This window comes from Cibotium barometz, chromosome 8 (genome assembly GCF_041138505.1).
Source record: "Cibotium barometz isolate CiBa-2024 chromosome 8, ASM4113850v1, whole genome shotgun sequence".
Classification (NCBI taxonomy): Eukaryota; Viridiplantae; Streptophyta; class Polypodiopsida; order Cyatheales; family Cibotiaceae; genus Cibotium; species Cibotium barometz.
The window spans coordinates 58,841,473-58,985,651 of NC_141053.1; the positions used below are offsets into that span (position 1 = coordinate 58,841,473).

Here is a 144,179-nt window from a genome sequence, read left to right on the forward strand (position 1 = left end):
CAGAGCAGTCACAATTGCAAAAGTAATGGAAGAGGAAAGAGGACATATTTATGCTTCAATTGAAAACCAAGGGCCAAATCACTAATTCTCCGTCATTCATACTCCAGCTGAGTATCAGGGTAAGCCTTTTAAGCTTTTGATTTATTTAGGCAGTACTCATTCTTTCATTTCCCCTCGATGCTTGAGTAAGCTAGTCTTAGATCAAAAATTAGAGAAACCTATGCAAGTTGAATTGGCAAGTGGGAAGATTCTTTTCACTCACCTTGAGACAAATTGTATTCAGTTCAATTTAGATGGGAATTTAACTGACTGTCAGTTCAGAGTTATACCTTTGGGAGTTTTTGACGGGATCCTTGGAATGGATTGGCTCCACAAAAATCAAGCTGACATTCACTGTCCTCATAATGGAGCCATTTCCTTCCGTGACCTTCACGGAAACAAGGTTCAAGGAACCAAAAATTCAGGATCCCCAAGTCTACAGCAGTTAGTAAAGGCTTCTAAGTTACTAAAAGGACTTAGAAAGAAGCAGCGCATTTATCTTGTCAAAATGAATCCAGTAGACTCAAAGTTAAAAGCTAAAGAACCTGAATGGTTAAGTGATTATGATGATTTATTCCCAACAGACTGACAGAGATGCCTCCAATTCGGGAAGTAGATCATGTGATAGAATTGACCCCCGAAGCTTAGCCAGTAGCCTTGCCCATGTACAAAATGCCAGTTCGTGAAGCCATCAAACTCAAGGAACAGCTTAGATAGCTATTGGAACAAGGGTTTGTAAGACCTAGTGTTTCACCTTGGGATGCGCCAGTTCTCTTTCACCTTGGGGTGCGCCAGTTCTCTTTCAGAAAAAGAAAGATGGAACGTTAAGACTCTGTGTGGACTACAGAGGTCTCAATCAGCTGACAGTTAAGAATAAGTATCCTATCCCTAGAATTGATGAGCTTCTGGACAGGCTAAGTGGAGCCCAAATCTTCACAAAGATAGATCTCAAATCAGGGTATTATCAGATCAGGATTAATGAGCAAGATATCCCAAAGACAGCCATCAATACTCGATATGGGCATTATCAATTCACTATCATGCCATTTGGATTGACAAATGCCCCAGCTACATTCAATTGCTTAATGCCCCAGCTACATTCAATCGCTTAATGCAGGACATTCTCATAGAATACTTGGATGATTTTGTTCTTGTTTTCTTTGATGATATTCTGATTTACTCAAAGAATGCAGCTGACCATGAAGCTCATGTCAGAAAAGTTCTTGAGATTCTAAGGAAGCACCAACTCTTTGCAAAAAAGAGCAAATGCACTTTCTCTGCTGACCATGTTGAATACTTGGGCTTTCTGGTATCAAGAGATGCAATTTCTCCAGATTTCGCAAAAGTTCATGCAGTCATAGATTGGCTTGAACCAAAGACAGTGAAAGAAGTCAGAGGATTCTTGGGATTGACTGGTTTGGTATAGAATTTTTATACCAAAGTATGCTCTCATAGCTTCCCCCCTGACGAATCTTCTCAAGAAGAATATCCCGTTTCAATGGTCTGTGCCAGAGTGCTTTTGATAAGCTGAAGACTACCTTGGTAAGTAATCCTGTTCTGAAGCTACCAGATTTCTCTCTATCCTTTGAGGTAGTAACTGATGCCAGTGGTTTTGCCCTGGGAGGTGCACTTATGCAAGAAGGTCATGCAGTGGCCTATGAATCTCGAAAACTTAAAATGCATGAGAGGAATTATGATTTATGAAAGAGAAATAAATACATTCACATACATACATACATATATACATGTATATTCTCAAACACACTTACCTACGAACTACTTTCAGTAGTTTATACCCTGAAGTTGTGGAGACATTACCTACTGGGTCAAAGACACACTTTGATAACAGATCATCAAAGCTTAAAGTGGATCTTCACTCAGAAGGATCTCAACATGCGCTAAAGAAGGTGGATGTAGACCCTGCAGGAATTTGATTTTGAAATCAAGTACCGCCCAGGCAAAGAAAATGTGGTAGCAGATGCCCTCAGCAGAAAAGCCTTGCTTGCAATTATTGTAGTGTCAAATCCTTTGATTATTGAAGCAAGTGAGAAGATCATGCACGATAGATTCTTTGGCCCTATTGCTACCCTACTTATGCAGGAAAGCAAAACTCCACAGGAGTTGAATCGAGTTTAAGGGTATAGCCTGGATGATGGAATTATGTATTATAATCGTAGGCTATGCATTCCCAATGATGAGGGAACTAAGGGTAAAATTTTGAATGAAGCCCATGACAGCCTTATTGCAGAAAGAATGATTTTCATTAGATATAAATTCTATGCATAGAAAGATGCATATTGGTTATTTTTTTTATTACAAAAGTGTAACTTTGATCAATATTGATTTTTATGCATAAAAGAATATTTTTTATTGTAAAAGTGTTACTTTCATCAAAATGGATTTTTATGCATAAATAGATACATAAAAGAATATTTTTTTACTTTCATCATTATTGATTTTTATACATAAATAGATACATAAAAGAAAAAAATTTATTATAAAAGTGTTACTTTCATCAATATTGATTTTTATGCATAAATGGATGCATAAAAGAATATTTTTTATTAAAAGTGTTACTTTCATCATTATTGATTTTTATGCATAAATAGATGCATAAAAGAATTTTTTTTAATTGTAAAAGTGTTACTTTTATCATTATTGATTTTTATGCATAAATAGATGCATAAAAGAATTTTTTTTAATTGTAAAAGTGTTACTTTTATCATTATTGATTTTTATGCATAAATAGATGCATAAAAGAAATTTTTTTTAAATAAAATTATTACTTTCATCATTATTGATTTTTATGCATAAATAGATGCATAAAAGAATTTTTTTTTTTATAAAAAAAGTGTTACTTTCATCAATATTGATTTGTATGCATAAAAGAAGTTTTTTTTTATAAAAGTGTTACTTTCATCATTATTGATTTTTATGCATAAATAGATGCATAAAAGAATACTTTTTATTATAAAAGTGTTACTTTCATCAATATTGATTTTTATGCATAAATAGATGCATAAAAGAATTTTTTTATTATAAAAATGTTACTTTCATCATTATTGATTTTTATGCATAAATAGATGCATTAAAAAAATTTTATTATAAAAGTGTTACTTTCATCAAAATGGATTTTTATGCATAAATAGATGCATACAGAATTTTTATATCAAAATAAGAGTTCTCTTTAATCCTTGTTTAAATCCCATGAATATAGGTAAATGAATTAAGTAAATACTCTGTGAAAGAAAATTTTACCGTTCCATATTCTCTAGGATGGTAATGAGAAAATTCAGAAAAACTATCGAAGTCAGAATTTTAGATAAATGACTAATTTATTCCTCATAGGAATTCGTGTTTAGTTTTGAATTCAGTAAAGTAGTAATTGAATTATTACCTTCCAAAAAGATAGATCATGGAGAACCTTTCTAGACTCAAACCCTGAATCAGACTATGACCAAGACATAACTCCCTCGTCAGTTTCAAGAATAGACGATGTGACCAGTTTAGTAATCTACACTCAAATCACCCACCGAATCTGAAACTAAGTTGAGACTTTTGATTTTGATCTGAGGATCAAGAATTCAGAATTCAAGGAATTCTGCTTGGGAATCCAGACCTGTGATCTAGAAGTCTTGGGATACGAAATTAAGATATACTCATTGTATTCAAAAGAAAATCAAAACTGAAAACTTGCATAGAAACCCTGTTTTCTTAAAGGACTGTCTTACGCCAGAATGCTAGAGGGAGCATTTGGTATATGTGTTTTTCTAAGGGAAGTTCGGTTGCAACAGCTAGCGGGGAGTGTTCAAAGGACGGCTCACGCGGCAAAAACTTGCCTAGGTCTTGACCAGCCAGGATATGGTGTAAAATGGTGTGCTTCTGGTACGATGGGCAAGGGCGGATGAAGCGGTCCCTGAGTGAAGTGCCAGGATACCTAAGGAGGATCCTGGAGGGTTCTGACCAGGAGATGCACGGGCTCGTGGTGCCAAGGACACCCATGTGTATGTCATGGAAGATATATATGTATGATGACGAGAAACTTATTGAAATCTGTTAATTGGATCTTGTTGCTGACCTGCTGGTCTCAAAGAGAGAGTCTAGAGTGATACTGTTTTGTGAGAAACAAGAATTGAATGGAAATTTTGAGTTGTGACATCTGTACCCAGTAATTGTTTGTCAATGGATTGTTTTATAAATTAAAGTTTAAAGAGAAGTGTGTGAGTACCTGTATTCTTAAGCAAAAGTTAAGAAAGGCTTTCAATTATGGGTGGGTGAGTACTTGTCTGGTTCTAATATTCCAGTGGTTGGGCGATGGCTAACCCAGACTAGAATCAGTAGAGTTTTAATAATAAAATTGATTAATAAGATTACGCTTAGAACTCCAATAGTTAAATAATAACCTGAAGACTTCTCAAATGAATAGATCAACGGTTGTGCCTAATTCAATTAGGAAAAAAACATTGATTCCTTCAAGTTAAGTCTGTTATAGTTTCCCTTCTATCTGGTTTATTCAGATGAAGGCTATGTCAGTCTTAACTATAGGGCTCGGATTGTGGGTAGGACTCTTTTACTTGAGACTCTTAACTATAGGGCTCGGATTGTGGGTAGGACTCTTTTACTTGAGACTCTTGCTTGGCATATTTCTACTCACATGGGTAAGCTTTTGGGTAAACGGTGGCTGCTGCCAAGGCTTAGCTCAGACACCACACATTCCTTCGCTTGCTATGGTACTCTTGGTAGGTATCCACTCCTTCTCCCTAAAGTCTTGTTGAGGTTGAAGTTTGGGGGGTGGCCTTCATCTATGTCAATAAGGTTTTGGATTTCCATATATTGGTGTGATTTGACGTGTCAAGTCAAGACGAGTGTTGAGTGTTAAGGGTCGCATGAGGTGATAATCTCTAGTTAGAAGACAAATCTTGGGATCTTGAAAGGTCCAAGTTGTCCTTGTCCATCAAGGTATGGTAACCCTTGGGGACGCTCGAGTGTCATAGTTCTTCGCCGCTATAACTAGCTACATCACTAGTGGCTACCGCAACCCATCCCCTTTCGAGGATGATGCACTCCCTTATTGTACCTACATGTGTCACATAAAACTTGCAAGATAAGCCACATCATGGTCAACTTTGTGTACAGAGATTTGCACACCTGAGGACCTGTAACCTCATTAGATCTTTTTTTATTCATCAGATGAATACCTCAAGGCATGCCCTCCATTTTTCATTGCCTAATTTCTCCTCGTTTATCTTATGAAATTGATCAAGCATGTCCTAGGTGGGAGGTCCATAGTAGTATTTCATCTTGCTCCCATTATAATATCCTTCCATCTCGGCTCCATCCACGATCTCTATCTTTACTACACCTTGAGGAGAAATTTTGTGACTCTATGAGAACCTTGCAACATATTTGAGTTTTCATTTGGTGTTTTAGACATTGTACATGATTATCATGTCTCTTACCTTTATGCATGTGTCCTTAAGTTAGTCATCAATTATGCCACAATTTTTTAACCATCATCGATCCATAAGCGGATCATAATCTTTGCTCACTCAGTTGCTCTAAGGTGACTAACCTTTCTATGAGGAGATTTACTTTGCGATTATACGTTGGTGTAGTTTGGAGGTTTGGAACCATGTGTTCCATTGGCATGACTCAGTTTCTCTAAGGCAACTAACTTCATTTGTGAAGAGGATTCCATTAAGATTATGCAAGAACTCAACCATGTCATTCATAAAATGCGTGCCAAGATCACTCACTATTTCTAGGAGGAAACCAAAATGAGTAGCACATTTTCATAAAGGAACTTAGCTATAGATGTCATGTCAGCTTTATTTGTGGCTTTGGCCTCAGCCCCCCACTTGGTGAAGTAGTCATGATGATTAAGCACGCATAGGTTCCCTTAGTAGTTGGGGATAATGAGACCCACAAAACGGTCGTGAGTGATTAAGCATGCATAGGTTCCCTTAGCAGCTAGCAGCTAGGGCTAATGAGACCCACAAAGTGTAAGCCCCATTTTTCCAATAGTTATTCCAAGCCTATGGGGGGATTAGGGATATACAATCCTTTTGTTGAACCATGGCAATCCTTTGGCATGCATCACATTATTCTATTGTGTTCTTCCCCATGAATCTTTGCACCCCCTTGTAGTTAATGGGTGGTGGAACTTCTAAGATCACGTGAGTCATATTCATGTATTTGGGAATGCCATGCTTGGAAACCATGTCTCCAAGGATGACATTGTATTTGGCATTTGAGTGGGTTTCATGAGATGTGGTAGAGTCTACATCTCTCAAACAAAATCCTAAGATGATCTGATGTTCCTTGCACTTTAAGTGCACAAAAAGGTATTTCGAGGTTCTTTTGAAGGAGATCCTTAAAGGTTGTAACATCAAATGCTGAAAAGTGGCGGGGCACTAGTCAAGCCAAATGGCATGACAGCACACCCCATAGGCTCCCTCCCCTATAGACTTCCCACAACCCAAGAACAAAGGCCAGTCGGCTACCACTGATGTCTTTACCAACTTTCTAGAGACAAACTTATGGACACACCAAGATGGTAGGTGGCAGCTGGAAGAACAAGTGGCAGTAGCCAGGCCGAGGAGCATGTCCAGTCTGGTGGCCCATCCTACAAATCATTCTTTATGGTTGCAGAAGTTAAGAAGTGCAAAACATGCATTTCATTTTCAAAGGAGCACATTCGCTACTTCACAAGAAGCCGTGCAAAACATTACTGAAACACACAAGCGGATCCAAGAATGCCATCTCACCTCAACCCAAAAGCTTCTCTAGGGCCATATTCAACTGCTATGGGCTGCCTTCCAGACTTCCCTATAACATTTACCTCTATGATCCACAACCTCACTATATGCACATGATAGATTTCATGGCTAGAAAAAATAAGTAAGCAAATGTGGCCCACCAATCACTCCTCCTAGAACGTGCCAACATGTGGAAACTCATAAGAATGCTAAGATTTCACTCAAAGAAAGCTACAAGTGTAGGCTCTTGAGGTAGCTCCAAGAGGATAAACCGCCTTCAAAGAGATCTGAAGGTGATGCAAATAGAAGTCGAGGGAGCCAGAGTAGCAAAGGTGCAAGCATAGGAGGAACTCACCCAAGCTATCGTGCAAAGGTGCAAACACAGGAGGAACTCACCCAGGCTATCGTTACACTACACAAGGAAAAACAATGGCATGAGACATGCTACAGCTCGTGGATGAAGTCAAAAATAGGAAAATGTCCAAGCAACATAAAGATTTTTAGAGGGCCATCAAAGTGAAGGATCAAACCTTTGCTTAGCTAGAACAATAAATTATAGAAATGACAGTTAGGCCACAACAAGAGCAGCTCACTCGTGAAAAGGAAAAGAAGGTCAACATCCTAATGGATGCATGGCTACCAACCTTCCAAACCTCACCATCCCTCCCCAACTTCTCTCTAGCCTCTTAATGCTACAACACCACAGTCTCTAGCTCAACATCTACATCAACGAGAACACCACCTCCACCTTTCACACAATCCTCTCCAAAGTGCCTTAGTCTTCCCACACCACCCTTGCCATGATCTTCTTTCCAAACACAATCTCCTTCACAAAACCCTTCAAGTTTTGTTTCCCTCACCATGTGCTTTGCCTCAACCTCTTAGATCCCCTCTCCAACAAGCGTCCCATCAGGTGCACAAGATCCATACGCTTCTGCCACAAAAAACAAGGCACACCAACAAGCCTTGACATCAGCTCCCTAGACTCAACATTAACTCCCCCTCTTATCACCTCCTCCCAAACCACCCCACCACTTACCTATCTAGGGGACGTCCTAAATGGACTCACCAAATCCTCAACTTTGCAAGTCGACCACCCCTCTCTCACATACACACCGAAGCCTTACCTCTAGGCGTCTCAGAAGGAATACGAGATCCCAACACCCCCATTGGACAGAAACAACAGATGAACCTTCTTGACCACCCATTCAACTCGTTTGACCCTCTCAACCAAATTAACATTGATAGAGCCATCAATATCCTAGAACAAAGGCAGTACCTCCACCTTAGATACAAACAAGATCACTGATTACCTTGACATTTGCCTCATTAAACTTTATCTAGAATAAAAGTTCAACCAGTGATCAAGAGCTCATCCCAAGAGAGACCAAGGGGGCTACAAGAGATGGTAAGCTAGACCTACATTAGGAAAAATTTGGGCTCATTTTTGGGCCCTCTAAGGAATGCCACATCATCAAAAATGGGACCATGGTAAATTTTTTGTAAATCAACTTCAATTTTTTTGGAGGTTGCATATATAGAATCTACTCTTCAAGATCTTTCCATTGATATATAACATGATGGGGTTTGGACATGACCCATGGGAAGATGTACAAAAAGTAGGTTCAAAAGTGATGATGTGAACCATTACGGTAGCCTTTAAACTTGATTTTGAGGAAAATCGTATATCTTGAGCTTAGCAACTCCAAATGTTTCAGAGTTTGAAATTATAAGATCTAATTTTCATGATCTTTCTAATGATATGTCATATGATGGGGTTTTAACATAAGGTAAGAAATGTTCACCGCGCGGCTCCCATTTTCAAGGCAAAGATTGCAAAAAAAAATCCCTTAGAAGGCCCAAAACTGAACCCAAATTTCTCCTAATGTACCAATCACACACAAACTCATGGGTGAATAACCTATGTAGCGACAACCCTACCTTCTCTAGGCCAAGTATCAAAAGGAGTACTGCTATGCTTCTAGGTACCTTAGAGCTAGCCCTATTTATTCCCCAATCGAATGAAGATGGGCCTAGGACCTATTCAGAAAGAGCTGGAGAAGAACCCAAAGTTGTAGTTAAATTTTCCCTAGATACCTCCATCTCAACTAGCCCTCCTCCTCCATGAAGAATGGATGCTTCACACAATGCACAAGTTCATCTAGGACTATGAAGAAGTGCCTTACCCAGACATGGTCATCCTACTTTGACTTCTAATGGAACTTTAGCAACGTCTACCAATAGCGACCCATTGAGCTTCACTATCAATTCCCAGGACAGAACAATGATTAGAGAGGGGGTAAACCACATTGATGGCTGACATTACTCCGAATGCGTGACAACACTTCAAGGCATATTTTTTGTACCGTGCAATGCACTTCATGTCAAATGATTATGGAAAATCTCCAAGCTTACGACTTGTGTAATGCCAGAAGGTAGTCAAAATCAAGCTTACGACTTGTGTAATGCCGATAATATACATAAACCAGGGAATTAGCCTAGACTAGGCTATTGGGCCCTCCGATATTACTTGGGTGGCCGATCATTATATGTATGAATGAGTCTTGTATATAAGAAAAATTAAATAATGACAAAAAAAATTGAGTTTGAGTTTCTTGCCCTTGTGATTGGAATTGCTTGTATGCTTTCTCTTCTTCTTCTTGTTGCATGCATGCTTAGGGATTATGTGGGTGAGTGATGATGTTGATGCATGTTCTATTCTCTCTCTCCCCTTCTCTTTCCTTCTGTCTCATGCTCTCACTCACTGTGGCATCAAAGTAGAGGTTAAGCTTTTCATAGCTTTATGTCTCTTTACTCCCCATCCAACTGCAAAGCTCCTTTGTAGTGACAACAAAGGAGGCAAGGTTGAGGACCCTAGCTCTCTCCACAAGAGAGAGTCTCTACCAAGAGTGACTAGAGGTGAAAATCGGTAAGACCCTTGCATTCTTCCTCTCCTTATCTCTATCTTGAAAGCTCAAGTGTTCTCAAAATGGCAAACAATGGACTCTTAAATTTCCATTCATGTAGTCAGGTTGAGAATTTTCTTGTAAACTTGGAAACTTATCGCTCGGGACTCACACTTCCCAGGATAAGAAGGTTGTGAGGCCTGCTATGTTCCTCCTACAATATTCGTGTTTAGCTTGCACTCACTAGAAGGTGGAATCCACATGAAGTCATCACGTATTTCATCAGAGAAAATATTATGGTGACTGTGATGACCCATGGAAGGCCAACTTTCACCTCCCACTAAGTTCTTCATTGGATTTAGTAATGTAGAATCTTGTCGAAATAGTTCTAGAGATAAAGACTTTGGAACTGGCTCTTTTAGTAGCGACCTCTTGAGAATGGTTACGGTCTTAGTAAAAAACAATCATAGACACTAACATTCCCTCATTAGTTCTATGATTGACACTCTATCCTTAGAAGTATGTTTGAATCCTTAGAAGTATTGAAACTATCCTTAGAAGTATGTTCGAATCCACACTTCTAGCATGTTTCTCCATATGGAATGACATTGGGTTTGGTAGTAGATTTGGAGATAAGAGTTGGAAAACTAGGTGCGATGGTTCTATGAGGATTCTCAGCAACACGATGTGGACCCTTGCAATGGACACACTGAAGATGTGGCATGCGTGCCATATTATTGATATCCCTCACTCTTTGTTTCACCATAGCCTCGAATGAAAAGACGTAGGGGAGAAGGGAGGTTGAGCTTTTGCCAGCACAAATGTACTCACACAAACCCTAGAAGAGAACACACAAGATGAGAGGCTAAAAATTGTTCTTCTTCTCCAACAAAAGAGGTCTACAAAGGAGATAAAGTGACTAACACACATGCTAGAGTATATATACAAGCAGTTCATAATGTGAACATGCTAAAGTAGAGTGGGTAGATGTGGACTAGTCAATGTAGTCCAACTGTAGAATCTCTGGCGAAGATATGTCGGTGCGAGCTACCAAAACTGCCAGTGATGTAAATGTCGAATGGTCATGTAGGTGCCTCGTGAGTGTCAAATCGTGTTGAGCTTAACATCTCAACACTCCCCCTCAAGCTCAACTCCAGCTCGTGAACTCCAAGCATATCTTGAAATCTATGGAGCTTCTCAGCTCCCAAGGCCTCGTGAAGATGTCAAAGCAACCTAATCCTGTGTGCTGACGTAGGCCAAGTCGATGTCGCTTGCCAAGACTCTCTCCTTGATGAAGTGGTAGTGTATCTCAATGTGTTTTGTTCGCACATGAAAAATTGGGCTCTTGGCCAATTGTATACTACTAAGATTTTCATAATATATGACAATCTTTCTCTCCTTATGCAACCCCAAATCAGCAAGTAGCTTGCCTAACCAAGCTACCTCACACACTGCCACCACAGCTCCTTTGTACTCTGCCTCTGTACTTGACAAGGCAATTGTGGCCTGCTTCTTGTTGCTCCATGTCACAACTGTACTCCCCAATGAAAACATAAATCAACTGGTAGATCTCATGTCTGAGATGCTACCTGTCCAATCTGTATACCCAATCTGTATCTATGTACCCATATAGCTCCAATGGTACACCTGCTGCATAATCAACAGTGGCCCTCAAATACCAAAGTGTGCATCCCACATTGTTAAGATGTGGTTTGTGTGGAACCTACATAAACTAGCTCTTTAAGCCAACATTGTAACTAAAATCTGGCCTTCTAATCGTGACATAGATCAAACTCTCCACAATCTTCCTGTACATAGTGGGGTTCTCCAAAACATAACCTCCATCCACACTGAGCTTGCCATTTTGATATAATGGCTCCGAGATTGGCTTACAACCAGCCATCCCATACTTGGACAACATGTCCAATACATACTATCTCTGTGATAGCCAAATACCATTAGGTGTGCGAATGACCTCAATGCCCAAAAGTGGCGCAGATCTCCCAAATCCTTCATGTCAAACTTCCTTTTGAGAAGACTTTTGACATGCTCAATCTCTTTCAAGCTGTCACCTCCAACAATAAGATCATCTACATAGATGGTGATGATCACAATATCCTTATCACTCTTGCACACATACAAAGAGTAATCTCCATTCTGCCATATGAAACCCAATAATGACAAGATACTCAACAATCTTGTCATGCCATGCTCGTGGAGCTCTTTGAATAATTGTATGCCCTCATCTTCTAGATTGTCTTCCTTGGGTAGCTTGCCTCTATATCTCAGTAACTTTTGGCTTTGGTAGCCTCCACCAAGGGCATGGGTTTTCAAATCAAGAACTGCCTTGGCATAAGCTACATAACATAAAAAAATATCCTTTCCTTGATGGCCACAACCCTGGACCATATCCAAATATACGAATTGCAAATTCTTGCTTCCCTACCAACACGATCTTTTTTGCATTATACGGTATCTTGGAATATCCTAAGTACGTGGATAAAACCTTTAAGGCCATTAACGACATGTGTGGATCATCTGAATACTTTGAATGGTAAATGATCAACACATTTAAAGGAATATTTGAAATATAGTGTCCAAGGACTACTAACAAAAATATATTTACCTCCACCTTTGCTAAGATGATGCTATCTCAAGCTACAAAAAGAGAAAATATAATTACTAAAAAGTGTTAACTTAAAGCAAATAAATTCTCAATTTATTCTTATAAATACCTTTGTGTTTTCATCTTCAACAAGTCGTCTATCCTCCCACAAGTCAATTGAACCTTGCGGAGGGATCTCTCCTTCAGAGCATGGTGTCTTTGGTGGACCTCTTCCCATATTAGCAATTGCCATGCTTTCTTGAATAGCTTAAAATTCTTCTTTCATGGGAAGAGATTTTCATGTTCTTAAACCTTTTTTAAGCACATTTCTAAAGACCTTACTTGGTGCATTAATGAAATTTCTCCATGCTTCTATATCAAGCATTAAGAAGTCATCATCATCAATCTCATTTGGATCTGTAAAGTCTATAGTAACTTCACAAGCATATCAATCCAAGTTAATAGTCTTCTCTTAAATCCATGAGCTTTTGGATATCTGTGAGGAGTACAAAATGTATATTATCTGTGAGGAGTACAAAATGTATATTATCCTTGAGTGAGCAGGATGGTAGGCATGGGAGAGTGATCTCTTTCTTTGACACTTGTATATAGTAACATCCTTCTTCTTTGGCACACTTGCACTTGTCTTGAAATCGGCATCCTCACTACCTACTTGTACATGAAGATAGAAAAGCAAGGCTATATATTTGTTCGCTAAAGGAGCCTGCATTTTCTATTGTGTAACTTGCACTAGTCATTAGTAACTTTGACATGATCAGGAAGACATCATACATTTTTTATAACCTACCCTTTTTCTAATGGTGTCTTTGCATCAGTGTATTTGTGACAACTCATATAGTCGAGTTCACACTATGGAGACCGACCATTGTATATTATTGTAGATGAGTACATTTCCTTATAGTATGTACTTTTATCTTTTTAGTTATATGGTTATAGAGAAGAGAAGAAGATAGAAGAAAATTTAGCCATCCATCTCTCTCGTGTCTTTCTCTCTCTCTATATGTGTGTGTTTACTTGCAAGAAACTCAAACTCTCCCTCTCCCCCGCATTCTCTCTAATAGAGCATGCATAGCGCTAGATACATACACCCCGATGGTGTACCGTTAATACAAAGGTTTTAAGGTTTAGATCTTACCTCAATAGGAAGGATAGGGTGTTGGACCAAAACAAAGAAGACCTACAATCATAGAGTAGAGGCAATGCGTAGGCATACAAGCCTCTTATGAATTCTCTAAGCATGCAAATTATTGGAGCTTTCCATGTTATATGTATGCATACATAGAGCATGTATATCTCTTTAGGTATGCATAGAATGTATGTGTTCTCTATGCATGCATATGTATGGCTCTATGTGTGCTCTAATATGTATGGCTCTATGTGTTCTCTATGCATGCATATGTATGGCTCTATGTGTGCTCTAATATGCATGCATGCATTTGTATACTTTACGCATGCTCTATATGTGCCCTAATATTCATGCATGCATATATATGCTTTATGCATGCTTTATACATGCTCTCTGTATGCATAAATTGCCTCTACTCTGTGGTTATAAGAAGGGTAGGGTCTTGGACCAAAACAAAGAAGACCTACAATCATAGAGTAGAGGCAATGCATAAGCATAGAAGCCTCTTATGCATTCTCTAAGCATGCAAGCATATTATTGGAGCTTTTTAAGTTAAAGGCTGGTTTTTACATCGGATGGATGTAAAAAATACGTTCTTGCATGGTGGCTTGCAAGAAGTATATATAGATCAGCCACCTGGTTTTGAGAATACAGGTCACCCAGAGTATGTATATAAGCTTCGTGAGGCCTTGTATGGGCGAAAGCTTGTACCTACTTATGCTACCATCACTATTATGTTTCATCTTATACACCCACTTATATCCAATAGCTATCTTGCCTTTAGGAAATGGTACCAAATCCCAAGTCTCATTTCCATACAATGCATCCATCTCCTCATCCATAGCTTTCTCCCAATACACATTTCTAATAGCCTCATCAAAACATGTGGGCTCTAAAACCTGCACAACTTTTGCCATGTAAGCATAGTGATGTGCCACATAACCATCGTAAGTCAACCTTTGAACAGGATTTTTGACTCTTCCAGATCTTCGTAACTTTGCATTCATGTTCTAAACCTTCTTTACACCAGGTGTCCTCATTGTTGGAATCCCAAGTTCATCATCAAGACTCATCTTTAAGCCACTAGACTCTCCACCAATAAGAGAATGCCCTAGAGAAATATCAGGCATACCAAGGAGCTCAACCACTTTCTCTTTGCCTTTATGTGATATATCAACTACATTTCCACGACTAGAATTATGGCGTAGCCTACCACTCCATGGTCTATCAATAGAACCGTTGCATGAGGACTCTCGTAGTCCACTCAATGACTGTGATTGTTAACTTGCATTATGTGCAACCACCTTTTCACTTATATCAATCCGAACAACATCTTTTTCAGTAGCATACTAGCTACTTATCTCATCAAATACAACATCCCTAGTTACCCTCAATTCACGTGTAGCAGGATTATAACATCTATATCAGCAGCATACTAGCTACTTATCTCATCAAATACAACATCCCTAGTTACCCTCAATTCACGTGTAGCAGGATTATAACATCTATATCCCTTTTGCTCAAGGGAATATCCAGTAAACACACATTTTTCTGTCTTTAGATCTAGCTTAGTACGCAACTCATCTGGCACATGCACATATGAAATACATCTAAAAACTTTCAAGTGAGACAAATCGGGTTTCTTTTCACTAAACTTCTCCTCTGGCGTTACATCATGTATGGCTGCAGTAGGAGTCATGTTCATGATATAAACTGTTATAGACAACCTCAGCCCAACAGCTATGCGACATATTCTTCTCTACCATCAATGCTCGTGCTATCTTTGCAATGTGTCTATTTTTTCGCTCAGCAACTCCATTTTGTTGTGAAGTGTATCTACATGTAAACTGTCTCAGAATGCCATTCTTTCACAAGAAATCAAGAACTCATTAGAGAAGTATTCTCCCCCTCCATCTGACTTTAGGCACTTCACATGCTTTTCTATCTGCTTTTCAGCCATCACTCTGAAATTCTGAAAATCAGTGAAAACTTCACTCTTCTCCTTCATGAAATACACCCATACTTTTCTCGTGTGGTCATCAATGAATGTTACATAGTACTTGCAGCCACCCATAGACATAGTCCTCGCAAGACCCCATACGTCTGAATGCACAACATCTAAGACATTCCTGCTCACATTTTTGTCATATGAAAATACATGCCTTGTTTTCTTTTCAAATTGACATGCTTCACATACTTTCTATATACCTTCAATCTTAAACTTAGGCAGCCCTGTCATAATTTCTTTAGTCTACATAGACTTTATTCTTTGCACATTTATATACCCAATTCTCTTATGCCAAATGTCTATATCTGCAAAACAACTCCTTCTGAACCATTTGCAAACATTGTAGCACTCACTTCATGCATATTTACATTCAATGTAAACATTCTGCCTATGTTGTTCCCTTTTGCAACCAACCTGCACTTATCTTTAAAGCCTTTTACATAATAACCATCAAGGTTAAACCGCACCTGCAAACCCTGCTCAATCATCTAGCCAACAAAAACTAAATTCTTTATAATGTTCAGAACATGAAGTACATCTACAAGGTACTTCACCTTACTATCCTGCATAGACAATTGCACATCTCCAACATGGGTAATCGGATGAGCAGTGTCATCCCCTATTTCAACAAAACTTGGTCTTTCAAGACTCTTCATTTTCTTGAACCACTCACCATGTCTTATCATGTGGTTCGAAACACCTGAATCAACATACCATACACCATCCTTACATGTTACTACATCATTTTCAGACACAGCATTAACTATATGTTACTTAATAAACAACCTCTCATTATTCTCATTATTTCTTCTATAAGACGTATAGTTATTTTGCTGCACTTTTCCATTTCGCATGTCATTTTTCTTCTCATAGCAATCTACCTACACATGTCCAGGCTTACCACAGTAAAAACACCCTCATGTGTATCATTATGTTGCCTTTGCCAATCACCACCACCTCTTTAACTCCCCTTGCCTCTAAACTGACCTCTTCCACCTCTGTGTTCTTGCGATTCATGGGATTGTTGTATGTTGTTGTTTCTGACCATAATTCTGATTACCTGTTCGGCCACCACCTACATCATCCTCTATCTGAACTTATGTAGAAGACCTGCTGCTCTGAACTATTTTTATTTTGTGAAGACTGTTGATCTTCACCCAAATTCTTCTCAATGATCAGCATTGGCACTAAATTTTTAAAGTTTAAAATGTTTTCCCAAGTCTCAATACATGCCTTGTATTATGGCCCAAGATCACGTAGACATACTTCCACCTTATCATCATCATCAACAGAAATACCAATAGATGCAAGGGATTCCATAATGCCCTTAATCTTCAAGACAATAATTCACAGAGATGATTTTTTTCTCTACAGTATGAAACTCAATCTTCAACTGAATCTTTCGTACCTTGGTGTTAGTTTCATACATCTTCTTCACCAAGGTGTGTCATGCCTCCTTGGGTGACTTGGCATCATGTATATGCCCAATCATGGTGTCTTGTATGCTAATAGAAAGCCAATACATGACTTTTCTTGCTCCTTGTATTCTGTTCCATATGCAACAGTTGGATTAATCTCTGGTATCTCTAGTGCCTCCTCATGTTCAGCTTCAATGTAATCCCAATAACCTTTTCCCATCACAAAATTTATCAATCTAAACCTCCAAGCATGGAAGTTATTCTTGTCAAGCTTCTTTGCAACAATCTAGTTAATTCCATCATTTGATATCTTGTCTACAACACACAACTCACCAAAAACAACACTCTTATTTGACCTGCATAAACTGCAATATTCTTTACAACGGTACTATGCTACACCCAAACTGTCACAACCAGTGATCTCAACTTGCATACATATACCCAATAGCACCTGTAAGACCTCTCCGTATACACAATGTCTGCACAACCAATCGCCCTTCCTACAATACCAAAAATAGAATTCTATAGAGAATCGAAACTTACCTGCAATACCCGTGAGAACGCCTGTGAACTGAAAAACGAAGATCCAAACGCCTCCGAAACGAGTTTTCGACCTGAAAAATATAGTACAAACGATAGTATACTTGCCCTTAAGCTTCGCTCCATGAAGAAAGCTCCTCAATCCAAGTTTGTTTGTCGGTCTCCCGAAGAGATTCCGACAAAGGTATAGTAGCCAACACAAAGAAGACGAGAAGATGAAGTGCTTACCCTCATACCGCTTCGTGTGCTTCTCTTACTTACCACTCAGCTCTTAGCATGAACCAAGCTCTGGTACCATGAAAAGATGCAGGAAAGAAAAGAGCTTGAGCTCTTGCAAGCACACATGCACTCAAAAAAACCCTAGAAGAGAACACACAAGATGAGAGGCTAAAAATTATTCTTTTTCTTCTCCAACAACAAAAGAGGTCTAAAAAGGAGATAAAGTGACTAACACACATGCTAGAGTATATACAAGCGATCTGTAATGTGAACACTCTAAAGTGAAGTGGGTAGGTGTGGACTAGTCAATGTAGTCCAGCTATAGAATCTCTAGCAAAGATATGTCGGTGCCAACTACCAAACCCGCCAGTGATGTAAATGTCGAATGATCGTGCAGGCACCTCGTGAGTGTCAACTCATGTTGAGCTTAACATCTCAACATCGAATAGATAGGTATAGTAAATGGTTGGGAGTTGCTTTGGATATACATATGTATCATATTACTCATTACTCATAGTTCTCCTATTCTAGACTCAGAGTCTGTTGGTAAAGTCATCAAGTATTGTTGTACAAGCGTGGTTCTAAGAGTTTGAGGTCGCAATATCGAAGGTGGATATAGCATTGGTGGGTAGTCCGTATATACCTCACTGTACGGAGCTTTGATATATAGGCCACCATAGAGCTTGTACTTGTTGAGAAGCATTTGGTATGGGCAATAGGGCTAGTGGTTACTTTGGTACTAGGAGGAGCAAAGGTCCGACAACAATGAGCACAATATTGTTGTTGTTTAGGCCTCAGCAATAGATACTCTATACTTGTATGATTCTTGTGGAAAATTGGGCAACACTAAATGATATCTCTTCGTTCGAATATATATGGGTGTCCTACTTGAGTAGAGTGACCTTGAGGTTGCCCTTGGGACTGTCCCTGCTCCATTGCTGGCCTAAACAATTGAGTACATTTTCTACCAACTCATCCATTCTCATGTCCTTGAAGAAGACTATCTGGTGTTGATTGGGCACCCTTACCTAACAATGAGGCTTTGATGTGTCCCCTAGCACTTGGTTCGGGTGGATGACTTCTACATTCTTGTCTTGGAGATTCTCTACCAAGTCTATTGCCTCACGGTGAGCAACACTCATCAAAGATACAGTGTCTAGGTCTGTGGAGATGGTCCTCAAGTCTCTTGCTCTAAAGACCGATCGTAAATCGATCGCAATAAGAAGTCATCAAATTGTTCGCTAGTGCTACATCTTATGTGGAGATATTTGGTTCTAGCAATATACCCTCCTCTTGTTGAGATTATACAAGAATCCCACTATGAACGTGTCTCAAGACCTCATATAGCTAGTCTTTTAAAGTGGATTTAGAGACCTAAAGCACTCGCTAGCTTAGCCTTCAAGGCAAAGTCCAAATGAGCAGATCTTAGTGGGATCATCAATATGCCCCATGGCCTCACAAATTTGATCAAACTTCTCTAGGTAATGAATGAAATCTTCAATTCCATAAAATTTGGTGATCATCCTATCGATTGGCATGGTTTCACCCAACTCTGAGCCTCTAGATGTTATGTTGGGTGCAACTCCCCTTCCTATTTCGAACGCCGTCTTAAGCATGCCTTTCGCATATTCGTGTGGCGGTGGAACTTAAGGATGTGGTTGCATGAGACCCTCTACTTTAGGATACAAGATTTCTTAAACTATGTTGTTGGGCTGCATGGTTCGCAAAATGGCACTTGTCCTCTGCCCACGTACCTTTGAGGTTGAAGGCTCACTACGGCTGAGGATACGTTCTATGAATGCCATTGTGGATCCCTCTGCGATGAGGTGGCCCCTAACATTTTGCAAGAAGAGGGAGAATATCACGCAAGATCATTTTGCACCGTTCATGTCAGTTTATAGAATTGACCTCCCTAAGGGAGGTGAGGTAGAACAACTAAAATGGCCAACTGTTTGGGTGACGTACCTGAGAGAGAAGTTTTCCAACCTTAGCTAGCACTAGAATGGGCACAACAACTTGGCAGCCCTTGATCTTAACAAGGGCATGCTGTGGCGCTGATGGGCCCCTCGTTCAAATAAAAAAGGTTAACGAGGTTACGACAAGGGGCACTGGGCCATTCTGTGGCTGTGGATCACTACCTATCGCTTCTCATCATGTGCCTACAAGACAAGGACACCATGCCACTCCAAAATCAACAATCAACAACTTGACCATTCAAAGTAAAAACCATAAAATCATATCTAGCATACTAAATCTAGGGTCCGAGTGCCCAAAGGTTTCCTCTCGTTCATAATGGCACAAAGAATCCCCTTTTTTCAAGGGCCTCAAGGTACAATGGTGTTTTTTTGCTTCTTCCCATCCACGCAATCCTTCATTTATCAGAGGTCCATTTAATACAAATTCACCTTCAAACTTCTTCCTAGATCCAAGATTCTTCATTTAAGGCTTACATGTCACACCTTCCCTCACAAGATAGTAATTCTGGAAACTATCTCACATACTAATTCTGGAACTATCTCACTTATTGCATTCACACCTCAAAAATGAACATGTCATATAGGGAAACAGGCAGCTCTATGATGTTTATTACTTTGTCCAGCCTCTTAAACTCATCAGAAGTCCTCTCTTCTGATACAGATTTTCATTATACCGAGACAGGTCATGTTTCTCCTCACGTGTAATGTAAAATACAAAAAGAACAAACCCCCACTACCCTTCTCTATCTTCACAAGAATGAGACTCTAGTGCGCCAGACATCATAGCCTGTGGTTCTTCTTCCTCACACACATCATTTGAGCCCAACAAGCGATCCTTTTCAATTATGCTATCATTGCCTTTCCTTACAACCTCCAAGCTTTTCTCTGCCACAGAAACCTCACTTTCTGCTTTTGTGGATTGCAAATCATCTCCATCTTCTGAGAACAGTCTATCTATAAGCTGCCCAGCCTCCTCTTTTGGTATCAATAAGCTCATATTTGTCCGTCCACGCCAGCATCCAATGGCTGTCACAGAAGAACTGCCAGTTTGGACATCAGATTGCCCTGCACAGACAATGAAGCTCTAAATATTGATTAAAATTAAATCCTGAATAAAGCTAAGTCCCTCCAACTGTGTGGTCATCTCAGAGTGTATTGCAAACACATGAGAAGATAACACAAGAGCACTCACCACCATCATCTAGGATGACTACGCAGCAGCCAGGAAGAAGTGCTTGCACAGCTGTACTAAAGCCTCCATCTGAAAATGCTGTGAAAGGAGTTGTTTTGAGAGAAAGCAGAAGCTTGAAATCAAGTTTAGAAGCACGAACCATCTGTTTTGTCAAGTGCGGCAAAAGCACTGGAAGTCCCTCAGATGCTATCCTGAATGCACATTGTGAAAAGCCTTCTTTTCCTCCTTGCCTTTCCTAAACGATCAAACAAAGCAAGCTATGAGACTACATTCCCAAATAACGAGTGGTTAGATGACAGCATGAACAGAAAGACGTCATCTCTTACAAAGATTTTGAGCCCCAAAGAAGTGATTTTCATCTGCTCTCCTGCCCGGAAATTCATCTTCATGACATTAGCGACAGATCCGGATACATAGTAGATTCTCTTCAAACGACTTGTATCCTCACTTCTTGTGACCAAATGACCATGTAAAGGCAGCGTCTCTTTTATCCCGTAAAAGGTAATAATGCTGCTTATAAGGGCTTCATCTTTCAAGAATAACACAGGATCCACCCCCTTCCAGTTCCCCTGCTGCTGAACCCTGCTTGATTTCTGGTTAGACTCTATGCTAATTTGACCATCATGACCAACTTCCATGTTTTCTGTTCCAGTACCTTGCACAGCCTCATTTTTATTGTTTTCTGCTCCTTCCCTTTCTGTGTTACCTGAGATGGCAGCTTCTTCTAGTCGCTCCTTAAATTCCTCCTTCCCTGCTGTTTCAGTCGCCTCTTTGCCTGTATTTCCTAACACAACATCCTGGCAAAGTTCCCCTTTCCTACCAATAATGTGCTTCCTTAGAGGCTCTTTTGTTGAATGCTCAACTGCAATTACCAACAAATTGAATTCAACACCTTGCAAAAGGCTTCAATAAGATATTGAACAGCTCATAAGAGAAGAAGGGCTTGGCAAAAAACCTTTGAAAGCAGATACTTTTTTGAAAACAGCAACAAAAAAGGCACCAGTATCTTGGTCATGGGGCAAGATGCGTAAGCATCGCTCCAAAGGGAGAACCGCGATCTCTCCAGCTCCATCTTCATCCATCTCAAGGTTTTCAAGTGGGATTTCATCATCAGTAGCGGTGATTAATGACGGGCTTTCGGTAGCAATTTGGCCAATTGCATCCACAGTACTCTGTGTACATTCAGAATCTAATTGATCTTCCTGACCTTTGCCAGTGGGAAACATGCCTGGTACTATTGTGCCCGCCCGATGCTTATTTACATGTTGATAAGAAGAAATCCATAGACCCTTGTCCCGGACCTGATCCAGAAGGCTACAGAGTTGTAAGCCTAAAATGAACAAACATTACGATTCACACAAAAGTAAACAGTGTGATTGCGAAAAGTAACCTTCCATGTCTTCAGTCCAGGCCTCCGCTTTAGCTGTGGCAACTCGTTGGACATATTCAAAAGCTCCAAGCACCCATCTGAGCGTCTTAATACCTGCAACGCACAATACAAAAGTAGCTGACATTTTACAATGCGCATTGACATATTGCAGTAATCAATCATGTGTTCAATTAAGTCCATCTTTGAGTTCTTAATGCTACAGTGTCACATGGGAATTAAAATCAAAAATAAGAAAGGACGTATGCAAAGAAGGTTGGAATAGTCAAAGGAACGGGAGTTTATCCAATACATAGTCATTGTCAATCATGCATAAATAGAAGGTTAAAATAAATTGACAGTAGGTTGGTGTAGGAGCAAGAGACTCTCCAAGGCCAAGAAAAGCTATGCTTCATGTTATTATGGTTGTGATCCTTAAATGCTCTTTACTAAATATCGAAGAAAAGTTTAGCAGATTTCACTAACCAGACAGCAAAATCTTTACTTCATAAGAGTCTCCCTTCAGCGCTTCAAACTGTGTCGTGCAGCCTACACTACATGCACTTAATCCTAATCCCCTAACATGAGCCATTACTCTTTCCAGTACACTTCTCACTTCTGATATGCAGCCGTCCCCTAGCATGTGGCCTAGCTAGTATATACCATACTTTGCTTAAGGTCATACGACCTTGATAATCCCTTATTTGGCCAACATGCTGCTAGTCTAGCAGTAAAAACAAGCTCCACATAGACCAGCCAATGGCCTTTCACAATGCTGGCTGTAAGCTTACAAAAATCAATTCACAGCACACAACATCACAGCACCCTTTGCCACTGAGTGGCAACTTTGATTCATAAATCAAAACCTTTTGAGTTCAACAGGCTGGAGACCCAAGACCGTTACTGCAGTCTGGTGTTGCTTTTACAGCAGCCCTTGGTTGGATCGTGAGCAGCCCTTTGGGTATGGAGGAGGTCTGGAGTGTTTACTTCTACCCATTAGCAACATCTGGACTAGAGAAAATATGAGCAGCAAGGCATCATGCAACTGACTGACAACTGATTGATCAGCAGGGAAACTTTACAAGGCATATATTACTACGAAACAATTTCTTTAGACTTCAAAAGTTGATGAACATTCTCTCTCACAGGAGAATCAAGACAAACACGCAAGCTCAAGCTATACATTGCTTCAGCAACATACGCATTCCCATGACAAACTCACTACCAACTATAAACTAGAAACTAAAATCTTCAGACCATCAAATCACCTCCCCAACTACTGCTTCATTCTCCACAGGGTTCAAAGAGCACGTCGAGTACACAAGCCTGCCTCCCACTCTCAATAAAGCCACACCTAGAAAAAATGAGAAACATTTATAGAAGTAGAAGTATTTTAGCAAGGCCAGAACTTACATGTTGAACTGAAAGGCATCGTATAAAACAAACACATATACAAACCTCTCATTGCAATCTGAACCTGCAAGCGATGGAGACCATTTGCAATGCCTGCATTCCTGACATTCAGAACAAACGGTATCAGAAACTGACATCAACAGGCCTTCTGCAACTTCAAAAATTAAGACAGAGTTCTGGCGATAGAACAGCCCTGCTGTCAAAAGGCATTACCATTTTTTCCAAAGGTCCGGAGCTTTACGGATGGTTCCATCACCACTGCAAGGAACATCACAAAGCACCCGGTCAAAAACTAAGCCCTTCTCCTCGTCCACCTCTATGGTGCTTGGATGATCCAAATCAATAAGTGGATCTAAACCATTTTCCATTAAGTCAGTATACTGATCAGCACTGTCCCTTTCCTTTCTGAGCCCCGGAAAATGTTGTGCTTCATGATTCGTAACAATCACATTGGGACTGCACATGCGTTTAGTCTGGTGTATCAGCAGATGGCAGCGCTGGACATCCAGGTCATTTGCCACTACCTGAAGTGATTCAGAGACACAAGAAATTTGAATTAATCATTCATCTTATACTTGATACATTATCAAGGCATAAGAGAGGGGTCACAAACCACGCCATTAGGAAGTAACCCTTTCTTGTCATCACTATGGATCATTTCAAGTAGTTGGAACGTCTTTGAGCCAGGTGCCGCACACACTGTTCACATCAACAGCCACAAAACGAATGCAAAGTTGGCACAAAAGTCACTTCTTAACAAAGTTGGCACAAAAGTCACTTCTTAAAAATAATTTGTTTTTTTAACAGACCAAATAGATCTTACTATCTAAAACTCGATGGTTAGGCTGCACACCCAGAAATAGAGGTGGAACCTGCAATCAAGGCCAACAGAGTTACATTAAACAAGGATTCAACTGCATAATCCAAAAAGCACTTTGAATGATCTCTATCGAGCTTTACCATGCTAACAGCTTCTTGCCGTGTAATGTTCCCAATCTCATTCTCTCGCTTCAGAAACTCATGAATTCTGAAAAAAAAGCATGTGTATTTGTAACGCACCTTTGGCCAGCTATAAATCTTCCAGTGAACCTTTCTAATGTGTTGTCATATTTGAGGAAACATGTCATATTCGAGGATACATAGGCAGTCATGAATATACAACAACAAAGAGATCATGTCACAGATCACTCGGCACCAAACATAGTTCTAGTCCATACTATGCATAATGGAGTTGACAGTTATATAGTCTTGTGGGTTGACTACCACGAGTATATAACATGCACGTTCCTAAAAGGTGATTTTGGGCATGTTCTTGGATTCATCTAGGTAAATAATTCAGCCGTATTAGCGGACATGCACATTTCACATTGTGAAGTTTTCATCCGAATTGCGGCCAGTTGATATTGTGCTTATTCTTTATATCTTTAACGGTGCATTTGCCCTATCAACTACTTATTTGCTATACTAATTCTTTCTATTTGCTACTTCCCTTAGCGCTAGGCTTCATTATGGCTGAGTATGCCCTGCATCTCCGGAGGTTTGACAGAAACTCAGTACAAAGAGCTTTGTGTGAATATATGCTCTTATGTGTGTGTGTGTGTGTGTGTGTGCGCGCGCTTGCGATTACTGAAAATGGATTTTGTATGCTCCCCCAAGATGCATGGTGGTCTTAACATTCTCAATCTCAGGTATCACATGCTTGCCCGTAAGGCAACTCTGCTTACTACTTTTTTTTCCCAACAACAGCCCTGGGCCATTATGTTAGCAACCATGTGCTCTACTATGAAATCATTGGTGTATGGTAACTGGATCACTGATCTTTGGGAGGTAGTCTTGGGAAAATTTCAAGGGAGAATTCCAGGTTGTCCCCTTTCCACTTCTTTGTTGCAAGATTGGAAACAGGTTTTATCCTCACTTAAATGGTCTCCTGATAATGAGCATTCTTCCAACTCTTTACGGCACGAAAGTCTCCATTGGAGTGCTGTTTTTATCAGTCCATTAGCTCTTCAGGAGCCCATCAGAGCTTACAATCTTATGAAGCTGGGCATAAGGAAGGTGGAAGATGTGATCAATGATCAGGGACATTTTTTATCATTCCCGGAGGCATCTCGTAGATACTCACTGGGTATGCATCATAGATTCATCTGGAGGAAGCTTGGTCATTTGTTACATCCGTTCCTCCCTGTTCCTCCTCTTGCTCAAAGGGACAGACTAAGGGATTGGACTTTGCAATCTTCAGTTTCTGCTAATCATCCTCTCCCTCTTCATGCTTTGGCTTCTATGAAGGTCTACAAGTCTATTTTGCCACGCCCTTGGATTGCGACTCATGCCAACTCCCTTTGGCATCTGCACAAATCTCTTTCTTGGTGGAGGTGTAATCTTAAACTACTATAGGCAAGTAAATTACCTTTACAACAAAGGTTATTTTTATGGAGATGCATGGTTGGTGCGCTTTCGGTGGGAGTTAAATTAGTCAAAAGAGGGATAGCGTCCTCTGCTTGTCTCCGATGTTCGTATCAATTTGAGACAGTTCCTCACTTGCTATGGCTATGTACTCACTCAAAGTTGCTTTTGGACAGAATTTCAGGTTATTTGCATCTTCGCTTTCCGGGACAAAGATTTGGGAAATTCTTTTGGCTATTTGGCAGATCTTCACATTCCCTTCAGAGTTTTCCTTGTTCCTCTCTTTGGTTCGATATTGGGCACTATGGATTATATGGATGCAGCATAATTATGCTTTCTTGGGTCAGCCACTGTCTCATTCATATGAGTCCTTTAGATCCTCACTGAGGCAATCTTTGTATGATGCCTGTCACGAGGGTGATCTTCATGTCTCTTGCATAGAACTTTTTTACTACTGTTTTTAAGTTCTAGGGTTTAGACATCCTCTTTATGTCAAACCCCTTTGTACATTTATGATATAATGCAATTTCAACTCGTTTTACCAAAAAAAAAAAGGTGTGTATATGCTCGTGTGTGTGTGTGTAGTGCGTGTGTGTGTGTGTGTGTGTAGTGCGTGTGTGAGAGCATATCTTAATATAGAGTTCTATACCCACTATTGGGCACTGATGACGTTAGTGGGGATGACGTAGTATCTAGTCCATACTATGCATAACGGAGTTGATAGATATATAGTCTTGTGGGTTGACTACCATGAGTATATAACATGCACGTTCCTAAAAGGTGAATTTGAGCATGTTCCTGGATTCATCTAGGTATATAATTCAGCCGTATTAGCGGACATGCAAATTTCTTATCGTGAAGTTTTCGTCCGAGTTGCGGCCAGTTGATTGTGCTTATTCTTTCTATCTTTAGCGATGCATTTGTCCTATCAGCTACCTATTTGTTGTACTAATTCTTTCTATTTGCTACATCCCTTAGTGCTAGGCTTCATTATGGCTAAGTCTGCCCTGCATCTCCGGAGGTTTGACAGAAACTCAGTACGAAGAGCTTTGTGTGAATATATGCTCTTGTGTGTGTGTGTGAGTGTGAGAGAGAGAGAGAGAGAGAGAGAAAGAGCATATCTTGATACAAAGTTCTACACCCACTATTGGGCATTGATGATGTTAGTGGGAATGTCGTAATATCTAGTCCATACTATGCAAAATGGAGCTTTGGGAATGGGGGATTATCCTGGAATACAAAGGACCACACTCCTAAAATTTAGGAGAGTTGCTATTTTTGGCCCGACTCCGATGAAAATTCTCTTCGCGTCATTACATGTGGAATTGAGCAGATACCAAGAGTTGGCAAAGTGCCTATGACAGAATGTCTACTAGTTGGGATATTTTTAGAGGTAAAGATTATGGAAGGACCCATCTTTTAGATTGGGACATGTGGCAAGAAAGTGGACCAAAATGAGACAAGTGGCCTGACACTTGTTAGAAAATGGATCAAAGTGAGACAAGTGGCCTCACACTTGTCACTTCAGCTATGGTGTGGCTCTCCACTTGTTATTGTAGCCTTCTCTTGCCATTTTAGCTCATGGGAGACCCAAATCTATAAATTGGAGCCCTCTCTCTTCACATTAATGAAGGCTCTCTTGCTACACACTAGCCTCTACCACCGTTACACGCTGCCCTAATGATGGCTACTCTCTTTCTCTCTCTCTTGAAGGCTGCCCATGAAGAATACCGGCTGTTGGCGACTGTTTTGGAGGCTTCCATCGCGAAGAAATACTAAAGGCAAGGGTATTTAATCATTTATTACGATTTCTAGCCATTGTACTTGTTGTACCAGCCCTTATACCGACTGTACCAGCTTCTGTACTTGCTATACCACCTATTGTACCGACTGTACTAACTTTTGTACTTGCTGTACCAACCACTATACCTATTGTACTAGTCACTGTACATGATGTACCAGCATTTGTACTTGCTGTACCTGCTATACCAACCACCGTACCGACTGTACCAACCACTGTACCTACTGTACCAACCACTATACCGCTGTACCAGCCATTGTACCTGCTATACCGGCTGAATGGAGAGTTGTACTTGCTGTACCAGCTCTATTGCATGAAGACCCGTGGTTTTTGGGGAAGAATCAGTACCCACACGGAGGTATATGGATTATATTGTTGGCTCGGCATTTCTACAGCTCGTGTTCCGGCTTGGTTGCCTCGTGTTGGGCTGTGTTATGGCATTTATATATGGATAATCCGACATCTCCCATGGGGAGAGTAAGGCCCTCAAATCTTGTACATGATATTTTTCTCCTTGGGTAATAAAATACTCCAAGGGGAGGGTCAGCCCATTCCAGCCTCTATGTGGTGTCACATGTGCAAGCTCCATTTTCAGCATTTGTGGATGTGTTGTCCAACTTTTATGTTTCATGCAAAGTGATGATGGGTATGTGTTAAGGCTGTGGCCATGTTTAAAATACTCCAAGGGGGGGGTCGGCCCATTCCAGCCTCTATGTGGTGTCACATGTGCAAGCTCCATTTTCAGCATTTGTGGATGTTATGTCCAACTTTTATGTTTCATGCAAAGTGATGATGGGTATGTGTTAAGGCTGTGGCCATGTTTAAATGTTTTAATATGCATTGATGGTATCAACAAGTGTGTCAAAGGCCCTAGTCCCCCGGGCACCCACCGCGAGTCACACTATCCACCTTAAACTATGGTGGGCACCTATTTTAGTGTCCACACACACTTACGTGTGTTTACTTCGCCAAAAGATTGCCCACGAGTTTGGCGGCCCATACTTGGATGTGACCAACCTGGACATTTCCCAGTATGAAAGAGGTCTGGTGGACTCTAGGATGTCTAAATATTTGGAAAGTACAAGCTTTGGGAATGGGGGATTATCCTGGAATACAAAGGACCACACTCCTAAAATTTAGGAGAGTTGCTATTTTTGACCAGACTCCAATGCAAATTCTGTTCGCGTCATTACATCTCGAATTGAGTAGATACTAAGAGTTGGCAAAGTGCCTATGACAGAATGTCTACCAATTGGGATATTTTTAGAGATAAAGTTTATGGAAGGACCCATCTCTTAGATTGGGATATGTAGCAAGAAAGTGGACCAAAGTGAGACAAGTGGCCTGACACTTCTATTGCATGAAGACCCGTGGTTTTTGGGGAAGAATTAGTACCCACACGGAGGTATATGGATTATATTGTTTGTTCGGCATTTCTGCACCCTGTGTTCCGGCTTGGTAGCCTCGTGTTGGGCTGTGTTATGGCATTTGTATATGGATAATCCGGCATCTCCCGTGGGGAGAGTAAGGGCCTCACAGCTTGTACATGATATTATTCTCCTTAGGTAATAAAATACTCCAAGGGGGGGGGGGGGGGGAAAGGGAGAGGTCAGCCCATTCCGGCCTCTATGCAGTGTCACATGTCCACATAGTGGTTGAGTACTTTAGGTACGGTACGGTATGCGTACGAGTACACAAAGTACGCATCGAGATGAGTACTTTAAGTACGTTCACTTTTTAAAAAAAAATGTGTATATATAAAAAAACACATATTATAAATCATTCATAATTTAGCAACACTAGTACACAAAGATGCACATAAAACAATTGAAATGCAAACATGTATGGCATATGCTATGTAAATGTCAAATGAGCTCTGACGGCTCTCCCTCTGGCATGTGCACCACGAGTATACACCCTAGTGCCTCTAAAGGTGGAAGGACGACTTTGCTGAGCTGAAGAAGTAAGGGAGCTGGTAGTGAGAGCTCGAGACCGAGCTCGAGCGACTCGTCTATCAATGGTCTCAAGCTCTCTATAAAGCTGTCTATATATCTCCCCCTGCTCATCACGTACTATGTCGCTCTTCTCGGCATGTTGCTAGTTGTGGCGCTCGAACTCCTCAACATCAACCTATGGAGCATGTATTCACTAGTAGTTATTAGTGACTACTCACTTTAAGCTTACTATGAACTTTGAAGTGCATCAGTATGTGGTAAATGTTTTTACCTATTTTGGTCTATCCATCTTTCGAAGATTCCGAATTAGTCAAAGGTTGGCTCTTCAAAACACCAACACCTCTAGTTGTGCTGTGCTCGAGTGGTTTCGGATCTTCGTGTGAATAAGAGAGTAGGAACTCCAGTTCCTCTCATAGGCTCCAAAAGAACAATCCTTAAATCCATGAAGATTGAGTCTTAGTTATAGCAAATCTTAAAGCCTAGGCCCTACACCCTACACTCGTGACTCCAAAGCCGAATAATTTATTAATTGACAATAATCAATATGTATTTTGTATTATTACCTGGGATAATAGCCGAAGTGCAAGGGCTTGTAGTTGAGACTGATGGTATCCATGTGTCTCCCATCAATCAAGAGGCGTCTTACACACCTCTGGCAGCATAGAAATACCGCGACTATAGAATTCTTCAAGGTTATTGGAGTATCCTATCATCTCTCGATCAATGTGTACCTGCTGCTCATCGGTCAGTACATGACTCATGGATAGAAGAGCCGTGTCCATGAAAAGATATGCGCTCTTGTAGAGAGGATGCAATAGTGCTGCCATACCATGAATTGGACAACGCATCCAATCCCATCTCCTCTCTACAAGGCGCATAATCTCATCCACCCTGTGAATGTCAACAACCATAAGTACACACTACAAACTTCGAAGAGGAATTTATAAATACTAAATATTAAATAGACATTGCAATTTACAATTCAATATTTAGTATTCACCTGGCTCTGGAGATGACTGTGCATGCTTCAAGCTCTCTCTTCATCTTGTGGAAAAGATGATAGAGTATTCCCATGGTAGACTCCTCCATATCTATGACACGCAAGAGGATAAAGAGGAGTTTCAATACTGCTTCTGTCCAAAACTCCTCATCTAGCACTTTTCTTTGGATGGTCCTTGTGGCTTCATGATTTGCATTATGCATTTGCCTCCAAGGTGCATCAACCACTGATCGGTGCTTCTTTCTAAAGAAAGAAGCTATGCATGTAGCATCCTCGATAATGGGCGTCACCCAACTCAAGCTCCCAATATCCTCCATAAGAAGATCCAAGGAGTGTGGAGCACAAGAAGTCCACACAATGCTTGGAAACTCTTCCTCAATCAGCTCACCCATCCTCTTGCAGTTAGAGGCATTGTCTGTTACCACTTGCACCACATTCTCTACCCCCACCTCCACAAAAGTGACAGTGAGTACAACAGTATATGGCTGGAGTCGTAATCATCCTAGGAGCTCTAGCATGAGTCTCTGCCGGATGGCCTGGATATCTGCCATAGTGAGATGCCTGGTCGGACGAGCCCGATGCCTCGCAATGATGCTCTGAATCCTCCGGTGTAGACACCGTCTCCAATGTGAAGATCTGCGAACCCTCGGGCGTCTGGATCTGCCCAACTGGATAGCTCTCTCAACTAGAGTCCAACGAGGTGCATGCTGTTGAGCTGTCAGCTATGTCCTCCCAGGTAGTCCCTCTAAAGAAGTTAGTAATCTGTCTCTGTGTGGACTCCCTGCCAGTCGGGCGTCTGCTCCTGATAATGGACTCTCTGAGCTTGCGGATCTCCAGGAGATAAAAACCCAAGCATCTCTGATCACAATAGTCCATGACTCTAGCCAATGGTCCAAATCCCTCTCTGAAAAGGCAATGGTAGCACCCTCGAATCTAATAGTATGCTGTGCAGCGACACATGTAGTGCTCCTCCGTCTCTGGCTCTATTCGACAAATCTGACAAATCCTATCCCCTGGAGGTATGCCTCTAAATCCGCCTGTCTCTATCTCTAACTGATGTGAAGAGGTGCGGATCTGCCCAATGGCGCACCTCAATCCATGAGACAGATGGGTATCCATGTAACTCGGTCTAAGTATAAAGCCATCCTCAGTGGTGCGGAGAAGATGGTCTCTATAGAAAGCCATCTTCGTCCCCAACTCCTGTGAGGGCTCTAGCCATGTCCTCCTAGTGTCCAGCTGAATGAGGTCCTGTCTGATGACTCTACTAATCTTAGAATGTGTCAAGGTGAGAGAGGGTGCCTCCAGAGAGTACTGGAAGGGTGGAAGTCTGTCTAAACTGAATCCATGGAGCTTAAACGAGGATGCTATCTGCGCATACCAACATGAAGTGTCTCCCTCCATGGCTAGCTGATGAGAGAACTCTAAAGCAAGTCGTGCATACCGGTGTCGGGGAAGCTCCCAGGTGCTATGAATGAAGGACACTGATCTGGCAAGAGCCTCGACTACGATCGTCGGTGCTCCCATCTCGGCTCTGATAATCTCATGGGGTACCGAGGCCTTAGCCCGAATCATCCTGGAGATCATGGACACAAGTGGTCTCTCCATCGATCTCCATCCATCATATGTGCGTCCTGATCGACTGTGACGATCTAGGCTAGGTCCCTAGATCTGTACTCCATATAGCATCGCCGATGTGACCAGCGTGTCAAAAAGCCACAGCTTAGTGCGTGGCTCTTGAAACTGTACCTGTGAGCACATCCTCTCTAGACCTCCTAGTGCTACATATCCTCTAGTCAGTCTGGCCTCTGCTGCCCCCCTCATGGAAAATGTGGGCCCAGTGAACACCACTCCAAGATATGTGTATGAGTCAACATACTCCACTGTCTCCTGCCCATATGTGAAAATAGGCGCTAATCTCCAGACCCACTGAGCTGTAGTATTAAACACCATAACCTTGGTCTTACCAAGGTTAACTAAGAGCCTACTGTCCTGTGCATAAGCATGTAAAGTATCCAAGTGCCTCTGCATACCCTCTGGTGAGTCTGCTTATAAGAAAAATATCATCAGCATATAAGAGCAGAGGTATCCAACTGCCAGCCAACTGGGCTCCTCTGTCCCCTCGTGTCCCAATATAATCAAAGATCTCATCAATGTATAGTCCAAATAACCAAGTAAACCTTATCTTTTGACTCACACACTACAATAGATTGATGCCGCATGGCACACACATATCTTATCCAAATATAAGGGTGTGTTCACACCTAGGCACGTGTTCACACACATACATATGAACAAGGTCAAACACACGCACACAAGGTGGAGACACACATATACATAGCCCTTTTTGGAGCAATTCACACACGAACACAAGCGAGTACACAAACACAGGTACATAGGGAAGATGAACACACATATGAGCTCCGAAATACCCAACAAGGTCACCTCAATTGAGGGGCGTGTAACCCACGTTAGAGTAGGGGCTTGGCAGGGCGTGGGACCACTAGGAGATTTCCACAAACTGAATAGACCAAAAGTCCTCCATCACCTTAATTTTTTGGGCAGTGACATCCAATCCATAGCCTGAGGGACATGTTCTTGTTGAGAAAAGTGGTGCCAAAGCATACCACTAGGAGATTTCCACAAACTGAATAGACCAAAAGTCCTCCATCACCTTAATTTTTTGGGCTAGACCAATTTGTGGAAACCTCCAGTTATGTGCGCATTGGCGTGAACACAACTGGGATGGGTGACCTCCTAGGACTTGGCCCTCCACCCAATTTTCAACATGGCATTAGAGCCATGGGTTGAAGTGGTAACCTCTAGCCACTAAAGAGTAGCCAAGTTAAGTCTGAGAGCCAAAAACATGGACAAGTTCAACTTTTGAGCTAATAAAAAGTAGACAAGTTGGCACCAAGGGAGGGTATTGAGAAAAGTGGTGCCAAAGTGTAGCACTCCAGTTAAGTGCGCATTGGCATGAACACGATTGGGATGGGTGACCTCCCGAGACTTGGTCCCCCACCCAATTTCCAGTAGTTCTGCCAACATAGCTAGTGACAATACAAGCATTGTGAGTCAAATATGCTTGTCAACACATATAAGCAAGCCCACCTAAACCCCAAGACACCATTAAACACCCGTTTTACACCCCCAAAACCCTTCTGAACTCGTTTGGAGAGGACAAACCCACCTAGTATCCAAAATGGAGCTATTACAGCTCACAACTTTGAATCAGAAGCTCGATGGGCAACAAATATCTGCCCAAATGTTTCACAAACCCAGTTGGTAATGACCTAGATGCCTTGCCAAATGTTTCACAAACCCAGTTGGTAATGACCTAGATGCCTTGCCAAGTCATCCCAAACACGCATTTCCTTGTGATTGTGCAAACACGCAATAAAAGTTCTGAACGGTCAATGTCCTACTTGCAAGATGCAAACAAAAAATACTAGCACACAAAAAGAGCAAAAGGGGCATGCATGCAGGCATGCACACATATATGTATATATGTACATAAAATTACACACCCACACACACATATAACCATGTGTAAATATTAGTTTATTTGCCTATTTCTTTATTCTGGAAAACACAGATTTTCAAACATCCAACATTGCTTCCAAAAGCAAGTGTAGTTAAAGTTGAGGTTTTGCAATCAAAAATCAATCATAATCACACAATGATTTATGAACACATTGAAAGGTATAAGGGGCTAAGAAACCTTGCAAGTCTTTGATTTTTGCGCAGCTGCATTCGAGAGAAATTAAGATGCCAAGCAAGTTTTCCAGGATACCAAGGAAGTGGCTTCACAAGCTCCTCTCTCTCCGCATCAACCTGTAAAATCAAGAGCACAACGTTTTTACCCAGTGAGACAAGTCACCAAAACGTAAAAATTTTCAACACAAACACGTATCACTTGACAGGAAATATCATATGGGTTCAGATGTGCATGCCTCATTGTCCTCCTTCAAAGATTCAACAAATTCCTGCTGTATCTGATTTCTAATTTCTGTTGCAAATTGGCCACTGTGTAAATGACATTAGCTTCATACATTAGTTCCAACACACACATCATCTTTAAATCTAGGCAAATTATTTTGGCTGTTAACCAGCTAGCATATCAAAAAGACTTCACTTTGGCATGACTGTTGTGACCTGTCTTTACTCCTGATGAAGGAAACCTTCAATTGATTATCTAAAAGATGTACATCAGGGCAGAAGCCTATTGCAGAAAATAACAATCCAAAGTTCTACAAGGACAACGGGATTGATCACTCCATGCCTCAGCACCATGTAGAAATCCAGAGGTGGTCATCCTAGCCCTCGTAAAAGAATCGCCCCCTAAGAAAAAACCTTGGGACGTAGCAGCAATAAGTGTATGTGTACGTGTAACAGGGAAGAGGAGGGGGGGTTTGGGGGGGTTTGGTTTGCGAGCAAGCCATCTCTGTTGCTTTATGTTGATGGTTGTAACAAGATAGCCTAGGAGATCTTTATATTTCACTTAATTAAGATAAAGTTCACACAATGCAAACAAAGCATGGATGCAAAAATAGATTCCATGTATGAGTACAGTGTGCATGCTTTGTACTCCAGTTCCGCAAGTAAATAACAGCAAATCCTGCAATCAGCCTGGTGTCAGCAGCTCTCATAAACAATCTTAGTAAAAGGGAGGCCAGACAGACATCTAATAAAAGGGCATGTGAGTAAAGCCTTTCACACACCATTGTATGGGCCACTAAGATAAAACCAAAAGGGCATCATTAATAAATGATTGAGCATGTCACATGCACCCTGCACTGGAGTGCTATGTGACAAACTCGCTCTACATCAGACTTCAGTCCACCATTCATCAATAGGAATCACCCGTTTAGGAGTATTTTGTCGTATGCCATGGCCCTATTGTGAGCCCTTAGTCCAGGGACAGTCACGCACGAGCTACGTAGGTCAGTCTCTGAGCCTTAGAGGTCAGTCAAATGTCAGTCCTCTTAACCCACTTGGAGAATTTATCATATAGTGCATGTAGAAGTCCAGCCATAGTTGTAGAGTTGCATTACGGCATTTAGTTACATACTATACAGGCCTATGGGCCAGCCAAAGGCCAGCCCATGGCCACAAGGGCTCAGCCAACTGCATCAGCACACCTGACCATGATAAGGACTCCGCCGACAGCTTCTGTAACTTGGTTGAACACAATGCTAATCAATACACTTAAATACACTAAGATTTGAAGGACACTTGCTCAAATACAAGAAGTAAATTGCTGAATTGACAAGAGACACACAATGAGCCGGAACGGCCGACCCCTCCCTTGAGTAAATTGTATTACTATTGGAGAAATTCAATACATAGCTTCACAGGCATCCATTGCCAAATCCTCCATGCCAATGCATATGAAATTCAACATTTAGAAAACAATGGTATGTCGATGTAGATCACCAAGGAGCTGCCTTGATGCCCGGCCCGACTTCAGTGCCCATATTCTCTACCATTGGCTCTATGTTCTACCAAGCAAGGTAGCAACATCTTCAAGAGCACATAGGACAAGAGAAATACTACACAGGGCGGCTAAACAAGGAGTCCTGCCCTTCTACTGAGTAAGTAATGACAATACATTGTCCAATTACCTTACCAGTCTTCATAGAAGTTGTTGCAAGCGGAAGCCTTCGCGTTGGAAGCTTTAGAAGTGTTGATATCTTCGATTTGCCGCAATCCTTCGCGACAAAAGTCTTCAAGAGGATGAAGGGAACCTTGGGAAAAGCTTCCCCTATGGTTCAACTTGAGAAAGGAAGGCTGAAAATAGGGTTTTCAGCAAAAAGACCAGAAATTACAGCAAAAATGAGAGCTGTTTTGCTGAATTTCAGTCATTGGGAGTGAGTAGGAGAGTGATTAGCACTTGGAAACACTCTTGGAAGCTTGGAAAACACCCTAGCAAGTTGGGTATGGCTATGGAGAGCTTGGAAATGGAGAGAAATGGTGGAAAAACAGAGTTTTCAGCCTCCAAAAATCCTCATGAAGAGAAAACACGAATTTCTCTTAATAAGTAAGTGAATTGGGGTCCAATCAGGTGAAGGGACATGGGGAGATGCCCATTTATGAGTAAAAGGGGAGGATCAGGTCCTGGACATTGAGTCTTGTCCGCCTCGGGACTTCAGTGAGTGTGAACTTGGAAGAGGTCATAATTTATAAGTGACTTTTGGGCGCCCAAACTTTAATGAAATGGGAACGCAGTCACTTATAAATATTGGCCAAGTCCTAAGGGCTATTTGAGCCTAGATCGGGAAATACTTACCACCTGTTCACATGCCACACAACCATGTCAGCAGACAGTTTCACACGCACGGTTCACGGACGGGCGTCCCCTTACCCGGAACTACACATAGGTCATACAGGCATGAAAACAGCATGCAATTTCATTTGCAGGCAAGCACATAAAGATGCTGTGCAATGCAGCATTTGTGGGGATTACTGTTATTACTTAGTATTTCATCCACTTATCTGTGTATTTAAGACTGAAACTGAAAGTAGACTTGAACACAGATGTTTGATTGATTGATTGAAATTGTGATACAACAGGCTCCTTATATAGGAGTTCAAGAGACACGAATGAAAAGACACATCCCATGACCAATAGTCATGACTCTAGGCAAAGAGACACATCCTTTGGACGAATAGCTGCAACCATTGGATGAAGAGTTGCAACCTTAGAGTGAAGGGGTGTGACCAGTCGTCGAAGGAGTGTGGCTCTTGATGAAGAGGCATGTCTCTAGAGCGAATAGTCGTGACCATCCGAGTGTAGGGGTCCTATGTAATCATGTCACTTCAGTATCTGTAATCATACGGAGACTGTGTATAATGAACTAAGTCACAATCGTGACATTCCCTCCCATTTAAAATAAAACCCATGTGATTAAATGAGAGTCGGTCGTCTGCCAAAGAATTCTTGGAGGAGTTGAGGATATTGTTGCATTTCTTCATCTGTCTGCCAAGTAGAATCTGACTCATCCAAGTCCATCCACTTAACAAGAAATTCTGTAGTAATCTTCCGTCTTGTTTCTTTCTGACGAACGTCAAGAATCTTCTCAGGAACAAGAATAATGTGATCATCTTCAATCTCAGGAACATAAGAAGATAACTCCGGAATAGATGAATCTTCTTGTATGTATTCCTTGAGCCAAGAGATGTGAAATGTCGGATGAATTTTTCCCCAAGATGGTGGAAGATCCAACTTATAACTGACAACTGAAATCTTCTTTATAACTTTAAATGGACCATAGAAACGTGGTCGCAACTTCGGAAAGACTGACTTTACTGTCTTATATCGATGAGGTGCAACATAAAGCAAAACCAATTCACCTTCTTGAAACTCAGTATGCCTTCTGTGCTTATTCGCATACTTTTGATATTTCTGCTGAACATGAACCAGTCTGTCTCGAACTTGCACAAGAATATCTTGCATTTCTTGAATCCACTGATCTGTTAATGCCACCTTGTGTTGAAGAACAAAGTTTGTGGGCACAAGCGGAGTGTGACCATATGCTGCTTGAAAAGGAGTCATTCCAGTGACTGAATGCGGAGAATTATTGTAAGCAAACTCCACAAGAGGCAAATATTCTTCCCAAGAAGCTAATCTTGTCTGAATATAATGTCTAAGCATTTCTTCCAAAATTTGATTTACCTGTTCTGTCTGTCCGTCTGTCTGAGGATGAGAAGCAGAACTGAACAAGAGATTTGTACCAAGAGATTTGAACAAGGAAGTCCAAAAATGTCCAGTAAACTTCGGATCTCTGTCAGAAACAATAAATCTTGGCAATCCATGAATTCTGAAAATATGATGTACGAACAACGCTGCAATATCTGGAGCAGAAACTATCTTCTTGCAAGGAATAAAATGTGCCATTTTGGAAAACCGATCAACCACTACTAAAATTTGAGCATTGCCTTTCTGCGAACGCGGCAAAGTAGTGATGAAATCCATGCTTATGCTTTCCCATCTTTCCTGAGGAACTGGCAAAGGCTGAAGCAATCCTTGAGGAAGTTGTCGTGAAGCTTTCATAATTTGACAAGAGTGACAAGCTTTAACAAACTTAATAACATCCTGTTGCATCTGCGGCCAAAAGTATGTTGCTGATAACAGACGATATTGCTGATAACAGACGATATGTCTTGTTAATTCCAGGATGAGCTGCAAAGGATACTTCATGATGCTCTTGAATAAGGAGTTTCCGCAAAGATGCATTGTGAGGAACACAAATGCGATCTAAGTAATAAAGTAAATCATCTGCAATTGTATATGCGGCAAACATATTCATTTCTGCAACAGTAGGATGAAGAGATTTGAGAGCTCGAAAGACATCTCCAAAGTCTCTATCTGTCAAATACTCATGCTTAAAACATGCAGGAATCTCCATCTGCACATTTGAGATAGCAAAGTTCGTAGCTCGAGGCATGCGGCTCAAAGCATCTGCTACCACATTCTGTAATCCAGGAACATAGAGTATCGCCATGTGAAAATTCGCCAAAAATTCAATCCATCGTCCTTGACGAGGATTCACCACTGGCTGAGTAAAGATGTAGGTCAAAGACTGATGATCTGTCTTAACCACTGAATCTGCACCAAGAAGATAATGCTTCTACGTTCTATAAGCATGAACAATTGCCAAAAATTCCTTGTCATAAACGGGATATCGCATTTGAATAGCCGAAAATTTATGACTATCAAAAGCAATAACACGATCATTCTGCATAAGAGCACCTCCAGATGCTCTATCCAAAGCATCGGTCATGACGTCAAACGGCTGAGTTGGATCCGCAATAGCCAAAACAGGCGTAGTTGTCAACGCATGCTTAAGATCATTAAAGGACTTTTCAGCTTCAAGTGACCATTGCAATTTATCTAACTTTGTAAGAGCCGTCAAAGGAGCAGCAATATCTGAGAACTTGTGAACCTTGGTGTGGTAAAAATTTGCTAATCCCAAGAAAGATCGCACATCTGAAATTGTAAGTGGCAAAGGCCAATCAACAATGACCTTTATCTTCTTAGGATCAACTGCAATACCATGTCCAGAGATGATGTGTCCAAGATATTCCAGATGATCTTTGAAAAACTAACTCTTCTTCTTGTTGATGTACAAGACATTCGTACGGAGTACGTCGAAGACAATCTGCAAATGCTGCTTGTGATCTGCTAAAGTCTTACTGAAGACCAAAATGTCATCCAGATAAACGATGACAAACTTATCTAAGTAAGGACCAAAGATGTCATTCATCAAAGTCATGAAAGTAGCTGGGGCATTGGTTAACCCAAAAGGAATGACCAAAAATTCATAATGTCCATACTTTGTTCTGAAAGCTGTCTTATACTCATCGCCAATTCGAATCCTGATTTGATGATAGCCTGACTTCATATCAATCTTCGAAAATACCTTCACACCAAGCAACTGATCAAAGAGCTCATCGATGCGAGGCAAGGGAAACTTATTCTTGATTGTCTGCTTATTAAGGACACGATAATCAATGCAAAGTCGCATAGATCCATCCTTCTTCTTGACCAATAAAACTGGAGCACCAAAAGAACTTTTCCTTGGACGTATATGACCTTTATCCAACAACTCTGCCAATTGTCTCTGAATTTCTTGAGATTCAGAATAAGAAACTCGATAAGGAACTCGAACTGGCGGTGGTTGTCCAGGAATTAGATCAATCGTATGATCTACAGAACGTCGAGGAGGCAATGTCGCTGGCAGCTCGTCGGGAAATAAATCCATATAAGGTTGAAAGAAGGGCTGCTGTAAATAAGAAATATCTGATGGCGAGGATTCCGATTGGTCAACTGTATTGTCTTCTGCTTCTCGCAACATAACTAGGACAGAAGTGCTGTCGCGTTTACGCACTAAGCGTTTGACTTGCATAGCAGAAACCACAATAATCGGCTTAGAATTAAACAGACCTCGTAATTCCATTTCTCGATGATTATGATAAAGTCGAATGGAATGATCTCGAAAGCTGATCAAAGGATCATACTCGTATAACCAAGACTGTCCAAGGATCGTGTCATAGTGTGACAAAGGCATAATAGAGAAATTCAGCTGATCCTGATAGTCCTGAATCTGAAAATGCAACTGCTGAATCCGTTTACTGCAATGCAAGAAAGAACCATCTGCAAGTTCCACTTGGAAAACTTCCGCACTCTGCTGAGTAGGTAATCGCAACTTGCTGACGAGAGTGGTTCCCACAAAATTACTTGAGCATCCACTATCAACAAGAACATTGATAGGATGCTGGCCAATAAATCCCAATAAGCTCAAAACTTGATTGGAAAGGTTAACAAGCACTGAAGTATGGTTATGGGCATTCAGCATTCATTAAAGCACTGACAACTTTAGAAACTCGCACTGCATGAACCACCTGCTTGCCTTTTTCTAGCGCAGAAGGATGATGAGGATGTCCATGTTCACCTTCTGGGAAACATTCCATGTTGGAATTCTGGCGAGAATTACGCTTTGGGCACTCATACCGCCTGTGTGGTCCATTGCAAATTGTGCAAAGACCTGGAGGGTTGGCTTGAGAGGTTGAAGGTGCCGATGTAGAGGCTTGCTGACCTGCCGAGGTATCGCGGCGAAAATTGCGACGATTGTTGGGTCGGCGACCTTGCCAGTTGCGTCCTCGATTCCGATTGTTGTTGTTGGAAGAGGATCCTGTTTGTGAGGCTGCTGCGTGACCTCAAAATCTAGGCCGAAAGGACTGTTGCCGAGTAGATTGCTGACCAGAGGATTGGGAATATTGAGACTCAGGTTGAGATAAATTTCCTCGGCGATTGTGCTGGGAGAAACGATGCCACACGCAGTACACACGCAGTGTGGGTTTATCCTCTTCATTTGAAGAGTGATACATTCTCAGTGTTTGAGAAGTTTATTGCTCTTGTTGAGAATCAAATTGGCAAAACACTGAAGGCTTTGCGCTCCGACAATGGTGGAGAGTATATGTCCAAACAGTTTCAGGACTTTTGTGATGCTAAAGGCATCAAGAGGGAGCTCTCTACTCCTTATGATCCTCCACAAAACGGGACAACAGAGAGAATGAACAGGGCCATTCAGGAGAAGGTCCGTTCTATGTTGTCACATGCTGCCTTACCTCATGGTTTTTGGGCTGAAGCTGTTATGACAGCCGTTCACCTTATAAACAGGTCACCTAACACGAGGCTTGGTGGGAAAGTGCCAGAGGAAGTATGGACAGGGAAGCCTCCGTCATACAAGCACTTGAGAGTGTTTGGTTGCGTTACGTACGTGCACATACGCAGGGAAATGCGCACCAAACTTGATCCTAAGTCTCACAAATGCATATTCCTAGGATATGGTGACAGAGGTGAAATGGGGTATAGACTTTGGGATCCCGTGAATAGAAAGATTATACGCAGCAATGATGTCATTTTTGATGAAACAAGCATGTATAAGGAGCCTGCAAGGCAACAGGAGCCTAGCAGAGTCATCTTTGATGATGATGGACATCATGGACAACAACCAAGGGCTGTAAATCAGCCATTACAGCAGCAAAACCAGCCCTTAAATGGTGCTGAAAATGGTCCAAATGGACAGCCAGACATGGCACAAGATATCCCTATGGATATACCACAGTTAGAGGAGATACCGGGCATGATTTTTCAGCCTTATGGCATGGAACAGGAGCCACCAATAGGAGATATGCAGGCTGGACAGCAACCTGCAAATGATGGTCATTGGGTACGGAGGTCCACAAGACCCTCCAGAGCCCCTGACAGGTTTGTTCCAGGGGTTGACTACTTGATGCTCACTGACTGTGGGGAGCTCTCATGTTATAAGGAGGCTTTACAGAGGGCAGACAAGGCTCTATGGGAGCGTGCCATGAAGTCAGAGATGGATTCTCTGCACAAAAATGGAACATGGAAGTTGGTGCATTTGCCTACAGGCAAGAAGGTTTTGCCATGCAAATGGGTTTACAGGCTCAAAGTTGCACCAGATGCAAAGCCAAGATACAAAGCCAGGTTAGTGGCTAAGGGCTTCAAGCAGGAATATGGTGTGGACTTTGATGAGATCTTCTCTCCAGTGGTCAAAATGACCACACTTAGAGCTGTGTTAGCTTTGAATGCACATGATGATCTGGACTTGATTCAGATGGATGTGAAGACTGCTTTTCTTCACGGTGATCTCCATGAGGAGATATATATGCAACAGCCAGAGGGTTATGCAGTGAGTGGAAAGGAGAAGCTTGTATGCAAGCTGAAAAAGAGTCTTTATGGGCTCAAACAGGCACCAAGGGAATGGTATCATAAATTTGATACATTCATGAAATCCCAGGATTTCAGGAGAAGTGACATAGACCACTGCTTGTACACCAAGAAAGCTTTGGATGGCAGTCTATTGATCCTCATCTTGTATGTTGATGATATGTTGATTGCCGGGAAATCTCGTAAAGAGATGGATGCCTTGAAGAAGAGGCTGCATCAAACCTTTGATATGAAGGATTTGGGTGATGCAAATCACATCTTGGGTATGCGGATACTTCGGGACAGAAATCAGCATGTGTTGTATTTGTCTCAGAAGGAATACATTGGCAAAGTTTTGCAGAGGTTCAATATGGACCGGGGGAAGAAGACTAGTACTCCTTTGCCTCCATATGTGAAACTCAGTGCTATGGACAGCCCACAGTCAGATAGAGACAGGGCTGATATGGCCAAGATTCCGTATGCTTCAGCTTGTGGCAATCTCATGTATGCCATGGTTGCTACTAGGCCGGACATTGCATTTGCAGTGGGAGTGGTTTCTAGATACATGGCCAACCCTGGCAAGAAGCATTGGGAAGCAGTGAAAGGTGTCATGAGATAACTGAAGGGCACACAGGATATGTGCATTTGCTTTGGCAAACAGGATGCATTAGTGCATGGTTACACGGATTCGGATTTTGCCGGTCATCCAGATAACCGGAAGTCTGCTACCGGTTATGTGTTTACATTCACAGGAGGTGCTGTGTCATGGATATCCAGGATGCAAAAGTGCACAGCCTTATCTACTACAGAGGCCGAGTATATTGCAGCCACAGAGGCTTGCAAGGAGGCATTATGGCTATCTCGGATAGTGGTTGATTTGGGTTATACAGGGGATATTCCATTGTTGCATTGTGACAGTCAGAGTGCCATCCAGTTGGCAAAGAACCCTGTCTTTCATGCAAAGACGAAGCATGTGGATGTGAAGTATCACTTCATCAGAGAGGTGATAGAGAACAAGCAAATTCAGCTTGTTAAGATTCATACGGATGACAACCCGGCTGATCTGTTGACAAAGAGTTTGCCTCCGGAGGATTGCTCATTGCAGACACTTGATGGGCATTGGATGAGGCCAGTTTCAGCCTTGATATGGCCTTGTATATTATCATGTACATGCTGATTTTTTATTTTCCTTCATTTAAGGGCACTTTGCCTTTAAGTGGGAGGTTGTTGGGGTAAAGGCATTATGCCCACCCTTGTAGTGTGTACAAGCCCATAAGTTATAGTACATAGTACACTTAGTACTTTCAATGTACTAAGTGCACTATGTGTACTAGTGCAATATACATGTGTGATAGGGGAGTCACACACTCACACTTGTTGAGTTGACTTATCCCCACAACTCTCTCTCTCTCTCTCTCCCTGCTTCTCTGTGTATGTCTCCCACACATGAAACTGAAACCCTAATTAAATCTCCCATTCAAAAATGCCATGGGTGTAACTAGTCCTGATGTGGCTGTCTCAACAATTATCTCAGAGATTGGTGATCCGTACGAATCCAGAACTCTGAACCAATGGCACCACTTCCAAAGGGCGTGCGCCACTGCAAGCACCTCTGAGCCATATGTGAAATACGGTAGCTCAACACCATCGAGGATTCGGCTCTCAGCCTACCGAGTCACCATGCTGCTGCAACACTGCTCCAAGTCCGCCTCCACTAGCGTTGCAAAAAACCGTGGAGGGCTCATCCAAATCTAGTACTCAGAGAACGCGAGCAGATGACATAATAACTTTGAGCTTCTCAAAACAAGCCTGCTCGATCAGAGTCCAACAAAATACCCGATCCTCCTTTGTAGCATCTATAAGAGGATTAGTCTCCTAAGCAAAATGCTCCACAAAACACAGATAGAAGAATGTAAGGCCAAGAAATCTGTATATTTTTTCTAGTATTGGCCACACAACAATGGCCTCAGTCTTCTCCTGATCCATTGAGATTTGATCCTCAAAGATGACACGCCCCAAAAAAGAAATTTCGACCATGAAAAACAACATCTTTCGAGGGTGAAGTCGTAAATTATGGGCAGCAAGCTTGTTTTTTGACAGTGAACCTGCCGGTAGTCCACACACAGACGCATACTCCTATCCTTCTTCTTGATCAAGAGGACCAGAGCTCCTAATGGTGAGGAGCTAAGACGAACCAAGCCTTTAGCCGACGTTTCCTCAAGTTGTTGCTTGAGCTCTGTTATTTCGGGATGACCCATCCGATGTGGGATACAAGACATGCGTTTTACACTAGGATGTGGTATCCTATAAAGTCAACCTATTCACCTTGTGCTAGACCATGCCCGCATGATACAACAACCATGGGTGGCCTAGAATAATATCCACCTGATCCAAAGGTGCCACCTTGAATGTGTGACATTCAAAAAAACTCCCCAAAAGCCAATAGGGAATCCTCCAAGGTCTCCGCAATCCAAATTTGGTTCGATTTCTTCCGCGTTCTTCTCATGGCAGTGGCTAGAACTACGCTATTGGTGTCCACCGTCATAGGCAACTTCAACCGCTCAACCATAGCATCTCTAATGATGTCCTCTAAGGCTCCTTCATCAAAGAGCATGGACACCGGATGTCCTCGGCACATCACCGTATCATGACGGTCGAGGACCGCTCGGATCCTCCCAGGTCAAGTGAAGAGCAGCTCTAGTACTGGTGGGAGCGAGAGGGGGAATAGATGGTGCCGGTGTTGTAGATATTGTTGCAACAGACGAATTGGCCGTTTCCTTGGACTTCTCCTTGCCCGTACTGCTGAGCAACGATGGCTCAGGCACAGGATGTATTTGGGATGCTCACCCATGAGGACAAGTTGGATGGAACCAACTACTCGTTATGGAGTTTTATAATTCGAAATGTGTTGGTAGCCAAAGGGCTGTGGGATATAGTGTCTGGTGAAGAGACACACCCCCCACCAACACGCCAGCCAACTACACCTCCTAGAAATGCTACACAAAGGGTTGCAGTGTTCATGTACAGGTTGCGGGCCCTCCTACGCAGAAACGAAGGAGATGGGATTCCAATGATACATAGCGAAGTCCTTGATAGCATTGTCTATCATGAGATCTATCATAACATGTATACGATCATGTAGATCGGCAAAACAAGCATGGGACACACTAGATAACATGTATCAAACAAGGAACGAGGCACAAGTTGCATATCTCAAGAGGCAGCTTGATATTCTTGAGATGCATGACGGGGATTATATGACAGAGCATCTTACCAAGGTCAAAGATTTGAGGGAACAACCATTGAACATTGATGAAGTTATTCCAAACAAGCGCCTTGTTACAATTCTTTGCCACTTGGATTTCATACATCTCTTAATCTCTCAATGAGAGGTGGTAGGGATCTAGCCACTTTTGATGAGCTTGTGGGCTTGCTTTTGCAAGAAAAGCAAACAAGGGCAAACCGTACTCATGGTGGTGAACAAGCTTTCGCAATGAAAGACAAAGGAAAGGTTGACTCCAAGAAGTCATCTTCATAGGGTGATGCTTCAGCCAAGGGTGAAGCTTCTGAGAAGAAGAAGGGTAAATGCCACTTTTGTCACAACGAGAAATCTAATATCCTTCCCTTGGTTGGGAACTGCACCAAGGTCTGACTGACTACTACTGATTCCATTGGGTGGTATAATGACTGCATCAAAGCCTAGAGCACTGACACAAAACATAAACACAATTCCGAAGCACTGCTGCTGCTTCGACACAAAAAAGAAGTCATAAGGGCCAGAAAAAGGTAAATCCAGAAGCTCTGCTAGGCATGCTGGCAGCCCATAATGTTCACGAGGTCTTGAAACACCAATTTAAAAAAACAACAGGTTTCTTTCAAAAAACGCAAGTCTTGTTCAAGGTCGGCAGTCAGTCTCATCTCCATACCTGGCATTTACTCGAAACACTGCAGGCAAAGGCTTGCGCAGGATTGCAAGAAATTCATCCCATTCATTCTCAGGCACAATACGTTGTTTCTGCAGCACCACATTTACAGTCAGAAATTGCCAACAGAGACCACTGACCACACCATGTCTAGAAGTACATATTGCTAACACAAAAAGCATTACTCGAGCTACCACAAAGAGATCATTCACCTTCACATCTTTCAGTTTACAGATATTCTCACCTTATTCAATTGTTCTAGAACATAACCTTCACCAAAGTGTGCTGACCACACACCAAAAAAGGTTCTTACTGATGTTAATCATCTGAATGTATCCTAGTATATGTTTTTTTATGTAAAGAGCTCCCTGTAACATGTACCCAGCCTCTTTCACTCTCTTCAATCATAAACCTCGTTCTGTCTTCGCAACCCTTAGTCCCCCTTTTCACAGTTCTTTTCCTCCCCTCTCTTTGGTTGTTTCTCTACTTCCTTCTCTCTCATCATAGCCCTCTTTATCTCTTTGTTTCTCTGTCTTCTTCTCGCACTTCGTTACCTTCTTTCTCTCTCTGCACTGCTCCCTCAGCCTCTCTTCATAACCCTTATTCTCTCTCTTCACAATCCTTAGTCCCTGTCTTCACAGCTCTCTACTTCCTTCTCTGTCTTCATAGCCCTCTTTCTCCCTCTTCGTTTCCCTATCGCCTGTCTCCTCGTTATCCTCTTCGTTTATCTATGTGTCTCCTCTCTCTCTAACCATCCTTGCTCTCATAGACCCACTGGGTCTTTTGACGACATTTAATACAACTTTCTTTCTTTCTTTTTTTCGTAATAGAAGATATATTACCAAAAATTACTTTACAAATGACCACATGGCCGCCATGTGATGTACTAGCTTTCCCCCACTATTTACTATGAACCACAGGTGTAGCTTCATCCAATATATAACTGTGTCATTGTCCACCAAATGCGCTGACCGCAAGGAAGAGACTTGCCACAATAGTAGCCCTTTTATACGACCTTTGTGAGCTGTAACACCCACTTTTGCATCAAATATGAAGGCATTCCTAGTTAACCAAATATGCCACAAACCTGTCCACTTGAAAAAAAGAAAGAAAACTAAATGTTGTGGGTTATCCGGCCCATTCAGAATCTTGCCAAAAATCCAGTCTTAAACCTTTACAGCCTATCTGTCAACGGAATCCATACATGAGAAGGGAATCCTACACCTTCTTTGCACACTTTCTTTCTTTCTCTGTCATTGCAGCCCACTCTCTCTCCCTTTGCAGCCTTCTCTCTCCAAACTCTTCACAGGCCACTCTTACAAGTTACGGAAAGTTTACAGCAAGATTTAAGTTGGGCTCCAACCATGAGAACTATTACAAGCTACTCTCGGCCAAGATGGAGGATGAAATCGCCACAACTCTCATTGGTTGTTTTATGGTTCTCACCCGTAAAGAAGCCAAGTGAAATATTGGTTGTTGGTGGCCTTCCCTTCTGATGTGACTGAACACTTCTCAAATGCACGCTTGCTTGGACAAGGGTATTTTCACGTAGACTTTGACTCCCCAAGAGTTGCCACCAAATTTTTTGATAGCAGCTCCCTTCCACTGGAATCCAGAAAGATTCTTCTTTTCATTTTTAAACCCAGTGGTGAAGGACCAATGCATCACAACTATTACAAGCTACTCTCGGCCAAGATGGACAAGGGTATTTTCACGTAGACTTTGACTCCCCAAGAGTTGCCACCAAATTTTTTGATAGCAGCTCCCTTCCACTGGAATCCAGAAAGATTCTTCTTTTCATTTTTAAACCCAGTGGTGGAGGACCAATGCATCACAACTATTACAAGCTACTCTCGGCCAAGATGGAGGATGAAATCGCCACAACTCTCATTGGTTGTTTTATGGTTCTCAACCATAAAGAAGCCAAGTGAAACGTTGGTTGTTGGTGGCCTTCCCTTCTGATGTGACTGAACACTTCTCAAATGCACGCTTGCTTGGACAAGGGTGCCACCAAAGTTTTTGATAGCAGCTCCCTTCCACTGGAATCTAGAAAGATTCTTCTTTTCAATTTTAAACCCAATGGTGGAGGACCAATGCAACTATTTCCCTCAAATTTTGAGGCTTGCCTAAGCTGTATTGCTTGCCTTCTTTAAAATTGCTTTTGGGGAAGTGCTGGAAGTCTCCGCTCTTCCAAGACTCTCCACCTCTACAACATATTGTCAAACGTTTTGTTTGTTCCGTCGCTTCAACTCGTTTAGTTTCATTGCCTTTCAGTTCGTCTCTATGGAAAGAACACACACAGATTTTGAAGTGACACTTATCAAATCAGATTTTGAAAAGGAAAAAAGAAAACGTAACATATTTCAACAATTGGGTCTGAAATTAGATGTGATTGAAATTGGAAGTAAGAAATTGAAATTTATAAAGTAGGAAAGTAATAATTAGGTGTGAAATTAGGTGCAATTGAGGCTGAAGTATGACATTGAGATTTTTAAATTGGAAGAGGGTGAGAAATTGAAGAGCTAGTGAAACATTCGCAAGAATTTTGAAGTGTGGATCCAATTGGCGAGATGGCCATTTCGAGTTGGCTGACCAACAACCCTAGGTTAGCCAACAAGACCTAAAAAGAGACTACAGATAGACAGTTGAGGGGCAAATAGAAGCATCCCATATAAAGGATTGAAGGATTCAGTGCCATATTCACCACGTTCAATGTAGACATCTATGTCATGGCAATGATGGGAGGACTCCAATAGGACCAACTAGGACACTTTTTGTTGGACAACGTTCATCTCCAACATTTAATCTCCTTTTTATCCCGTTTTATTCCCTCTTTTCTATAGTTATATATCTAATGTAATTGGGTATTTTATCCCACATATTTTAGGCTATTTTAGGCATTTTTATCAGTCATGGACATTTGTCCTCCATCTCTAGAGACCGACCTGATCTTTTGTAATGCATATAAGAACTAGGCATGTTTGCCATATAATTCATTAATCATTTTCTCAAGACTCAAGTGTTGGATCATTCTTGGCTGATTACTATGTCTTTCCTATTCTATATTGCTTCCGCATTATTCTCACATGGTATCAGACTCCAGAGCTCCTGTGCTTCTACTAATCGACAAGAAGACTTCTCAGCAGATGGTGGATGGAACCAATTATCTTGATTGGACAATACAAATGAAGACTCTCCTTCAGTATCATCGGCTATGGGGTATTGCTTTGGGTACTGATGCCTCTCCCGATGCTACTTCTCCTCAAGCTGAGATTGATGCCTAGGCTGACAAAGATGCAAGGACTCATGCCTTTTATCTTCTTCGACATAAACCCTCTATTGCTCATTAATTTGATAACAATGATGAGGAAATTGCAGAAGAATTGTAGGATACCATCCAAAGAAGGTATCACCGTGAGAACTCTACTCAGAAGGTAGCCTTGGAGAATCATCTCTCCAACCTGAAGATTGCCAATACTCATGGATTCTGTTACGGAATTCATTTCATAACCATTCAGAAGCAGGGTCTCTTTGGGGAGCAAAGCTACTAACAAGGACATAGTCAATCAGCTCCTCGCAAAATTGCCCAAGACTTTCTCTGTTTTTTGTGATACTATATCACTTCTTCCTTCTATTCCTGATCTACATACCATTGTTGGCATGCTTTAGGATAGGACCATGAGAAAGAAGACCAGCCAAGGTACTTCCAAGACCCTTCTTCAGGCTAAGGGTAAAAGCAAATGGCAGTCCAAGGTTTCCATGAGCAACAAAGGTGACCACAAACCTGCCAACAATCCCGCTCATAAGGAGCTTACTTATCATTATTGTGGTCTCAAAGGTCACATTCAACCTGATTGTCGGAAGAAGAAGAGAGAAGATGGTTTTGCTAAGACACCCCCAATTAAACCTCTTCATCCACCAACCAAACTCAAAAATCCTCTTCCACCAAAGAGACTGTCTTCATCAGTATTGAGGAGCTTCCCTCTGACTCTCATGTTCCTTCCATCTCATGTCTTATGGATTGGGTGGTTGATAGTGTGTGTACTACTCACATGACTCTTGATGGGACCATTCTTCATGACATTCGTCCCTTTTCTTCAACAGTGTCCATTCGTGATGCTTCCAACATAGAGGCCTCTTCGGTTGGTAATGCGCGTCTTAACTCGTCCCCGAGCCAGCCGCCTACCATTCAGGTTGTGCTTCATGTTCCCAAGTTCAACAGCAATCTCCTCTCAGTTTTTCGGATTGCGGAGAAAGGATATGGTGTCTACTTTGACAATTCCTTTCTTGAGATCATCGATACCAGCACCTTGCAGATTGTTGCCACAGGTATCCAGGAAGGTGGTCTTTATAGCTTGTAGGACTTTGGTGGCTCTTTGACTAAGTCCCAATCTCATTTGCTGCAACTTCTTCGCAGCTATCATGCCTTGGTAGATCATGTGTGTCACGATTGTTATTTAATCTCTCTTAATTACTCTTAAATTACTCCTAATTACTCTTAATCATTGAGGGGACACCAGTGAAGGCATAGTCGCAAGGGACGGGGGACGGTGACGGGGGACGGGGACGGGGACGGGGGACGGGGACAGGACGGGGGACGGCCATAAGTAGGGAACGGGGATGGGGGAGGGAACAGCACTCAAAAAATACTTTTTTTTTATTTTTCTACTCTACACTTATTCTACTTTGGAAGTACATCAAAATGAGCACAAATTTACACTAAAATGGTAAGCTTTTGAGTCATATTAATAATTAAGTAGATACAAAATGAGTCATGACTCAAGAGTCAGGAGTTAGGACTAAGCCTTAAGGAGGCAGAATACATGGACGGACTCAAATGAGTCAATGACAAAAAAGTGCTGAAGACTAGAGGCTAGAGGCTAGAGCTAAGTAGTAAGGCCCATGAATCATGATCCATGAATGATCATCCACGTGAAGTGCTCGCCTCATGGTCATGGGTAGCTTGTGCCAAAGAAGCATCAAGCTCATCCTCAGTCTCATCCTCACTGGCATGCTGCTCCTGCACCTCATCCTCTTGTTGCTCTTCTTGTTGACTCATGAAGTGCTACCTCATGGTCATGGGTAGCTTGTGCCAAAGAAGCATCAAGCTCATCCTCAGTCTCATCCTCACTGGCATGCTGCTCCTGCACCTCATCCTCTTGTTGCTCTTCTTGTTGACTCATCTCCCACTCGGTGAAGGAATCGGCCTTCTATGGTAGGAGGACACAAGGCATGGATCTCCTCGTATCTGTCTTCGTCAGGCACGAAGTCTTTCAACTTCTCTATCATGCGATCCATGGCCTCGTAGACCTTGCCTATGCATGGTTGCATAGCGTCTACAATCCTCAATAGGTGGACTATGGGCCTCACCATAGCATCTGTGGTCTTCACACGCTCCCACCAAGATGCGTCATCCGCCTGTAGCCTGCACTCTTGGCCAGTGTTTGTATAGGACTCTTGCATGGCGACAAACTTGTCGCTAAGGAAAAGCCCCCTCAAAGCACCGCTACAATCCTTCAACCGGCCCAACATGAGAAAGTTGTAGGCAAACCGGGTGTCGGAATATTTGAGGAGAGAGAGACAGGACCTCTTGTTGAACTCATGCCGAAGTCTTTGGTGGTTGAGGACAAAGGAGATCATGGTGTTGGCCTCCTCAATGAGCGGGTTGATCCATGGTAATGCCCCGATGTCCTTGAGGAGGTTGTTTAGGCAATGAGCCATACAAAAGGACACCGTAACATGTCCATACATACCTTGGAGAATAGCTCCCCCGCCGCCCTATTGGAAGGCTCCCCATCCGCAACAAAGCCCACTACATGCTCGGGGCCAACGATCTCCATGGTGGTAGCCCACTCCGCCGCAAGCACATCCGCGCTCTTCCCAGTGCCGGATGCATCATGAGATGAGATGAAGTACATCTCTCCGCGAGAATATGCAACCATGCCGTGAATACTCCTCTTGCCGGTGTCACTCCATCCATCCACAATGAGGGAGACTCCGTTCCTCTCCCATTGCCGCTTTGTGTTGTCGGCCGCTTGCTCTACAATGCGCTTCTCCTTCTCGAGCAATGTAGTGCGCAAGCTCTCGGATAAGGGGGACGTATAGGTTGAGCCATACTCCCCAATCTTCTCAACCATGACCTTGAAGTATTCCGACCTATTCAAGAAAGTAATTTACTAATGAGAAGGGGACTAGGATGATGAAAACATGAATGATGAATTGGCAATGATCGATTGCACTTACCTAGCCGCTTGAGAGGCAATGTGGTCGTGGAAGAAGAAGCGGGCCACCGCCATATCCACCTCCTCCTCCAACTTGGGGTTCCAATTCTCCCCAAGTGTAGATTGTCGCCGTGGGCCACATAATGATTGAGAGGCCGTGCAGATGGAGCGTGCCGGCGTCGTGGATGGAGTAACATTCCGACTTGATGGTGAAGGTGATGGTGTGCATGATCCCGATCCACCACATGACTCCATTGTAGAGGCTTGAGTTCCTCTCCCCATCGTCGCGGGATCCACAGCCACTCGTGGTGTCCTTCTTGTCGCTTTGACCGCTTCGTAGATGCTAAGCTTGTCAAGAAGTTCCCGTCTCTTCTCGGGCGTGACATTCGTGCAAAACCTCACCTCATGCCCACTCTCATGCAAGAGGTGGCCTCGCACTTTGTCGGCGCCATCCATTCGCCGGTACGGGCAAAGCTTGCATACCCATGGCCGAGAACCGCCTCCATGAACGGATGTGGTGTAGTTAACTTCCTCCCACCATGTCCATCCCGTTGTCCTTCTACGAGAAGCCCCGGCACGTGAGGCGGATGCCATGGTTGAAGATGGCTTGACTCTTGAGCCTTGAGGAATGAGAGAGAGAGAGAGAGAGAGAGCCTAGAGGCTTGGAAGTTGGAAGAGTCAAGACTGGGAGAGGTGAGAGAGAGAGAAAAAAAGAAAGAAAGAAAGATTTTATTAACGTCTTGACTCTTCCAAAAGACCGAACTTGGCCTATGAGACAAATCGGAGTACCTGTATGGGGTATCCTCTGTCATCCCAACAAAATGAAAAAGTACTGAACTAAAAAGCTGAATCTGGGTGTGCAATAAGTACAATGAGTGGTGAAGGGAATGGAGCTCTACTACTAGGAGAATGCAAAGCTATATGCATGGAGTATACAATCATGATATGCAACCTAGCTAGCTCCATCCTGTACCATACTGGGGGTATAAAATGGTATACATCAATGAAGGGAGTGTCCACAGCTCCCTGAAGAACATGCCTGGGTGTGCTCTGAAGCGAGCCAGTCGCTCCGCACCCTCTCTGTGAAACTGAGCTCTGATCTCTGTCATCTCTCTCTGGTATAGGCGTGGTGTCTGAAAGCCAGGTGTCCTCTGTCTCCTGCGGGCTCTAAGTGTCTCTGCTCTCTAGAGAGTAATTCCCTGCCGTGTAGGGGCTGGGAGGGGGATGGATCTCTGAAAAAATGTAGTAATCTGTGTCTGTCGCCCCCCCTCTGGAGCTGTTTGAGCCTGTAATAATGTCTCTCTGTGGCGCTGTATGTCTAGAATGAATCTCCCCAGTATGCGCTGGTCTGCTGCCTCAAAGATCTGGCGTAGGGAATGTGGTTCTCTGAATAAAATGGGATATCTCTCTCTCATGGCTGTATATGCTCTGCATCTGCATACATAATGCTCCTCACTCTCCACCTCCTCTCTGCACAATCTGCATACCCTCTCCTCTCGGGGGATCCGTGCTGCTATACTCCAATCGGTGTGATGAAACTCTAAGCTGACCAATAGCCACTCGGGAGCCGTGTGGTAAAAAGCCCTCCATGTATCTAGGCCTCTCTATAAATCCATCATCAGTGATACTCATGAAGTGATCTCTGTAGTATAGCATCTTCAGTGGAAGAGGCTGTGTAGGCGATATCCATGTCTCTCGTGTATAGAGCTGCCATAGATCCTGTCTCAATACTCTGTTCCTCTCACTATGAGAGAGACAGATACGTGGTGCATCCCTGTCATACTGGAATGGTGGTAGATGATCCATGTCTAGGCCATGCTGTAGAGAACCAATGTGTGACCTGTGCATACCATGATCCTCTGTCTCCTGCCTCAGCCAGCTGTCTAGATGCCTCAAAAGCTCTGTATGACAATCTGTCCTGTGGCATCTCTCTGAATCTATCTAGCAGGCATATAGTGTGAAATATGGCCTCTACCATCATAGGAGGCGCAGCAAACTCTGCTCGGATAATGTCATGAGGTACTGACGGTTTGCTGCGTATCATGCGTGCCATCATGAGGGCCTGTGGTCTCTCTATCTGTGTCCACCAATGGGTAGCAAGGCCCAGCGCCCATACCGCTGCTCCATACATCAATGCCGGTGTGACTAATGTGTCAAATAGCCACCCCTTCATCCGGGGCTCCTAAAAATGCGCCTAGTGGCACTGTCTCTCTAGCATAGCCAATGCTGCATATCCCCGTGTCAATCTAGCTCTGGCTGCTGAACCCGTGGTGAAGCGTGTGGCTGCTGCAGAGAAGGTAACCCCTAGGTACACGTATGATGTCACCACCTCCACGTGGCGTCCTGCGAGAGTGAATGTCAGCTGACTCCTGCCCTGTCTTGATGTATGAAAGACCATAACCTTGGTTTTCCCAAGGTTCACAGTAAGACCCCTCTGTGTGCAGAAATCATCGAGTGCATGTAGATGCTGCTGTAGACCACCTGGAGACTCAGACACTAATACAATATCATCAGCATAGAGCATAATATGTACTGAGGTACCTGCTAAATCAACTCCATCTCCGCCTCCCCGTGTAATGAAGTCAGCCACCTCATCAATGTATAACCCAAATAGCGTGGGGGAAAGTGGGCATCCTTGCTTCACACCAATGGTGCTAGCAATAGTCTTGGACATACCTCCTGGACATCTGACTCGCCCAAAAACCTGCTCATATAATGCATAGATGCCCCATGTCATATCTGCTGGTATGCCAAGAGACTGCAGGCGCTGAAAGAGCCTCTCTCGTGGTACTGTGTCAAATGCCTTGCGGAAATCCACAAAGCAGCAATAGAGCTTTCTCTTCCTTACTCTGGCCTGATCAATCATACATCTCAAAGTGAATACATGGTCAGTGGTAGAGAAAGCTCTCCTAAAGCCTGCCTGCCCTGATGAGCGTAAACCAGCTCGCTCAGCATATAAGCTAAGCTCTTGCTCCAGCACTGCACCATAGAGTTTGACCAGCACGTGGCCAACCATAACCGTCCTGTAGTTGCTCAGATCGAGCATATCCCCTGTTTTGTGAATCGGCACAATGGTGTGCATCGTCCACTCCGCAGGCAAACCCTCTGCTAATGCCCTGTTCAACAGGTGTGCAAGAAAAGGAGCTAAAGAATCTACTGCATATATGAGATGCTCACCCTACAGGCCCATATGGTCGGCGGCCCGTCCATGCTGTAGGCGGCGGATAGCTTCCTGTACCATCGAGTGGGTAAAGAAGCTAGTTGTGGTAGGTCGAGGCTCCTGTGGCTGAGGTATAGGTGGCTCCTGTTGGGCGTGGTATAGGCCCTCTGCATATGTGTGCCATGTCTGTGGGTCTGCAATAGGTGTCGGTGTCCGGGGCTCTCTGAAGTGCCGCCATGAGACAGGGCTATCTCTACTCATGAAGAAATGAAAGATCTCTAGCTCCTGTATCTCTGCGAAGGCCCGTCTTTTGCGGTGAGTAAGTCTCCTCATCTCTCTCCTCGACTCCTGCTCTGTGATGGCTCCCAAGGCTCTCTGTATGCGGAGCCGTGAGTATAGGGCTCTGCACTCGTCATCATACCATCTGTTCTGGGGCATAGTCCCAGGTCTCGCAGGCTCTCCTGAGTGTACACGGTGTGGGAAGCTCTGTAATGCAGCCATGTGTAGGAGTGATGCCAGCTGGGCTGTAATGGTATCCATAGGTGCCAGGGGATCCATGAGTAGGAGCCCATCCTCTACTCTACCAGTGTATATGTCTGCCATGTCATGTGTGAAGTAGATGGTAGTGTGTGGTGTCGGTATGTGGGGGGCTGGTGATACTGGTGATCCGGCTAGTGAAAATGCCAAGTATGTATGATCTGCCCCAATAGGACGAGGTGGAATGGAGAATGAGGTGACAAGCTGTGATGCCTCCAAAGACCCCATAATGTAGTCTACCACCGTGCCTTCGGTCCGTGTATGACCCCCATAAGGGAAGCATGTCAGCCCTCCTGATCCCGGCCACTGTAGCATCCCGTTATAAATAACGAGACGATGCCCGGCTCCCAACTCTAGTAAGTGGTCCCCATAATGTCCTCTGTCTGGTCCAGTGTCCTCTGATGCCCGACTAGCCCCTATCTCCTCTGGATCCACAGGGTGGAGGATCTCCATGTCATCATTGTCATACACCTCACACTGTCTGCTCTATGTGTGGGCATTGAAGTCGCCCGTAAGAAATACTTTCCCTAGTGTAGAATAATGCATAATCTCCTCTGACAGACAAGTGTATGGCGAGGCTCCTGTCTCCTCCTCCTGTGGCATGTCCTCTATAATGACATAGGAGGATCCTGATGGATAAAAGTAACATAGAGCTATGTATATAACCCTGTCCTGTGACAGTTGTAAGCTGATCCACATGTATCTGGCCTCTGGATCCTGTGCTACCACTCTCAGTCTCCCCTGTAGCTCCCGTCTGAATAGAACTGCTACTCCCCCCGACCCTCTGGAGGTACCCTGGTGTGTGGTCCTCCTGTATGCTAACTCCCACTGGAATCCCTCTACTCGAGGTAGCCCTCTCTCTGGGCTCTGATGTGTCTCTGTCAGAAGTATGATGTCTCTCCCCACCATAACATGCTCCAGTCGTCCAAGCTGCACCCATAGTGAACCATTACAGTTCCATACTACCATGTGTATCTCTGTCAGTGGCCTGGTCTGTGTCCCATAGGCCCCAAACCGCTAATCCATGGGCCGGCCATCAATGATGACCCCACCATCTCAATAGAAGGCCTTCTTGCCTTCTCTCCTCGCGTGTAAGACTCGTGGCATGCAAGTTCTCCTATGCTCAAGCTGCATCCTCGTGAGATCATCATCCAAGAAAATAGGAGCCCCCGTAGTATGACCCTCTTCCTCATGAAGGTGACCCTCTCCGTCTCTCCTGCAAACTGTAGGATGAGGGCTCGCTTGCGTGTTGAGTCTTTCCCGGCTCTCCATGCTTTGGTGAAGGGGTGAGGGTGCTCTTCCTTGTAGCCGAGCTTCATGCATAGAATCTAGATAGTAGGGCGGCGGCCCGCGGGCCTTGTGTGAGAGCCTAGAGGCTTGGAACTTGGAAGTTGGAAGAGAGAAGAAGCTTGAAGCTTGAGCCTTGAGAGTTGTGAACTTGTGTGTGCTTGTAGCCTTGTAGAGGCTTGTTCTTATATAGATAGGCAAGAGAGAGAGAGAGAGAGGAAAGCCTCAAGGGCAAGAGAGAGAGAGAGGGCCAAGCCTCAAAGAGCCAACAGCCATAAACGGCTTGAAACGGAAAGCGCAACGGCCAAAAAACGGCAGGCGCAATGGCAAAAAACGGCGAGCAACGGCTCTCTGTCGTCCCCGCACAGTGCCGTCCTTGACCGGCGTCCCCCGTCCCTGCACCGTCCCCGTCGCCATCCCTTGTGAGAAACGTGTCGTGGGGGACGCCCGTCCGTCCCGAATCGCCGTCCCGGCGTTCCAAGCTGCCGTCCTCTCCATCCCCTGCGACTATGAGTGAAGGATCACATCCTATCACATGGGTCATCATCAAAGGACACATCTCTTCAAAAAGAACACATCTATTGATCAAAAGACACATCTCTACGTCCAAAGGACATAACTATTCATTCAAGAGTCACACCCTTTCGTCAAGGATGTGCCTCTTCATTTGTACTTCTTCATGTCCTATTTAACAAGGCCTTGCGTCTCAATGCAAACAACACCTAGCTTTCCGCTCTCTAATTGTCTTTAGTTTTTGTACTCAATCTTAGTTATGTCTCTTAAAGTTGTCACATGCACTCTGCACTCAGTGCATGGTGACAAGATGGCTCATCATCAGAAGTGCAACACTTGTACAGTTTTAGAACCCAATAGCATGATAATTGTCGTACGCCGTGACCCCATTGTACATCCTCAGTCCAGGATAAGTCAGGCACGAGCTACGTAGGTCATTCCTCAGCCTTAGCGGGTCAGTCAGTCAGTTAAGTCCCTTAACCCACTTGGAGAGAATCATTCATGCATGTAGAGTCAGTAGAAGCCTTAGGGTTTGCATCAGAAAGCACTCTGCATCTTGCATAATATGCATACATATGCATGTGCATCATTCAGAACATCCTAGAAGCCTTAGGGAATTTACTAGGATTTATCTGGTATTTTTTCCATATTTATTAGTATTTATTTAGCATTATTTGCATTATTGGGCATTTATAAATATAAACTTTATTAAATGACCAACCTCCAGTTAGTATAAATAGGCTTGCATAGAGCTTAGTTATTCATTCAGTCTTCATTGTGCTAAGAGCTCTCCTCCTCAGCCCTAGGAGCATCCTTGCCTTCAGCCCTAGACTCATCCAACCCTTGGAGCTTATAAGCTTGCTTCTCCAGCCCCTTGAGAACCCCTTGCTTCAGTCAGCCCTAGGCGCCTATCTTCAGCATCAAAGCAGCCCTGCTTCAGCACCAAATCAGCCTTGATTCAGCATACAGTCAAGCCACAGTTCAACGCCAGCAATCAGCCCAGCGGACCTGCGTTTTTGTCCAGTTGTACAGCAGCTTCTCTGCGTTTCTGTCCAGCCGTACAGCAGCAGTCTGCAGCCTCAGTTTTCTCATGCATTTCAGTCCAACAGCATCTCTGTAGGTCTGCGTTTCTGTCCACAGCAGTTTCCAGCCCTGAATCAACAGTCTACAGCAGTTTCCAGCCCTGAATCTGCAGTTTGCATCAGTAACCAGCCTTCTGTGCATCATCCATGCATGCAGCAGTCATCTGGTGAAGGTAACACAGCATTCATAAGTGTTTTCAGCATTCTAACATAGTGTAGAACAGTCCACCTTCTTCTTCTCTCAGCCTCAGGTGTGCAGCCCTTCCTCATGCCCTTGGGAAGAGTGCATAGGCTCGAGATCACGTCATCGAGGTGTTTCTACAGCAATGTACAGATCAGCCACTCTCCGATCCTCCGAGATCTTGCGTTTGGCTTATCTACAGTCCACAGTCATTCTCTCTAAAGAAATAAAGCAAATACTATCTCGTTATCGGGATAGGGGGCCCTTCAGTGGGTAATTTGGGACCCAATCTGGTGTGCAGTTCTCATCTATCTCTCTCTCATCTCTTTAAAGTTTGAAGTATTGAAATGGATTGCTAAACTCACGAAACTCAGGATACAGAAGACGGTGTGAGCATCTGGGTGACAGGATCTTCCAATACAAAGACTTCCGCTGCATATCACAAAAGTATTAATAGACTAGGAAGTCCTCACAGTGGTAGGAAGTCCTCACAGTGGTATCAGAGCAAAAAAGCTCCAACCTATAGGATGCCCACATCCAAAAAACCCTAAACCTAACCCTAACCCTAAAAATCAAACACCCTAAATCAGCAAATTAACCTTATATACCTTAATGAATCCAGGAACATACCCAAATTCACCTTTTAGGAACATGCATGTTATATACTCATGATAGTCAACCCACAAGACTATATAACTATCAACTCCATTATGCATAGTATGGACTAGATACTACGACATTCCCACTAACGTCATCAGTGCCCAAAGTGGGTGTAGAACTCTGTATCAAGATATGCTCTCTCTCTCTCACACACACACACACACATAAGAGCAAATTAACCTTAGAACTAGGTATAGCAAGAGTTGTATGGAAGAGTAAGAGAAAATGCCCCATCCAATTTTGAATCCTTTGCCCAATTTTGCCTGATTAGTCATTTTTTTCCCCAATTTTTCTACAACAAAAAAAAACAATGGGAAGCAAAGACTCACACCAAGGTTGCCATGTGCTAGTGCGTATCCCTGTATTCCCTTGGAGGTCTTGATCGCATCCTTTTGGGCTGAATCGCTATCCAAGCAGGCGGCGCCACCTTTCCTTCAAATAGACACGACTGTTGGTGTTGTATAAAAAAAAACACCAACATTTTATAGCTACTCGGCTATAACTTATTAGCCTTAAAATTTAAGGCTTACATGTAAGCCTTTCATACATGTGGCCCCAACCAGCCACCAGCCCACGTACGCTAGCCAACGAGCGCATGCAACCAAAAAAAACCCACCAGTGCCCACGTAACGATTCGGCATACAAGCTGCACAACGTGCTTGGTACCCGCTTCACTTTGTCTCTCACGGTGTTGCCCCTCGACTACATGATGGCGGTTGCCCTTGCCTATGGGTCCTGCTCGGCAATGTTGCTCGATTTTGCTACTGGCTCATACAACTTGGCTGCCCCTGTCCACACCACGTGTGAGTGACTACTCTCTCAAGCCCACTCCTCAGGTCTGATCTTCCCATAACAAAATAATTTTTTTATAACAGAGTCAAAAACCCACAAAACAAAGAAACAAAGATGTGGCATTTTTATACATCAAAAACTTGCCACTTCATTACTTTTCAGGCACAACATACTTCAGGGGTAAATGCTACCTTCTACGGGCTGAAGGCACCAACTTATATCCGTTGGACACACTTCACCATCTTTCAGTAATTTTTCTTACGACGATGGCTTATGGCCGAGGGCCCATACGAGTTTAGCTATCTCCAGGACACACCCTCTCCTGCACACCTGTCTTCTCCAAAACATGTACCTGCCCCTGCTCCTCTAGCATATATCTGTATCTAGATAGCCACACCCACATCCCGTCCCCGGGAATACAACGTGTGGATTTTCAGGGTGCATACCTTACCACGAGACCTGCCACATTACAATTTCTTCTTGGAGCAGAAAATATCATGGTCAACATGGCCCAAGTGGTCGACCTAGAAGAAGACGATTGGGAGGTGAAGCCAACTCGATTGTGGTTAGGAATGGCCCACCACAACAAACTTTGTCCAAAAATTAGCTCTTGTTGATATAGGGGCTAATTACAATTCGATGTCATATGAAACTTGGCGTTCCCTTGGGGAACCCACACTAAAAGAAACCCCTGCCACTGTCACAACATTTGCCTCACAGCATGTTCATTGCATAGGCACAATCACACTCTTATTCCGCATTGAAAATAATCCCTTGGAAGGAATGTTTTATGTGATGCCTGTAGGAACAATGTGTGAAGAGATCCTCTGGGGCAGAGGATGGATGGGACATAACCGATGCAACATCGACTGGGATGCACGGGCGGCCCTCGCCATCCCAAAGGGATCTCTCATCTACCACGAGATCAGTACATACCCAAACCAAGCTCCTTTGGTTACTGTGTCCGACCTGCAACACCGACATATACTCCTCAGACACCCACTCCTTCGCCACCGGCTCCAGTCCCGGTCCCTTACTCTCTCCTCCTGGTCGTCCCCGCTACACCGGATGGTCTATTCCTGCTCCCCCTTGCCAACCTCGCCCCGACCTTCCTCCATGGCAGCCATTCGCTCTCCTGGCGATGGCTCTCACTATGACACAACAGCGCCAACAGGAGCTGCAACAAAGCAATCCAGTTCCATCCCTTACCATGGCGGATAAACCCATCATTGAAGACGAACCTATTCTCACCCGATGGCAGCAAAAGATGCAGAACCAGATGGCAGCTATGCAAAGTCAATTCCAGAAGACTTTAGAGACCCTCAAAGGCAAACATGCAAGAGATGCAACCTTTGTATGGCTGTAGGGCAAGTATGGGGCAGCCCATACAGGCTGCCCAGCCCTCAAATTGTTTGCAAAAGCATTGTCTAGCCCATCCAGAATCAGGCGCATGATGCCCAGCCATATATGGAACAATGCGCAGCATTTTATGGAATTTATGTGATTTTTTTCAGCTTTAAATGCTGAAATACTCAGTCGTGGGACATTTAATGTTGGCCGACTGCTCTAGGTGGAGTAGTATAAATAGGAGAGCCACAATCCCATTTGTGTTATCTCATTTCTCACCAAGAGCTCAAGCATAAAGGGGCTAGAAAAGCCAAGAAGGTGCTAAGTAAAGGGGTGAAGGACTGCAGGTCAAGGGCACGGAATTCCCAGCCAAGAAAGATCAAGGATTTTTGTATTTTCTTTCAGATTTACATCATTCTAATAAAGCAAATACACCATCCGTGGTGGGGGCCCTACAGAGGGTATTTGGGACCCAATACTGTGTCCTCTCCATCTCTCCCTCTCTCTCTCTCTCTATTTTTTGCACATCTTCATTCAGTTTGTGCGTTAATTCCGTCACGAAAAGAGTGCTGATTTCTGAGCTTTGAAGTTACCAATCTTCTCCGAAGCTTCCGCATGTTACAGTTACATCAGTATGATCCTCTCATCAGTTTTCGTAGCCACACCTTACAGTTTGTCAAAGATGGTAGGGACATCAATCTCCAAGGTGTTTGCGATCAACCCTCCACACCAACCTTGTCCGCACTACAAGCAAAGCAATGGGTTTGAAAGGCCAATTGTTCTTCGACACTCTTAATGGTTTATTCTACAGAGAAGACAGTGCCTGACCAAAATTCCAAGGTGGCATATTTGGCCCAACCCTCCTTTGCCCCACACTTGGATCTGTTTCATGCGGAACTACCCCCAATGTTGCCTCCTCGATATCCTGTGAATCATCCGATTGATTTACTTCCTGGCAATTCGCCCCCGACTCATGCTCCATATCGAGTCTCTTTTGCTAAATCCCAAGAAATTCAACGCCAGTTAACGGAACTCTTGGACAAAGGTCATATTCGTCCTAGTAAGAGTCCTTTTGGTACACCAGTTTTGCTTGTGAAAAAGAAAGATAAGTCAATGCAACTTTGCATTGATTATCGTGCCCTCAACAAACTAACCATCAAAAATAAATATCCTCTTCCTCGGATTGATGAATTATTTGATCAGTTGCTTCATACCAAAGTATTTTCCAAGATTGATCTCAAGTCCGGATATCATCAGATCCGTATTCGTGAAGGTGATGAGCACAAGACTGCCTTTCGCACAAAGTATCGACATTATGAGTATTTAATCATGCCTTTCGGGTTAACCAATGCCCGGCAACTTTTATGAGTCTCATGAATGACCTCTTTCAATCATTTCTGGACAAGTTTGTGATTATTTATCTCGACCATATTCTGGTATTTAATGCTTCAATGGATGAGCACAAAAAGCACCTACATCAAGTTTTTCACGTTTTACGAGATAATGCACTTTTTGTTAATCCAGAGAAAAGTGAATTTTTCAGGACATCACTGGAGTACCGTGGGCACATCATTTCAGCTAATGGCATTTTCGTTGATCCTAGGAAGATACAAGTTATTCAGAATTGGCCAACACCACAAAATATTCGTGATGTCAGATCATTCTTGGGTCTTGCCAATTTTTATCATACAAAGGTCTTTAAGTTTTCAGAAATTGCAACATCTTTATCTGAACTTTTCGATCTCGATAGATTTCCTGAGTTTTCTTTTTACAATCCCTGTGAGTATAAAACGATAGAAACTGTAACAGCCTGTATAACCAGTCGACCAGCTCCCATGCACACAGAAAAGCATCCGCCTACAGCAAATCTGGAGTTCCACCTCAACAATAGAGTTCCTCCGCCAACAATAGTTGAAACGTGTGCTTTTTAGGTCCAAAGTGGGGCACCTACATGCAGATGGCCCAAATCTTGTCCGGAGCCCATCTTTTGGCCACTGCGTGTATTAAATAAGTCTTGCCTAGTGTGTACAACTTAAAAGTTGTCCGGTCACTTATAAGTGTGTGAACCTGCACCCATAATTATAAATCATAAAGCTGTAAATTGGGTTTTTAGGGATACTTACCACCTGCAAAACACATGTAGACCACCTGTCAATCCCAAACAGGTGTGCACATTCACGTCCACAAGGTGCCCAAGCGTCCCCGCCCCATGGACAACGCAAACAAATCTCACGCATTGTCCAAGCAAACCAGACAAGTCATCCAAAGGTAAAATCAAAGTCATGCACACACGAGTGCAGCTAGACTAGAAGAAACACCCATCTGCTCAGTTGTATCAGCTAAAATGTCCAGGGCTCATGATCCTTCCGAAACCTTCCCAAAACATAAATACAGAAGACCTCCAGGATAGCTAGTCCCAGGGAATCACATCATGTCAAGCTCCATGAGCCATACATGTACACCATGTCAAGCTCCACAAGCCACACGTGTACTATCATGTCAGGCTCCATGAGCCATACATAAACTGTCATGTCAAGCTCCATATGCCACACACACCATGCAGGCTCCACAAGCCATACATGTATGTCATGTCAGGCTCCATATGCCACACATGAGCAGTAGAAAAACAGAAGCTATGAGGAATTAAAAGGTGTTCACATGACTAAAATGTCCACTCATACTATGATATAGCCACGGTTCCCACACTCAACATCTAGCCATCAACCCGAGGCTTCCACCATTGTATCCCAAAGGTTTTCAACAAACATCTAAGACCATCAGCTCTGTTCCTTCTTCATTGCCATTGCCTACAGAGTGCTCTTCCACCACAAGAAAATGAGGGACAATGTTGTTGTCATCACCTCCCTTGCCTTTCTTGCAACACGAAACACACAAAGCATGCATGCCACTCCTTGCCGACTTCATCTAGCATGTGACCACACCATGATGTCTTCTACCATGACAGGAAAAAATCTATCAACGGTTTCTCATACGACTCCAGAGGAGGAATTTACTGGACAGAAACCTTCCGTCTCTCATTTTAGGGTTTTCGGTTGTGATGCCTATGTTCATATCCTTGATTTTGACATATCCAAATTTGATCCCAAGTCCAGGAAGTGCAAATTCCTTGGATATAGCTCTCATTCCAAAGCTTACAGATTATGGGATCCGGAGTCGTGATCCTTGGTGATTTCTCGCCACGTTCACTTTGTTGACCCCTCGGATGATTCTCACTCTCATCCCGAGCTTTTACCATCGAGGTCCCTTCTCCTTCCTCTGCCACCCCAACTCCACCATCAACTTCTTTGATTCTCATCTCTCTGAAATGGAAATTTGCACTTCCTCGACTTGAGATCAAATTTGGATATGTCAGAATCAGGGATATGAACATCGGCATCACAACCGAAAACCCTAAAATGATTGATAAGTACAAGATTACAGTCATATGAGCCTACTACAACTAAAGAGGCTCTTGATCTTCCCGAGTGGCGGGCAGTCATGGAGGTCGAGATTGATTCCATTGAGAAGAATCGTACATGGGAGCTTGTGGACCGACCTCTACATCAACAGGTCATAGGGATCAAATGGGTGTTTAAGACCAAGTTTCATGTTGATGGATCTTTGAAAAAACACAAAGCCAGATTGGTTGCGAAGGGGTACTCTCAAATTGAGGGTGTGGATTATGAGGAAACTTTTGCTTCTACAACCAAATACACCACCATTCAGACAGTTCTTGCTGTTTCTACTCGTGAGCACTAGCCAGTTTACCAAATGGATGTCAAGTGTGACTTTCTTAATGGTGACTTACACGAGGAGGTGTAAGTTGAACAACCTCAATGTTTTCAGATTCCCGAACACGAGAGTAAGGTGTACAGATTGCACAAAGCCCCTTATGGTTTGAAATAAGCATCCCAAGGCATGGTATGATAAGATTGATGCATTCTTTCTTTCCCTTGCATTCCAGAGATGCTTTGCAAAAAACAGCAATCTCTATGTCTTTGCTCAGGATGCTTTGCTCTATTTCATTGTCTTATACGTTGATGATTTGGCTCACATCTTCCTAAGATTGAACAGCTCCAGGCAAATTTAGTTCTGACCTTTGAGATGACTGATTTAGGACTTCTCCACTACTTTCTTGGGATGGAGGTCTATCAATCTTTTGATGGAGTGTTTCTTAGCCAGTACAGATATTTGTAGCAGCGTTCTCAATCTGTTTCCTTCCACTCCTCGACATTCACATTGGTATGCTGCTCTAAGAGTTCTCGGATACTTATTCGGTACCTTGGGCTATGGTCTCTCTTTCAGAGGAGGCACTAAGTGTCACATGCGGAAGCTTCGGAGAAGATCGATAACTTCAATGCTCAAAAATCAGCACACTTTTCACGACGGAATTAACACACAAAACTGAATGAAGATGTGCAGAAAATAGAGAGAGAGAGGGAGAGATGGAGAGGACACACTATTGGGTCCCAAATACCCTCTGTAGGGCCCCCACCACGGATGGTGTATTTGCTTTATTAAAATGATGTGAATCTGAAAAGAAAATACAGAATTCTTGACCTTTCTTGGCTGAGAAATCTCTACCCTTGACCTGCAGTGAATGGGAGAGAGAATTAGGGTTAGGTTTTCATATGGGAGACATACACAGAGAGAAGGGAGAGAGAGAGAGAGACATATGTGGGGATAAGTCAACTCATGAGAGATGAGTGTGTGACTCCCCTATCACACATGTGTATTGCACTAGTACACATAGTGCACTTAGTACATTAAAAGTACTAAATGTACTATGTACTATAACTTATGGGCTTGTACACACTACAAGGGTGGGCATAATGCCTTTACCCCAACAACCTCCCACTTAAAGGCAAAGTGCCCTTAAATGAAGGAAAATAAAAAATCAGCATGTACATGATAATATACAAGGCCATATCAAGGCTGAAACTGGCCTCATCCAATGCCCATCAAGTGTCTGCAATGAGCAATCCTCCGGAGGCAAACTCTTTGTCAACAGATCAGCCGGGTTGTCATCCGTATGAATCTTAACAAGCTGAATTTGCTTGTTCTCTATCACCTCTCTGATGAAGTGATACTTCACATCCACATGCTTCGTCTTTGCATGAAAGACAGGGTTCTTTGCCAACTGGATGGCACTCTGACTGTCACAATGCAACAATGGAATATCCCCTGTATAACCCAAATCAACCACTATCCGAGATAGCCATAATGCCTCCTTGCAAGCCTCTGTGGCTGCAATATACTCGGCCTCTGTAGTAGATAAGGCTGTGCACTTTTGCATCCTGGATATCCATGACACAGCACCTCCTGTGAATGTAAACACATAACCGGTAGCAGACTTCCGGTTATCTGGATGACCGGCAAAATCCGAATCCGTGTAACCATGCACTAATGCATCCTGTTTGCCAAAGCAAATGCACATATCCTGTGTGCCCTTCAGGTATCTCATGACACCTTTCACTGCTTCCCAATGCTTCTTGCCAGGGTTGGCCATGTATCTAGAAACCACTCCCACTGCAAATGCAATGTCCGGCCCATAGTTGCCAGGCGTTTCAGAAACGGCAGGTATGAAACGGGTTTCATACGTTTTGAAACGTTTCATAAAAGGTAAGAAACGGGTAAAAAAAGGTTTCATACAAAACAAAAAAAACATGTATATTTTTTACTTGAAATATACAAAAGAAAAAAATATTGACAGAACTTTTAAGAGACCACATTGAATTCATTTCAATAAAAACAGAATACATGTAAGATATGATGATATCACAAATCACGTGGGTGATCACTGATGACTAAACAAAAATCAAAAAGCATCACCACGTGGGTGATGATTCATGACTCTAAATCCAAGATCAAAATAAATAACATGTCCAAAGTTCAAACTAAATAACATGTCCAAATAAAATGATACTGGCAGCTGCTAGCTACTATCTGCATCCTCATGCTCATCCTCATCTGCATCTTCTGCCTCTGCAGCCTCACTCTCAAGGTCACTGCCGGTAGCCGAGTCCTCAAAGGGCTCATCCTCTAGAGGTGCAAGTGCACCACTAGTACTAGCCTTTCGAGAAGATCGTGTAGTGCGAGCCGGAGCCATCTCCTCATAGAGCATAGAATAGATGTCTCTCTCCTCCTGAGGAATGTCGGGAATCTCCTTGCACTTCATGATATCAATCTTGTCTGGATTCACTTGGCGAGGCTCAATGGGATGACCCTTTTGTTCTAGCAATCGGAGATTGCAATGACAAAAGACAAGCCTCTCCAATTGTGCTGAGGACAGTCTATTTCTCTTTTTCGTGTGAAAAAGAGCCCATGTACTCCAGTTTCTCTCACAAGGCCCTGAACTGCAATCCTAGGAGAGAACTCTCAGTGCAATCCGTCTCTACATTGCACAAAAAAGAATGTTAAGTTAGAGTCAAAAAGACAGTAGCATTTGAATGTAGATTTTGAAAGAATAGGACTCACGAGACAAAGATACAAGATTCAAGAATCAAGAAACCTTACCAAGTTGGGTGTCCCAATACCGTATTTCTCCCACCAAGACACTGGCTCCAACTGTGTCTCCCTGAGCAATGCAGTAGCTCGCCCAAACATATGGCTACCGTTGCGGTAAATGAGAAGCTCATCCTCGAGCTTTCTCATCAGCTGTATATCACCTCCCACTCCCACCAACTTGGTAATGTACTCGATCCATCCTGACTCTAGCTCCTCATTGAGGTATTGCTCCTCATTCCTCCAAAGGGGATGCAAAATGTGAGCAACAGCATGGATTGGCCTATGAAACCAATCCCAACGCCGATTCCAGATCTCCTTAATATCTTGAACTCTGCATGTAACATGTGACACACATAAGAGATCAAGATTTATAAAATAACTCAAAGACTAAAGTTAAAGCCCAAGGGTGAGCACCTGTCACGCGACAAGGTAGTGAAATCATTGAGAGCTTCACCAATTTTGTCCATGAACTCATAAAGCAGCCCAATGGTACTTCCCTCCATGTCTGTGAGCCGAAGGACACTATACATGGGCTGAAGTGCCTTCACAAGTCCCTCTGCATCCTGCCACCAAGTATCTCTCATGACCATACGAGAGAATGCTATAGACTTGGGCTCATCCTTGTCCTCCCATGCTGTCCATTCACGACACACAACAGTGCGTAATAAGCCATGTCGCACTCTCACTAGTCTCTCCACCACAATAAACATATATGCAAACCGAGTTTTGGAGGGCTTTAGAAGCTCAAGATCACTATTGGCCCTATACATGCTCAAAACCTTTGGCCTCTTTGTGACAAAGTTCACCATGGTAGATGCAGCTGAAAATACATGGCTCACCCAATCAAGCTTTCCCACATCCTCAATCATCAAGTCAAGGCTGTGTGCTGCACAAGGTGTCCACACAATCTTGGGGAACTCCTCCTCTAACATCCTGCCCATGGATACACAATTGGACCCATTGTCCATGATCACCTGCACAATGTTATCAGGCCCAATTTCATTGATTGCCTGGCGCATGTGGGACATAATGAACTCCCCTGTAACCACTATCCCTGGCACCGATGCATCTATGGCACGAATGAACATTGTGCCTTTGCAGGAGGACACAAGAATGTTGTACACATTTCTCTTCCGCGCATCTGTCCATCCATCACAAAGCAAAGTACAACCATACTTTGCCCAAGTGGCCTTGAGAGGCTCCATCTCCATCTCCACAGCCAGTTGCTCCTTGCGAAGCTCAGTAGTGCGCAATGTCTCGTAGGAGGGGCCATCCCACTCACACCCAATGCGCGAGATAGCTCTCATTGCCTTCTTCCATCGAGGAGTCCTGACAATGTGGAAGGATAATCCACATTGAATAAACAACTTCATCAACTCCCTCGTTGCCTCTTTCATGGCAGCCTTTTGCATCCCTGCCTGTACATGTCCTTTCTTGAACACTGGAAGACTAGTTCTTTTGGCTCGAGGTGCCGAGCTAGAACCACCTGCAACCTCACCACTGGTATCTTCCTCTCTGATACTGCGAGTCCTCTTGGAGACACTTTGACGTGCTTCAGGCTCTCCCAGATTGGGGATATCCTCAAGGGGGATACCTAGCTGCATGGCCTTCCAAGCCTTGAGGCTATCATAGATTTCTTGTGGCACATGCTTACATGGCCCAATGCCGAAACCCTTTGTTTGTGAGAAATGTGCCTTCAACCTGGTGACACTGCCATGGTGCTTATCAGCACAAAAGTTGCATTTCCACTTTCCGGAGCCTGAGCCACCATATCTAGACTCGAAGGTGACATTGTTCCAAAGAGAATCACCTGTTCGAGGCATCCTACAAGACGAGGATAAATGCAGATTGTTGGCCCTGCAAGTGCGACACCGTGTAAGATATGCCATAAATATTGATGGAAGAGAAAAAAGTGTGCTGTTTTGTGAGTTGTGCAGAGAAAACCAACTTAAAGCAAAACAGGACTTTTCTCCTTTGGAAGACCTCCACAAGGCCCAAGGACACCAAGGAGCTGGGGGTCAACAGATGCGATGGAAGGACAAGAAGGATGGCACGCAAATCGGCGAACTCGCATGCGGTGGCCACTGGGAAGTGTGATAATATGCGCCGTATGAATCCAGGAAAGAAACGTTTTTTAAGGTTTTTAAAAACTGCATGTTTTATGAAACGCGTTTCATACTGTACGAAACGTTTAGAAACGTTTCGTACGTTTCAAAAGTGTATAAAACGCGTTTCTATGCAACACTGGTCCGGCCTAGTAGCAACCATGGCATACATGAGACTGCCACAAGCTGAAGCATACGGAATCTTGGCCATATCAGCCCTGCCACTATCTGACTGTGGGCTGTCCATAGCACTGAGTTTCACATATGGAGGCAAAGGAGTACTAGTCTTCTTCCCCCCGTCCATATTGAACCTCTGCAAAACTTTGCCAATGTATTCCTTCTGAGACAAATACAACCAATGCTGATTTCTGTCCCGAAGTATCCGCATACCCAAAATGTGATTTGCATCACCCAAATCCTTCATATCAAAGGTTTGATACAGTCTCTTCTTCAAGGCATCCATCTCCTTACGAGATTTCCCGGCAATCAACATATCATCAACATACAAGATGAGGATCAATAGACTGCCATCCAAAGCTTTCTTGGTGTATAAGCAGTGATCTATGTCACTTCTCCTGCAGTCCTGGGATTTCATGAATGTATCAAATTTATGATACCATTCCCTTGGTGCCTGTTTGAGCCCATAAAGACTCTTTTTCAGCTTGCATACAAGCTTCTCCTTTCCACTTACTGCATAACCCTCTGGCTGTTGCATATATATCTCCTCATGGAGATCACCGTGAAGAAAAGCAGTCTTCACATCCATCTGAATCAAGTCCAGATCATCATGAGCAACCAAAGCTAATACAGCTCTAAGTGTGGTCATTTTGACCACTGGAGAGAAGATCTCATCAAAGTCCACACCATATTCCTGCTTGAAGCCCTTAGCCACTAACCTGGCTTTGTACCTTGGCTCTGCATCAGGTGCAACTTTGAGCCTGTAAACCCACTTGCATGGCAAAACCTTCTTGCCTGTAGGCAAATGCACCAACTTCCATGTTCCATTTTTGTGCAGAGAATCCATCTCTGACTTCATGGCACGCTCCCAAAGAGCCTTGTCTGCCCTCTGTAAAGCCTCCTTATAACATGAGGGCTCCCCACAGTCAGTAAGCATCAAGTAGTCAACCCCTGGAACAAACCTGTCAGGGGCTCTGGAGGGTCTTGTGGACCTCCGTACCCAATGACCATCATTTGCAGGTTGCTGTCCAGCCTGCATATCACCTATTGGTGGCTCCTGTTCCATGCCATAAGGCTGAAAAATCATGCCCGATATCTCCTCTAACTGTGGTATATCCATAGGGATATCTTCTGCCATGTCTGGCTGTCCATTTGGACCATTTTCAGCACCATTTAAGGGCTGGTTTTGCTGCTGTAATGGCTGATTTACAGCCCTTGGTTGTTGTCCATGATGTCCATCATCATCAAAGATGACTCTGCCAAGCTCCTGTTGCCTTGCAGGCTCCTTATACATGCATGTTTCATCAAAAATGACATCATTGCTGCGTATAATCTTTCTATTCACGGGATCCCAAAGTCTATACCCCATTTCACCTCTGTCACCATATCCTAGGAATATGCATTTGTGAGACTTAGGATCAAGTTTGGTGCGCATTTCCCTACGTATGTGCACGTACGCAACACAAACAACACTCTCAAGTGCTTGTATGACGGAGGCTTCCCTGTCCATACTTCCTCTGGCACTTTCCCACCAAGCCTCGTGTTCGGTGACCTGTTTATAAGGTGAACGGCTGTCATAATAGCTTCAGCCCAAAAACCATGACGTAATGCAGCATGTGACAACATAGAACGGACCTTCTCCTGAATGGTCCTGTTCATCTTCTCTGCTGTCCCGTTTTGTGGAGGATCATAAGGAGTAAAGAGCTCCCTCTTGATGCCTTTAGCATCACAAAAGTCCTGAAACTGTTTGGACATATACTCTCCACCATTGTCGGAACGCAAAGCCTTCAATGTTTTGCCAGTTTGATTCTCAACAAGAGCAACAAACTTTTCAAACACTGAGAATGTATCACTCTTCAAACGAAGAGGATAAACCCACACCTTGCGTGTGGCATCATCAATAAAAGACACAAAATATTTTGCCCCTCCCAAAGAAAGCTGAGGCATCTCACATACATCTGTATGCACAAGCTCTAACTGAGCATCTTTCTGTCCAAGAGCTTTCTTGTGGGGGCACTGCAGTTGCCTGCCATATATACAATGCTCACAAAACTGAAAACTTGAAAACTTTAAAGAAGGCAAGTAACCCAAACGAGACAATTGCTCCATTCCTTTGACACTCATGTGTCCCAACCGGCTATGCCACATAGAGATTTCCGGCAGCTCGGTTGCATTTACATTAGCATGGTGACAAACACATGCATGCATGATATAAAGAGTGTCCACCTTAGAGCCTCTGGCAACAACCAGTGAGCCCTTACTAATCTTCCACTTTCCACAACCAAATGTGGTAACATAATCAGCATCATCAAGCTGTCCAGTAGAAAGCAGATTCTTCTTGATCTCAGGCACATGCCTGACATCATGGAGCATAAGCTGTGAGCCATCTGAAAGCACAAGCCTCACATCACCTCTGCCAAGAATCTTGCATGCATGGTTATCACCCAAATAAACTACTCCTTCATTGCCAGCAGTATACCTGAAAAACAAGTCTCTGCAACCTGTGACATGAAAGGAGGCACCTGAATCAATGATCCATGAGTGCATACCATGACCACCTGTAAGAAGTGAATGGGCATCGAGTGAAGACGTAAATAGGACCTCATCCTCACTGTCACCTGCATGTGACACATTGATTTCTTCAATCTTGACTCCACTTTTGCCCTTTGGCTTTACATCTTTGGCTTCATCTTTGTCTTTGTCTTTGCCTTTTCCCTTTTCCTTTTGATCATTTTTCCATTTGTAGCATTGCTTTTTAATGTGTCCCTTCTTGCCACAATAATGGCATTCCAAGTCCTTTTTGGAGCGGGACTTGCTCCTTCCCCTTTCTTGGCTTTTACCCCTTTGCTGGGATCTCCCACGTGCATTCATTGCATTGGACTTTCCAACAGAGTTGTTTTTCCTGTTCATCTCTTCTTGAAGAAGAGCACCCTCGACATCTGCATATGACAGCATAGCATTCGAATTGCTAGTGGCTGTCCTGAATGTGTCCCAACTCTTTGGCAAAGTGCATAAGAGAAAAGTGGCTTTGAACTCATCGTCCATTGCCAACTTTTGATTTATAACTTGGCTGACAATACCATTAAACTCATTTAGATGGGCTGCCATAGACGCCCCTTCCTTCATTTGAAGACCTATGAGTTTCTTCAGCCAATACACTTTGCTTGAGGCACTTTGCTGGGCATACAAGTCCTGCAATCTCTGCCACATTCCCCAAGCTGTCTTCTCTTCACGAATGCTGAAAAGTAAAGAGTCTGACACAGACAACATGATAGTAGATCTTGCCAGCTCATCCATATCTTCCCACTCTTCAGCAGTAAGAGAAGCGGGCTTCACACCCCTTTCTTTGATAGGCTTGTGCTACTTCTTCTAGAGCAACACATTATAGCACTGGGTTTGCCAAATATCATAGTTATGTGAGCCTTCAAGCTTCTTGATGTGAAGCAATGAAGACCTCTCACCTGTGGTTGCCATAGCAATATGCAACCTGTCAATGCCTGACTCCCTGCAAAATGTGCAAACAGTGCACCAAAAGCACACAAAGTGCTCACAGTTGTTCTCCCAAGCTTTATCTCCCACTGCAGAAGCACAAATGCAACTCTAATCCCACTTTATGTGATGAAATCACCAAAATCTGGTTGCTGTAGATTTAGGACAGCACCTTAAATGTGCTCTGTTGCCCTTCCAAAGTACTGTACAACAGTACCAAGTGCTCACATGTGATGTACCAAAACCTATACCGGCAAGTACAACAGCTGAAAATGAACCTTTTGCTCACTCAAATCAATGTGCAACCATGCCAAAACTTGCACAAAGCTGTGCCAAATCTGTACCAGCAGGTACAGTAGCAATAAATGCTCTCCTGGCTGTCCAAATGAGTGAAAATCAGACTTTTACAGTCCCGAACACTGCATACAACAGTTCCGAACAGAAATTGGGCAAAAGCCCCTTGACTGCAAGCTGATTTCTGAGGATTCAAGGCATAAAAGTCTTGCTTGCTGCTTTGCCAAGCTTAACAAGCATAAAATCTTGAAAAGCCCCTTGATTTAAGATCAATTGCTGATCATACATGCATAGTTTCCACGAGTTTCGGAAACGGGGGTGCGGAGCACGGCGGGAAACGGAGTTTCGGAGTTTCGGCCTTCGGGAAGAAACGGGGAAACGGAGTTTCGGTTTTAGGGTTTAATACATACATATATAATTAATAAAAACATTACAAAAGCTTGAAAAATACATCTTTGCTCAAGTTCAATGTCAAAGACTCAAATGATAGATCAAAATTCAGAAATGACAACTGTAGGCTCAAGGCTCAAGCCTCAAAAGAGTCAATACAAAACAAGATCCATCATCCATCATCCATCATCCATAATCCATACGTATAGACTATAGTAAATACAAAACATGATCAAAAAATATCCATGTGGCTGGCAGCAGCTGTTGGCATGACAAAATCCTAGAGCTAAGTGCTCCAAAAATCACTCATCAAGATCATCCATGGAGGAGTCATCCTCTGACTCATGAGAGTCAGGCTCAGATGAAGAAATGGTCCTCTGCCTCTGCTGAAGTGGAAGCGATGGATCCCCCCCTTTGCTTTGAGAATGGGTGGTGCAGCGGGTGTTGTGGCTCGGCACTGTCAGTCCGAGCCATGTTACTTAACTTACTTGTGCGGTTCGAGGTCGGGAGACTCGGAGAGATTCGAGAAGTGGAGGCTATTTTTCTGGTCCTGCAGGCTACGAGCAAGGTGCGACTCCTCCTTGCTTGGTAGAGCTTAGATGGCAAAGGTGGAGGCCCCAAGTAGAGGTAGAGGGCGTGGTAGAGGGCTGATGTGGAGGTAGAGGGATAGATGGGTAGAGCAGCTCCAAACAGGCGGCGGAAACAAGCGCGCAAAATGCTGGCAAAAAACAGCACGCGGGTTTCTAAACCCTGGAAAAATAACACCTTGGAAACGCCGTTTCTGGAAACGGAAACGTTTCCACGTTTCGGAAACGTTTCGGTGGGCCAGAAACGGCATTTCTGGAAACTATGCATACATGGTACATTGACGCACATGAAGGCATCCAGAGTCTTCACGGTGCTTCCCCCTGGCCACATATACATCCAATACATGAAAGCCCCTTGATTTACAGGCACATTGAGTGCTTGTAAGGCATCAACACATTGCCCAAAGCATCAAATGCGATTGCCTGCATGCAAATCAATCCAATCGGCACAAAAGCCCCTTGATTTGCACTGCAATTTGCTGCAATTTTGCCCGAATGTGCGATTTCTCACATCATACAGCATGTATGAGTGCTTAATTGCACAATTACATCAAAAGCCCCAAATTTTGACATCCAATTTCCTGCAAATTGATCCTGATTGTGACCAATGTCACCCAATTTTGCCAATTTTGCTCAAAATTGAGCAATTTGGCACTTGTACCTGCTCAATTGATGATTGTACCTGCTCAATTGCAAATTGGACATGCAAATTCCAAAAAATTGAAGCAAATACCTCAGGTAATTTGTGATTTTCTACAATTTGCAGGCTGAATGTATGATGTTGATGCTGTTGCAGAAAAGGGGGCGTGGATTTTTGCTGTAGCTGTTCTGGTGAAGGATTCCTCAGGCGATTTCTGATTGCAGGAAAGAAGGGGGGTCGTGATGATGCTGCTGCTGTAGCTGCAGATGTACGGATGGCTAGGCTGCGCAGCTCTCCTCAGCAGGCACCGTATGGGCTGCGTAGCTCTCCTCGTGGGCAACAACGGGGACACGTAAGTGTTGTTACGCTTTGGAGAAGGTGACGAGGAGCGAAGCGAAATTGCCCACACGCGATGAGGTCCGCCCGCCAGCCTGTCCGCCCAACGCGAGGGCACGAGTCGCCGATAAAATCCTGCCCGACTCCTCCAGCTACGCTTGAAAGGCTCCACGATCGCCTGCCTCCCCTTCGCACTACGGGTATGGACGTGTGCTACCCAGCGCTGACACCCCTGCGCTACACGTTGACTCTTCGCCTTCTTCTCCACCTGCGCGTGGGAGATCTGAGGGCAGCTATGGTACCCGCACTGGTACCTCTGGCTCGGGCTATGGGACCACTTCTACAACTGGTTCGGGCTATGGCACAGCTGCTGCTGCCCCTGGCTTATCCTATGGCAGCACTAGTGCTAGTGCGTTAAGCTACAGTACCCCCCAATCTCCCCAAAACCCTTGCCACAACCGGCACGGTACCAACCTATGGCAGTACCCAATCAGCACCCAGCTATGGAAGTACTACAAGCTCTGATACCAGTTGAATGGGAGAGAGAATTAGGGTTAGGTTTTCATGTGGGAGACATACACAGAGAGAAGGGAGAGAGAGAGAGAGACATATGTGGGGATAAGTCAACTCATGAGAGATGAGTGTGTGACTCCCCTATCACACATGTATATTGCACTAGTACACATAGTGCACTTAGTACATTAAAAGTACTAAGTGTACTATGTACTATAACTTATGGGCTTGTACACACTATAAGGGTGGGCATAATGCCTTTACCCCAACATGCAGTCCTCCACCCCTTTGCTTAGCAACTTCTTTGGCTGTCCTAGCCCTTGTATGCTTGAGCTCTTGGTGAAATATGAGATGAAACAATGGGATTGTGGGCTCCTCTATTTATACTACTCCAAGATGAGCAGTCGGCCAGCTTAAGTCCAGGCGGCCAGTTCCCTTTCTGCCCACGACAATAAAATCAGCATAAATTCTGAAAATAACACATAAAAAGCTGCGCTTCATTCCCTAGATGGCTGGGCTTTATGCGCATGACTCCTTAGGGGTTGGGGCATAGTCTTTAGGCTGTTTGAGGACTGGGCAGCCTGAATGGGCTGCCCCATACTTGCCCTTACAGCCTGTATGCTTTCCCCTAGTCTGCCCCTAGGGCTGTCCTACAGCCCCTCCATGGCTAGTGGGTTCAGCCAAGGCCTTCCTGGCCCTCATGGGGGTGGTTTCACACCATCCCCATGCCCACTCTAAGACTTGGGGTAGCCCTATGGGCTGGCCCCTTGTTCTAAAAGCAAACCCTAACTAACTACAAAGTGATCTGGCATCCGGTACCATACCAGGTACACAGAATCACTGACATCATTCCAAAGGGAGACTCACAACGCGGACTGGCACTGTTTCATGTGCAGGACAGTGCACACCTGACCTTGGGCTCCTGTGTGCAGGACAATGCACACCTGACCTCGGACGACTGAGATGGATCCCTGGCTGACTCGTCACGAACTGGGCTCACATGGGACTAGTTCACCATCCTAGGTCCTGCACCTTCTGTACAGATATGTCTACGTGGCATCCAAGTGCGGGATGCACGTGACACTGAGCTTGTTGGATACTCTGATGCTCATTGGGCAGGTGATCAAGATACTCAATGATCTACTTCTAGTTATTGCTTCTCTGAATCAAAAGGGTTGTAAACAAAACAGCAAATAGCCTCCTCTCAAAAGCTGTGCACAACAAGAGGAGAGAAAGAAGAAAGGAAGGGAGGGTGGGAAAAGAGAAAGAGAGAAAGAAAATCTCTCAAGAACCCTGTTCTCAACACCCAGAAGAGAGCTTCAGTCTCCAACAGCAAAAACGCAGCAGTCCGAAAGTATAGATGCAGCTCCAATCAAAAAAACGTAGAAATTTCCTGCCTATAGATCAACGTTTGGCTCTGATACCATGAAAGAAAGAGCAAACACAGGTTGTAGGCCCAAAACACAAGCCACCCCACCCCCCCCCCAGGAACTTCTCTATTCAAATAGAAGCTTTTACAAAAAACCAAGGTGCAAGTGCAATCTTGCACCAAACTTTCCACAAAGCGTCAGCAAGACTCTTGCCCAGATCTCAGTCTAGAGCCAAGATACAAACAGCACCAAAGCTGTGCAAAACTGTCCCAAAACAGTAACATAATCAGCCCCAAACATGACCAGAATGGAGAGAAGAAACTAGTAGCTGTAGGACCAATTCTGTACGGCTTGTGTACGACCAGCTGAGGGAGAGCAAGGAAAACAACCAATTGCTGTCAGTTGTACGGCCAACGCTCGAAGAAAACCGAAAACAGGACAGCTGCCTATTTTGGTGGCTGCTGTGTGCAGCCAGCGCAAGGATAACCACAAGCTGCACCTGCTGTACGGTCAGCGCCAGGATGAGAGAGGGAGAGTTGCGCCTGCAGTGTACTGCCAGCGCTGAAGGAAAGAGAGAATTGCTGTCGACCAGGAAGAATGGGTGCCTGTTGATGAAAACAACCCCCTACCTTGCTTTTATAAAGTCAACCAGCTCTACTTTTGGGTTGTGCTTTTCCTTGCTGCCAAAGGTGGCTGAGTATGCCCAAAATATAAGTTTTTGTGCTTTTCCCAGCTTGTAGTGTTGGAATATATATCATCTCCAGAGGGTCTACATGTACCTTTTCATGCTTGGACTGGTCAATTTTATGAGGCTCTCCATTGGCATTTTTAGCAGATATTATTTAGGTTTTTTCTACCATTTTTTAGGCTTTTTATAGCATATTTATGCTACATGATAACTGTCGGCCTACAGCTGGCTCCCAAAAAGGAGACATAAAGCCTAATCTAGACTTCAAGGGTCCTATCCAAGACCTGCCTCCATATGGGAAAGAAATAACAAACAATGAGTAATGTTGTGCCTTTTATAAGCCCTTGGCAGCCAGGTCATCTGCTGTTGGCCAGCTCCAATGGACACCAAAAACACCTAAACACTACCGAGCTGAGGTAAACCTCTGCAATGCCTGGCCGACTTCATCTATGTCCAACCTAAGCTTTTCCTGAGCCTCGCTGTTAGCAGTCATCTCCTATCTGTACACTATGTCAGGGCCTCTGTTGTGGGTGTGCCCGCCCATTTTAGTGTCTTCCCATTTTTCCTCACTCTCCGTGTATTTTTCCCTTTTTCTGGAGGTGTGTTTGGGCTGTCGGCTGCCTTCAGGTGCTGCCCGACTACTCTGGTGCTACTCGACCTGTCCCTCAGTACTGGCTAACTGCATGCTCTCTGGCCGACTGACCTTTTTGCTGGTCGTGAGTGGCCGACCAGCAGCCTGGGGCCATATAAAATGGCCCCTTGCCCCCACACTCCACATTGTATATTTGCGGGATTTTCTGTGGTGTGTATAGCAAAGTTACACAGCTTCTCTCTCTCTCTTTCATCTGTGTCTTGCTCTCTACAACAGTTGTCTTCATTTCCGCGGTGCATTCTGACATGGTATCAAAGCCCCAGGTGGCTTGAAGCTTGGAGACAGTGGGACGTCGAGGGTTTGCTAATTTGAGGTGCTGATTGGAGATTGTTTGGGCTGTACAGGACTTGGAGATCAGGTAGAAGGCGGCCATTACCGTTGGATAGCCACCTTGCATATTATTTGCAACCTCTTCTTCTTCTTTTTCCCACCCACCCTCCCTTCACAAGACCTTGTGAACCCTTGAGATGGCTGACTTGCTTGAGATGGCTGAGAAGCACGTGAAGATCCCAACACTCCCCATGTTCCCGGTGGACCGACCGTACAGGTCTGCAATACCCGACCGTACCTACTGGACAGAGCTGTCCTTGTCCACCTGTACCTGTCTGTACAGGTCTGCGCCTGCGCCTGCAACTGCCTGTACCTCGTCGCCCTGCAATCACCTGCGCTAGTTGATGTGCAGCAGCCCGTACCTGCTGTCGTACAGCAACCACCGCCTGTACCAGCTGTACGGAACTGCACCGTACCTGACTGTACATGCTGTCCGTACCCTGGTCGCCAACACCGCCTGTACCAATCGCCAGTCAATCTGCAGCCGCCTGTTCTGTACGGCCTGCAGCCAGTGTTCTGTACGGCCTGCAGCCACCTGGTCTGTACGACCTACTCTCCACGCAGCAAAACCTCTCTATGCAGCCAATCGACTCTTTTTCCCTTCTCCTCCACGCAGGTAGCTTGCACGACTTCTCTCCAAAAACAAGAGAGAGAGAGAAGAGAGAGGCGTGTACCTCCAAAAGTGGAGTTGCCCCTTTCCCAAAAATATCCTAGTGGCCCCTTTCTAAAATTTATCAAACTTCCTAAGGATCACTTATGCCTAGGGACCACCCAAGGTTAAAACATTAAAAATAATAAATCCCTTGGTCCCCCTTCACACTTGGGGATGTCCACACATATTTCTATTTGTCCGGGCACCCAAATATGAATCATTAAATATTTATCTTGCTCACCAACCACCATGCCCACACTTGTGCTGTTCCACTTTCACAGGGTCATGACATACCCCCCCCCCCCCCTCCTTGAAAAATGGCAAGCGTCCTCGATTGCAATCTGGTGATACAGCAAAATATCCAAAGTGAAATGTACAGTATGGCAAGATCAGCGTCCCAATCTCTCTAAGCCATGCATATGTAACAACATTCACTGCAAACCAATGGTATAGTAGTAGTCCAAGTTGTATACCACTGTGAACCATACATAACCACAATATCCAATGTGACTAGTACACATATATCATAGAAGTCCCATAAACAGATGTATTGTCAGCCATCAATACCTTCGGGTGAGACAAAAGCTGCACCAAGCGACCTCTAGATGTCATATTAGCCTGTCTATATCAAGGGAGTGGAGGTGCTACCCCCCTCTTGAGCATCAGGCAATGCTCCAGACCCATGCTCTGCTGAACCTGAATGAGCCGTAACAAGAGTCGGCTCCAACTCAAAGGCATCGAGATAAAGCTGCAAAACCTGAGGTGAATCTATTAAGTCACCTTCCTCCATCCACTTCGCATCCATCGGTGAATAGTTCTTGAACTTCACAAGATAGCGACGGGAAACTTTACCTCGTACCTTTCTTTTCTTATGTGCCAATATCTGCTCTGGAATAAGAACCTCATCAAGTTCCTCAACTTCCAGCTGAGCCTCATCTGATACATCCTCAGGCACATCCCCACGGAAAGGTCTAAGTAGACTCACATGAAATGCATTGTGAATCCTCCAGTGATCTGGTAGCTTCAAGCGATAGGCCACCTCACCAAGCTTTTCCAATACCTGAAAAGGTCCATAATAGCGCATGCTCAACTTAGGGAATAAGCGCTCTTTACCCTTCATTTTCTTGAGCCTAGCTTTTTCAAATCACAAAAGAACCCAATCACCCAATGCAAACTCTAATGCACGTCCGTGACGGTCTGCTGCTTTCTTTTGCTTTTGCTGAGTTTTCTGGAGTGCCAACTTAACTCTCCGATAAGCTTCATCCATATTCTCCACATACTGATCAGCCTCAAAGATCTTATCCTTTGTGTGCAAAATAGGTGGTACCTTCTTCCCTCCTTCCACAATCTCAAAAGGCGCCTTGCCCGTCAAGGTATGGACTGTGTTGTTATATGCAAATTCCACCAAAGGAAGATACTTTTCCCATTGTTGCTTGTGCTCTGACACATACCACTTAAGAAGATCTAACACTGTAGAATTAGCCTCTTCCGATTGACCATCTGTTTGTGGATGAAATGAAGATGAAAACTTGAGAGTTGTACCCATATTGTCAAACAACCCTCTACAGAATAAACTCGTCATCCGTGGATCACGGTCACTAATGATAGACGAAGGCAAGCCATGATACTTAAAGATGTTCGCCATGAACAACTTCACCATATGATCAACTTTGATCGTCTTACGCACGGGAATGAAATGAGCCTGCTTACTGAACCTGCATATGATAGTCCAAATGCCATCATTCCCCGTTTGTGTACGTGGAAGATCAAATATAAAATCCATGGCAATGCTCTCCCATGGTCTATCTGGAATAGGTAAAGGCTGAAGTAACCCTGGTGTCTTTTGACGGTCAAACTTCACCTTCTTACATACGATGCATTGCCTAACAAAAGCATCAACATCTCTTCTCAAGGTTGGCCAATAAAAGAAAGTCTCAACTGCTTTTACCGTGGCATCAATACCTCTATGACCCGCATACGGTGGAGCATGACTTTCAATCATAACCTTGAGTCGTAATTGCCTGGTAACACACAGTCTACCATGCATCAACAAAAAACCATCCCTAAGAGTATAATGATCGTGCCGTTGACCCTCAGACATCTGATCATACAACCTTCCAAAGTCCTCATCATGGGCATACTGCTCTTTCATCTCATCAAGCTCATGATGATAAGCAAGTGAAACTACTGAGACCTGTGGCTTGCGTGACAAAGCATCTGCCACAACATTCTTTTTGCCTTCCACATGCACAATCTGGAAGTGGAACATAGACAAAAAGTTGGCCCATCGCATATGCTTCTCAGAAAGTTTAGTTTGCGTAAGGAAATATCGCAAGGTCTGATGATCTGTCTGCACAGTGAAATCAGCCCCAAGCAAATAGTGTTTCCATGTAGAATGAGCATGAATTACAGCCAACATCTCTTTCTCATAAACCTGCAGATGCTTCTCGGCATTCTGCAATATACGACTCTCATAGGCTATCACATGTCCTTCCTGCATGAGAACTGCCCCAATGCTGTTTCCACATGCATCACACTGGACAACAAAAGCCTTTCGGAAATTCGGTAATACCAATACGTGATCCGAAGTAAGCTTTTCTTTAAGCTTTTTAAAGGCTATAATTTTCTAATCAACCCATCGAAACGGAGTTGCCTTCTTTGTTAAGGCATGAAGGGGGGAAGCAATCTCAGCAAAATACCGTATGTACCGCCTGTAGTAGGAACACAATCCCAAAAAGCGGCGTACATTATGCACGGTCCTCAAATCTGGCCAATTAAGAATTGCTTCCACCTTAGAAGGATCCATACGGACTCCATCCTTAGACACAATATGCCCCAAGAAGTGTATCTCTTGCAAGAAGAACTCACTCTTCTTGCCATTAATGACCAGCCTATGGTTCCGGAGTTCTTCAAACACAATGGCCAAATGCTTCCTATGCTCCTCCTCAGTGTGTGAATGCACAATCATATCATCAAAGAATGTGCCCACAAACGCTCTATGAGGCCAGAAAATCCTGTCCATCATTTTGTTAAATGTGGCAGGTGCATTTGTCAAACCAAAGGGCATAACCAACAACTCATATAACCCAAAAGTGGTTCGAAATGCTGTCTTATGCACATCCTCGGGTCTAATACGTATCTGATGATACCCGCTTTTCAAGTCTATCCGACTAAAGACTGTGAAGCCCTCTAAGCGGTCCAATATGTTATCGATCCTCGGAATAGGGAATCGATTCTTGATGGTATTCTTGTTCAGCGCCCTGTAATCAATACACATGCGCCAAGAACCATCTTTCTTTTGCACTAAGAGCACAGGTGAGCAAAAGGGTGATGAGCTAGGCTGAATCAACCCTTTATTCAACAACTCCTGTACCTGACTCATAATTTCTTCTTGTTGGGCTGCACTAACACGGTACAGCGGTCTATTTCGTGGAGTACTACCCGGAATTATTAGATCAATAGCATGATCTTCTGGCCTTTCCGGAGGAAGTTCTCCCGACAATGACTCGGAAAAACAATCTTGAAACTCACATAAGAAATCAGTCCTGTCTTTATCTAACGTAGACAAATTAGATTTAGACTCATCATCTTTTGCATCCTTTACAAAAATCAAGTACGCGGAAAGATGCTTTTTCATTACTGATGAAATTGCGGAAGCTGATACAATAGGAACAGATTCCCCTTTAAGCCTTACATCCAAAACATGTTCTTTCCCTCTATGAGTCAAAGTAATCTTCCTTTTGTATGTATCCACCACCGCATGTACTCTATGGCACCATGGCATACCCAACAAAACATCACATCCATCTAGTGGCATGATGAAAAACTCCTCGCTGTCCACATAACCCTGCACATGAAGCCTGAGCTTCCCAATAATAGGAGTGACAGGTTCTGCATGCCCAGGACAAGCCATATTAGCCTCATACAAAGGCCCCATCTCCTCTGCACGGATCCCCAATCGGCCAGGAACTAACCCTACAAAAGGTTTTGGTTTCTTAGACTTAGGCTCTCCTTTAGTGTCAGAGTCCTTTTGGGACTTACGCTTGGGACAATTAAAAGACATATGTCCCTCCTCTGCACAGTAAAAACATTTCCGAGCATCCATCAAAGCCTGTCTCTCTTTAGGAGTTCTCTTGGGCATTGGTAACTTCTTATACCGCTTCTCTGTAGACCCTTTTGCATCACGCGAAGCATGCCCTGACTTTTCAGATCTCTTGCTTGAGCTTTTACTTCCTTTAAATCCAGATGAGACCCCAGTGAGTAACGCATTTGCTGTCATAGCATTCTCTATCATCTGTGACATATTTGTTACTCGAGTCTTTATGCAATAGTCACGCACTTTCTTGGGCAGCCCACAACAATACTTCTCCACCTGCTCAGACAAAGACACTGCACGATAAGAAGTAACTGGGAGTAAAGCTTCCCAAAACTTCTTATTATAATCCTCAAGATTTTCACACTTTGATGCATCCAACTTGTGCCATGCTGTCATTACATCCACCTCAAAAGTAGATGTGAGCCATACGGAAGAGAATACCTGCTTAAACTGTACCCAAGTAGATGGTGCTATGCCCTGTAAAAGAAGAGTGGACCACCACTGCAATGCATTGCCCTTGAGAAAAGTCGCAGCTTTTCTCACCTTAGAGGACTCCCCGTGTAATTACCACCAGAAAAAGCAACATCAAACTACTGTAAAAAGGTAAGTGCCTTTAGCTTATCTTTGGCCCCACTAAATGTGTCAAATTTCACAGCAGCTCCCCCTTCCTTATAATCCTTCGCCTTACCCATAGGCATTAGATTATCGTAAGGAAGTGGTTTCACAAGATTGCTACCCCCGGCATTCATGCCCATCATAGGGTCAACATTACCAATTCCCACACCTGGCATTCCATACATTCCAGCCATGTTTCCAAACATACCACTATGCATACCGGGCTGCATGCCCCCATACATGTTTCCTTGCATTCCGGACTACATGCCCCCAAACATGTTTCCTTGCATTCCGGACGGCATACCACCATACATATTCCCTTGCATACCAGGCTGAAAACTAGCTCCAAAATTCCCTGGAATACCCATGCCTCCCTGAGGATAACCCCCAGTCATGGATTGGAACACAGAGCCACCACCAAAATAGACTGGATGCATAGACTGTTGAGGAATAGATGGCTGTCCGAAAAAGGAACTCTGTGAGTTGGCACCAAAAGCATGTTGCATGTTCGGAAACTGTCCAAAAGATGGATCTTGTGTGAGAAAGCACCACTATTGCCCTGAGGTGGGTTCTTAGAACGCACTTTCTTCTTCTTTTCAGGCTCAGAACGGGATCTCATAAATTCAACAAACTTCTCACTTTAAGTTAGTTGCATAAACACATCCATTACACCTACCAAACGATTTTAAACTGAGCATCATCTTCCTCTTTATTAGGCATATCTTCTGGCTGTGTTACATCCTCATATTGTGCATCATCTGCAGCCTGTTCTCCTGCAAGAATATCCTCAGTTTCATTTCTCTCAAGAGAGGCCTCTTGCTCTTCCTCTTCATCATAAAAATATTCATCTTCTGTGTCTAACATGTTGCTGAATTTTTCAGCAATGACTTTCCTCGAGACAACCACGAGCTCACCCCCTTAAGAAAGTTGATGATGGGTCCCGGCAACAGAACCTTGAAACCGGCCTCTAGTAGAAACCAAAGTGCGGTAGACTAGCAATCACCCTTCCAATTGTAGTCCAAATAAATAACAAATTAACAGGAGCTAGAATGCTCCAGAACTGAAAGGAAATCAACACCTGTTGGCCCCAAAGCTTAGTGCCCCTTTCGGTATTTCTTTATTCAAATTCAATGAAATGTATAACTGAGTACAACAAAGCCAGTCCAGGAAAGTAAACCTACATGTCCAATCTGGCAACCCTCAAGACCTCTTAGCACAGAGGATTCACACACAGATCTATGTCCCACAAAAGCAACACACTGTGCTTCCCTCTAATCAACCAAGACAATTCAACAGGGCAGCCTTGAGCACACATCTGGCATGTTCCATCAACATGGTTTCAAAACTCAGCTCAAATACACATCCACTGTCCAATCTCTGTTTCCACCCTTCAAACTGCCATACCCCTCCTCTCACAAGGGGCCAAATGAAACAACTCTGCAGCAGACATAAGCCAGTGGAAAGAAAGAAAGATTGATATGTTCAGAGAGCTTACCAATTTTTATGCGTGGTTTTGCACCAGAGGGACTAACCGTACCAGTCTATACTTGCAGCTGCCTGCATCAGCAACTCTGCATCACGTGTGCACTTATCTATACGAATCTGTACTTGCAGCACCTGTGTACCTGTCTGTACTTTCCCCCCCTTGCAGCCACCTCAAAACAGTACTTGCAGCTGTTCTCTTTATGCACCGACTGTACTCTGATGATGTGCCGCCTGCAGCTAATGATGCGCCACCTACAACTGTTTAGGACTGAACAGGACTGTACCCGCCTGTACTTGTCCCTACACGTCTGCAGTACCCGACCGTACCTGCTGGACAGAGCTGTCCTTGTCCACCTGTACCTGTCCCATACAGGTCTGCACCTGCGCCTGCAACTGCCTGCGCAGTAGCAGCCTGTACCTGGTCGCCTTGCAGTCACTTGCGCCAGTTGATGTGCAGCAGCCCGTACCTGCTGTCGTACAGCAGTCGCCGCCTGTACCAGCTGTACAGAACTGCACCGTACCTGACTATACCTGCTGTCCGTACCCTGGTTGCCAGCACCGCCTGTACCAGTCGCCAGTCAATCTGCAGCCGCTTGTTCTGTACGGCCTGCAGCCAGTGTTCTGTACGGCCTGCAGCCACCTGGTCTGTACGACCTACTCTCCACGCAGCAAAACCAGCAGCCAGTCGACTCTTTTTCCCTTCTCCTCCACGCAGGTAGCTTGCACGACTTCTCTCCAAAAACAAGAGAGAGAGAAAGAGAAGAGAGAGGCGTGTACCTCCAAAAGTGGAGTTGCCCCATTCCCAAAAATATCCTAGTGGCCCCTTTCTAAAATTTATCAAACTTCCTAAGGGTCACTTATGCCTAGGGGCCACCCAAGGTTAAAACATTAAAAATAATAAATCCCTTGGTCCCCCTTCACACTTGGGGATGTCCACACATATTTCTATTTGTCCGGGCACCCAAATATGAATCATTAAATATTTATCTTGCTCACCAACCACCATACCCACACTTGTGCTATTCCACTTTCACAGGGTCATGACACAATTGTTGTAGCTGGACAGACTCAGTTAGTTGAGGAGGTTGAGCCCGCGACGTCTGGAGATGAGTCCCCCGCAGCAGCAAGAGACTCCACATTCTATTCGAGTACCCAGGTGGTTGCTAGACACCCTTCGGGAGTCGGGTGTTACGGAGCTTCCCTCCGAATGGACCACAGAGGACAGACCTCGAAGGTCGCATAAAGTTCGAGACAAAAGTCATTCAGCGGAGCTCTTACAGGTAAACTATGCTTTGATGTCTTGTATCATGAGGGACAAAGAGCTTACTTCCGTCAAGAAAGCCCTTGCACAGGATACTTGGAGGAAAGCCATGCAGGTGGAACAGGATGCCATAGAGAAGAATAAGACTTGGGAGTTGGTTCTGAGGCCATCGAAACGGTCCGTCATTGGTGTCAAGTGGGTCTTTAAGACCAAGTGTACGTCAAATGGGTCAGTGGACAAACACAAAGCCAGACTTGTGGCTAAGGGTTATGCTCAAGCAGCCTGGCATCGACTATGAGGATACCTTTGCACCCACTGCGAGGAGACCACGATTCGAACCGTTCTTGCCCTTGCTTCTTCTTAGCGGTGCCCTGTATTTCAGATGGATGTGAAATCTATGTTTCTTAATGGTTACCTGCAAGAGGAGGTGTATGTAGAGCAGCCTCCAGGCTTTGAGGGTCCAGGATAAAGGGGATGCTGGTTTACAGGTTGCGAAAGGCCTTGTATGGTCTTAAGCAAGCTCCCAGGGCTTGGAATCAAAAGATTGATTCCTTCTTTCTACAGACTGGATTTCAGAGATCAGTTGCAAATCGTAACTTATATCTCTTTCGGGAACGCAGCATGGTCACGTTGATCATCCTTTATGTGGATGACCTCATTTTCACTGGCGGTCATGTGGAGCACATTGCAGTGACGAAGGCTACCTTGTCAAAGGAGTTTGAGATAACCGATTTAGGCTTACTCCACTTCTTCTTAGGATTGGAGATCGAGCAGACCCAAAGCGGGTTCTTTCTCTCAGCAAAGGTATGTTCATGAGAGCCTATCACGTCACCGATGGACCCGAACACGAAGCTTACCGTGAATGATTCTTGTGAGCCAGCTGATGCCTCCCTGTATCGGAAGCTGGTTGGTTCATTGATCTGGTTGCTAAACACCAGATTGGACTTGAGCTTTCCTGTGGGGCTATTGAGCTCATTTATGCAGACGCCGTTGAAGTCTCATTGGGACGAAGGATTGCGGATCTTGCGGTATCTGCAGGGTACGAAGGATCTTAGACTCTTCTACGCCACTGGAGGTGAAACGAAGGACTGAGTTCGACTCCAAGGTTGGAGTGACTCAGATTGAGGAGGAGATCCAGACACGAGGAGATCTACATCACGCTACAGTTTTACCCTTGGTTCACGAGCTGTTTCACGGAGCAGCAAGAGGCGGAGCTGAGAGGGGGTGTTAGCAGTCATCTCCTGTCTGTACACTATGTCAAGGCCTCTGTTGTGGGTGTGCCCACCCGTTTTAGTGTCTTCCCATTTTTCCTCACTCTCCGTGTATTTTTTCCTATTTTTTGAAGCTTGGTGCTGGCCGACTGCATGTTCTCCGACTGACTGACCGTTTTGCTGGTCGTGAGCAGTCAAGGCTGCTGTCAGTTGTTTATGGGCTGGCCGACCAGCAACCTAGGGCCATATAAAATGGCCCCTTGCCCCCACACTCCACATTGTATATTTCCGGGATTTTCTGTAGTGTATATAGTAGAGTTACACAGCTTCTCTCTCTCTGTCATCTGTCTTGCTCTCTACAGCAGTTGTCTTCATTTCCGTTGTGCATTCTAATAGCTAGTGCCCTAAACCTAACGTTTATTTGCTACAAATCAGGGATTAGCTTTGGAACAACCATGTCCATGTGCATGCACATGACATCCCCTCTTGCTAAACTTGATGACGAGATTCCAACCTTGACCTTGGACAATTCTAGATCATCCTCTGTCTCCACATATGATCTCCCATACTTGTCATCCTTCCCTTCATGGCAACCTTTTCATTGAAAACCTTGCCCCGTCGTCTCTGATTCCACTCCAAATCAAATGTAGATTTTTGCACATCTGTTCCACTTTGTCCCCTTGCCTTCTTGCCTTGTCCCTCAACACAAACATGAATCCTTCTTCTTGAAACTAATCATGGCACCCTTGGCTCCACTCCCTTGGATGATCATCCTCCCTTGGAGTTGCTCCATAAAAGCCTTTCTTGGCAACCCCAATTGGCTACCGACTGACCTTCCCTTGTGTTTGCCTAGCACCAACCAGCTTCTGGGGGTCTTGACCTATGTTGAGTTACTCTCCTTGGACCTCTGCACTTTTTTTGGGACAGCAACAGCACTTAGCATTGCTGAGCCTGATGCTATGATACCACTCTAACATGCACGGAAGCTGTGTATCTTCTTTCATCCCTGAGCACTTCATAGGAAGTCTTATGCAAGAGTAATCAACATAGAGAGAGAGAGAGAGAGAGAGAGAGAGAGAGAGAGAGAGAGAGAGAGAAGTGTTGTAATTTCAATATAATTCTATAGTACAAAAAGGTACAATATTATGTGGCCTTTGGCCTTCCCAAAAAGGAGACACAGTGCCTAATCTAGACCTCAAGGGTCCTATCCAAGACCTGACTCCATATAGGAGAGAGAGAGAGAACTAACAATGAGCAATGTTGTGCCTTTTATAGGCCCTTGGCAACCATGCCATCTAGCCAACTACTATCAGCAAGCTCCAATGGACACCAAAAACACATAAACACTGCCAACCTAAGGTAAACCTTTGCAATGCTTGGCCAACTTCATCTATGTCCAACCTAACCTTTTCCTGAGCCTATCTGAGCCTTGCTAGTGCGCTTAACCTAATGTTTATATGTTGCAAATCAAGGATTAGCTTTAGATCAACCATGCCCATGTGCATGCACATGACATCCGTGACATGCAGAAGCTCTGGGTTGTCTTCTTTCAGCCCCTAAGTACTCCATAGGAACACTTATACACAGCCGGTGGTTCCATCTTTCTCTTAGTAGCAGCTTTAACTATGAGTTTCTACGGAACTGAGGTACCCTCTTTTAATATTCAAGACATGATGCAAGAACAATCAACATAGAGAGAGAATAGAGTTGAGAGAGAGCTGTGTATTCATTATATTCATATAGTACAAAAAGTACATGATTCTATGGCCATTGGCCTTCCCAAAAAGGAAACATAATACCTAGTCTATGACCTACCCCACCTTGGGGGAAGATCCTCTACAATGAGCTCCTCTTGGCCGTATATAGACCTGGGAACACCAGATGACCTGGCCAACTACTTGTCGGCCAGGTCCCTTGGACAAAATATACAAAAAGCTGCCGACCACCAGTAAAAGGCTCTCCACACCTGGCCAACTTCATACATGTCCACCTGGATTTGTTCCAGTGCCTAACAAGACCCTAATCATGTTCTAAATATGTGTTTATTTGTTGCCTAATCAAGGATTAGCTTGGGATTAAGCATGTCCATGTGCATGCACACGACAGCGAGTTGTCCATTTGCATGCACATGACACATGAGTTGGCTACCAACCCTAATAATAATGTCTAACTTAGTGTGTTCACACAATATTCCAATAACTCTATCCACACTTCTTGGGCAATATTACAATGAAGTGGCACAATAGCCCTTACAAACACATGAACCCGGCAACGTACTTGATCTCTGTGCCAGCCAATGGGTAGAAGCTACTCATGTCACACTTGGGAGAGCGTTCACGTGACACCAACCTTGCTCCCTTTGAATCCATCCCAAAACAATGCTCATTCCCTAGCCCAGAGATCTAATAGCCCGTGATAATTGAGAACCTCTTCTCAGATATACTAGACTCTAGCGTCTAGTCTTGAAAACATCAAAACGATCGATAGATGCTACAAAAGCGCCTAAAGGAACCTACTAAATACTAAAATATCACTTGAGAAGGCATACTACAAATGTATTGAAGAATTCTCAAGAGGATCAACCAACATTTGCTCTTAAACTAGGCTTGAGCATACCTGTGAACCAAAGGACGCGTGGACACCCATAAGCGACCATAGTCATGCGTTGGCTTAACACAAAACAAGGCTCTAGTGGTCAGAATGCTTGCGTACCCTAAAGGTGCCTATGAACACCTACATAGGGACGTGTGAGGCATGTGCATGAGACCACGGCAACACTTAGCTCAGTTAGTCCCAAAACACTCAGCCCAGCACACACCTTGGACGGCCCCCTTTACGTACGGCCTTAGAGGCTACACCCTTAGCCCCTTGCCCACAACCTATACACAGCGCACACACAAAGTCATTGACTCCCATGTAGCATAGTCCTACACAAGCACAGCTAGGACGCCAGTTTTGTGCACAAGGCCCCGCACAAAAAAAAATCACACCATAGACAAAGCAATTCGGGTTTTACCTGTGCATACCACCTAATCATAAACCAAAAAAGCATGGGAACAACATGAAAAAGCATCACTTTCTCCACCGCTTCTTGGGACAATTTACAATTGTTAAAAGTCGTATCTCAAAGTGGGGTGGTAGTCGGCCATTTTCACTTGTGAGGGTATATATACCCATGCCCACCCATTGTATTAATCAATCTATTCATTGCTAATCAAGGTCAAGCGTTGTTCGTCAACTTTCCTCTCTCTCGCTCTCTTTCTCTCTGCGCCAACTTCTCTCTCTACGTGTGTATGAGTGTGGCTTCCGCATGCAACAATCTGACATGGTATCAGAGCTTCTGGCTCAATGATCCTCAAGCGCAGGTAGGAGCAGTTGAGAACAAAAGCTGCGTTTTTTTGGCTTGCGTGCTGTATTGGCGGCGATCGTGAAAGGTGGTATGTGCTGCTGGCTGTGCTTCTGCTTCGCTGTTTGCAGACAGCCGCTCGTGTGTGCTGTGCTTCGGCTTTGCTGCAGACAAGGCGAGGAGGGGCAAAGCGGGCAAGAAACGCCGTGCGAGCATATGTGGCGAGGGGCGAGGCCAACCAAGCAATCAAGTGCAGCGTTAAAATTTTAACTGTTACAAGAGGAGGAACGAGAAGTGTGTCGGCTACGGAGAGGAGGTTTGGTTCGACTGAGATCTTAGACAGAGTTTATGAGATGGGTCTCCCGTGTTCAAGCAAGGACGACAAACTGAATGGCGACAACTATGCGCATTGGAATTTGATCATGAGGCTATGGTTTAGCAGAAAAGGCTTATGGGACATTGTTGATGGCTCGGAGGAACGTCCCCGAAGGGATAGCAATCGGTTCACACGTCTTCAGGAGGAGGAGTTTCTCAAATCTCTTGTGGATTGGGATGCTCACAATGCGAAGGCGATGTCGGCGATTGCAGAATCTCTCACCAAGAAAATTTCCCCTGCCATTCAGACTTTAAAGACTGCCAAGGAAATGTGGTCAAAGCTTGCAGGAATGTTTGATCGAGACTCAACAATGCGAGCAGTAACCCTTCTCGGCCAGTTGTTTTCCATCAAGTTTGAAACCGGGACCTCTATGCAGTCACTTCTAATGAAGGCAAAGGTTATCCATGATCAGTTATCGGCTATGAATAGTGCATTAACTAGTACCCAGTTAGCTGCCTTGGTTCTTACGAAGTTGCCTGAGGAGTACGAGATGGTCTCGAGGGCATTACGCTTACAAGTCACGAAGGAAAAGCTGGAATTTGATGATCTCAGCTCTTTTCTCATTGAGGAGGAAGCAGTGCTCATTTCCCAAGGCAAGATTCGGGTTCCGAAGGATGTAGAATCGGCACATGCTGCATCGGAATCTAATAAGAAGTCCAGGAGCCGTTGTTATAAGTGCGGAAAGCGAGGGCATTTGGCTCGGGATTGCAAATCCAAAGCTAAAGCTCAAGGCTCGACGAATGACAAAGGCAAAGGCAAAGCTGACGAGGATGACAGTGACAGTGATTCTAAGAGGGATGCTACGGCGTCTGCCGGTGTGGCGAGGACTTCACTGGCACATGCTCCAGCATTCTAGCTTGGTGGATGGATGCTACCACGTGCTTCAACCAGAGAGAGGCATGTGAGTGGCAGAGAGGGGCAGTCTGTGCTCCCGTTTTGGTGATTTGGACCCGTGTGTCGGAGTTCAAGGCACATGCATCTGGTATGGAACAGCTTGACAAATCTATGGACGTGATGTGTTCGTAGTTCATTGGTAGTAGACTATGGATGGGATGAGTTCCTAGTTCATTGTCAGAGAATTTTGGGCGTCATGTGTTGATAGTTCAATGTTTAGGAGATCTTTTGGACGTGTGTGTTCTCTGTTCAACGAATGGGGGATCATGAATGTGGAGTTGTCTGCAATTCATTATTCTATGTGGCAGCTGAAGCTCAAGATGGCATTCTTTGAGGAGACATGTTTTTTTTTTGGTGCATTTTCCGAGGTGTATTCGGTATCCGGCCGGTACTGAGGTGTCCATGGTTGCATCTACATCAACTTGGTTTCTTCATCTATGTCCACTATGAGCTACAGAGAGGGTGTTAAAAGTCGTATCTCAAAGTGGGGTGGTAGTCGGCCATTTTCACTTGTGAGGGTATATATACCCATGCCCACCCATTGTATTAATCAATCTATTCATTGCTAATCAAGGTCAAGCGTTGTTCGTCAACTTTCCTCTCTCTCGCTCTCTTTCTCTCTGCGCCAACTTCTCTCTCTACGTGTGTATGAGTGTGGCTTCCGCATGCAACAATCTGACACAATCTGCCCAAAAGCTTGTTTCTACACAAGCTAAACAAAAGCAACAATCACATACAAGATTTTGCACCTGATCCTTGTTTGCATGACAATGCCTGAGGGGCTCTGATATCAACTCAAACTGCCACATGATCTTCCAAGCATCCCTACATACAATTACACACAAGAACAATACACTTGATTTGGCTGCTAGCAGCTCACCACCCAACCATAGCTCCCACAAAGAACCCCAAGCCATGAGACTAGGCAAACACCACCGTGACCATGTCTTCACCATACTATGGCATCCCATAGTCCTCAACTCACTTATATACGCTTGGAGATCCAATAATAGGGTAACAGCTCACTTACTGATATTTAAAGGCTTTCATTACATAAGTGCTCATAAGTCACTTATAACCTACATGTCCCCACATTAGGGCCACCCTAGGCATAAAGCTAACCTCAAATAACTATTATGACCCATGGGGCCATACCATGCTCTTAAAAGGCTTTCATCCTAGTTAACCCCTATCCCTTGCAAGCCCTTGCAAAATCCTACAAAGGTGTAGGGAACCTCCCCCTTGGCCATGAAAGTTTCAATCTTGCTGAAAAGCAAAACCAAGACGTTGTGAATCCTCCTCATACGTGAGAGTATCGTTTTTTGCAACAAGACCTCTTGGTTTGCATGCAAAATATTGTAGTTTCGTGCGGCCAACCCTAGGATATGTATGCATCCACTATCCACGTCAACCAACAATGTAATCAACACTCCGACCTTCATTTTCCTTTTTAAGCTCTTTGCCTTTCTCTACTAGCAGCTAATGTCCAGAACTAAAATGAGAACCAGTTGCAACTTCAGAGGTTGTAAACTCGAACAGGGCATGAAGCTTATAGGTTAGGGTTTTCCAAGAGAGACCAACCTTGTAGTACTGTTCGAACACGGGGCTCTCTGTGACGAAAGGGTCCCAGCCGCCACCTGCTTCTCTCTGGGCCTGTCCACCACCTGCTGCTGCTTCCCCTTCTACATCTACTTCTGCTCGCGGCTTCTTCCACGCGTTCTCGCGTCCGTCCCTGAAGTGCCTGCGCTGGGTCCGACCGCGCTTCTGACCCCCTCTGTTCCGCCCGCCCATGGCGACAGGCAACAGCAGCTGCGGCAGGCCAAGCAAGGTGCTCTGCGGGTAGAGAGGTTTTGACAGCTTTCAAGACTTCTGTCCGAGGTTGACTCAGGATTTGGTCCCCTAGATGAGGCGTCCGGACTCCGTCCACACTTCAACCCCTCTATTTTGAATTTTGCCCGGCCTATGGCATTACAATGGGTTGGAGGAGTTACATGAGCATACTATGCATTTGAAAACGTATGCAATGAAGTAGGGATGAAGCATTGGTCCCTCATAAGTATCTTTTTGATACCTTCGTCACACCAATACTACTACTATACAGAGTTGAGGTGTGGGGAGGTAGCCTTTTAGCCACCACATGGATGGATAAGGAGAGGCATTTCTCACAAACTTCTTTAAGGTCAAACAAGAACCCCCTACCCACATCTCCTCTTGGAGTTAGGCAATTTGCCCATTGAGATCTTAGGGATGCAAAGGCTTGTAGAGTACATCATCAAGCTTCAAAAATAGACCCTTGGTAGTTTACCAAAGTTATGTTGGGTATTTTGGACCTCATATGTATGTGTATGTGTATGTTTATGTGTGTGAACACTCCCTATAAGTATATGTGTGAACCTGCTCTTGGAGTGGTTAAATATCTTAATATTGTTTAGGTTTGACATAAGCAGTGATGTCATTCACATAAGCCCCTAAGGCTATAAAAGCATTGTACTTGGTGAAGGTTTCAGGACATCACCTCAATCAACTAATATTGATCGAGTCGTGCAAGTATCGGAGGTATTTGACCATTCTCTCTCTCTTTCTCTATACTTAGATAGATTTTGCTAACCGTAAAACATTTGGCATCAAAGCTTCATCATGTGGACCTACGCGTCTACCTCCACCATGTCGTTACTTACTCTAGTGACCAAGGGACCCGCCACTTGCTCCTACACCGCTTTGCCTCCTCCACCACTGGTCTTTTCGCCTTGCTCTACTCTTGCCCTGTTTTGGTGTTTGCACATCTTTGGTTTCGGTTCTCATCGCCCTATGTTGCTCTCCTCAGACAACACGCTTGTCAACTGTGTTGCTCCTTGCCTTTTGCCCGAATTATGAGCCCATGCACGCCCTCCTAAGTGCAGTTCAAATCTGCCACATGTGAGCTATGTGGCGCCTAGCACGGCAAGCAACCAGCATCAGCCCCACAATAAAGCAAATTTAACACATATTGGGGATTCTCAAAAAATTAGGTAAAATCCATAAAATTGAAGCCTCTACATGCATAAAATTTTTGGGGTTTTTCATTTTTAGTCTTTAAGATCAAAATTGAAGTTTGCAACAACCTAGAGAATTGGGGCCTTTCTAATTTGAGGAAAATTTGGCCCAATTGAAGTTTCTACAATGATGAAAATTTGGGACTTTTTTAAATCTGGGAAAGAAACATTAAATTAAAAGCCCAACACATATGGATATGATCAAAAGTAGCACCATACTTGAGAAGTTCTTCGGAGCCAACTTCCCTACATGGCAAACCAAGATTAGAATGTTGCACGCGCTCGCACACATTGGCTTGCCACTTAAGACTAGCTAACAACCTCATCCTAGACAAGCCGACCAAAGAGGTATGGGAAAAACTTGAGAACTTGTTCTATAAACAAGATCAATAATTCCAAAGTTTTTCTCAAGCAAAAGCTTGTTCTATAAATAAGATCAATAATTCCAAAGTTTTATTGAACTTGTTCTATAAACAAGATCAATAATTCCAAAGTTTTTCTCAAACAAAAGCTTTTTAATATGAGAATGAAAGAAGTTCAAACTTTGGAAGAACATCAAAATGACCTAGGCTTAGTTCTTTGGCGACCTAGACTCGGTTCTTTAACAACTCACTGCCCTCAAGGTGCAAGTTAATGAGAACGACATAAAAGTCGTCCTTCTATCCAGTATAGAAGAGATTCCAAAATATGCAGACTCTCACTGTTCTTAGAGTGGCCCATGAGATCCCATGAGATGTCATATCAAGATATGGTCGCCATCCTCATTGTTGATGAGGATCATCGTCTCGGAGAGCTGGTGGACGTCAAAATCGAAGTAGACAAGGCCTTCATATTAAAGATGAAAGGCAAGGGAAACCCAAGCAGAATCAGAAAATGCACTTACTACAAAAAGCTTAGACACTCCAAATACAAATGTTTCAAGCAAATGGCCAAGGTGCAAGCAAAAGATCATGCAACTCTCATAGTAGAAGAAGAAGACAAAGACGAAAGAGACATCTATAACACCAAATAAGGTCTCGCTGTTGTGATGAATAATCTTTCTCTCGATGATGAAGATTACGACTGGGCTTTCTAAAGTATTCGGCTCCTTGTTTACAACGTATCCCGACTTTGGTTCAGGAGGGTTACTTTGGAAAACTGATGTAGGCACAACCATGTGTGGCCAAGCTCTTATATCGGGCCTGATTGAAGACTTTTAGGTTTTGGCACACTGTGATCTTTGGTATCACATGTTGCAGTTTAGAGCCCAACTCTCATTGAAGGTCTTCTCAAGCATCTCCACCTTCACTCCGAATGGGGGGTTTATTGGGTATTTTTGAGCTCATATATATGTGTATGTTTATGTGTGTGAACACTCTCTATGTCAAGCAAAGTGGTAACCTTTTACTTAGGGTTAGTGTAAATGGACAATGTATTTTCTCCTCGAAGTAGTTCAACTAGTAATCATAGGTAGTTCAGGCAAAGTGCTCACCTTTTGCTCTGGGTTAGTACAAAAACGAACATTATGCATTTTATCCTAAAAATAGTAGCCATTACAGAGAAGTCTAGCTAACTTTAGAAGGGTACACTACACACAAACTTTAAGAACATTATCAATTGATGTCATATATTTATAAGATCTTAACAAGGGAGATGAAAGAAAGGTCTTGATCACTTCATAGCTAGAACCAACCTAGAATTAGTCAAATTTCTATCCACGGAAGTTAATGGGAGGAACATGTTTCAGTTCACCAAATTGTCATACGAAGCAATCATCTTTTAAACAGTTTAAAGAGCAATCCATTGAGACCCCTCATTGGGATATCATAGCAAAAGGAGAGGAAGTGGAGACCCAATCAAGAGGAGAAATGCATATTGTATCTAACTTAGTTACACTCAAGATTGGTGCAAAAATTTTTATCATGGAATGAGTTTGCATCATATTGAGTAGGGCAAGACATCCGCAATGGAAATGAGGGGACAATCTACCACATTAGGTGCAGGAGAACAACAAGTTTGTCAAGGGCACAATCTTGGGCATGCATTCCATAGTGATGCATCTCCAAGTGTGCCATAACCCACAAGGATCTAGACAACTCACCATTCTTTATGATAACTATTGTGGGAACGTCAACAATAGGGTTCCTAGGACCTAGAGGAGCTCCAATGTTTCCACCATTTGTTCCTATGGCACCATACTATGAGTGCCCAAATATGGACACCACCAACCATACTATGAGTGCCGAATATGGATACCACCAACCATACTATGAGTGCCATAATATGGATACCGTACTGTGAGTGCCAAAATATGGATACATACTGCCAACCATATTGACACCCCTAGTTGCGACTCATACATGTTAAGATTAGCATTTAGGAAGGAGGGTGGCAAGGGAAGTTGGTAGTGAAATAAGAGATTATAGGGAAAATGAGATCAAGGTAGCTCAAAGCTCAGGTGGCTAAATTCATGCATAAGCTCCAAGGTGATATTGATCTCAAACAACACCTAGAGATATTTGCACATATGTGTAAAACATTTGGCTAGATGACTTGAACCATGCTAGGGCATTTAGGTTGACACTAGATGGTAAAGCATGTCAAAGCTCAAGTGGCTAAATTCATACGTTAGTTCCAAAGTGATATTGATCTCATACAACACCTAGAGATCTTTGCACATATCTATGAAATTGACTCGAGCCATGCTAGGGCATTTAGCTTGACACTAGATGGTAAAGCATGTCAATGGTTTAGATCACTCAATCTTGAAGAAAGAGTGGACTTTGACACCTTGAGACAGGTTTTCTCATGGTTGGATTTGCATAAAGTGGATCAAAATGAAATGTAGCTATATAGAGAACAAAGCCAAAATGAGAACCCATGTGTGAGAACATAGCTCACAAGCGACATCTAAAACGAGAACCCATGTGTAATTACATAGCTCATAAGAGACACCTAAAATTGAGGTGTGAGGATAGAGGACAATTGAGTGATGATTAATGGATATCATGTTTCATTATGTGACACAAGATTGCAGATTATGATTTATCAAATTGGATGATAGTATGATGAGACTCTCCATAAGGATTCGGCCATGAATCCCCATCAGTTGTCTCACAAGCAACTAAATCACCTAGTCTATTTCCCAAAGAAACATTGCTAACACGTGCATAGTTGATGAGCTAAGTGCAGTGCTTTTGATTATGTCCTAAACTTAAGGTTGCAAAATCTCAAGAAACTATGAGGTATGCATGTTTATATTCCCACAGAGATTTGGCATAGCGTGGTATATGCCTTCAAAACCATATAAACACTAAGTATCCTCAATTGACGCAAAGGCCAAAATGTATATTGCATATTGATATCTTTGCGTCCCAAATGCTATTCCAACTGACACTGTCAGCTGCATTACATGCTGCAAGACTAGCCCATGAGAGGAAATCTGATTTAGACACCAACAAATGTGTCACAAATGCTATGTCGAGACGGACACTCTTACTTGCATTACATTCTCCAAGACTAGCCACAAGAGGAAATATGATTTAGACACCACCTAATGTTGATATCTTTGTGGCACAAATGCTATGCTGGCAACACTCTCACTTATATTGCATGCTATAAGACCAGCCACAAGAGGAAATCTGATTTAGACAACAATAAATGCTATGTTGACCGACACTCTCACTTACATTACATGCTCCCAAACTAGTCACAAGAGAGGAAATCTGATTTACACACCAACACATGATATACCGATTGACACTCTCACTTGCATTACATGCCCCAAGACTAGCCATGACAGGAAATCTATTTTAGACACCAAGTCTCTTTGGCATTAACACCCAAACGAGAACGACACTTGAGGTACCCTTACTATTATTGCCCATGTCCGAACATAACAAGGCTAGTGTAGAGGCCGATCGCACAATTTATAATAGTGTGAAATGGACTATATAGTTGTGATTATGGCTCATTTGTGAGAGAGTTCCTTGGGTGGGACTGACCTTGGGAGCGGGGTATCCCCCAACTATTATTGTTAGCCCCAACTAGCTAGGTGCACCAATGAAAGTTGTGAAGACTTGGGGTGCAATTTAATAAATGGCTAAATTCATGTGTGGTATGGGACACCATGCGGGTTGTGCTAGGGTTGCATTCGAGGGTGGGAAACTACTATTTTCAAAGCCTATGGATGGGTGGTGAGTGATAGTCGAGCCCATCGATGCCCTCGTAATTATTGCTTATGTGAAAATGACCATGGATTGAAAATGCTTAGACCATTTTCACTAAAATGATTATGCATATAAGGATCTTGGCTGGACACATAGGAAGGTGGAGTTCTTAGTTGGGGTGTTTCACTTACCTCCGCACATAAGTGGACTTCTTACTTGGGTTGTTTCACTCAATATCATTGAGAATTGAAGCACCCATTATGAATGGCGGCATCTTCAGTTGCTCGAGGGTATGTGTAGACTATTTGATATAATTAAATGATTCCCTATGGGTTTTATGAGTTATTGGGCATGTGACAAAGCTGACTTCACTCCTCAGCAAATGAGAGGCTTCATGGATACCATGGCATAAGAAAGTAGCTCTTGATTGATGGTATAGTCGAGGTTAGAGTGTGTCATGAGTTCGAGAAAGTGGTTTTCTTGCTCTTTTTAGATTGTTTCTCTAGCTATGTCAGGGCTTTGGTTACCTTTTTCTTATTTTCCTGTGAGGGCATCTTCGCAATGTTTTGCAAATTGGCTAGCCACATGGAAGGCTTATGCTTCTTCAGCTTTAGATTTCTTGACCTTTTTTAAGATGGGGTCCTTGTGGGCTTCATTTGCCAGGGGTTTAGTTGTGAGGAAATCTTCACAATTTTTTTGCAAATTGGTTAGCCATATGGCTTGGGCTTCTTTGACACGCTTTAGCTTTCTTGACCTATTCTAGGAGTTGGTCCCTGTGGGCTCCAAGGTTGTCACATTCTTGGTATTATAGTTGGAGATATGATCTTCATTCGAGTACGCCCGAAAAGAAGTTCTCTATCTCTTGGAAAGTACAAGAAGTTATCCCCCCAGATACTACGGGCCATATCTGATTACACAAAAAGTAGGTGACTTAGCCTATGAACTTCTTCTGCCTCCTCATCTCAAAGTACATAATGTATTTCATGTCAGCCTACTTAAGAAATATGTACCGAGCCCAAATCACGTGTTTAATAATGAACTCTTAACTTCTTCAAGCCAAGGGCAGATGGAACTCCAATCTGAAGAAATCCTTGATGTTCGAGAGAAGGTTCTCAGGAATAGAATCCTGAGAGAAGTATTAGTCAAATGGAAGTTCTATCCTTTTAAAGACGCCACCTAGGAGAAAGAAGCCGAATTGATCCGGGATTACCCATCCATGCCTTGCTTGTGGGAGTTAGTGAGATCCTCTTAGGTGGCCTCAGCACAGCTACTATGAGCTCATTCTTAAGCATGAAAGCATGAAAGCATGAAATGACAAAAAACAATGAAGGTAAGCATAATGAACGGTACTTGAAAAAGCATAAAAGCAATAAAACATAAAAAACAATGCGAGAGAAACCTCAACCGCTCAATGGGTTTTTCTTATCCTAACCTTATCCACTCACACCGGGATCGCACACCCGAACTTAACCTAATCACTCAATGGTTTTGCAACCAAAAGAGGAAATAGTGGTGGTTTCCACACACTCTCAACCGGATTTGAGTCTCTTCCCCGGCAGCGGCGCCAATGGAGAGACGGAAAACTCTCTCACTTATAGCAAGAGTAGTATGATCCACGTGTAGCTCAATCCAATGGGATTTGCATCCCTTTCGGAGCTAGGGATTCAACCCGTACCGGTGCACAAAAGCTTATCCATTTGATGGAGAGAATGCTAAGAATACTACTACTATTGACATAGACTTAACACACACACAAGCTCAATCTTGCCATTGCTCACTCACTCATCATCCCACTCATTCATGCATCCAACACAAGAAGAAAGCTAAGCTAATTCATACACAAGCTCAAAGCATTCTTCATTCTCAAACACTCACTTCCCTAGCATGCACACAAACCTTGAAGCTATCAACAAGAAACATGCACACTAGAGAATAGACATGAGAAGAGAGACAAACAAACATCATCTCATTGCATTGCATTGAATTAAAAAAAGAACATTGCTCATACCATAATGGGGAGAGAGAAGAGCTTGCACCTCTATGGAAAAAGAGGGAGAGCTAGTCTCAAGAGAGCTCAAACATGAGTTTAGCCCAATATGTCTAAGCTCTCAAATGAGCCACTTTTTATACAAAAACTCTAAAACTCCCAAAAGTTCCCATGTGGGATTATTGTCAAGCCCACTCCCACACTCATCTACAACTTGGAACTCTTTACAAGAGCCCTAAGCATCTTTTTGTTGCATCCTTGCATTGATCTTCACTCGTCCACTCGTCACGCAACACTCCCCCTTCCTATTTTGCGCACGTCCTCGAGCGCGGTAGAAGCAAAAGCTGCAAAAAACAATGGATACAAGTAAAGCCTTTTATTGAAAAAAAAACCAGCACTGACAATCTCACACGTGAGCATACAAGTGAAAGGCTGATTAGAGTTTTAAAGAGTGCTAAAAGAGGTGAGTAAAGACTAGTCAAAGTGAGACTAAGTGGTAGATAGTGCCAAAGGCAAGTGTGCATGTACACCGCAGGTTATGACCACAGTCTCAATGTCCTACAAGTATTTAAGTTATTCCTAAGTGGCAAACCTACTCCTAAATATGAGCAATGATGATTGGACCTCTCTCTTTTCTTTTTTTTTTGATGTGTGTATAAAAGATGAATAAAGAGGAAGGTTCCATCCCAATGAGACCCAAGCAATGGCCAAGAGACCTCCGCCAAGAGAATCTAAAGGCCGCTAAGTATCTCAAGGGCGACAGACCCTTTTCTTTCTTTTTGACATAAGGAGTATCCCATGAAGATGAGGGCATCGGTCTCGAGGGCCCATAATGTACCCCAGAGTCCTACTAACATAATGTACCCCAGAGTCCTACTAACATCTATCAAGGTGATAGATTCCTTGAAGGTCTTTTTTCTAAATCTTTAGACGTCAGTGTTCACCCCATGGAAACCAAGGCATCGGCCCCAAGGTGCTAAGACAACCCCAGGTCCTACCAAGCATTCCACATGGCTGTAGACACGTCATGTCTCGATTCACTTGTATATATTTTTTAGGGCATATTTTTTGTAAATTTTTTTATTAATCCTAGCACCTAGCCCATACCTAAGAGGTAGCTACCACTAGGGATAACTAATATACTTCGAGAGCATAAGAACTTGGCATACTCCGTTGGTATATATCCTACACTGTCTTCAAATAGAAATACCTTCTACTAAGTCCTCTAAGAATCTAGAAATCACTCACCACATTTTAACAACTAATTCAAAACTTAAACCAGCCAACTGTGTGTGAACATGCAAACAATATATCCAAAAGTTAAAAGCACATAAAGAACAAAAGATTATGATTTGAATACACCTGTTGTAGTGCTCGTTGATGTTTTGCCTTTGCATTGATGCATTGCTGATGTTGTGCAGATTGCTTCTCGTTGCTCTTTGTAGGCGTTGCATGTCTCCCCCCTTCCTAATTTGTGTGCACGGTAGGTGGACTATTGGGGCGTGGTTGTATGCTCTTGTTTAGCTGAGATCTCTGTAAAATGTTTATTAACAAACAAGAAAAGAAAGGAATAAAATTTGTTATTGGTGCCAATCACCGAATATAACCGAGGGGAAAAACCCAAAGGGAGAAAAGTGCCCTGGCTTGTTGATCTTATTGTGGAGTCGCTGAGCTTACCCTTGCACTGGTGGTGGATCCGTGTCCACTTCTGCTGGAAAAATGGTATCAATGACCTCAGGATGCAAGGACAACCCTGCACAAAAACTGGCCTCTGGAGAAGGTGGTAGAGGAAGGAGTGCTTCCTCACTAAAATATGGCATTGGTTCTATGGGAAGGTTAAGCACACAATCTCGATTTTGGAACTGCTATAGGTACTCATAGTGATCCAAAATTAACATGTTGAGGCTTGGGGAAGGATGGCTTGCAAGATAGGTGGTTGCAAGTCATTTATGCATGCATCCCTCCATTGTTGTGCTTGAACCTCCTCAGGTAATCTACGTTAATTTGGTCCTCTCTCTGGTATTCTCACATTAAGAAGGTTATGGCGTTGGGGTGTAATTCCCACAATTTGTTTCATTAAGCCCGTGCCATATCGTCTAAAGTAAGAGCGGCATATCCAACAAATGTGTGAAGCTTCTCCTAATACGAGTCGTGCACACTCTTGACAATGTGAAAATGGGTGATGCTGTTGATAGAATAATGTGACAAAGTGATGCCCACAGCAATTTTCACCTAAGGGAGCATAAAAGTACCTAGAATGAGTTTGAAAAGGAGGAGCACTATAACCCCCGCGATGTTCAGGTCGAGTACTATCAGGGTCAATGCATGGTGGACATGTATCGCACCAAGTATCCATCAGGAGGTATCTGGGCGTAGAACAATGAAATTTAGAACACTCATATCCATCATTACAATCCCAATCAAAAACATTGTAGACAAGATCATCTCAAAAAGAACACAATCCTCTAAAGGCATAAGGAACCACATTAGTAAATGTGAGACTATTCAAACACTGATCTACCAAAGAGCTTCAATTGTAGTGTTAATGCCTTATCTTTGGTTTTGGGTATGTCCTTCTTAAGAGGTGGGTAGGTTAGCAATTGTCGAGGAATTTGAGCAAGATAAGAGGATTTAGGCATTGAAGTGCTAGAATCTATGCTCAAAGGAGACTCATGTAAAGTTGGACTTGTCTTAGGTACACAAGTTGATGGTGGAATTGTGTAACAAGGAGAAATTGGGACAACTGGTGATTCAATACATGTTTTGGGAAGGTCAACACAAGGAGATTTGTAGGTGCTATCACAACCACCTATCCTATCTTGAAGAGGTTATGTTGATTTCCTTTGCACCCACTGATATGGAAAACCAAGGGTGGCTTTTGGAATCTTACTGATACACTCTTTTACCTCTAGCAAACCATGGCATCTGGGAAGCCAAAGTGCTGTTGCACCCTCATAATAGCCTTGTGCTTTAAGAACATGCTTTGGGACCCAACGAGTAACAATCTGAGGTTTAGGCTTGGAAAAGATGTGCTTTTTAGGAGGCTTAGCAACTAGGCTAGATGGTACAAGTTTGTACGCATCTTTGGGTAGCCAAATTGATAATTCCTTCTTGCCTGGCCTTCTTTGAGCAGTGACTAAAGTAGTTGGAACATGCCAGCCATGGCCCTCACTTGAGGACTCATCGATTATCCACATCATTTGTGTTGGAGCTTCAAGAGCATATTTTGAAAGTGGGTTGTGTAAGGTAGAAACACCACCCTTTTGACATGATAAACCTCGTGGAGTAGCAGATCCCAAGATGCAATCAGAATCAATTTGCAATTTGTATTGTCTATTCTTCCAATCTAATAAACAATTGGTAGCACTTAACCATGATCGACCGAGAACAGCCTCTACCACTGCCTTGGACTTACTTGCCACATAAAAGGGAACTGACATCTGGTGGTCCTAAATGGACATCATAATGACACATTTTCCCTCTATAGGGTTATCTTCACCTGAGAAGCTTCGTAAGTCAATAGGAATGTGCACAAGTGTTGGTTGACCCAAGGCTATCCATGTGTCAAACGAGAGAACATTATAATCTGCACTAGATTAAGGCAGAGACAAAGTAGGTAGTCTCATGAAGATGAAGACACACTTGAATATTGAAAGGATCGACATAATGTTCATCAGTAGCCAACTGTAAGGCCAACATAGAAGCTTTGCGACGCTCCTTGGCTTTTGCAACTCTAGCTTTAGCCTCTTCTTGAGCTTGACGTTTAAGTAGGTCATGTGCTTCTTTCCGTGTTTGTGCAGCATGCATTTGTTGAAGCATGGCTTCAGTTAATGGTTCATTGTATTTCTTGAGACGACTTCCATTAATGAAGTTAGGCATTTGCTCACCTTCTAGTGTGTCTAAAGGCACTGCACCACTTGGAGTAAGCTCATTAATCACAAACGGTCCTAGGCCACATTTCTTGAGCTTTCTCTTATGCTTCTTAAGTGTGTACAAGAGCACAAGGTCCCCTTTTTTGAATCGGCCAGTTGTTACATTTCTATCATACCATTGCTTTTGTCTCCTTTTCTCGGCATACATCCCCATTACCGCCAATAAGCGGGTCTCATCAAGCTTTTCCAATTCATCAATGCGTTGTGAAAGCTCATGACCAGTCCAGTCCAATTGTTTAGCTACTCGTAGAGTAGGTACAAGAAATTCAATGGGAAGAATTGCATCTAGCCCAAAAGCAAGCTCAAATGGGGTTGTGCCCACAGATGTTTTATAGGCTGTCCTATATGCCCAAAGAACTGAGTGCAACTTTTGCTCCCAATCAGTCCTATGTCCCTCAACAATCTTTGTGAGTGCTGTGCAGAGAATCTTGTTAGTACTCTCAGCTTGTCCATTGGTCTGGGGATGATAGGGTGCAGAACGCTTGTGAATTACCATAAATTCTTGAAGCAAAAACTCTATGACTTCATTCACAAAGTGCACACCTTGATCACTAACGATTTCAATAGGTAAGCCATAGCGTGTAAACACGTATTCATACAAGAACTTGGCTGTGGTTCTGGCATCATTTTTTACTGTAGCCTTTGCCTCTACCCATTTGGTCAAATAGTCAGTTGCGACTATAATATATTCGGCATGCGTGTGACGAGCTAGAGGTTTAATGGGACCGACAAAATCAATACCCCATTTTGCAAAAGCACGTGTGCTTAACATAGGCCGCAATGGCATATTGTCCTTTGTGATGGGAGGTTTGGTCCTTTGACAATCGTCACAACGTTTTACATATTCTTCGGCATCCATTTGTAAGGTTGGCCACCAAAGCCCAGACCACCTAATCAACTTAGCTGTGGTATTGCCCGAAAAGTGTCCACCCCCAACACCTGCATGTGCGCATGAGTCAAGATTTTCAAGTAGTCAGCTTCACATACACACATGCGTAAGTTGCCATCCTTGCCCCTCTTGTAGAGTTGGCCCTCTAGCAGCATATAGTTTTCCGCTTCAACTTCAATAGCACGCTTTCGATGTTTAGCAATTTTTTGATCAGTATGACCATGCTGAAGATAGTCCACAATATACTTACTCCAACTTGGTGTAGTTGAAATTTGGAATAATGTGACATTATGAATTGGCTGTTGAATTTGACATGAAGCACATGTACGAACAAATTTTTCAGCATTCGCATGCATGGTAGGCCACCATTGCCCATCCTGAGATATACTTCGCACACAAGTAGTAGTTGATGCATGGATTCCACCGATACCCGCATGTGCCCATTGCAAGATCTCCTCATATTGGTTAGGGTTAGGTATAAGCCGCAACACTCCATCATTACCCTGACGATATAATCTCCCTGAGATTAACTTGAATGGTCGCCATAGGTCCACATTAGGACCCGCTAGTTGTATCTGCCCACTTGTCAAAATTTCTAAGATGGATTCAGACCATTTAGGAGCTGTCTCTACAAGGAAAAGTGTTGAATCTAACATATCATCATCCACACCCACCACAGGAGCTTCGCCAGAGGTGATTCGAGACACATGATCTGCCCTAAGATGAGTTGTTCCTTTTTGGACTGCCACTTCAAAATCAAACTCAAGAAGGATGATAAACCACCTCACAATCCTTCCAGTTGCACAAGGCTTATTCACCAAATATAGAAATGCTTGATGGTCCACAAAAAATATGAATTTGTTTGCCAAAAGGTAATGGCGAAACTTTTTCACTGCATATATCATGGACAAACCTTCTCTTTCTGTTGTGGTATAATTCTTCTCAACATTGTTCAACTGTCGACTAGCATATGAGATTGGGAAATCCTTATTATGTTCTCTCGATTGAGCCAAAATACATCCAATTGCAAAGTTTGAAGCATCAATATAGACATGAAAGATTTGGTTCCAATTTGGTGCCCGTAAGATGGGTGCAGTCTCTAATGCTTGCTTCAACTTTTCAAAGGATTCCTCACACTCATTAGTCCAATTAAACTTTACAAGAAGAGCATATAATGGTCTGGCTAGGACAGCGTACATGTAGATGAATCAACGATAATAGCCACAATGTCCCATGAATGTTTGTACCCCTTTAGGGTTGATAGGCCGAGGTAATGAGACAATGACATCAATTTTATCCATATCTGTTGAAATCCCATTGCGAGAAACAATATGGCCCAAGATTTTCCCTTGTCTTACCATGAATTTGCACTTGTCAGGATTCAAACATATACGATAAACTTGACACTTTTGAAACACAAGTCTGAGGTGTTCTATATGATCATCACGCTCTTGTGAGTGAACACATAAATCATCCATGAAGATCTCAAGAAATTGCCTAAGGTACTCCTTGAATACATGACTCATTAACCGCTGAAAGGTTGCTGGTGCATTTGTTAGACCAAATGGCATAACACGATAGGCAAAGATGCCATCTTTAGTAGCAAAGGCTGTCTTGTGTTGATCCTTTGGATCAATTGACACTTGATTGTAACCGGAGAATCCATCCAAGAAACTATATGCCTTTTTCCCTACAACTCGTTCCAGAACATGATCCATGATTGGAAGTGGGTAATGATCACGTACAGTAGCTGCATTTACCTTCTTGAGGTTTACACATACTCGAAGTTTTCCATTTTTCTTGGGCACCACTACAATAGGGGAGACCCATTCAGTGTGTTCAATCTCATAGACAAATTCTGCCTCTAAGAGCTTGTCTATTTCTTCTTTTATCTTTCGTGCAAAATTCTCATTGTAAGTATAAGGACGTTGCTTGGAAGGCTTTGCATCCTCTCGCAATGGAATTGTATGCTGACATATGCTTGGATCAACTCCTTTGAGGTCTTTATAACTCCAAGCAAAAACATCGCGATACTCCTTTATTGTTTGAATTAATAACTTCTCCTCATCTAAGGACAAGTCTGTGGCAATCCACACATAGCCAGGCTCTTCGAGACTGGCTTAGCAATATCAATCTTTTTTGCATCTTCTGGACCATCATATGAAACCCCTGGCACGCTTGGCTTTTGTCGCATGGGTTGTTGAAGAACGATCTTCCGATCTTGAAGAGTGTACTGTGTGAAGTTGGGGGGAACATTGAGACCTTGTTCTTGTCCACTTGAGTCGTCACTCATTGTGAAGACCATGTGGTTTTGAGCTCTCCTTTGCAATCTTACATCAGATTTTTTTGTTCAACCGTTATCTTTGCACTTCCGACACTCTCTTTTGAATCAGTTTTAGACTTGAGTTTTGGTTTTTGTTTCTTTGTTTTTTTACAATTTTTGCTAACAGTTTTTAGCTTTTCTCCTGGTTGGAATCCATCTGATCGTTTTACTTGGTCTTTGATACTATCTTGTGCTTGGACATAGTATAGATATCCATTCTTTCCTGAGAAGTGAGGTGGTGGTCGAGAGTGTTCATTCTTAAACTCCTCCTTTTCTTTTTGTAGTCTCTCACGTCGTTCCCTCTCATCTTGTTTACGGATTCTCTTGTGGCTCTTACAGCATTTACGTTTAGGTCGGCTTCGAGGGATCTCTACTTGAACCTCCCTTCCTCTCAAGAGTAGGCGTGCCTTTCCTAACTCTTCCTCAGGGATTATCACATCATTATCAAAATCGGAGTCCCATGCATCTTCCTTATCAGCATCATTAGCAGATTCAAGTGTTAAATCCTCCATTGAGACTTCCTCTACATGTAGTGCTGTTGTGGATGCATCCCCATAGTACAAAACATCTAGAAGGTCACGTGGTTGTACCATTCGTATAGGAATAATGTCATATCCATCTGAGCCACAAAATTGAATTGGCTTAGGTAAAGCACATGTCGATAATGTTGCAAGGACATGACTCCATTCTAGTGGATCAATTAAGTGCTCAGGGAAGGGTTGTGGAATGTATGCCTCATCTGATACACTTCGATTACCCTTAAGTCTCTCAGTGTTGAAATCCCTACATGAGGCTCCACACATCCACAGATCTTCTCGCCCATCTGACAATGTAACTCTTGAGCCCTCAGATGAAGCAGAATCAAACTCATCTATTGGAGACCTTGTTACATCACGATATGAGTGATTCTTTAGGTTGACCCTTGTGATGACAGAATCATGTCAGAGGTACAAATAATTGTATCCCCAATCTTGAATCATTTGAAATTGTCACATGAATGACACTTCATAGTTTGGATGTTTTCCAAAATCCACTACTGCAAAGGTGTGCTCATATTTAATCCCACATGTGGTGACCAATATGTTCTCAAGCAGCCCAAGGGGATGTTCTAAGCTTCTATCTGCTAGCTGCAAGCGCATCCTGGTACTCCTAATAGCCGGTTTGCCCCACTTTTCCCAGATGGACCTTGTCACAATGCCCACTCTTGCACCACTATCAAGTATTGCAGTTGAAGCTACTTTTCGCACTTCTAATGGGAGGGTAGCATTTCCCTGATCGTCCTCACAAAATTTTCTTACTTTGTTGATAGGAACTGGCATAACACGCTTTGTCTCAGGGTGTATAGTACAATGATGGTGACCCTTTTGTAGCAATACCTGCTCTGACAAACATGTGGCAATATCATTCCACAACTCAGGTCGAAGCTTTATCAAATCAAGCAAAGGTAAGGTACAAGCCACTGGTGCTGACAAAATAGCTTGCACGATACCCATATCCATCTCCTTTGTCAACCTTTTATGCATGGAGGGTATCCTCAAGGTTTGAGAACAGTTTTCATATTCTCCCAAATATGATGGTAAGGTTTTCATTGTATGCTTACTTCTAGGAGAAACAATTGTTTGAACTTCCTCCTGGATGCTTGGGCGTCTAAAGTTGTTTTCTGTGCTCTTGGTAAAATCCACCTCAGAGAATGGAGGTGAGATAATAGAGGACATATTCTCATTAACTTTCTCATGAACTACTGCCCACATCTCATTTGCCATATCCTCGTTAGCATCAATAACTTCATCATTGCAGGGGAAGGCAAGGCTAGGTGGTGGCAGAATACCTTCTTTCAATGGGGTGGCAATTGGTGCAGACTTCTCGCTATGAGATTGTGAGATGAGCTCACTTTTCATTTCCCGACTTGATGACACTTCTGGTATGGTTTCTAATGTTGGCTTAAGAGAGGTTGGGCCCCGAGGAATAGGTGGAGGTGGTCCCTCAAGTATTGATTGAGCTTCCCTAAATGAGTTGCTGATGTACAGTGAGATTGATCTTCTCCTCACTCACGAGGGTTTGGGTATTCTTGAAGCTTCTTGGGTAGCTCAGATAAAGCTGCAATGCGACTTCTATGAGCATCGATGATGGCATCTAGAGTCTCGTTCACCTTATCCACAAAAACAGAACCCCCAGAACGATCCTCGGTCGTACTAGCCTCATCTTGTTTAGCACTAGGCCCAGGTTGAGGTTGATGCTCCTCATGCACTTCTTGGGATGTAAAAGTTTGAACCCTCATGTTTTGTTTAGAGGCTTCTTGAGAACTAGTGGATGCACTCTTGGTTTGCTTGTTGCGGTTCTTTTTCCTCCTAATGGTTCTTTTTCTATTGGAATGTAGGGTCTTGTCCACTAGATTTGCCTTTGCATCCCTAGTTCGAGGTGTCTCATCAGTTTGCATTTCGGCATTTTGTGTTTGTGATCTAGTCATGACTCTAAGTGGCACGACATCCTCATTCTCAGATGAAGGTGGCGATGGAACTGCCCCTACAAGGTTGAGTGAGACCTTTGGTTGAGAGGTGCCTTCCTCATGTGGTTTCAGCAAACAATCCTTTGGGAAGTGTTCTACACAACACCCTAGACAATATCTTTCAATTGGTGGAAACTGTGGTACTGTTGTATTGGATTGAGCTGCTTGCCTTGAGCAATGTGGACAATCACAATGGGGTTCTCCGCACTCATAACAGGGGCCCATTAGTTTGGCTTCTACTTTCCTTTGCTACCATTGACCTGAGGGGCCTGGAGTCCTAGGTTGGTAGCCGCCTAGCAACATCAAAGAATTTTGTTCCCTTGGTTGAGCCTCCAGTGCTTGGCTTGGATATGCGGGACTTTCAAAGAGATTTTCCTTGGATGAATATGATGCATATTCCTCCTCCACATAGCCTGGGTTTACCAAGTCTCTACACATATTTGAATTATCGTAGTCAACAACCCTCACAGGAGCAGTCCCAAGAGCAGGAGGTTGAGCTCCAAGAACAGGTCATGCTTGCTCTTGTGCCATCGGTGGCTTACGTTCAAAATTAGTATACTGTTGATGCATTTGTGGAGCCACTCCACCCCCTTGCTGCTCACGCTCCTGTCTCATTCTTGCAATGCGAGTACATTCCTGTGTGGTGTGGGTAAAGTTCCAAGCACAGGCTTGGCACCACTTCTTTGTGGGTTGGTTTGTGACTAGAGGAGAAAAGGTATTACATTCTTCGGTTCTATGGTTACCGCCACATGCTCCATAAAGATGAGGACCTGTAGGTAGTACACTCCTCATTCGCTGCTGTGCTGTTGTTGTGGCTGCATGGGTGGGCGATAGGTTTGTCCCAATCTCCTTAGTACTAGGTTAGCTATCTGGTCTGGATTTACTAGCGCACTAGACCCTGAACTTTGGTCATCACCCCACTGGTCTCTAGGTTTCACCTCAGGGCCAGTACCATCTTGGAATTTGAAGTTATCTGTGAAATCCATAGCATCATGGCAACACTCATTGAAATTTGTATGCTTCTTTGCATAGAGATGTGTATGCAGTGTTGAATTTTTGAGTCCTTTTAAGAAGAGAGAAATTAATCGACTCTGGGTGGGCTTCTCATCTTCTGGGCAACGATTAATGTACTGCTTCATTCTATTTACACAGTCTCTAACACTCTCAGTCTCGCCTTGCTTGAAAGACTAGATGTTTGCTACTGTGTCATGTTGAATCCCCATCAAGGAAAAAGCAGCAATGAATCTCTCTTCCAGAACTCGTAAAGAAGATTTGTCTGAAGCCTCTAGTGCCTGAAACCAAGCAAGGGCCTTTCCCTCAAGAGTGAGCCCAAATCCTTCAATTTGAGTATGCGTGTCAGTCACTTGCTCAGCTCGAACTGCTTGCCTAAATGCTGCTACATGGTCATATGGATCTCCCGACCCTTCGTACTTCTTTACCAGTTTCTGAAGAGTTGATGGCCTCACTTGTCTTGAATACTCATCATAGGGCCTACGGCCTCTCACTCTCAGTGGGAATTGTTCCTCTCTTTGGTAAGATGGTCCACATGCATCCCAAATTGGTGTGGGCCCCCTATTACCTGCCTCACCAACCCCCTCCAAAGATCTTGTCACCCGCATTTCAGGAGGTGCATTTATGGGAGGCCGAGTTGGCTCCCCTACCCTCTGATTGTCATAGTGAGAAAAACGTTGTTGTGGTGTGATCTGTGGTTGCACTTTTGGTGTAGGACAATATCTTGGTGCTAGAGTTGGGCTACTTGCAGTGGTCCACTTTGATGTTGAGGGTCCCTCTCTAATGAACTCTCGTAGGGGAGGAGCAGTAGTTTCTCTAAGAAAGGCTGTCTCTCCTGGTTTAGCTGTATTTGTTGAGAACACTTCCATGAATAATGGTTGTCCTTTCCACGTGAGCTCCCGAATCTCCTTCCAATCTAAGGTTCGGTATTCATTGGCCCATTTATTAACGATTCGGTTCATGTGTCCTGCAAGCTTCTCGACTACCACCACAAGTGCTAGAGGAAGATTTAGCTTTGGCAATCTAGTTGTGGCATAATATCCCTCTAAAGAGTCCTTATAGACCTCTTGAAGTGGGTCATCCTGTAAGACCTTTGTCACCGGAATTTGTCGTACAAACTCCCATTGGTTCTCAGCCCCCTGATCCATTTTGCTCTTGCCTTTCCTATCCCTTTTCAAATTTAGATCTACAAGAAGTAAATCATCTATGGATGGCTTTGAGGACTGGGCATTGGAGGGTCCAGGCATGTTCGGCTCAATGAGCCAATCATCTCTAGACTCCCTTGCTCTGGAAAGCTTTGATAAGTCTAAGAACTCGCTTTTAGAGAGCTCCCCTAATTTGTCTACATTCTCTGGGGATGATAGGTGACTTCGTAGCGAACACCATCTCCACCCATGTACATGTTACCCTGGTCATTGACTAGAGGTGCTCTATCAAGCTCTGAGAAAAAGTCTGCGATCTTAACAAGATACCGTTGTTGTGGATCCCTAAAGATCTCAGCTCCTTGAGCATTCATGTAGACATATTGGAGTCTCACATTGAGTGTTAACCCCATGGTGTCGGCTTCAAATGGATTAAAAGATCTTGTGGGTGTCCTATTTGGGGCTAAGGGATGACTATTTGATGGCCCTAGATTGTCCATGGACAATGAGCTAGTTGTTCTGGAAAGGGTATCAGATTGGGATTCGGAAAAGGTTTCAGCAATATCTGCCAAATTTCCTACCGATTGGGTCTCACTTTCCTGCGTAGGTACTCTAGAAGGTGCCCTAGGCCCTAGGGCAGTGTCTATATGACGTCCCGATCGCAAGTGCATAAGGTCAATTTTTTTTGGGTTTTTTTATTTTTTTATTTTTTTGGTTTATATATATATATATATATATATATATAATTTCTTACTAATTACACAAAAATACTAATTATGCACAAAATTACAAAAATTTAAAACAATGCAAGTTACACTAATTATGCAAAAAAAATTACAAAAGTTTTTTAAAAAAATATAAATTATGCAAAGAATATGGACTCAAAATAAAAACATTAAAATTGTTTTTTTAAATTTTTTTCCTTTCTTTCTTTCTTTTCTTTTTTCTCTTTTTTTTATTTTTTTTATTTTTTTATTTTTATTATTTTTTTCAAATAATGCAAAAAAATTAAAATTAAGAAAAATAAAAAAAATGAAAAACTACTAACCTTATCTTCGGCCGATGCGTCTTCTTTGTCGCCGCCTCTGGATTTCCCTGCTGCAGCCCGTTGCCTACACGTGCTTCGCTTTAATGATCTCGGCCTTTAGCTGCTTACTGTCAGCTATACAGCCAGCTGCCCTCCACGCCCTACGCCACCAGCTGCAGCCTTCGCCCCTTCTTTTGCTGCAGTCTGTACTCTGCATTCGCCTCAGCACCCGGCTCACGCCGCTTGCTTGCTTCTTGCCTCCACTTGGCCGCCTACCGACCCTTAGCTGCAGCCCTGCCAACTTCTTCTCCTACACAGCTGCTGCGTTCAGCGGCCTGCCTCTCGCCGGTTACTTCTGCCTTCGCCCAGCCCTTCGCCCGTTCCACGCTATAGCCGCCTTCGCTACGGCTCTTCGCACACTTTCCACACGGCCCTTCACTTTCAGCTGTGGCCCTCCTCTTTCTTCTTCGCCGGCCTCAGCTGCTGCTGCCGGTCGCCTCCACAACTGCAACCTCTCACCGGCTTAGCAGCTGTGCTGGCCCTTTTTCTTATTCGTCGGCCCTTTTTCTTATTCGTCGGCCTCTGCTGCCTCTCGCCGGCCAGCTGCCTCTAGACTTCCACACGGTCAGCCTCCTCCACGCCACCGCCCACTCGTCTTCCCAAGCTCTCACCACCCAACTACTCGTCGCTTGCCTTCACTTGAGTCGCCGGCCTTGCCCTACGCCACCGCCTGAGTTGCCTCTTGTGCCTTGCTCCTTCGCCAGCTCATTCGTAGCCAGGCGACCACGTTCACAGCCAGGCTCTCCTTCACGTCTCCCACACGGCCAGTCTCCACGCCACCTCCAACGGCCTTTTGCTGCCCCGCCTCCAGCTGCCAGCCGCTACACCCTTCTTGCGGCCACTTCCTTCACAACTGCAGCGTCACTTGACCTTCGCACCAGCCCTTCTCTGCTGGAGTGAGTTCATCAACCAGTTCCCAGTTCATGTCCCAGCTGTAGAGACGTTTTAGCCTCTTATTCAACATTAAACCACCGTCACCAACCTTAATCTTTTGCTCCCAAGACAACTTTCATTTACCTCAAACCATAAGCATCTCCCCGCTTCCCTAATCCACCCTCCCGCTGCTCTCAAGCCCGCCTTCACTTCTTTTATTATTTTTTACTAATTACATGTTAGCGAAAAGCATGAAAGCATGAAATGACAAAAAACAATGAAGGTAAGCATAATGAACGGTACTTGAAAAAGCGTAAAAGCAATAAAACATAAAAAACAATGCGAGAGAAACCTCAACCGCTCAATGGGTTTTTCTTATCCTAACCTTATCCACTCACACCGGGATCGCACACCCGAACTTAACCTAATCACTCAATGGTTTTGCAACCAAAAGAGGAAATAGTGGTGGTTTCCACACACTCTCAACCGGATTTGAGTCTCTTCCCCGGCAGCGGCGCCAATGGAGAGACGGAAAACTCTCTCACTTATAGCAAGAGTAGTATGATCCACGTGTAGCTCAATCCAATGGGATTTGCATCCCTTTCGGAGCTAGGGATTCAACCCGTACCGGTGCACAAAAGCTTATCCATTTGATGGAGAGAATGCTAAGAATACTACTACTATTGACATAGACTTAACACACACACAAGCTCAATCTTGCCATTGCTCACTCACTCATCATCCCACTCATTCATGCATCCAACACAAGAAGAAAGCTAAGCTAATTCATACACAAGCTCAAAGCATCCTTCATTCTCAAACACTCACTTCCCTAGCATGCACACAAACCTTGAAGCTATCAACAAGAAACATGCACACTAGAGAATAGACATGAGAAGAGAGACAAACAAACATCATCTCATTGCATTGCATTGAATTAAAAAAAGAACATTGCTCATACCATAATGGGGAGAGAGAAGAGCTTGCACCTCTATGGAAAAAGAGGGAGAGCTAGTCTCAAGAGAGCTCAAACATGAGTTTAGCCCAATATGTCTAAGCTCTCAAATGAGCCACTTTTTATACAAAAACTCTAAAACTCCCAAAAGTTCCCATGTGGGATTATTGTCAAGCCCACTCCCACACTCATCTACAACTTGGAACTCTTTACAAGAGCCCTAAGCATCTTTTTGTTGCATCCTTGCATTGATCTTCACTCGTCCACTCGTCACGCAATAGGACTTCTCTTTTTGCTATCTTGGGATTGGCTTCTAGCATGGCAATCTCTTATTTATAGTCTGAAGTAGTTACTAGGAGTGGTTGAGCTTCTACCGGGGCTCCTCTTGGGATAAAATTATCTTAACACTCAAGTTCATGTTGTTATTAGGTCATGTGCTGCTTGAATGTCTTGGCCACATGGCCAATAAGCTTGACTCGCCAATAAGTGTCAATTTATGAAGTGTATGGAAGATCATAATATACCTGCATCTTGTGGGATAAGATGGTCTGTGAGAGACCAATGGATCATAATATACCTGCATGAAGTGCAGGTATATTATGAAGTGTCAATTTATGAAGTGCATGGAAGATCATAATATACCTGCATCTTGTGCGATAAGATGGTCTATGAGAGACCAATGGATTGCTATTTTGCAGTTATAATCTCTTAAACATGATACATGTCTCAATGTAATTGTCATACTTGACAATTGGTTTCTTAACAATGATTCTTCTAAGCATATAATTTCTCAAAGGAGTTTGGTCAAACATATGGAGAATGTGCAAAGTGACTACACTCTTACGTGTGCTAACAATACCTCTTACCTTGTCAAAGGCATTGGTGAGATAGTTCTCACTATCTTTGCCTTAAACATGTACTTTTCATTCTTAGAATTAAAAAGAAATTTCTTTATGTGCCCACTCTAGTAAGGGGGTCTTAATGTTGAATTTGCAGATGATAAATGCATTGTTTGGAATAGGTCAAATAGATTATGCTTACTGGATCTTTAACCACTAGTGGTTGTACAAAATGGACATGTATGACAGGTGTGATTTTGCCCATCTAATAGATGATAAATGCATTGTTCGGAATAGGACAAATAGATTGTGCTTACTAGATCTCTAACCACTAGTGGTTGTACAAAATGGACATGTATGACAAGTGTGATTTTGCTTTCTAACAAACATTTCTAATGCAATGAAAGATGCCCAGTTGTGGTATGCTAGGTTTGGCCACACTTCTATCAGTGGTTTGATACTTTTGTAGTAATATGGGATATGAATGGTCTTCCTCAACTTGATGATCCACCACCAAGATATGTTTATGAAGGATGCATTCTTGGAAAACTTACTCGTCAATCTTTCCCAAAGAATGCAACAGATAGAGTTGATCACAAATTGCAGCTCATACAGATTTATGTGTGTGGTGTAATAAGGGTTACTTCTTTGGGAGGAAACTTATGATTTATTACATTCATTGATGATTACAACAAGTACGATTGCTAGACTTACCCTATGAAGGAAAAATTAGAGGTGTTTTCTCATTTTTGACACTTTGTTGCTATGGTTAAAAATGTACTTAGCTTAAAAATTCAAATTCTCCATTTAGAGAGAGGGGGAGGGGGGGATATATGTCCAATGTATGCAAACATTTTTTAAAGCACAAAAAGGCATTAAACATTAGTGCACAACTCCTTATATACCATAGCAAAATGGTGTTACTGAGATATAAAATTGGACTCTCATATGGTGGAGACGATTAGATGCATGGTTAAAGGTTCTTTTTTTCTTACATGGCACTCTCTTATGCTCAAAATAGTGTGTCCATAAATTGAGGTTAGGGTTAAAGCATATCACGCTTTATAAAATATTTAAATTCAAGTCTAAGCTTGATAAACCAAGGTTTTTCAAAATAAATCAAAATTTGCATAAGCTAGCACATGTATATACAAAGCCTGTTTACAAAAATGTGTGCCAAGTAATAATAATGTGTGAATTCTCCTCAATCTTTGGAATCCTCTTCACCTATAAAATAACCAACAATAAATTGGTAAACAAATATTTCACGAGTGTACAAACCATAACCACATACATCTTTGCTAGGTGTAAGTAACCCAAGAATCACCCTTCCATACAAACCAACTTGTAAACAAACATTGGAGGCCCCAACCATATGTCAATATACATCAAACATATTAATATTTATAATGGCATCACTTATGATATTAACATGATTTGGCTTGACACAAAGATAATCCAAGTGTCCCCGAATTATCTAAGAGGGTATAATAATATTTTTAAGAGGGCTTAAAATACATTCCCATAACATTGCCTCTTGCTGCTTGACTTTACAATTGCCCTCAATTTCGGGTTTGTTGAAAAGAATGGAGGATCTTAGGGAAGGCACGAAAGTATTTCTCAGGCACCCATCTTGCATCTTCACGCGAGGATAATTTTGAAAAGTCACTAAATATTTGATATATTGATTTTCAATACGAGTTGATGTAATCTGATGAGATCAATGATAATATCTAGAAGAAAAACTTCTTCCTCACCCTCAAAATAAGAGGTGATTCCTCATATACAGGATAAGTGGGAAGTGATCCCCTGAAAGGTTTTAACAAACTCACATGAAATGAGTTATGAATCTGTCAATGAGAAGGTAATTCAAGTCTATAAGCAACATCATTAATTTTGTGAATCACCTTAAAAGGTCCATAAAATCTTGGGGCAAGCTTAACAGCTGGGATTTTTTTAACACTCTTGTCAACGCTTTTCAATTCTCAAAAGTACATAATCTCCAATTTCAAAAGTTATAGCTTTACGTTTATAGTTTGCTTTCTTAACATATTGTTCTTGAGCATGAGTAATATAATGTTTTAAATCATTCAAAATGCTACTAAAATCAATAGTGAATTGATCAGCAGCTTTGATTTTGTGGGAAAGTCTAGTTGCCAAAATAGGCAAAGGTTTTCCATACACAATTTCGAAAGGTGCAAGACCAGTAGAGCCGAACGAGGAGTATTATTGTAACCAAATTAGAGAAGATGAATGTACTTATCCCATGAATTAGGTTATTGGGTAACATAGACTTTGAGTAGATCCAAGATAGTACTATTAGTAATCTCAGTTTGTCCATTTATTTTCGGATGGAAAGCTGTGGAAAAATCTACCTCAGTGCCTAAGTTAGAGAAAAGAGTGATCTAAAAGTTACTATAGAATCTTGAGTTTCTGTAAAAAACAATGACTTTTGGCAATCTGTGATGTATAAATATTTGTTTGATAAACATAATCGTAGCTTGCTGAGAAGTCAAAGTTTTCTTACAAGGTAAGAAATATGCTTACTTACTTAAACGGTTAACTATTGACCAAATCATACCATTATGACTCGATGTTGTAGGCAAACCTATAATGAAGTCTATAGATATTTGTTCCCAAGTATCATTAGGGATTGGTAGAGGAGTAAGAAGTCCTTGGCTCTTATGTTTATAGCTTTTAATTTTCTGACAAATAGAACATTCAGCTCCATAAATTTTGCTACATCTTGTTTAAGATAATTGGGATGTAGGGATAGATTCATTTCCTCCTTGAAGAACTGTACGAACTATGATGCCCATGTATGGTGGTTGATGCATTTCCTCTAATATAAATTGTGTGAAAGGTTGTGTAATACACAATCTCTTTTGGAAGAGAAGATAACCATTATGGCATGAATAATCACCAATAGGGTTCCAAGTATTGTCTCTAACTTTAGTCCAAACATCAGCAAAATTTGGGTCCACATCATAGGATTCTCTCATAGGACTTAATGGTTCGCTTTGAATAACAAAAATGTTGTGAACACTAGGACATCTACTTAAAGCATTTTCCACAACATTTTCTTTGCTTGGTTGAATCATGGGTTGAAAACTCTGGATAAATAAAGCCCATTTGATATGTCGATCAGAGATCAATGGCTGGGTCAACAAATGACGAATGCTTTTCTAGTCTATTTTGATTAAGAAGTAATATCCCATTAAATAATGTTTCCAAAGTCTTAACCCATGATATTGAATCATGGGTTGAAAACTCTGGATAAATAAAGCCCATTTGATATGTCGATCAGAGATCAATGGCTGGGTCAACAAATGACGAATGCTTTTCTAGTCTATTTTGATTAAGAAGTAAGATCCCATTAAATAATGTTTCCAAAGTCTTAAAGCATGAACAATAACATCTAATTCCTTGTCATATGTACAATAATTTCTTTCTGCTGATTTAAGCTTACGACTTTCATAAGCAATGGGATGTCCATCTTGCACAAGAACAACACCGAAGCCTTGTCCACTTTCATCAGTAATACAACAAAGAATGGTCATTGAAAATCTGGTAGTGTAAGAACTGGTGCATCAATGCATTCTTAAGTTGAGAGAAGAAATGATCCTGTCTACTAGTCCAATCAAAATGTCTTTCTTAAGGAGTTCAATTAAAAGATGTGCAATATATGCAAAATTTCTAACGAGCTTCTTATAGAAGCTACATAATCCAAGAAAAGCCCAAAGTTCGTGAATATCATGCGGTCTAGGCCAATTAGCAATGCTTTTGATATTTTTAGGGGAAAGGGTAAATTTAGCTACAGAATTTGAGCGTCGCTTTTTTGATAGTCCACCTGGTTTGGGCCATGGGTGGTTTATGCTATTGGATGGAATGATGTTTTTAAAATTATTGTATGTTTTAGAAAAATTAGAAGAAAATATTACACTAATGAATATTAAAGAAAGTTTAAGCTTGCTTGAACTTTACAAAATAGGCTATAATGTCTCTGGCCCAAGATATCAAGTACACCAGGTATTTGATGAAGTTATTAAATGTATCCCAAAGCATAAGTTCATTTGAAAATAAATATGGTTGTGTTCTTCTTCTGTGATCATCTTTATTTTTTTAATATAATTACGTCTTTGTCTCTCTCCTTCTTTTCTTATGCTCTCTCTCTCTCTCTTGCTAACTATAAAGAAGATGATGATTGTTATTGATATGAAGTTTGATTTTGTTTTACGTAGAAACATGGCATTAGAGATTTTGAAGTTGACCTATGACAATAATAAATTGTCAGATATGATATTCTTTGAGAAGATGCCATAGTTGGGTTTTTTTTTGTTCCAACCTAGCCCAAAATGGAAACTTCTTGGGTTTGATGGATGGGATGATATTAACCCACGGTATATGTATATAGCCTTAGACTCTTATAGGCTAGATGACAATCTAAAGCTCCTCTTAATCAAAGAGGCATTGGGATTACAAGATGGCTTTTATATTGTAGGATCCTTGAGGAAAATCATTTCATTATTAGGGAAATATTGAAGTGAATTCCAAGAAGAAAATTGATGAAGTTGATGATGTAATTATCTTTGAGGTTATTGATCATTCTCTCTCTCTCTCTCTCTCTCTCTCTCTCACACACACACACACACACACACACACACACACACACACACACACATGCGCGTGCGCACACACATACACACACTCACTCTTAGTCACATGTAACACACAAATAGTTACCCTTGCCTTTGAGAAATCGAGAGGGAGAGAAATCGTAAGTTTTTTGTTGTTTTGTAGAGGCAAGGCACAAGGTTGCTAGCCAACAAAACTGGTGGTTTGAATACCATTCTCTCTTCAACTTGAGGTAGGTCTTATTGTTGCCCTTTGTTCTTTATCTATTTGTATATTTGCAGTTGAGAGAGAGAGAGAGAGAGAGAGAGAGAGAGAGAGAGAGAGAGAGAGAGAGAGAGAGAGAGAGAAAGACACCGCACATTAAAATACTTTATATATCTCTTATTGTTTCATTTAATGCTTCAAAATTGATAATTGGAATGGCAAATGTGAATGTTGTGATGTTTTTTTGTGCGTGCATATAAATAATATTTAATACCTTAGTGGTAAGGCAGTTTTTTGTTGTTTTGTAGAGGCAAGGCACAAGGTTGCTAGCCAACAAAACTGGTGGTTTGAATACCATTCTCTCTTCAACTTGAGGCAGGTCTTATTGTTGCCCTTTGTTCTCTATCTATTTGAGAGAGAGAGAGAGAGAGAGAGAGAGAGAGAGAGAGAGAGAGAGAGAGAGAGAGAGAGAGAGAGAGAGAGAGAAAAGACATCGCACATTAAAATACTTTATATATCTCTTATTGTTTCATTTAATGCTTCAAAATTGATAATTGGAATGGCAAATGTGAATGTTGTGATGTTTTTTTGTGTGTGCATAGAAATAATATTTAATACCTAAGTGGTAAGGCTGGCTACACTAGAAACTTTTCAATTATAGGACATCGCGTTTGATTGTAGAGTAATGTTTAGAGAGAGAATATATGACCTAAGAGAATATTCCAGAGTTTAAAGATTTTCAATTTAGATTTCAGCAAATGGAGATGCCTAATGGTAACAACCGATCAAAAGCTGGAGTGGAGGCATGTGGATCTTCCAATTCTGACGTGGCTTTGTCTGCCTTGCCAGAGCTGATGAACGTTCGTGCTATAAAAAACCTTGCTCGATCAAGGTCTCCATTAGAATAGCCAAGCCCTAAACGTCTACATACGATTATGGACATATACGAGTACACCGAGAAAAATCAGGTTGCTTGCAAGGAGTTTTGAGATGCCATTTGGGATGAGGTCCGTGAAGTGGCACTCAAAGGGGAGATCTGATGAGAGATGAGTTGACACATCATCTTCATCGCGTTCTTGATGGTAGTGGTCGCATGGAGGCTAACCAATTAGACATAATTTCTTTTGTGGAAATTTGCATGTTGAAATAGGGGAGCGTCTAGGTGGATGCAAGGAATGTAAAGAACAAGCCGATTCATTAACAGAGCAAGTACGGGCATTAGGTTCGGAGGTATTGAGTCTAAAGATATCCGTTAATCGATTCAATGCTGTTATGAAGCAAATGAGCTGTATGTTGGAAAACAAGACAGTTGCTTAGAGATTTTGTGAGAGCATGATGTTTTTGTCTAGCAAAAAATTGTATTCAACTTTCCTGCCTTGACTCCTTAGACAATATTCATGAATTTTCTATTTTCTCGAAGTCTTTATTGTTTGCACTTTCTTTCTTTATCTCTCAACATGTTTTATAGTTCTATGTTTTTTTCTTGGTGTGTGTGTGTGTGGCAAAGAAAGGTGAGAGACGGAGAGAGGTTATCACTTATTAGTGCAAATTGATTGTATTTGTCTTTATAAATCTCTCTAATAATTACATAATGTTAGCTAATGTGTGGAGTCTATCCTTGAGATTAGGATTATATGTGATATATATATGCCAAGATCATACATGAGGATAATAGCACTTTAGAATAAACGTAATAAGACAATAAATGTAAATATAAAATTAGTACTTACTTTTTTCTTTTTCATAGGATTTGAAGATGGGTAGGAGTCGTACATACCTAAGCTCGAACCAAGTCTGTCGGCTTAAAATTCTGGATGTAACACACGCATCTCGCCGTAATTGTACATGAACAAGGGCTAGCATTCGAAAACAAATTCATGCTAATTTAATGGATTACTTCAATGTAAATGAGATCGAAACCTTTGGAAGGGTTGAAGATGAGGATCATAGAGAATTCTATGTTGGAATTCACTTGGATTCGGGTAACAAAGCAACTCCTACTGCTAGGGTTTTTTAAGAACTTACCAATGAAAATTTGAATGTTTGGGCATATAGAGATATGGTAGGAGGCAGGATTTCTTTCGATTTAAATGAGCCACCTCTACAGATGAGATTAGTTGTGTTGAAGATTTTCAACCTATTTTCTATTTTGTTGGCTATGTGAAGGGTATTAAATCTGGATGTCATTCTATAAGACGTGTTTTTTCATTTCCTCAGAATGTTAAGCACCTAGCAACCATGGTGTTATGTTCCATAGATTGTACTCTTCACTCTTTAAGGACCCTTTCTTACAAGTGCCATTTTTGTAAGGCACTAATTTGGAAATGTGAGGCATCAAGAAAGCTTCGACAATATGTGGGAAAACACTGTTGTGCAAGTGGGAATGTCTCTTTATTGCCTTTGGAAAATCCTCCTCCTACATTAGCTGATCTGTTACTTGGTAATGATAATGTAAGTAAGGAATACAGGTAGAATATACGCTCTTATAACAATGCATTAGCACTTGTTTCACTGGGTGCTCACTTAAACAATCAGTTTACTAGGGGAGGAGGTGTATTTAATTTTCGAATCCATGGTACTACCTATCACCGCGTTGGCTCTGTAATACCCGACAAAACACGAGATGTAGCTCCTCAATTTGCCCAATTGTATGTGTGTGATACGGAGCATGAATTAGAGAATAAACTCCATGGGATGCCTTTTTTAAATCATAATGTGCTTGAAAGGTTACAAACAATGATGTATGGACACAATCCGTATACTAGTGCATTTCGTACAATGAGAGAAATGTTACAGTCTAGTCCACATGTAGATCTGAGAATGGTCATCACCTCAGTGAAGCTCGATTAACCTCAAGGCAATACTTGGTTCCTACGGGTAGTGAGGTAGCTGCTATCATGCCGGGTCAAGGGGATGATTTTCATGTAGGTCATAGAGATAGTCAAATAATCTCATACAAGTGCCATAAAATGAATAATTCATATATGCTGCTATTATATGTTCTTCTGTTTTCTCGACATGTTGGAATTCCACTCCAGGGTAGAAATAGATAAGGTTCAAATGAGGAGACAAAGACTGTAACTCAACGGCAATATTATGCATATAGATTACAAATAAGAGAAGATACAAATGCTTGCCTTTTACGCGGTGGTCAACTTTTGCAACAGTACATTGTTGATGCATATAACAGTACATTGTTGATGCATATAACAGCATGGAAGAATCAAGATTAGTATATGGATACGTAATAACCAGAAAGCATTACGTGGTGAAGTATACCAAGGGCTTGCAGATATGGTTAATGTCAGTGATGGGGTCGATAGAGTCTCTGGGGGCATTGTTGGATGCCAGATAGTTCTACCGTTTACATATACTAGGGGGGGCTCGATATATGCATCAATTGTATCAGGATTCAATGGCAATTGTTAGAAAGATGGGTAAACCTGACCTATTTATTATTACCTTTACTTGCAATCCAAAGTGGGGTGAAATATGCAATGCTTTATTACCGGGTCAGGCTGTGCAAGATCGATTTGACTTGGTGGCATGGGTCTTCTATGAGAAGCATAAGGATATGTTGCACTTATTGGTGTGAAAAAAACATTATTTTGGAAGGATAGTGGGATTGGTTTCTATTATTGAATTTCAAAAAAGAGGCTTGCCACATGCACATAATTATTGATATTGGAAGGTACATGTAAACCTATTGAGACCGCTCACTATGATAGGTTGGTATGTGCCAAACTTCCAGATAAGGTGATGTTTCCCGAGTTGCACAAGATAATCAGTCAGTGTAATATTCATGGACCATGTGGGAAACTAAATATGAACTCTCCTTGCATGGTTAATGGCAGTTGCAAACATCATTATCCTCGCAAGTTTTATGAGACTACTATTGTTGATGACAATGGGTATCCAACTTACATGTGGTGAGATGATGGTAGTTTCATCCAAGTAAAGGGTCGTAGGGTGGATAGTCAATGGGTTGTTCCATATAACCCTTTTCTCTCTATGAGATACAAAGCCCATATTAACATAGAAGTGTGCTCTACCATTATAGCAGTGAAATATTTGTATAAGTATGTATATAAGGGACATGATAGAGCTACTATAGAGTTGCAAGATACGCATGGGGTTATTGAGATGAAGTTAGTCAATATTTGGATGCATGGTACGTGTCTACATCAGAGGCAAGTTGGTGCTTATACTAGTATGATCTGCATGATGATAAGTGAGATATACAAAGGTTGCATGTTTATCTCCCCTTGCAAAATGCTGTTATATTTAATGACCATGATGATTTGCGTGATGTAATTAGTTATGATAGGAATCGAAGAACTACTCTCACTGAATGGTTCATAGCCAATCAATTGCGCATGCAAAAGCAAATAGGTTGCTATATGTTGATTTTCCTTGCAAGTAGGTGTGGAATTTAGCTCTTTGGTCATGGACTAAAAGAAAAAGAGGAAGTGTGATTGGATGTATGTATAATATTAGCCCGAGTGCAGGTGAGCAATACTATCTACGCATGCTTCTCATAGTGTGTAAAGGCTACAAATCTTTTGAGGAAGTACGAACAGTAAATGGGCAGTTGTATCCTTGTTTTAAGGCTGCATATGAAGTGAGAGGAATGCTAGAGAGTGATCATGAGTGGTATACACTTCAGAAAACATGATTCTAGCTACATCAACTTTTTGCCATCATTCTGGTTTTTTGTGGGCCTATATCTCCCAAATAGCTCTGGGTCAAATTTTTGTGGGCCTATATCTCCCAAACAGCTCTGGGTCAAATTTTGTGCCAAACTTTTAGATGATTTTTTTTCATGGCTTGCAGATAAGGTGTGTTGACATTGGTGTTTGTCAATCTATAGCTAAGAATCAAGCTCTGTTACACATGCAAGACCTCTTACACTAATATGGAAAACATCTACATGATTTTGAAGAGTTGCCTCTTTTTGATAGATCAACTATTGTTATTATCAACAATGGGTTGTTGATGGAAGAGATGATGTTTGATGCTATTCATCAGGCTGATTTGGCTCTTTCCATGGGGAAAGGACTCTTAGTAGTTGTCAATCTAGAGCATTCCATACGATCCTTGAGGCCGTTAATTTGAACAATGGTGGTGTTTTTTCCCTTGATGGACTAGGTGGATCAGGGAAAACATATCTATATAATGCCTTGCTATCTCGATTACGTGGAGATAATCAAGTTGCTTTGGCATGTGCATATCTTCAGGAATAGCTACATTGTTACTTTCAAATGGACACACTGCACACTCATGTTTCAAAATCCCATTGGTTTTGAATGCTTCTAGCACATATAATATTAAAGCTAATAGCCCATTGGCTGAGATGTTGAAGCTTGCAAGATTGATCATTTGGGGGGCTGAGGCTCCAATGATGCTGTTATGGGCTACCACACCTCTAAGAGGGAACTCAATGCATTCACCTAGCAATAGATCACAACCATCGTAGGGCACTTACCAATGCTTCGAACTTGAGTCCCTTGAGGCCTCCAAGATCACTTGTTAAGCTCCAAACCTCCAAGCTCCACCTCCACGCTGTCACCGTAGAGTCGCTTATAGCGTCGCATAAGGCAATCACTCTCTCTCACTCTTCCACACAAGCATGAATCATACCAGCATAGAAGAGGCACAATGCTAGAATGCTCTCTCTCTTAATCTCTCTCAAGACACAAAGAAGAGCTCTCTATAGCACAAGGGGGATTGTGTCTTTTCATTTTATGAGAAAATTCCTTATATACATTTGGCCCTTATTCACACTTGGGAACCCAAAACTTACTTAACGAGGCCTTGGGTGGCTAATATCTCATAATGTACAACTTTTATAGTGCCGTTTCATGACACTTATTAATGTCCTCAATCGGAGGAGCATGCTTGTTAATCCAAAATGGGGTTAACATCCCCTCCTTCCTGATGTAGGTTATGTCCTCTCAGAACATGTTACCGAGGTCTAAAGACCTGGTCACCAAACTCATGTCGGTAGAAATTTCTTTGTGATTGAAGCTTCCTGAGGGTGCGCCTAAAGGCTGAGTGGGAGTGCCAAAATCCTATGTCCACCATGTCTTCGAACGTGACATGTATGTAAGTCAGAAGACACCTTAGATGATGGTAATACAGCATCATGCCCCGGTCGGATGGTCCTTGATTCATGTCGAACTTTAGTTGCTCAGCTTCATAGCCATCATAGGGCTCTTTAGGTTGATCAATCATCAGGACCACCCGCAATTTCAAAAATCTAACACTTGCCACGATTGCTGGGTCTACGATACGTTGCCATGCTTGTATCTATGTAATCATTTGTTTTCTTTGCTCTCGTATGTTTGGAAATGTTGTTGGCATGAAGATCGGGAAGTTGTAACAAACATGGGAGTCGCGCCGCTTGGCCTCTTGAAACTCCAGTGGAGTTCATCTTCTCTTAAGGGCCATGTACAATGGGTCAACCCGCTATGTTGGTGGCACACACATATAGACTCGGCTGTACTTTGGAATTGTTAAGTACTCTTTCCACCAGTATGGCTGTATTCCAAAATCCTCTAGTTTGGGCTGCGCCTCATCTGTGAGACAATTGTGGCATAGCCACCTCTTGTGTGTACGGGGTGAGTCTTTCTCCACCTACGAAAACAATAGTTGATCATGAAGGTGACAATCTTGATTTCCAGTCGGTCATCCAATTGAGGATTGGCCAATTTTGTGTGTCGTGCCACATTAGCCCATAATGTGGCTTCTCCAGCCAAGGGAAGTAATTCTTCTAAATCTAGGCGAGGTGCTCGTAGAGGGTATGGCACATAATGTTGCTTTATTGGTGTGACCTCGGAATAGGCTTCTGGCATAATCCGTCGAGTTAGTTCAAAGGGTGTTACTTGCATGAGCACCTTGAACATCAATTTGGGCTTTAATAGAGGATTGCTAGTGCGAATGAAGAAGCCCTCATATTTTGCACTAGAGAATGATTCCAAAATCGTATCATCAGTGAAAGTTTCAATATTGTCCTGGGGAATATGATAGTGTACCTCCTGAGGTTGCTGTTGGGGAGACTGGTGAGGTGCCAATATCTCCTCGGGGGCGAGAGGGTTAGTGGGAAAATCCATATGCTAAGGAGTGAAAGTAGAGAATATGCAGTAGTAGTCGGCCGCCAAAGATGTTTTAGTAGGTGGGGTATTAGGATAGGGATTAAGGAGTTTACTATAGCGACATTAGAATAGACGGGGTAAGTGGACATTGAAGATGAAGACGAGGTTTCTTCCTGACCATGACCTATGCTAGGGGGTGGGTGGCTAGGCTTGTGAGATTTCATAAACTCTTGTAGGTCAGCGATATCCTTAGGATTTATGGTAGGATATTCAATATGAGTGGCATCAAAATTGTACTGTACATTGGTTAAAATGGATTCTAAGTGTTTTTAGATATTAGAGTATAGTTTTAGAATTCCAAGAGGATGATATAAGGTAGACTCACATAAGTTAAGATGTTGGTGAGTATTGTAAACTTCGAGCCACCCATGGCTTATAATCCACTGATAGCTATTTGCTACCATCCCATAGTTGGCCGATGTCTCGGGAATGTCATCTGGAACAAACAGGTCTAATTTGTCGACACTGTTGTCGAGAATTTTAGAATTTTGTAGTACCCGACACCAACTACGAGAAGGTTTAACACAATAGGATGTAATGGGTAAAAGAAGATATCTTGTGGATTATTTAAGACTATGTCCCCTTGCAAAATTTCCATTATTATTGTAGGGTCTGGATCGCATTTAGTATTATGCTTAATGAGGATTAGATCACCTAGGCCTAGGTCTTAAGATAGATTTATATTGTATTGAAGTAAAGAGAGGGTTAGTATAGATAAAAACAGAGAAAGAGTTTTGAGGAGGGGCCCGAGGAGTTACTGGCAAAAACTGCATACCCTCCATAGATAATGCATATGTGCTTTGAAAAGGTATGATGGTGGAAGAATGTGCACTCTAAAGATATTCATGCAATGATAAATTTGAAAAACCCATAAGTAGGCTACTCTCTACGTTTGGGGGTGCCTCTTGTTTACAACAATTTCCAAGAGAATTCTCCATGATAGAAGACTCATGCAAAAAAAGTACATCATGTTGCTCAAAATAATATCCATGAAAAGTTTCCTCATCAAATGAACTAATTGCATCATGAAAAGCTTCCACAAGGTAGAATCATTCAGGAAAAAGTAGCCATCCTTCATTAAACCAAGATTATTGCATGTAGCACTCCATATGTGCTTCTCTCAATGGTAGTGCGGGTTCTTGTTAATGCAGGTCTTCTTCTTGTCTTTGACTTTGTTTGTTGATGTAGCACTATTCAAAGAAATAGCTTACCTTAGCCTACGCTAAAACTTTTGAATCTCATAGAATGGAGAGCCGGACTCACACACACACACACAATGCACAATGCTAAGAAGACAAGGGTGTAGAGGTTTACAGGACATAGCGTTGAAGGCCTCTCTCTGACATAGTGATAATACACTTCAATGTGCTTGGTCATGGCATGAAAGACAAGATTCTTTGCAAAACTACCATTGCACTCTTTAAGAATAGGAGTAGGGGTGTTTGAATGGACATAAAGATACTCCATCAATCTTTTCATCCATAGATATTAAATTATCACAGTGAATGTTGTTTTGTATTCAGCTTTACAAGATGAGGTTGCCACAGTTGGTTATTTCTTACTTAGCTAAAATATGCATGGATTGCCAAGAAGAAACAGTTTCCAAATGTTGAATATCATGTATCATAATTGCCTACCCAATCAAGAATCATTGAAGACTTGCAGCTCTAAATCACCCCCTTGGCATAAAACAATCCAAGATCTTGAGTAACTTGCAAGTATCGGAAAGATAGGTTTAAGTGCCTGCTAATGCTTAGTATCTGGACAATGCATGAATTTTGAAATTTTTGACACACCATACTGGATGTCTAGCTATGAGTTACATAAATAGATTAGACATCCATCAACTTGATCATAAGTAGTTATGTCAAATTTTTCACTGACATCCTACAGTTCTATACTAGGTTCCATTGGTGTAGATTCCGGTTTGCAACTTTCCATATTGAACCTCTTGAGCAGTGCCTTGATGTACTTTGAGTACTTAATAACTATACCATCATCTTGCTGTATAAAACTACATACCCAAATAGTAGTGCACAAGATTGACATCTCAAAATTTGAGGCAAGATCATCCTTGAAGGAGGCAGTAATAAAATCCTCATTGGTGCCTATCACTAGCATGTCATCGACATAGAGAATGACAACATTTAAATTCTGGTTATCCTTTTTCATATGTAAAGTGCTTTCTATAAGAGTGTTGTGAAATTTCTATCCAGTCAAAGAGGCATGAATCTTCTGGTACCAAGCTTTGAGAGCTTGTTTTAGACCATATAAAGCTTTATTAAGCTTGCATACCTTCTATTCTTGACCAAGTTGGGCAAATCCAGCAAGTTGACTCACATAAACCTCTTCCTTCAAGTCACAATTCAAGAATAATGTTTTAATGTCCAATTGGTGCACTTTCCATCCATGATGGTGGGTTGCCAAAGCAATAATAAATTGAATAGTGGTCATATAAGAAGTGGGAGAAAAAGTTTCATCATAATCAATCCCTACCAATAACTTTTAAAGGAATCATTAAGGCTCATAGTGATCAAGGAGCAACATGATTATGCATAATGAAAAGCTTAAGCTAAAGAGATTAGTACATGATTTAATTTAATCACCAAGATGATTAGCATAATCAAGCACCATTTGTATTAAGGTATTTGTCTCTTAAATAGGCTTGATGTATACATTATCTCTGCATAGAAACTCGTGTGTATGGATTAAGGAGGTAACTCCTACTTCTTCTCCTAAACTTCCTCCATAAAGCCTAGATTATCTCCACCTCTCCATAACTCATGGGGTTTGACATTTTACTCATCTATTGGTGCTTTTACATGGATAAAACAACTTTGAACCTTAGCCCTTTATCCCCTAATGTCACAAAAGATATTTTGGTGTATTAATCCAACACCATACCTCAAAGCAATATCCACCATGACTATAGTTGATGACAATGCTACTCCTAGTTATTGTTTCCAATGATGGGTATGATGACCATGCTAGTGCCAGTAGGTCTTACTCTAGCTAGGTTTACAATGCCATTTATGATGCCACATGCTAGACCTTGGTTATGTTTACAACAAGTTTAGGATAAAGGAATGACTACAAGTGGGTAGGTTCTAGTTAGTCTAGAAAGCCCAGCTATCTTCAAGATAGTTGGCCTCAATTGAGGCTCATTATTCTTCCTTTGCTTCATCTTCACTTGAGTGTGCTTCTCCTGCAAGTAATGCCAAACCCTCTCTTCATGGTTGGGCTTTCCATATAAGTTGCAAGACTTCTTAGAAAACTCCTTCATTAGGCAAAATTTGGACTAAAAAAGGAGCCTCTAAGAATGCCATGTCAGCTTTTTGAGCCAAAAATTTGATAAAGAGGATGTGCATCACATGAACAAGACCAAAGAGTTCACGCGGCAAGAGACAGGATGGTCAAATGTTTACAAAGCAAATCAAAATTTATCGGAGATTGTAGATTGGGAATCTACTCTTCGAGATATTTCCAATGATATATAGCATGATGGGCAATTTTACATATTCAAGAAGTACCAAATACGAACTTCTTGAATATGAGAAATTTGCCATCATGCTTCCCAAATTGATGATGGCATGGCACCACATCATCGACAGTGTCTTCATCATCTCTAATGTGTTTATTGATTCTTGCAAGTTGGGTTAAAATACTCTTTATGTAACCTGATTGAGTGGCCCAGAGATTCTCCCACATTCATTTTCAGCTCAAAAAACTTTAGAAGATATATTTTGAAGTTTTGAGCTTGTGCCCTAAACAACACATCAAGCGTTTCCCAAGATTCATTTGAGGTGTCCTTTCCATCTATGTGATGGATCAAATTATCACTTAAACCCTATCAGGGGAGTGTGGTTTTTCAGAATATTCTATCATGGGGGTGAATCCAATTAATCATGTGTGATGCATGGTTCATGTGTGAAGCATGGTAGTGAATGTTTTCCATTTTGTTAGAATTATTTTTGTGAGTGATTCCAAAGTAATTGTGATCTAACATTGTGGACTATGTTGAGTATAGAGACCATTAGTTCAGAACAACCAAGGTGGATGTTGGACGAGATTATCTAGCCAAGCACACATGTGCTAAATATTTGATTTTGTATGGTTTGGCCCATTGTACATATGTTGGGCAAGGTTTATTTTTGATGAGATACTTTAAAATCATTGGACTATGGTTCAATTTTGTAAAAGCCCAATTTTGGAAAGCTATGCTATTTATGGCTCCAAGGGCTAAATTTATGATAATATGATTTAAATACCGTGTGTGGGAGTGGAGCCACACACACGGTATTTGAAATGCACCCAATTTTGTGTTCTTTGATTTTGAATTATGCTATGGTGTTTATGGTTCATTTCTTCAATTATTCAATTTGTGGAATATTTTAATCTCCATGTACCATGGTCCTGTTAACAAACCCAAGGCTATAATGGCAAGTTCTTTTTTGTCTTTGACTAACCATATAGCTTCTGCATCCTTGGTATTGGGCTTCTTATCTTTGCTATTTTCAACATCCCACAGCCATTTCTTCATTAAAGTGAACTTAATTTTAGTTTGCCAAAGTGTGGAAGTTTTGACCTTCAAACTTATTTATCTTCATTGAATAAGGCATTAGGGAAGGTCTTACCTATACCCGAAAAGCAGTGTCTAGTCCCTTTACAGATTTAATGGCAAAAACTAGAATTCACCTTCTCCATATATATGTATGTTAGTGCTCAAAAATTCACTTAAACCCATGGCCTTTGCATAAGCATAGTGGTGTGGCTTCTTCTTGACCTTTCTAATCTTCTTTTTAATGTGACTCCTATTAGATGATTCACTTGAACTTGGAATTTTGAGGATGCAATGAGGAGTGTGAATGGACCACCAAATTACACCATCAATATTGATATTAATCCTAATTAAGCAATGATTAGTTTTACTAATCCATATTTATGAGTAGAAAGTGATGCCTTAGAGTATTGATTTGGGTATTTTAGGCTTTGAATGAGCTAGAGATCCTTTGGAGCAAATAATAGCCATTCATTATCTTGAGATTGAAGTGATTAAAAAATGGATTGAGTGGATTAAACAAAGCTTAATCTTATCTTAAGCACAAACTATTTGCGGCTCTCCCATAGCACTAAAATCGATATATATATAGAAGCAATTTTACCCATGTTTTAACTCATAGTTGCGTTCGCCGTGCACGAAAACCCCCAAGATCAGCTTGATTTAAGTTTGAGTTCTTAGAATGAGTAGATCAAGGCGCTTTTATCATATTTTTACATGAGTGTTGTTGTAGGCACCTCATGAGGTGCCTCCTGAGCTATAGTGTGTGCCTTTTTGAACGATTTAAGTACTGAGCTGATGTGCCCTTGAGAGAGGTTTATGGCCCAAGTGATGGCTTTGGAAATGATGCCCTAGATGGAATGATATGAGCCCTCCCTTGAAGGGTGGTTCTACAGACAGCTTTGAGAAGAGTGATTATTGCTAATAAATAGAATAAATACTAATTAAAGTTGCTAAGCTTAAATAGAGGTGCTAATACCTAATTAACATGGCTCTAATACCAATTAAAGGAATCATGCAGGGTCATAGTGATCAAGGAGCAACATGATTATGCATGATGGAAAGATTAAGCTAAAGAGATTAGTACATGATTTAACTTAATCACCAAGATGATTAGCATAATTAAGCACCATTTGTATTAAGCTATTTCCCTCTTAAATAGGCTTGATGTATACATTATCTTTGCATAGAAACTCGTGTGCATGGATTGAAGAGGTAACTGCTACTTCATCTCCTAACCCTCTTACATAAAGCTTAGATTATGTCCACCTCTCCATAACTCAGGGGTTTGACATTTTACTCATCTACTGGTGCTTTTACATGGATAAAACAACTTTGAACCTTAGCCCTTTGTTCCCTAATGTCATACAAGATATTTTGGTGTATTAATCCAATAAGTTTCTCACTAAGTGATAGATTCCCTAGATCCTAAGTACCATTTTTCTAAATGAAATGAATTTCATGGTTTGAAGAGTTGCAGTCTATTAACCAAAGGGCAAAGACCAAGAGATAAAGGGGGTGGCAAAGCACTCTGCAGAAAACCACCAAACCACCTTTCTCTTGAAAAATGGTTTTCCGAAATTCTTAGCCTCTTTATGATCCAACCGTATAGATGAATGCTTCTGAAGGAGATTTGAGCCCAATCATTAGATTGCTAAACCATTGTTGTAGAGGAAAATCTATAATGAATGGTGCATAATCTCCCATAAATCAATTTTGGAGAAAGAAGCTTTAATCGTCGATTATAGGGATTGAATTTGTTTTGATTAATCAAAGGGAGAAAAATCAAGCTTATTGGAGCAATTAAATTTTTTTATTTTCTCTCCTTCCCAGTCATCACACGGGCGACCGGCAAGTAGCAAAAATGCATAGAAAATCGGGTTCTTCTTCCAAATCGCATTGCATGGGGTCTTAGTGTGAGCGAAGACGTTTTTTAAACGGCTTTGTAAGCTTTGTTAAAAAGCTTAATGTTATAAGCTTTAAAGTAAAAAAGTAAATCTTAATAATATAAGCTTAAACAAAAGCTTATAAAAGCATATCCAAGCTTCTCATAAAGGTCAAAAAAAGAAGAAGAAGAAGAAAGGGAGCTCAATCTTTGGGAAATTTCATATTTATAGGATTTGTAGAAAATTAGCAGAAAACATACAGAAGGGTCTTCATTATTTTTTCAAAAAATTGGAAGCCTCTTCAACAAAAAATTTGGGCATAAAAAATTGGAAATTTTTGGAAGGTGTTATTTTAAGCTCCAATTTCTTCATCACATCATCAAGCTTTTGAGGCAAGTTTTTGAAGCCACTTTAAAAATCTTGCCAAAGTCGACCAAAACTTAAGCTTCTTGACCACGCTTGGATTTTATTCGGAATTGGAGTAAAAGGACATTGTCAAGATCAACCATTTGACAACTTCAAACCCGAATTCAACACGGTTCAAGAGCTAAGTTTTTCATCTTTATTTATTTATTCACATTATTAGATTGCACTTTCTTTATTCATTTATTTGCAATGGCCATTCTACCTGCACAACCCACTATGCAAGAGAAAATTTTAGCACTTTAAGAGAAAATTGCAAGTGAGCGGCGTGAACTCCAACGTGAGTTAGAGTGTCAAGTAAAGTGTTCTAAGTGCAAGCGTGACTCTTTTGACTCTATGAGGAGGAAAGTGATCATGTTAAGCGTACTGTCAAAGCTAACTTGCCTGCACAGAGTCCTTGGGAAGATTCACGGATTAGTTGAAAGGCATTTACTTTCTAGAACTATAATGGCAAGAAAGGTGCACGAGTGCATGGCTTAGCCAATTGATTATTTTTCAGGCGAAAATTTCTCGAAAAGGGAAAAGATTAAATGTGCTTGTAATCACTTGATTGAAAATTCTATCTTATGGTGGAATGTGATCAAGCACGGTAAACATCAACCTTTGACATGGGAAGAGTTCCAGAAACTCTTAAAGAAGAACTTTCTACCTTCTCAGTACGAGCTTAGTACAAGGCTAAAGTGCGTCAACAATGGGACACATTACGCCAGGTCGAGAAAGAGAATGTCCAAGCTTATATCAAAAAATTTTGGGACATTCTATTACAGATGCTTTATTGAGAATTTAGGGCCAAATAAAAAGAAAATTAATTTCTATACTACATAATGATGACGGTAGCTTGCATGATTTCATTTCTAAAAAAGCATTGAAAGAACTTAACCTAGATGCATTGTACTCTAGTTATAAAGTAAAAGCTACATTTCAAAATACTAAGTACAATTGCACAAAAGAGGTTAAGGATTTAGAATTGGAAATCGATTCACTAAAAGAAAAGAGAAAATTCCTAGTCGGTCCTTTGTAAGGAGTGGATGTTATCTTATGTATGCCATGGAGACATGAGCATAATCCCCAGATTGGCTATGAAACTCATACCATGTGGTTAATAGAAGGTGACAAAGAAATTTATCTCCAAGGTCAGACTCATATCCAAGCAAAAAGAGCTGTATAGAAAAAGAAGAAGACACTTTTGAATCTTGTCAACCAGCTTAGTGCTCAGGATGACTCGAAATGAAATGTGTCTCATGATCCTTTCGTCTCTAAGTTCTCTAACTACTTCATGGATGACTTACCTCCTGGCTTACCCAAACCTTGTCCAGAAGACTGTAGAATTAAAATAATTCTTGATAGCTTCACTGGCCATGTAAATCTCCTTATCGAGTCAACATGCTTGAGTAAAAAGATATCCAAAGTCAAGTTGAAGAACTATAAGAAGAGAAAGAATTGATTAGACCTAACAGTTCTCCATTTGGTGCTCCAGTTCTTCTCGTTGAAAAGAAAAATAAAACATATTGATTGTGTATTGATTATCATGCACCAAACAAGATTATTATTAAGAATCGATATCTGATACCTCGAGTGGATAACTTGCTAGATAAGCTCAAGGGAGCCCAAGTCTTTAGCAAGATTGACCCAAAGTTTGGTTATCATAAAATTCAAATGGATGAAGGGGATATCTTCAAGATTACCTTTAAAACCCAAACTGGTCATTATTAATTTTAGTTATTCCATTCGGTTTGACTAATGCTTCGGCTACTTTCAACAGAATAATTAAGAGAATATTCTTGAAATATCAAAAATTTATTGTAGTGCTTTTTGATTATATCTTAGTTTTTAGTAAGAATCGTCTCACAAGAGCATGAACAACATTTAGAAAAAGTGTTCTCCCTTCTTTAAGAGAATCAGCTCTATGTCAATTCTGAAAAAAGCAAATTCTTTCAAGAGAAATTGAATATCTAGGGCACATTGTTTCTGTTGTTGATGGTATTTGAGTAGACCCTAAAAAGAGTTCTACCAAACACCGAGCGAGATTTTACGAGCAAACCTAAAAACCGAGCGAAACCCGTCAAGAAATCCCAAAATACGAAAATAAAAAGCTACATAGTGTTTACTAAGTATGAAGTCTAAATTGAAAATATCTAAAATAAAAAGTTACAATATACTAATTCTCTCTTTCTCTATCTCATAAGAGTGTGTGGACACATCAACATGATGTAGGGAAGAGAGAGAGAGATCATTGGAGCTTTAGTAATTGAGAGAGAGAATTATCTGTGTGAGAGAGAGGAAGGGATAGAGATTGTAGCTCTCACCGAAAATTTGCATAGAGAGAGAGCTTCTATTGTCACATACATAGACAAATAGAGAGAGAGAGAGAGAGAGAGAGAGAGAGAGAGAGAGAGAGAGAGAGATTGTAGCTCTCACCGAAAACTCTCACCGAAAATTCGCAGAGAGAGAGAGCTTTTGTTGTCACATACATAGACAAATAGAGAGAGAGAGAGAGAGAGAGAGAGAGAGAGAGAGAGAGAGAGAGAGAGAGAGAGAGAGAGAGAGAGAGCTGTATTAACGTCTACTAGAGGCCGAACTTGACCTATGAGACAAATCAATGTACAACTATCAATGTCTTCTGGATGTCCAAAAAAAAGGGACAAAATGAACATGAAATAAACTATGAAAGTACTGAGCTAGTGGGGGGGTGTGATGGATGGAGCACTACTGCTAGAGGCTCAGTATATGCAACCTATATGCGCATGGGTATACAAGAATGCAATGCAAATCTGTCTAGCTCCAACCAGTACCATAATTGGGGTGTAATATGTGATACATAGGCGATGGCGAGGTAAAAATTCCTTGGAGCATGATTTTCGAGTGTGAGTGTAAGTGAGCTAGTTGCTCCTGGATATGGTGCTTATGTCGAGTCCGTATCTCTGTGATCTCCCTCTGATGTAGTCTGAGAGAGAGAGAGAGAGAGAGAGAGAGAGAGAGAGAGAGAGAGAGCTCGTATCTATATATTCTAAGAAATGGATAGCTTCTTTAAAATAATTCAACCACACACACACACACACACACACACACACTCACAAAGGCAAACAGCTATCACAGGACACATCTTGAGGTTTAGTATCACTCTTTGTCTAAAATGCAAAATCTCTTGAGCTTCTCTCTCTCTACCCGGAACATAAAAACTCTCCTTGTCTCTCTCTCTCTCTCTCTCTCTCTCTCTCTCTCTCAAATCTACATAGAAAATTCTAGTGTGGGTAACTTGCTTCTTTTACTCTCCCTGTAGATAATTGTTTGTGTGTGTGTGTGTGTGTGTGTGTGTGTGTGTGTGTGTGTGTGTGTGAGAGAGAGAGAGAGAGAGAGAGAGAGAGAGTCATCACCTTGTGGAGAGTGTTGATTCTCTTAGTGCATGGCACTCTCTCTCTCTCTCTCTCTCTCTCTCTCTCTCTTTTTTTGGCTATACAACACACATGCACATACGACCTGTTGTTTATAAACAGAGTGAGGTTTAGTGAAGTGTTATTTTATGAGTATGCTGTCAAGTGTTTCTCTTTCATGTGTATGTCCTTCTCTTGCTCTCTCTTTTTCCTTGTCATCGCATTAACAATTTCCTTAGTAGGTAGCAGTTGAGGTCTTACGGAAAACCATATAGAAAAGCTCAATGTGATTTTAGAAAGTAGATTATATTGATTTTCAATATGTTTGCATGGTTGCAGGAGAGAAATTGTGTAATCAATCAAGTGGAGAATTTCTACATGTCCTATGAGCTAAGATTATTGTGCTATCTACCCCTTCCTCTACATTTACTATGAGCACTGTTGGGATCTCCTTCATTTTATGATAAATTACTACCCACAAAGGTTGTCCATGATGTTTTGTATATAGAAATAGCAATGAGTACAAAAGGGATGTAAATTCAATTTGTAGAGCTAAACCAAGTAAATAAAGTTCTCATTTTTTGCATATTTTGGAATGCTTCATTCGATTTTTGGGTTCGCTCGAAATATCTTGCTCGGTGTTTGGGATCCCCCACCTCAAAGGAAAGAGTACTCCTCATGTGCTAAACAAAATGTGTGTCACCTCTTCCATTTCTTCCAATTATACATACATATATATAGGTAAGTAGATGCATGATTACTGTGTGCATGTGTATATAAATGAAAATTGTAGCTACTATGTGCAAAGATATACAAAAATGTGCAACATATAAAAAGATGTGACATGTAAATAAACACATCTAATTACAAAGATCACCATGAAAATTAAAAAGCATATTGCACAATAAACATGAATAGTTTAAAGAAGGGTTCTCCTACAATGAAGAGTGTAGCAAAGAAAGGAATATTTTTAGATTTGTCTATATATGTATGTATGTATGTATGTACGTACGTATGTATACACATATATACATATATACATTAATCTTATAGATACCTAAAAATAAATACAACTTATTAACTTTTGTTGCACTAACACATTTACTCTCTCTCTCTCTCTCTCTCTCTCTCTCTCTCTCTCTCATGTTTGTACAAAATATGTGGCATTCTTTTTTATATTAAAACTGCATTTATAAAACTGTCCACTCCTAAACACAAAAAGCACATAATCAAGGATACACACATGTATTTACTCTCTCTCTCTCTCTCTCTCTCTAATTATACGTGCATTCATGTGTGCTCTACACGTGTGTGTGTGTGTGTGTGTTGCTCATCTTGAAAATAATCTCATCTTGAACTTCCTCTCTACATTATACTATACAACTTTTGTATATGTACATGCATCCATGTGTGTGTGGGTACGTGGGTGAGTGTCACTATATGTGTATATGTATGTAGCAAAGAATATAACATAGCTATATTCAAAAAACATAACATGGACACCATACATCTTGAACTTGCTCTCTAATTTAAAATACATTACACTACAAAACTTTTGTAATATATACGTGCATCCATGTGACCTTTGTTGAGATATCGAGCTCGTCTAGTGAGGCGGTAAACACTGATGACCCGCCTGGGGGATAAGCCCCACACTTACACCACTGGCATGGTTGGTGAGATCATGGGTGATATGCGACCAGTGGGATGACAGGCTGTGTGACAGCCATTCTAAAGACTGGCATAGTTTTAGCAGCAGCTCATTTAGTTGGGTTCACACTATAAAAAACCCTAATATGTATTTGGTTGAGTATCTTTCATATGAAAAAAACTCTTATCTTTGTATATGGTGTGTTGATGAGTGTTCAGTGAAAAAGAAGAAGATTTTCAGCCTCTCACCTTGTGTGTTCTCTATTAGGGTTTTGTGAGTGTGTGTGCGCTTGCAAGAGCTCAATCTCTCTTCTCCCCTGCATCTTTTCAGCCTCTACATGTGTGTTTGTGTGTGGGTGTGTATACATATGCACCCACATACACACACTCTCTCTCTCTCTCTCTCTCTCTCTCTCTCTCACACACACACACACACACTCATCCACATACCATTTACAAAACATGCCCATACCCCTTATACAAAAAAAATTCTTTTGTTCACTTAATGCATGCTATGTAAGTCATGAACAACCCGACTTCATAAACAAATGTATGCATACGTACCCACACACAGTCACTCACTCTCTCTCTCTCTCTCTCTCTCTCTCAAAATATATACTTAGCCAAAAAACATAACATGTGACATTCTTTTTTAGGGGGTGCGTGTGTGTGAGTGTCACCCCATTTGCAAATCATGCCCACATCCCAAAAAACATACCCACACCCTGACTTGATAAATAAAACATGCAAGGACATCCATGTGTGTGTCTGAGTGTTTGTGGATGTGTGTGTGTGTGTGGGTGTGTGTATGTATGTACGCATACAAGGACATCCATGTGTGTGTGTTAGAGCGTTTATGGATGTGTGTGTGCATAC

The 144,179-nt window shown here is 42.4% G+C and overlaps 2 protein-coding genes across 2 annotated transcripts; both read right to left on the reverse strand.

The window, feature by feature from the left end:
* Positions 1 to 19,883: 19,883 nt before the first annotated feature.
* On the reverse strand, positions 19,884 to 96,641 carry LOC147636482 (S-adenosyl-L-methionine-dependent methyltransferases superfamily protein). Its single transcript, XM_086801937.1, has 15 exons — positions 96,280 to 96,641; positions 46,908 to 46,996; positions 34,697 to 34,769; positions 34,465 to 34,577; positions 24,548 to 24,614; positions 24,411 to 24,459; positions 24,201 to 24,286; positions 23,801 to 24,111; positions 23,633 to 23,688; positions 23,443 to 23,528; positions 22,199 to 22,291; positions 21,764 to 22,109; positions 21,135 to 21,670; positions 20,809 to 21,043; positions 19,884 to 20,681 (listed from the first exon to the last, which is right to left on the reverse strand). Exons 1-15 carry the CDS (start codon positions 96,487 to 96,489, stop codon positions 20,350 to 20,352), a joined length of 2,682 nt encoding a protein of 893 aa, XP_086658063.1. The 5' UTR covers positions 96,490 to 96,641; the 3' UTR covers positions 19,884 to 20,349.
* On the reverse strand, positions 68,941 to 71,061 carry LOC147636483 (uncharacterized). The gene is made up of 3 exons (XM_086801938.1): positions 69,606 to 71,061; positions 69,201 to 69,522; positions 68,941 to 69,078 (listed from the first exon to the last, which is right to left on the reverse strand). Exons 1-3 carry the CDS (start codon positions 71,012 to 71,014, stop codon positions 69,049 to 69,051), a joined length of 1,761 nt encoding a protein of 586 aa, XP_086658064.1. The 5' UTR covers positions 71,015 to 71,061; the 3' UTR covers positions 68,941 to 69,048.
* Positions 96,642 to 144,179: the final 47,538 nt, after the last annotated feature.

What these genes read in the sequence shown, in the direction of transcription:
- LOC147636483 (XM_086801938.1), bottom strand. Translation starts at nt 71,014, where the DNA reads ATGCCTCGAACAGGTGATTCTCTTTGGAACAATGTCACCTTCGAGTCT. An exon ending in ACTACCTTGTCGCGTGACAG is followed by an intron (nt 69,523 to 69,605) that starts GTGCTCACCCTT and finishes TGTTACATGCAG; the next exon opens with AGTTCAAGATATTAAGGAGA. An exon ending in GTATTGGGACACCCAACTTG is followed by an intron (nt 69,079 to 69,200) that starts GTAAGGTTTCTT and finishes TGTGCAATGTAG; the next exon opens with AGACGGATTGCACTGAGAGT.
- LOC147636482 (XM_086801937.1), bottom strand. Translation starts at nt 96,489, where the DNA reads ATGGGCGGGCGGAACAGAGGGGGTCAGAAGCGCGGTCGGACCCAGCGC. An exon ending in GGCAAGAAGCTGTTAGCATG is followed by an intron (nt 24,460 to 24,547) that starts GTAAAGCTCGAT and finishes CCTTGATTGCAG; the next exon opens with GTTCCACCTCTATTTCTGGG. An exon ending in AAAAGTATCTGCTTTCAAAG is followed by an intron (nt 21,671 to 21,763) that starts GTTTTTTGCCAA and finishes TGGTAATTGCAG; the next exon opens with TTGAGCATTCAACAAAAGAG.